The sequence below is a fragment of the Pelmatolapia mariae genome, linkage group LG8 (genome assembly GCF_036321145.2).
Source record: "Pelmatolapia mariae isolate MD_Pm_ZW linkage group LG8, Pm_UMD_F_2, whole genome shotgun sequence".
Taxonomy (NCBI): domain Eukaryota; kingdom Metazoa; phylum Chordata; class Actinopteri; order Cichliformes; family Cichlidae; genus Pelmatolapia; species Pelmatolapia mariae.
Window position 1 is genome coordinate 23,688,228 of NC_086234.1, and position 144,179 is coordinate 23,832,406.

General features: G+C 40.2%; 4 protein-coding genes and 1 long non-coding RNA gene across 5 annotated transcripts; all 5 read right to left on the reverse strand.

Annotated features, from left to right (window-relative positions):
• Positions 1–12,688: 12,688 nt before the first annotated feature.
• On the reverse strand, positions 12,689–72,410 carry spata20 (spermatogenesis associated 20). The gene is made up of 16 exons (XM_063481621.1): positions 72,145–72,410; positions 71,017–71,145; positions 70,855–70,919; positions 70,617–70,771; positions 70,381–70,524; positions 70,002–70,203; positions 69,755–69,885; positions 68,548–68,652; positions 67,110–67,184; positions 65,528–65,740; positions 65,133–65,325; positions 61,418–61,586; positions 50,931–51,139; positions 43,824–44,023; positions 40,387–40,467; positions 12,689–13,589 (listed from the first exon to the last, which is right to left on the reverse strand). The coding sequence occupies exons 1-16, from the start codon at positions 72,339–72,341 to the stop codon at positions 13,401–13,403; spliced, it is 2,457 nt and encodes an 818-aa protein (XP_063337691.1). The 5' UTR covers positions 72,342–72,410; the 3' UTR covers positions 12,689–13,400.
• Positions 72,411–73,046: 636 nt separating this feature from the next.
• On the reverse strand, positions 73,047–77,833 carry LOC134632995 (PI-PLC X domain-containing protein 1-like). Its single transcript, XM_063481868.1, has 7 exons — positions 77,780–77,833; positions 76,423–76,534; positions 74,595–74,719; positions 74,369–74,500; positions 73,793–73,960; positions 73,471–73,654; positions 73,047–73,276 (listed from the first exon to the last, which is right to left on the reverse strand). The coding sequence occupies exons 1-7, from the start codon at positions 77,831–77,833 to the stop codon at positions 73,047–73,049; spliced, it is 1,005 nt and encodes a 334-aa protein (XP_063337938.1).
• A 1,051-nt stretch (positions 77,834–78,884) lies between these two features.
• On the reverse strand, positions 78,885–104,254 carry LOC134633276 (pepsin A-like). Its single transcript, XM_063482153.1, has 9 exons — positions 104,199–104,254; positions 103,736–103,886; positions 103,535–103,649; positions 80,505–80,617; positions 79,974–80,170; positions 79,738–79,854; positions 79,492–79,633; positions 79,125–79,223; positions 78,885–79,022 (listed from the first exon to the last, which is right to left on the reverse strand). Exons 1-9 carry the CDS (start codon positions 104,252–104,254, stop codon positions 78,885–78,887), a joined length of 1,128 nt encoding a protein of 375 aa, XP_063338223.1.
• Positions 104,255–107,517: 3,263 nt separating this feature from the next.
• Positions 107,518–109,429, reverse strand: LOC134632945 (uncharacterized). The gene is made up of 3 exons (XR_010094641.1): positions 109,329–109,429; positions 108,914–108,990; positions 107,518–107,637 (listed from the first exon to the last, which is right to left on the reverse strand). It is a non-coding gene; the product is annotated as an uncharacterized LOC134632945 (long non-coding RNA).
• Positions 109,430–130,959: 21,530 nt separating this feature from the next.
• Positions 130,960–134,189, reverse strand: LOC134633277 (pepsin A-like). Its single transcript, XM_063482154.1, has 8 exons — positions 134,134–134,189; positions 133,464–133,614; positions 133,247–133,364; positions 131,894–132,206; positions 131,659–131,775; positions 131,414–131,555; positions 131,188–131,286; positions 130,960–131,097 (listed from the first exon to the last, which is right to left on the reverse strand). The coding sequence occupies exons 1-8, from the start codon at positions 134,187–134,189 to the stop codon at positions 130,960–130,962; spliced, it is 1,134 nt and encodes a 377-aa protein (XP_063338224.1).
• Positions 134,190–144,179: the final 9,990 nt, after the last annotated feature.

Consider the following 144,179-nt stretch of genomic DNA (forward strand, 5'->3'; position numbering starts at 1 on the left):
TATTTAGTAATTAAGTTACTTTTTTGACACAGTAATTAGATAAGTATTTTAAATACAATATTGACTAAGTAATTAGTAATTAGTAATTAGTAATTAATTACATTTTTTAAAGTAACTTACCCAACACTGGTCACCACCCATCTTGAGGAGTTTGCCCCCTCACATATACTAATGTGCCACAAACAGGACTTTAATATCACCAACCATTCCCATGTTATTACGGTGTATCCATATAAATGGCCCACCCTGTATAGGGCCAAATAATAACAAAAGTCGTCTTAAATGCTTTACATTGTAAGGTAAAGACGCTACAATAATACAGAGAAAACTCCAACAATCAGATGACCTCCTATTAATAAGCAGTTGGCAAAATGAAAAATTCCATTTTAACAGGAAGTAACCTCTGGCAGCAATCTGCTGTGTGTGGTTGGATGTGAGGTTAGGAACACAGGACAATAGACACACTGTGAAAGAGAGCCTGAAATGAATAATAACTAATGATTAAATGCAGAGTGGTGTATAAACACACAGTGAATGAAAGGAGGTGAGTGAAGAAGAAAAAATATGTGCATCATGGAAGATCCCTAGGATTATTGCAGCATAACTAAGGGGGGTTCAGGGTCACCTTCTTCAGCCCTGACTACATGCTTTATCAAAAAGAAAAGTTTTAAGCCTCATTTTAAAAGTAGAGGAGGTGTCTGTCTTGTGACCCCAAACTGGGAGCTGGTTCTACAGAAGTGGGGCCTGAAAACTGAGGGCTCAGCCTCCCATTCTACTTTTAAGTATCCACAGAACCGCAACTAAGCCAGCAGTCTAAGAGCAAAGTGCTCTATTGGGGTGATACAGCACTATGATGTCTTAAGATAAGATGGAGCCTGATTATTCAACACAAGGATATTTTTGGCACACTTTGGACTTACCTCAGTATCAGCTGAGCAGTGTTTAAACACCACAGCCTACCTGAGTATTGCTGAATATGTCCATCCCTTTATAATCACATTGTACCCATGTTCTGATGGCTGCCTCCAGCAGTATGCAACGTCACAGAACTCAAATCACCTCAGACCTTTTTCTTGAAATCATTGTCATGTGGCCTGCAAAGTCATTGCTTGTCAATCCAGTTTTTGGGAGCAGGTGGAATGGGAGAGTCGCATCATGGATCTGCATGATTTGACTGGAACTTTGTGATGCCATCATGTCAACATGGACCAAAATCTCTGAGAAATGTTTTTAGCACTTTGTTGAATTTGTGCTCTGAAGAATTAGGGTAGGTCTGTAATTTAGAAGAAAAACAAAGGCGTTCCCATAATAACAGAATGGATTTAGGAGTTTCATTGCTCACAGCTCTTGCATGTTCTGTCTGAATGATGACTGGTTGATTATGCGTTCTGCTGCTCCTACATTCAATGAAAGCATATTAATCAAGAAGACCGATGAAAGACTTTTTCAGTCTGCAGAAGAAGTTAATCAGATGTTAGTTATATCAGCTCAGGTGGTTATAGGACACTGACATATGGCAACTTTTTCATGAGTAAAAGTATGTAGACAAATAAATCTCAGTTATTAATAATATTTTATATTAATTGTCTTTTTTCCAGGCATTAACAGGTTTCCATTGGAGAACCCTGTCTGAGAAACATGGTGAAACCCCATGTTGAGATAAATTATAGACTGGTGTAGAAACTCAAAAAGATTTGTTTTTCTTGCTGTCATGAAAAACAAATTCTCTTCTCTATGGTTTACCTCATAAATCCCTCCATAAACTGCAGTTGGTTCAAAATACAGCTGCTCGTATTATTTCCAGAACTAGATCCACTGAACATATAACACCTGTTCTTAAACAGCTCCATTGGCTCCCAATTCACTTCCGTGTCAATTTCAAGATCCTGCTTCTCACTTTCAAAGCGCTTCATAACCTTGCTCCTCCATATCTATCCGATCTTCTCCATACATACTCACCCCTTCGTACACTCCGCTCTTCTTCAGCTTCCCTTCTGTCAGTTCCACCTGCTCGCCTGACTACCATGGGACTCAGAGCCTTTAGTTGTTCTGCCCCGAGACTTTGAAATGCACTTCCACTTGCTCTACGGTCCACACACTGTCTCACCACTTTTAAATCACTACTCAAAACTCATCTGTTTAGAATTGCATACACTTGATCTGTCTTAGGCCATTTTTACCTTGCTCAGTTTTTATATTTGTTTTTATACTTTTATGACTGTTTATGTCTAAATTTTATCTTACCATGTTTGCTATATATACATTTTTCTTATGTTTTTATGGTATTCTTTACGTGTTACTGTAAGGTGACCTTGAGGGTCTGAAAGGCGCCTATAAATAAAATGTATTATTATTATTATTATTATTATTATTATTATTATTATGAAAGGGAATCTTTGCTCACATTCTTTAATGATATCTCTACTGGAGCCATATTTTATGTCCACTGGGCAGTTTTATAGTGCACTGTAGTAGCTGGAAAAGGCAACACAACAACAGAAGGGCAGTGATAACATTCACACAAAGTGACTGAATGGGAACAATAAAACAAGTTACTGAATTTCACACCTCGCAAAGACGACAGTCAGTGTTCTGCCCAGCACTCCAACCATAATAATCTAAGGTACAACAATAAAACATCTATATGTGGCCAAAGTCAAAATGTACAAAAACTATAATATAGAAATAGAAATAGAAATATTTTAATTCCTTTTTAAAGGGATTGTGGACCCACCAGTGCTGATCCAGCCAATTAAAAATGATGGAGTTAGGGAATCTTGAAACCATAAAAGCTGTACATGCCAGGTCTGTGCAATTATTTGTAATAGAACAATAATGTCAGCATTTAAAGAGGACGTTGAAACTGTACCAATAACTGTGAGCGTTCCCACTGCAGTTGCCAAGGTTCCAGCTGGAAACAGGAACCAGCTGGTTTTTGGAGAGTCCTGAGGGAATGTCAGAATGTTAAAAGAGTAAAAGAGCATAGGCACCATGTGTCTATATATAGTTTACACTGTTTGCATAAGTGTATTTTAACTATACAGGTAGGCGCTTCTCCTGCAACGCTCTTGGTTTGGTACACTTTGCTGGTGTTTCTTCATTACCACTACCAAACCAATGTGAGTAACCTAAATTTGGCTAACGGCAAACCTAAGTTGATAATAGTATTATTTATACATTGTATAAATGGATAATGAATAAAGAAAACACCTGGAATGCTTACCATTTGTTCCAGAAGAGAGATTATATAAATAAATGCATTTATTTTCTTTTTCCTCCACATTCTAAAGCTTGACATTGTAAAAATGTGATTAAATAGTTGCATTGTTGAGCCTGGATTTTTGTAGTGATGTAGGAACAACACCAACAACACCGTCAGGCTGGTAGCCGTTAACCTCTGGTCTTTCAGTTGAGCTGCCAGCCAAACTTCTTGATAAAAACCTCATGGTACACTCGCCTTTCTCTCTACCTGTCACCAGGTAGGTGTAGTTTGTTCTCTCGTGGGCTGCCTCCACCCTTCATCCTACATGACGGTCAGCTAGACTAGCAGTACAGACTTAACTGTTGGGTAGGGAGGTAGAGCAAGCCATCTATTAATCAGAAGGTTGGTGGTTTGATCCCTGGTTTTTCAGTCTGCATCCTAAACATTCTTTGGCAAGATACTAACTCCAAGTTCCTCTCCACTGGATTCATCACAGTGTGAATGTTCATACAAGCACTAAGAAAAAAGATGTATGAATGGGTGAATGAGACATGTTGCATTAAGCACTTTAAGTACTTGGAGTGGAAATGCACCATATAAAAAGGTTTAGACCGCAATGACCTGACTAACTGAGAACTTACACGGCTTTATGAGAACCAGTCCATTACCCCAAAACACACACACACAGACACACTATGGTTTGCTGAGCTAAGCTGCAAATCTTAACATGGCTTCATCCTCCATTGCACCTTAATAATTTATTTATTATTTCCAGTTTTTTTTAAAGCACTTCTGTGGTGTTGCCTTGAGTTTGCCTTGACTTAACGCAGCCCCAGAGACAGAGAATGACACTTGGTGGATCTGGCACACTTCTACCTCTCTGAGGCTTGTGGGGTGCTCGAGCTAACCATGGTAAATTCTTGGAGACAGTGGTCTGAGGGGGCACAAAACCTGAAACGCTGACTACAAAGTGGGACTAGCCTGATATACAGTGACTCCATCATACTTGTAGACTGTTTCCACAGATGTGGTGTCAGTTCCATGTATTTCCATATATAAAATAACTGGTGGCACCAGCATGGCACCACAGAAATGGTGGGCCCAAAGCTGGGACCATTAATGCAAGTGTCTAGGTAAGAAATTTGCTCATTATTGGAAGATGGAGCCCATGGATTCTGCCCACCATAATTTAGTTATAATGGAAATTACTTGAACTTCTGCTCGTAAACCTGTTGAATAGCAGGTTTGATCTTGAAAGACACCAAAGCAGGACTAACTGCACAAGTAATTTTTTTGGTGGAAATGATTTATCACATCGACTTGGATAATCTACCTTTCAGCAGATACTAACAGCCACCTTTAGTTGGCCGCTTTATGGGCGGTCCAAGTTATTTTGGTTGTACACAAATGAATACTGGAATGACAATGATGGCTGGGTTTTGTCTTACCAGTGTGTAACAAAGTTTTCATTGCTATGATATCAGCACTGACATCAACATCAGTAGTGACCCTGCTATTAAGAGATGCTAGGTGCTGCAACAGATGTTATGTTCTGTGTTCTCGTGTTTAAAGGAAATTCATACATTCTGTGAAAAAACAAACTGTGTGCCACCATAAATAACCAAAAATACATGGATGCATGCTGTTTGTGCTGAAATGTCAAGATCAAGTATGTTGTTTCCCATCTAGATTGTGTCCATGACTCTATTATCCCTCCACCTCCAACCCAGCCATCAGTTGGCCTGACAGTGTCTGGCTGGATGCACTCTGCTGCCCATGACTGCTTTTGACATGCTGTTGCCTCTGATATAGTCTGAGCCATGATCCAACACTCCTGCCTACACAAATCTGTCATGCACATAAGGTAGCTAAAATGTCAAACTGAGAAAGCAAGGAGGAGCAGATACAGAAAGGTAAAGGAGGTGACACTGTGGCAACAACTCAGTGTTTGAATGTAATGCTTTCCATCCTCCTGCCTCTTGAACTTTGGATCAAGTGATGATGAATTTTGAACAGAGAACTCTTTCTTCATCACTAGACTAGACTAACTCATCATTGCAGACCATCCAGCAATCCAAATTTACAGCCTGGAGAGGTCACCAGTCTGTTACAGGACAAACACACTGCCCATACAGACAACCATTCAACCTATGGCTAATTTAGAATAACTAATTAACCTTAAATACAGGAAGCCGGGTTATCCAAAGTTGAGGAAAGTTTGGCTGGACTGCTGAGTGTGTGTGTGTGTGTGTGTGTGTGTGTGTGTGTGTGTGTGTGTGTGTGTGTGTGTGTGTGTGTGTGTGTGTAAATGAACATATGGAAGACGTGTTTGTTTTTGGGACATCTACGCTTATATTTTATATCTGAGGATCTTTGTAACTATGTTTAAAAACTTTATACAAATAAAGTTATTATCGTATTATTATTTTTTATTGCATACAGCCTCTCTGAAATCCTGAAATGGACAACCAAAGTTCTACAAAAGGATTAGTGAGCACTGCTCCACACACTAAAACTTGAAGGAAAACAAAGAAGCAAAGAAAGAGCCAGAAAATACATTGAAGCGATTGATGGCACTCCAGAGAGCTCTTGATGAGAGCAAAAAGAAAATGCAGGAGGCAAAGAAAGAAACTGAAAAGGCAACAATGGCAATGAGGGAAAGGCAGAGAGCACTAGAAAGGGGAAACATGCAGTAAGCCAAGAAGGAAAATGAAACAGCAAAGAAGACAACTGAATAGGCAAAACTGAAAATGAGGGACTGAAAAGTCAAGTGAGCTCTGGAAGAGGAAATAAAGAAGGCAAAGGAGGAAAATGAAACAGTAGGGAAGGCAACAGAAATGATGAAGAAACAAATGATAGAAGTTTAGAGAGTGCTGGGACAGAAGAAAAAAGAGATCCAGAAGCAAATGAAAGCAAGTGAAGCAGCAAACATGCAACTGAAATTGCACAACTGCAAGCAGAAGTTGCAGAACTGAAAGCCGAAGAAGCAAAGATGGGACTGATGGAAATGCAGACAGAATTGGAAGTAGAGGACAAAGAAATAAAAAAGGCAAAGATGCAAACTGAAATCGCAAAAAAAGAACTGATGGAATTCCAGAGAAAGCTAAAGGAGGTCAAAAAAGAAATCCAAGAAGCAAAGACTGAAAATGTAAAAGTGAACCAGGAAACTGAAATTGCAAATAAAAAAAAGGAAGTCATGGAAATCCAGACAGCACTGAAAGACAAAAAATTGAAAGATTTGAAGCAAATATGGAAACTGGAATAGCAAAGAAGCAACATGTAAAGATGAAACAGAGAATACAAAGAAGGAATTAATTAAATTGCACTGAACTGAACTGAATTGAATTGAAATGAAGTTCATTTATTTAAGTACAATCAAAGACTGCGGCAATCCATCTAATGCTTTGGATGTGTTGCCAGGAGAAAGATTTTTTTTCTATAAAGAATGTGGCAGGATGCTTTAAGTTTGCAAAGTTGCATTTGGACAAATGACAAGACTTCAACAATGTTCTTTGGGGCGATAAGTTGCTATCATGCACAGGACCAGGATTGGTGCAAACCAAACACCACATACCAGCTGTAAAGCACGGTGGTGGAAGTATAACGATTTGGCCTTGTTTTGCAGCCAAAGAATCTGGGGTTCTTCTGACATCCCACCTGATGAAGACCCTGGAGCGGCTGGTCCTGGCTCAGCTTCGGCGCCTTGTGAGCTCATCACTGGACCCACTTCAGTTTGCCTACCAGCCTGGCATTGGAGCGGATGATGCCGTCATTCACCTCCTACATCGCTCCCTCGCTCACCTGGAGACCGCTGGGAGCACTGTGAGAATCATGTTCTTTGATTTCTCCAGTGCCTTCAACACTATTCTTCCCTCGGTTCTGAAGGACAAGCTGGAGAACTCTGGAGTGGACCATCACCTCACTACCTGGATTTTGGACTACCTCACCGACCGACCACAGTATGTGAGGACTCAGGGCTGTGTGTCGGACAGGGTCGTCTGCAGTACGGGGGCCCCACAGGGAACGGTTCTGGCTCCGTTCCTCTTCACCATCTACACTGCAGACTTCTCCCACAACTCCACCCAGTGCTTCCTGCAGAAGTTCTCTGATGACTCTGCTATAGTCGGCCTCATCACTGATGGGGACGACAAGGAGTACAGAGGACTGACTCAGGACTTTGTGGACTGGTGCCAGCTGAACTACCTCCAGATCAATGCCAGTAAAACCAAGGAGCTGGTGGTAGACTTCCGCAGGCACAAACATCCTCCACTGCAACCACTGAACATCCAAGGTATGGACATTGAGACTGTGGACAGCTACAGGTACCTTGGTGTTCATCTGAACAACAAACTGGACTGGACTCATAACTCAGACGCCCTCTACAGGAAAGGGCAGAGCAGGCTGTACCTGCTGCGGAGACTCAGGTCGTTTGGAGTGGAGGGCCCACTCCTGAAGACCTTCTATGACTCTGTGGTGGCCTCAGCCATCTTTTATGGTGTGGTCTGCTGGGGTGGCAGCATCTCTGCTGGGGACAGGAAGAGACTGAACAGGCTGATCTGAAGGGCCAGCTCTGTTCTAGGATGCCCTCTGGACCCAGTGGAGGTTGTGAGTGACAGGAAAATGGTGGCTAAGCTGTCATCCCTGCTGGACAACATCTCCCACCCCATGCATGAGACTGTGACAGCACTGAGCAGCTCCTTCAGTGGGAGACTGCGGCACCCACGGTGTGGGACAGAGAGATTTCGCAGGTCTTTCCTCCCCACTGCTGTCAGACTCCACAACAAAGACTTTAACTGATCAAACACACACATCCACAAATGTGCAATAACACAAATGTGCAATAATCTTTCTGGCACCGTTGTATTTTTCACTCTGTTGTATATAGCATTTGTATTCTATTTTTATCCTATTGTATATTTTATTCTATTTTATTCTACTGTATATAGTATTCTATTTTTATTCTATTCTGTACAGTTGTGTACTGTATTTATTCTTATTTTATTTTATTCTAATTGTCCTTCATAACTTTTGCACTGTCCACTTCCTGCTGTGACAAAACAAATTTCCCACGTGTGGGACTAATAAAGGTTATCTTATCTTATCTTATCTTATATACATTGTGTCAACCATGAACTACATTCTACACCAAAGTATTTTAGAGTCAAATGTAAAGCTAGCTGTCTGGCAGCTCAAGCTTGTCGTTGATGTTAATTTAATAATGCATTAACATCTTTTGTATTAGCTTTACTATTTAAAAAACACTAACTTCCAAGTCCACTTCGCTTTGCACATGAACTGGTTCTTATATGGTGCTTTTCTACATTCATAAACCAAGGAGAGCACATCAGGATACTCTGGCAAACAGACTGGAGCAGCTCGGAATTGAAACACCAACCTTCCAGGTTAGTAAATGACCTGCTCCGCCTACTGCCCAAGCTATAGCCACTCTACCTCCTCAACCTTAGCACCTCAGCAACTTCCCTTGTAGTGTGAAATAATGGTGCATCAGCTCGTTTGAATCCTTGGGACCCCTCTCTCCCATTTTAACTCTATTTTTGCTTTGTGTAATCAACAAAGTACCAGCCTGGGCTGATAAGCGGTACTGATTTTCTCGAGGAGGTTTAGGGCTTATCAGACAAGTTCCAGTGTTGCGATACCTATTTTGACTGTCTCACACACACACACACACACACACACACACACACACACATTTACAGTGTTGATTCCATACTTCAGATATCTTAAGTGTTTTCACAGAATCACATAAACACACAATGCACGTATCTAATTTTTTATTTTTATTAAAGAGAATGTTTTTTCTCAGAGATTTTTCTTTTAAACGAAGCATCTTAAACAGTTCGAGGAATGAAATGTCCTGTAAGAGCACATCAGGAGTGGAGAGAAAACCTTAAGACTCGTGAGTTGGGTGACAGAGAGTACGCAACACCTCCCCCTCTGCTGAATGTTCCTCCTTCCCTCCAAGTTGGTGTGTTGCTGTTCCCGGCCCCCTGTGGCCTCATTATAACAGAGACTGAAACACAGCAGCCATGTCTGATAGCAAGGACAACAGCACACACACACACACAGACACACATAACCTTAGAGAGCCTTGTTTTACAGACACTTGCTTTCATCTAAAACACAGATCGTTCCACACACTTAATGTCCGTTCAAAAACCAGAACGGAGTCACGAAACACATGCACTCTAAATAATAAGGAATTATATAACAAGACAAATGCAGCTCTATAATTTTAGCTTCACTTCACTGTTTACATCCAACATCCAACCCACACGAAATGTAGGATATACATCAATTCTCTCTAAACATTTGGAAAATGCAAATCGCATTCAAAACAGGAAACGCAACAATGGCAGCAATGTACATCATCATATTTTCCAACAGGATCTTTGAGATGGTTTCAGCTCTGCTTGGTCTTACCATGTTCAAGCTCATATCCAAACTTTTTTTTTGCTATATCACCAAGTTTTTATCAGTGGAGAGGCATGTCACCTGCTCTAATAAACATTTTAGGAGGCTAGACTGGTTAAAAATATTTACAGGTTCACTGCTTTCCCTCTTGATTATTACAACTCTGCTATATAAATAGCATTTGGTTAAAAAACAAACCAATAAAAAACTCAATTTTAAATTGTTCCACAATGCAGCTTGACCCTTTTATTGAGTGGTTGCGGACATGCGACCACTAGCCACATGACGTTGACTTGTCTGTCATTTTGGATGTGCGACAATCATGGCAACAATGTAAGAGCCCCAGTCTTACAAACCTTTTTGTAGCCCTTTTCTAGCTCAGATTTTTACTGTTGCTAGGCTAGTTGTTAGCAATTATTTACAGATACACATGAACATCTACAGGCAACTGCAGGCAGCCTATTCCCAGTTCAAATCTAGAGGTGGCAGGGCTTTCTCCATTGCCGCCCCGAGACTCTGGCACAGTCTTCCCCCTTTTATAAAATCCTCTTCATCCTTGGAAGTCTTCAAATCGAATCTGAAGACCTACCTATTTTCCAAGGCTTTCAGATCTCTCTGACACCTCTTTTATTCTGTTTCAGCTGTTCTGGTCTTTTATTTCATTGGATGATGTTTGGATGTGTATACGTATACATGTATTTTATGTTCATGTATGTGTGCTTATGTGTGAATGTGTACATTTTTGTATATGTATGTGCATATTTGCATGTACATATTTTTTAATAACATACATAGATGTCTTATAATGTTTTCATCTTATCTATTTTAACTCTTTTTATTATATTATCCCTCTGTTCAGCACTTTGGCCGACACTTGATGTCTTTTAAATGTGCTATATAAATAAAGATGACTTGACTGAATAAGGACTAGGAGGTTTTTGCTGCAGTGAGAGACTCTCTAGGAACCCTACAGGAACCACTGCCAAACAGTCGAGGAATATGCATTTTAAGCTAGCAACTGGTGGCTGTATCATGGCCAAAACAGCATGCAACTTTTGAGCAATGTGCATGACATCACGTGAACATTTTTGTTAGAAAAACCATTGCTGGCATGCAGAGCAGGAAGACATTTCTTGAGGTTGGCCACTAGGTGTGCTTTCATTTCAGGTGAGATTTTGGCTAACTCCTCTTTACAGAAACTTTAAATCCTTTCGTGGCTATCGCTTAGCAACTTGAAGCTCCCTCCAAAGATTTTCTATAGGATTGAGGTGTGGACACTGGCTAGCCTACTCCATGACTTTAGAAGACCCATCTTCAGATTTTACGCCACATGCTGGTCCATTGGCCCCTTAATGCGGTGAAGTTGTCGTACCCTTGATGGAAAAACAGCCCCGACTTTAGATGTTATTCCAGCTCTGTGCTTGACTGTGGGAATGGAGCTCTTTGTGTCATAACCTTTATGTAATGTGTTTTTCCTTCTGGATTTTTGGTCGATATCCTTTCTCTTTCTCTCTATTAAAATGAAACTGCCATAAAAATTAGAGACTGTTCATTTCTTTGTGACTGAGCAAGTTAACAAATTCAGCAGGTGATCACATAATTATTTCCTCCCTCTGTATGTGCAGACTCAGAAACCTTCTTCTTCTTTTTTGTGGATTTGCAACTAAATCTCATAAATTGTGATATATAATAGAAATTAAATTAAAAAGTGCAGATTAAGTATTTTTATTTAAAAATTAGTAAAATATCTTTCAAAAAACTGATTAGCAAAAACCTTATTAAAACATCTCTTCCTTTATGTGCACAGCTGTATTACTGTGTCATGCCTTTTGCTTATGCACTCCATTTAGCCTCTTTCTAGAAAGGTGCTGCTCAAAATTTACAAAAGCTTATCATTCATATCATGACTAAGATCTGAGGCAAGCAGATTACAACCTCATTATTAGCGGGGCCGCCAGGTTAGCTGGGGTCAAACACTAATCTCAGTGCTAATTAAAATTTAGCTTGTGCAGCTCATCAAAACAATTAGTGGAGAACAATAATGAGAGAAGTGATGGAAGAAGGGAGGGGGAGTGTGTGTGTTTGTAGGCTAGGATTCAATAAATGAGACAGAGGCTCCAACATGCTTTCAAGGCCAATGGCACAGCAGTGGAATGGCCAGTGTGTATATGCCACCAAGGCAGAGGGGTCCAATCCTGGGAGAAGATGAGAGGAAGGGGAGGAGAAGGAAGCAAGCGGGAGAGAGCGGTGTGGAAATACATGAAAAGGAGCATTCAAATTTTTCAACAGACAGAAAGCACAACCGCTCCCAATCTGACAAGTTAAGAAAAGTGATGCTGGGACATTTCATTCAAATCTCTCTCCCTCTGCCTCATGGTCTTCCTCCCCACAGCCTTGTTTTCCTCTTGGCTACTTCTTCCACAGAAACAGCCGTCTGCCAATATGATCCCTCCTCAATCTTAAGGTGACACAAAAAAAGGAGGGGAGGGCGGAGACTTGGCTGACAAAAGTACAGAGACAAAAGTAAACAAGTGCAGATGGTCTGCGTGTTGTTAAAGGACAGCGGTGAATGCGAGGTGAAGGACACGAATCTACCGCCACCATTGCGGAAACCTCGCATTTCTCCTCTCGTCTTTTTCTTCTCGCTTTGCTTCCGCAGCCCAGAGGACGACCCTCAGAGACTCGCCTGCCTCAACATCAGCGGTCCATCTGTGTCTCCCTCACACACACGCAGTACTACACACACTCCCAAGTGTTTCACACAATGTTTACATTACATTCGCCCAGCCTACAGCGGGAAACAGATAGCAAGAGAATACACAACTGACGGCTTCTCTCTGTACGAGTATTTATAGTACAGAGAAAAAAAACATTGCTGGGACAGACTCACTCACTCCTTCATGGAATTTCCCCATCTTGGACCGTCACAGACAAAAACGAAAACCACAAAAACGACACTTATTCTGGGCACCTTTATAGCTGCATTACATAACGCAGCACATTCAAACAAAACAGAAGCATCAATCCAAAAATCAAAACACCCACTGCTTGTAGGAGAAATAGATTTATTATTTGGGGTTGTGTATATACATGCTGTTTTTTATGATGTCTAAAGGTAAAGACAACATTCACAAGGCGGATCTTTTGTGCGACAGTTTCAGTAGACTCGCTCCTCACAGATAAAAGCATCATATGCAATGGTTTTTAAAATGTATGTACACGGTTACACACAAATCAACCGCCGCCAGGCAGGTCTCCTCTGTCAAATCCGTGTGTCGTGAACACAGGAGCTGGAACGCATGCCGGAGAGGTCCCTCTGCAAAATGTTATCGGCCCAGTTCATTTAAAGGGCTCTCAGCTTATCCTCTATTAGGGATCTTCTGGGGTAACAGTAAAGCTACAACTTTTTGCAACAGGTTTGCTACAGGTTTTTCAGATTGCCACTGCTGCTGTGCATGATTAGCTCATCCAAGCATTTCTACACATTGATTTGAATAAAAACCTGGAGCTGATATTTGAGGTAATACCTGGCATTGCTGATAAAGAACAGGCTGGAGTAACAGATGTGGAATGGCTAGCAGGACGACACCCTCAAGGTACCTTAGCCCTACCCCTACCAACATCAGCTGCTAAAGCACCGCCATCCAGTGATGGCAAGGCCGGACTCACTAGCCAAATCCAACAAAAAAAAAGAACTAGGCTCGAGCTGCAGGTCTGAGAAGAGCAGTTTTTGAAGATAACATGATCGGTCAGTTTATTCAGCTGTCTACATTCTATCTGTAGTCCCGTCCAGGAGTAACCGGCGGAGCTCCTGCGGGTCGGTGACGGGCAGAGAGCATGTGAAGTCCTGACAGACGTAGGCTGTGGCTACGCCGCGCAGCTGCGACATGGAGGAGAGGACAGGCAGGCGCTGGCACAGGAAACTTTCCGCGTTCCCATCAGCGAGCATCAAGACCTGAAAGAGCCAAGCAAAAAGTATGTGGCATCAGATTACAAGGACAGAACTGATCAACAAGGTGCAGTAAACATTTCTTTGACCATAAATCAGATATAGTATATATCGTAAACTGAAGTTAAATGCACTTTTCTATTTCATTTGAATCAAAAATGTCAACGCAAGTGCGACACTGTGGTTCTCCATTATGATAACATTTATGCTTCAAGATTAGGATAATGTTTGAATATAGAAGCGTACGTGCTGAATCTCTAATTAACAAATTGGGATTAAGAGAGGTTAATTAAACTCAATCTAAGCTCCAGTTAAAATAATTAACATCTCATGTCCAGCTAGTACTTGGTAGACCATCCTCTGTCTCAAACAAGCCACTTTAACTCCTATGGTCTTCGCTTTAAATCAGGCTTCTTTTGATTGGCCGCCCCTCATAGACAAAAGGTTTGAACAGCAGGTGGGTGTGGCTTCTATGCTGACATGTGCCTGATATGACCATATTAGTATGCTGCTGACATCAAACAGAAGACATGCTGTTATGCTTGTAAATTAATAAAAGTGAATTGAGTTGAAGTATTGTGCATCTGCTCAAAGGCAGTGATTTCAGTGAAGCTAGCCCCTCCTGTAGGCTAATTACTAATGCATACACACATTTTGTTTTAGCATCATGGAAAACTGGAATTCTGTGTGTGGGACACAGGAATTACAGCTGAGAAGCAGAAAAATCAAACGAGTGCTGGAACAGTAAATAGAAACCATTTGTTTTAATACGAACAAAAAAAAGAAAGTCAGTTGTCGCCATTTGGCCAAGCGTGAAAATGGTTTGAGTAATTGGATTGTCATTTTTATGTTACTTCCATCTGTGTGGCAGCAGTCCAGTCACTAAAGAAGAGTGTTACTGTCCGGGAGAAAGATGTTCAGTGTAATTACATCTTTAAACCATTTCTGTGTCAACGCATCATCTCGGCACACAGCGCAGCCTCGTGCTGATCATGATTGCTCTCTTTATTCCTTTAATACAGCTGTATTGCTCCCATACACTCACCCAAAATAACCCTCCCAAAAACACCACATTCAAACGTGGGTCAGTGGCTGCTATGCTGTCATGCCCACACCGAGTCAAGAAATTATTATGTGTGTGTCTGTGTGGGGGATACATGTGTGGTTCACCAGTCCTGCCTGCAGCAATGAAGCTTTAAAAAAAGACAAAAACCCAAACAAATAATTTAAGTATGTATTCACAAGAATGTGAATTTGGGCTTCAGGTCACCAGAGAGAGAGGAAAACCGGCTGCCTGTCTTTGTGCATGTCTGTGTCACTGCAGTGTTGGACAGGCAGCAGAGTGAAGTTAAAGAGAGCTGCCCTGTCTGTCCCCTGGGCGGTTTCCTGTCAGACACGTGTCATTTCCTCCTGGCCCTGCACCACCTCTGGTTCACAACTGAGCGAGAAATGACAATACAAACAAGGAGCGGAGGGAAAAATGAGAAAAGGAAGGAGAAAGGAGACGAGATCGGACGACTGCAGGAGGGTAGAGGTGAAACTTCTTGAGTAGACTAACATGACCGTCGGTATAATAAGCTGACAACCAGAGACAGTATAGGAAACAAACACTGGTTACAGGTTTGAATGATCGACAGAGTATCTGCAGTATATAAACATCTAAGTAAAGCTTGTGCCAGGTAGGTTAAACCTCTGCACTGTATTTGTTTTATCCACACAGCAGCTGAACTTAATCAGGTCTTGTTTGTTTTTCCAATAATAAATTGTACTTTTGCTAGTAAGAGAAATGACCAACTTATTCTTTAGCACAGCCTGAACTCTCTTAGGAAAGCTTTCCTGTTGTTTGTTCAGGCAGTCTTCAGGAACATCTTGATGCATGCAAAATCATCCAGGTAAGGAAATCCCCCAAAGTAGTCTTATGGGTCTTCAGGAATAGTTCTCCAGACGTCCCCTTTCTCTTCTTTGGAGGTCGACTGCCTTTTGTTGTGTTCTTTGTCGAGATGCCACACTGCTTCAATAGTGCTGAGGTCCAGGCTCTGGGGAGGCCAATCCATGACTGACAGTGTTCGATAGTGTGCTTTTCTATCCAGATTTGCTGTTCCTGCACTGACTGTGTGTTTGCACTGTCATGCTGAAAAATGCAGCCATTGCGATTCACATCCTTCCCAGTTGGTATTGAATGGTGGGTCAAAATCTGAAAGTACTTTCCTAGATTGATAGGTCATCAATTTTGACAAGTTCTCCAACAACAGCTCCAAACCATGACAGAGCCTCCACCGTGTCTTACAGATGGCTGTAGACACTCACTATTGTACATCGTTGCTGACTTCCTGCCGACATTGGTTTAGTCCTGTTAGTCCAGTTCTTGTGTAATGTGGGATACCTCAGCCTTTTCTCCCAGTTTCCCTTCCTTCAGAATGTCTTCTTGACAGCCACCATTTGACAGAGACCATTGTGCTGAATGCTCAGTAAACAACTGATGCATCTCTCTGATATTGTGTCAGGTCTTTAATAGATTTTTTCCTAATTGTTAAGGACATCACTTTCAGATACTGATACAATTCACAGAGATGTATAATTCCTAGATGATGCATCTTAATGAGTCCAGTTACCCTCCGACACCTCCCTTTTGCACAACTATATGGTTGACAATGAATATCATTCCCATCAGAGTCAGCTGTACTTTGCATTTAGTGCAAATTTGCTAACATGCTCAACTCTAATGGCAAACCTGTTAAACACAAACCTGCTAATCATCAGCATTACCCAGCTGTCACTGTGATTCCTTAAATGCTGCTGTGCTGCAGTACTACCTCTTAGAGCTGCTAGCAAAGCATTTAATAAAAAGATCTAAACACTGTTTTGGTATCAGTGATAAAACAACATTAATATATCAGAACTGTGATCTGGGAATATTAGAAATGATGCAATCCCTTCACAGAGTACATAATGATCAGTATGAAGTATGGATTAAACAAAATAATGATACAGTAAAATATCACGGTCCTTCATCTTCCTATGGGTTACCCAGTGGCTAGAAACATCCATATTAAAATTGAAATAGGCAGTAACTCTGAAGTGCATACAGCAATGTGAAGCACATTAATCAACTTCACACATTATTAACACTAATAATGCTAATACACACACTGACACCGCACTGCAATATACAGTATAGATATAAACAGAAATCCTGCTCTTTGCCTTTCAGATGTATGTTTTTGGTCTTCTATCTACAGCTGTATTGACACAGTCATCAATAATGTATTGTTATTATTCCTATTAATTCAACCTGTAGTATGCAAGTGCATGTGGGGGTGTGTAGGACATGTTAATGTGAGCTTATCCGTATACTGTGATCCACTCCGTACAATAACACTGCACCCTGTTACATGTCCACATGTACAGGTGGCTGTAATAAACTAGAGCACACAGGTACTCCCGATCCTGCTTTCATCCCTAATTGTTCTTTAGTCATTAGACAAAATTGTCTGCTGGAGGAGACTCTCCTCTTCTGTAAGCGTGCCAGCCAGCACTCACCCGGGCCACCATGCGGAACTGTTTGCATCCTCTTCACCCCGTCTCAATGAGCCTTCTCATTCAATGGCTGTCTCAGAGCTCCCCAAGTACTCCACTCAGCCATTTAGATGCTCATTTGTGCCGATAGCCATCTGCACTTCAAAAGCCAAAAAACTATCAATAGGTTACGCTGCTCAAATCCTGATATTGGAGACTGTATCTGCTGTGTTGAACTACTTCTGTGTCTATTACTAAATATGCTGTGTGGTAAAGAAAATTCTTCCTTAAGGGGAGCATGAAAGGATGCTGTTCACATCTTATCTTCTCAAAATTCATGCAGGCTTACCTGTTTGGTGAAGCTCAGAGGATAAATAATTTTGGCACTAAAAAACAGAAAACTGTGGAAACATCACACCGAGCACCGGAGAGAGCTGTCTACAAACATTTTTGGGCATTAAATCAGGGGAAGACTGGGAAGAAGCATGATGGAGTGTGTTCATATTGGTGTGACCGTTGTCATAGCGACCAGAGGAGGATTTCCCTGCCAAACTGAACCTTTTCCACCCTGACTTGATTCTTCTTTTGGCTTGTCAGCTTCATGCCGTCCCTCCCTGGGTCCAGACCACATCCAGCCACGTGGCCTCAACTTAAAGGTCGCTCAGTAGTCTGTCTGTGTCACAAAAACACGATCTGCACAGACCCCTCGGTGCTGGAAACGACCTGTGCGTGTGTGTGTGTGTGTGAGTGAAGCTGAAACAAAGAAACAGAGACAGACAGAGATCCAGATTACGTGTGAATGTACACACGAAGGCTTGTGGATGTGACGGACTGAACGCAAAGTCTGTGTGTGTGTGTGTGTGTGTGTGTGTGTGCGCATGTGTGTGAAGCTGTAGCAGACAGCACAGTTGGCTACACATGAGAGTGAAAACTCCCACAGGGTTAATCCCCTCATACTGGGCAACCCTGAAACAAATACACACACACACACCTCCCACCCGTTAAATGTCCCTACACTGACAGCTCCCTCCCACTCTACATCTCTCATTCTGCCAAAGCAGAAGAGCTCAGACACTTAAAAAGAACACGCCGTACCTGTGCTGACAGCAACTCACAAACACACGCAGCTTCGGAAATCATTTTATCATATAACCCACTTAGCATGCGCACAACTTGGGGGCTAAACTCACACAATGATCGCACCAAATGCGTGCTTTCAGGAGCCGCTGTCACACCTGAGGAAGAGCAATCACAGTTCTACACGCAGTCAAGCGTGAAGAGAATTACTTCCCCCATCCCTCTCACTTTTGTTTTGTCCAACTTGCACGCACACACGCACACACACACACATGCATGCTCACTGTGTCCTGCTCAGTCATCACTGCAGCCTGACATCTGGACTTCTGCCCCAGGACAGAAACAGACAAATTCACGCTTTTACGTACATTCTGTGACAGTGTGCTGCTCATATCACCAGTCATCCAGTGACTTTAACTTTACCTTTGGGTTCATTTATTTATCTTTTCAACAAGAGAGAAGGATGAGAGGAGGTGAGTGTGCCAGAAAGAAAACTGGACAGGAGACATTTGAGAGGAAGGAGAAGGTCAGAGAAACGGGAACGGATTCAGCTGATTTGGGAGCATTAAGCAGGATTGAGCTAAAACTCTTCACAGAGATCAAAATCTGCCTTTTACTACACTTGACGGCAGCTTAACTATATAATACCCAGAACAGGTAACACACTTCAACTAAGTGCACATTTTAATGCAAGGCTTAATATTCAGTTTAAAACTCAGCTCAGACTCCAAATATGATCACCTACACCACATTAAAAGCAAGAATCTGGAAGCCTTCCTTATCCTTCCAAAAACAGTTATGACCCACAAGGGCTCTGACGGGGATCTGAGGCTTTCCTATTGATTAAAATTTTGGACTGCCTCATATTTGAGGTGTTTCGTCTTCTTCTAACGCTTAACAGTTTTTACAGTGTGGAGTTCCCACTGTCCTGCTCACGAAGACCACTGCTGTCAAAGGAAGGGTGTGTTAAATGTGCAGAAATGTTTAGGTGGGTGGCAGTGGTGGGGGTGTAAATCAGCTTATCATGTGCATGAATATCAGGAGCCAAAGTTTCACAGCAGGTTACTGAAATGTGACAATATCATTGATGTTCTCCCAGTTTGTTTTTTTTAAATCCAGAGAATTAAAAAGACTGACACGAAAATGTAGAATCAAGCTAATATCCAAAATTATGCACATTACTTGACACAAGAGCTACGAATACAGACATAAGGAAAAAAACTACAAAATGTAAGCCTGCGTGCACACACACACACACACACACACACACACACACACACACACACACACACACACACACACTTGCCGTCTGACCTGAGTTAGAATGAGTGGGCGAGCCTGTTCTGGCAGTGTGTTCTGTCTTTTGTCAAGCTGGGCATCAGTTTTCAGCTGCTGACAGTCTCTACAGGACCCTCTTCACTAAATCAAACTGTGTCTGCAGCGAGATGTGAGAATGCCTTGGGGTCTGAGCAGAATTAACAGCCTCTCTCTTCAATCAGGCTCTGACACCTACGGCACACTTCATCAGCTTCTGTTGTGTTTAAGATGAAAGAAGATTCTCATTTTTTAATGTCATAAAAGTCACGCCAAGTTAGAAATGCTAAAGCGATAAAATCTGACATATGAGTGATACAAGGACGAGGCCAGTAGTCTGAAATATCCCAGATATACAGGCGGGTGACTAATGAAGGAAAAAGACTTGAACCCTTGACCCCTGTATAGAGAGGATCTGCTGGCTCTGTTATGCTGGGGTGGGGGTCTGTCTCCTTAGAAGGAAGGATGACTGTAAATCCATACAAAGATGTTCTGAGGAATCACCTTTACCTTTTTGGAAGAATGTCGTTCATTACTCCAGTAACAGTTCAGCGATTGGGCGATCTTTCTGGAGGAACAGTGGAGCAGATCTGGTTGTATGGAAAGGCCCAATCAAAGGTCCTCCCTTACTAATGTAACGGGAAACATTATATCAAAAACATCACAAAATGCATAAGTGTCCTACTTCAAATTTAAAGAAGAATGTTAAGCACGGCTCCACAACACGGGTGGAGAATCATCCTGGTGCTACACGTTTGAAACGGCAACAGTTAGCTTTAGTTTGGTTAATATTAGAACCACCAAGAGGGTCATTTATGTAGCTGTGTATAAAACCCATCATCTCATACTTCATGACTTATCCAGTGTTTTAGTGCTGGCTAAAATGACAAATTATTACAAACACCTCTACTTAGAGCCGCCAAGAGAATTTGACCCCCAACAGAAATCACTGTAAAAATGCTGCACTTTACATTTACAGCATACCTGCATTGTTGACACATGAGCAAGAAACAGCTAGATGTGATTGACAGATGAATACACAGGGCACTGTAGTTAGATAAAAGATGAATGGTTACTGCGGTGCTGACCCGGGGCAGAATGGAGTAGAGCGGAGTGTGGCTGGAAGTGTAGAGAATTGGGCAGATTTCTACTGTCAGAGCAGAGAGTCCAAAGTAGTAATCAGAGCAAATAAAAAGTGAAATACGCAGCAGATCAGCTGAACTGATTTCAGGCCTGAGGAGCAGAGCTGAGGAGGGCTGCAGACTGAGGTGGAGCAATGTGGGTGGTGGTGAATGAGAGAGGCTACAAGTCCACTGAAGGAAAAGCAGACATGACAAACTTTCACTGTTTTACCTTTATAATAATTCATTTATTAAAATTAGCGTAATATTTTGCTGTTGCAACAACTGGTTTATCAGTGAGCGCTCTGTTTTCGATCCTGTCTTTATATTAATTACATTCAGTTTCCAATTCAATTGAATTAAAGTTTATCTATATTGCACGAATTCACAACAAAAGCCGTCTCAAGGCGAGTTTTATTGTAGGGTAAAGACCCAACAATAAGACAGACAAAACCTCAACAATCAGACGGCCCCATTTCAACAGGAGCAGAACCAGGCTCAGGTAGGGGTGGCCATCTGCTGTGACTAGTTGGGGGGGTAAGAGGAAAAAGGAAAGAAAAGAAAAAGAGAAGACAAATGAAAACACAACATAGGGAGACGGGACAAAGCAGGGTAAGGGAGAGAGGAGACTACATTTAATGCTGCAGTGGCGTAAAAATATGTGAAGAGTAAAAAAGGTGAGCGGAGAAGAAGTGCACAGTGTATCCTATTAAGTCCTTCAACATTCTGAGTCTGAAGCAGCATAGTTAGAAGATGGTTCAGGGACATCTGATCTAGCCCTAACTACAAGCTCTATCAAAAAAACCTAATCTTGAAAATAGAGAGGGTGTCAACACTGGGAGCTGGTTCCATGGGAGAGGAGCCTGACAGCTGAAGGCTCTACTTTTAGAAACTCTGGGAACCATGAGTAAACCTGCAGTTTGAGAGTGAAGTGCTCTGTTAGGATTATGTGCGTGTATGATGGGACCTGATTATTCAAGATGTATGTGACGAGAAGGATTTTGAATTCAATTCTGGATTTAACAGGGAGCCAATGACAAGAAACTAATATGGGAGAAAACAGAAACAAGCAAAATGAACTGTCATCCTCTCAAAGCTGGGGGCTTTTTAGGGAATTATTAGATCGATAAAACCTGATAATAACAAATATCAATAGTCCAGCGTAGAGATAATCAGTCCAACATATTTGTTTATGTGTGCACTGAAGAACATATCCTGATCAAAAGTGTACTGAAGGTTATTCTAATATACTGTAAATTATTATGATATTTATAGATTAAACAAAGCATATTGTGGTGAATTTTACCTGCTCAAATCTGTATCAACTTACATCAACAATATCAATCAGAATACTACAGATGTCTGCAAATTATTATTATATAATAATAATAAAAATATTATATTATCATAATCGGCCTTTGTCAATACTCAATATCTACTCATAAGAAAAGATTTACATTCTGTTTTGCTTTTGCAAAAGCAGAATAAAATAATAGAGATGAACTTGTTTTGAACCAAAAGAAATCTAGATACTTGTCAGATGTAACTAATTTAATCCTTGACAGAGAGCTTGGCTCTTGTTTAAGGTGGCTTTACACTCAGGGTCACTAGAAGGCAGATGAACAGTACATCTGTGCCCCTGAGAACCACTAGCCACTAACTGGATGTGTGAGATGAAAGACTGCTGGACTCCATCTGAGGTGTTTCATTAGCTCTCAGTCGTACAGTGGGCCAGAATTGGAAATAAGGTCTAAAATTTTGCTTCTTTCTAATTCACTATGGGAAACTGTGTGAATTTCAGCACGTGTATGGATACTAGCTCTGTGTGTGAAAGATTGATCAGCTAGAGCATATTTGTATGTCTTTTAATTTCAGCACAAAGTGAACAAAGTAAGTTTTCAATTATTTTTCTTAGCCTTTCCAACAACACCATTCTGTTTACAGGACATCCTTGTATACTGAGATTTTAGCTTCATACTCCTGTGTAAAAAATATGAGCAGAACTGAATTATTTAAGCGTTATTAACCCTCTGGGGTCCAGGGTATAATTGGCCGTCTATATTTCACCTTTAAAAACTGTTCATCTTGCTTTGTTTGGTATCATTCTCTTCAGCACAGCCCTCATACCTCATATCCGGTGTCACTCCTAAAACTTACCCCCTCTTCCTAAACAACCAAATGCCACATATAATTTTTTGATTCGTTGACATGGTACACTTTAACACCAATAGGAAAGGGGTGTTTTTCTTTAAAAAAAAAATTTTGCTCCAAAGGGGAGAGTGGTTGCTAGCGCTGTCCTTAGAAAACACTGTTTATACCGTTTCTTCCCGCTGTAAATACCACTGTTTTATTCAAACACAAACATAGCGTGTATTTTTTTAATCATAACTCTGGTTTTACATGGCCTATCAACACAATTTAAAAACTGGCATGTAGTTTGCAGTCCGCACTTTTGACACAAGTTGAAATGGAGGCTGTGCATCGTTGCATCTTGTTGCTGTGTTGTCTTAAATTGGACATGTGATTTTGACGCGCTGGCACGTCCGTCGACCCCAGAGGGTTAAAGAAAATAACTACTAATTTCTAATTTTAGTACTGATAACTACTTCATTCTTCTTGCAACTTCACAAAAAATGACTGTTTTAATTTTATATAGCTATGTTTTAATTTTATATAGCTATTTTAATGTCTAATCAAGTGTGTCAAACATAAGGCCCAGGGTCCACAATCAGCCCAGCAAGGACAAGGACAGCAAGCAAGGAAAATATGAAGAGGGCAAAAGTTTTATAAGTTATACAACTTCTCCTGCTGATAAAAATCTTCTCTATAGCCATTCTTACTACACCAAAGTAGTTAAGTAACAGATAAACAATTAAATGACAGAAAAGTTCCTGTTTTTTTACTTTCTACCACAGAAGTTTCAGTTAAAACAAGAAAACTTTCATCAATCAATAAGTTGTAAGTTCTATAAATATGGGACAGTCTGGGCAGTGAGCTGCCAGAATTTTTTCTGTAATTTTAGACATTTATCGTGTAGAAAAACTGAAATTGAACTTCTTTATTTTATAGTAAGATGTCTCAGGAATTAAATGTGTAGTTAAATGTCTTTACACTGACAAAAAGTGGAGTTTCACTCAGCGATCAAAGTGGCCTTCAATGGAAAATGAGTTTGACATCCCTGGTCTAAATGCTCTTTTATATCCTCTTACGCTGCTTTTGTAAATGACCTTTGATGCCTTTTGAAATTTTATGTAAAGCACTTTGAATAGCCTTGCTGTTAAAATGTGCTAAAGAAATAAACTTGCCTTGCCTCCTCGATAGAATGGTTACAAGGTCCAGATACTAGATACCATTCATCAGTTTCAGATAAGAGATCCAAGTGAAAACTACATGATATTGGCTGAGGCAGATGAAGAAGTACACCAGTACAGGAAGGAGACACAGGCAGCCAACAGGAACAAAATCCAAATTGTTGCTTTGAAGATAAATTATCTAAAAGAGACTGAGACTAAGACTGAACTGCTTGTAGAGTATTTGCATGCAGTTAGGAGTAATGTTGATGCAGGATGTTCTTCAACACAGTTCTCCAGTAAATGCAAATTGATTCTTGGCACTGTCAATGAACAAAATGCTCAGAACTGCTTTCCTTCCTTTGACTGCCAGGGAGATGTTGGCTCAGCTTAGAGTGCTTCCAACTATTTATGGGCACACAAACTGTTTCGTTAAAGCAGTTTTCTACTGTTCCTTTCAAAAGTTTACATGAAAGATTGAGTTTTCATGTTTGGAAATGTTGTGCTGAAAATGCTACAACTTTTTCATATCTATACATGCTACCAAAGATGATGCATTTTTAAAATAATTAAAATAAAAATGGTATCACAATAGGAATACACTGTAAAAATGTGATAATAAGTTTTTATAACTGGCTTTGAGTTTTTTAAAAATGTATTATTACTTAAATGTATTATTATGGAGGCATGGGACAAACGACACAGGAGTTCTAGTTTTACACTCCAACTTCACCTCCAAACATGAACTGAGCATATTGCGCCCAAACACAACAGAACACTTCCTCCAAGCTTGGGTGTGAGTGGAGCCCTCTAGTGGGTTGCCACACATGCCCCGCCCCCCGAACACCCAAACAAACAGTCCACTAGTCCAGGACCCGGGACTTAATCAAATGTCCAGAATGACTGAAACGGGGAGTCCGAGAACTGGCCGTGGGCTCACCAGGACGGGAAAGACAGGCCCAACCCTCCGCTGGCCGGACGAGCGCCGGCGGGCACGGTGCGATCACAGAGGGAGGTTCAGAGTCCAACGTTCCAGCAGCAGGTGGGCGGCCACGGCGGAGGGCCGGCACCACAGGCGCATCCTGCAGAACGTGTGCAGGCTTAAGTTGGTCCACTGAAACTACCTCCTGCCGGCCCCCAAAATCCAAAAGAAATTGCTTGGAAGCTGGTTCAATAACCCGAAATGGGCCGTCGTAAAGCAGACGCAAGGGGGTTGATGGGCTTCACGCCGAACAAAAACGAAAGGAGAAGATTCCAACGACCGCAGAACAAAAATGTCTGGCAGGCAGTGGTGCATGGGGCCAGGGACCAAAAAGGGGCCTCCAGGGGAGTGGAGAGCCGGCACCGAGACATCAAAACATGGGGGGGGAGGCTCTCAGGCAAAAATTCCCCGGGGACGCGGAGGGGTTGGCCAAGGACCAGTTCAGCAGGAGAAACCCCGAGGTCCTCCTTAACCGCGCTGCGCAACCCCAACAAAACCCAAGGCAGACGGTCGACCCAGTTACCACTCGTTAAGTAAGCACGGAGCGCGGCCTTGAGCGACCGGTGAAACCGCTTGCATATCCCGCTAGCCTGCGGGTGGTACGCCGTGGTGCAGTGGACCTTGACCTCCTGGCCGTCACCCATGACGGACCAAAGTTCCGACACAAACTGAGGGCCTCTGTCCGAGGTAATGTCAGCGGGGGGACCAAAACGCGAAACCCATGTGGACACGAACCCCCTGGCCACCACCTCTGCTGTCGTGGAAGCCAGGGGAACTGCCTCTAGCCACCTGGTGGTGCGATCCACCATAGTCAAAAGGTGTGTGAAACCCTGTGACTGTGGGAGCGGTCCGACCAAATTGCCGTGCACATGGTCGAAACGCCTACCAGGTACGCGGAACGGTTCGAGGGGCACCTGAGTGTGCCTGTGGGCCTTTGAGCGTTGGCACAGAACGCATGCAGCAGCCCAATTCTTTACCGCTTTCCACAGGCCCGGCCAAACAAACTTGTCGCTGACCAGCTTGACCAAAGCCCGTACGCCTGGGTGAGAGAGAGCATGGATGGAGTCGAAAACACGACGGCGCCACGAAAGGGGAACGACGGGGCACGGGCAACCCATAGACACGTCGCACAGCAAACGCGGACCGCCATCCCACACCGGCGTGTCTTCCAGGACTGAAGGGCGAGGACGTCTGGGTTGGCGCTCTGCTCCGCAGCCATGGCGGCGTGGTCGACACCGACATACACTGGGGAGACCAGCGCGCAGGACAGGCAATCAGCGACCTGGTTGGACTTACCAGCCACATGCTGAATGTCTGTAGTAAACTCTGATTTGGCTGCCAACTGACGCTGCTGGCGTGCGCTCCAAGGATCGGAAACCTTGGACATGGCAAAAGTCAGAGGCTTATGGTCAACGTACGCGGTAAAATTGCGGCCCTCGAGGAAAAATCGAAAATGTCGCATCGCGAGATGCAGAGCCAACAACTCTCTGCAGAAACACTGTACTTGCGCTCAGGATCTCGGAGCATGCGACTGAAAAAGGCGAGGGGCTGCCAAACGCCGGAGCTCAACTCCGTGTTTCGCTGGCGTGCTGGAGAAATTAGGAGTTGACAGCGCCGGAAACTCTAACAGCAAACGCTGAAACACGTCTCCGGAGGCCACTAAATTGGCCTGCATGAGGGGGTCGGCGGCCCGGGTAAAACAGGGCAGTGAAAAGAACGACAGAGCGTCGATCAAATGTCTGTGAGTAACATTGACTAACAGCCCATGAGCACAAAGGAAATCGGCGCCTAAGATAGGCGTAGAGCTGGTAGAACCAACAAAGTTCCACTGGAATTCCCTGCCATGGAAACTAACAGTCACCAATCTTTCTCCATAAGTTGCAATAGGAGAACCGTTAGCCGCAATCAGCCGCAGTTCGTGGCCTGCCGCTAAGCGGTCCGCGGCGGTGGGCGGGATGAGGCTCTTCTGGGAGCCAGAGTCCACCAGAAAACAGCGCCCGGAGCGTGAGTCTTCAATGAAGAGCAGCCTTTCCATATCGTCAGAGACTGTGGCCACCACAGCGCGGTGGCAGCCTCGTTTCCCTGAGCCGGAAAAAGAGCAGGGTGGCAGGTAGCGACGCGCTCTGGCGCCAAAATGCTGATGGTAGAAACAAAAATCTTTCCCGCGGTGTGTAGCGGTTCCTGCCGTCAGCGCCAGCTCATCCGCTCCAGAGAAGGCTGTTGGGGGTGTTGCTGGCGGATCCACGGCCGGGGCATGCACTCCAAACGTGAGGGAAACCAGCATGATGCGATCTGCCTCTTCAGCCAGGGAGCGGTACTCCTGCGCCGCTAGAAACGGGGAGTTGGCGAGGCCAGTTCTCACAGCAACAGGCAGTTGTCTGAGAAAGAGATGGACGAAAAGGAATCCCCCGTCGTCCGAACCGAGCAAGGACAACATGTTTTCCGTGAGTTCAAGAGCCGTGCCTCCGCCCAGCCTGGAGAGGGAGAGAAGTTTCTCGGCTCGCTCCGCACCGGAGAGGGTGTATCGCCACCAATATGGAGGTATGGGACACACAACACAGAAGCTTTAGTTTTACACTCCAACTTTTTCACCTCCAAACATGAACTCAGCATATTGCGCCCAAATACAACAGAACCCTTCCTCCAAGCTTGGGTGTGAGTGGAGCCCTCTAGTGGGTCGCCACATTATTTTTGATTGATTTAAACTAACCTAGACTACAAAAGGAGAGTGTAAGTAACACCAAACAAGATGTGTTTGTCAGCTTTAGTCTGCAACTGTATTGCAGTCTACCTAGTTCCACGTTTGGAAACTTTAACTAAAATATTACATTTTGTCGTAGCATGATGTGTAGAGGAATCATTTACTCAAAAGCAAATCTTGTGTTTTATTTAAATACAGGAAAGATACACTGATGGGTATCAAGTGTCAAAGTAAAACTTGCTAAGGGAGATTTAACCAAATATGAGTGAAATTGCATGTATATATTTGAACATGTAAGTATAGTTTTGGCTTTGTGTGGATTAGAGGAAATTCTAAATAAATTCAAACTTGTGAACATAATACTTGTTTTTTTTTCAAGGTAATTCTTTGGAAAGAAAAAAAATAGTTCAAAGAAAGTATTAAATATATATATGCAAACTTCTGTCCACAACTGTGGGAAAAATCTTTTTACAAACATAAGAACGATCAAACAAAAAAATGTTTTTAACCTTGCTACACCTGTGATTACATGAGAAAGAATTTCACAGCTTATAAAGAGGGAAAGAATGACCGAAAGGGATATACAGTTGCAAAATGCCTGTATTTATGTATGTGTAAATGTGTATCCACACACAGCATGGGGATATTTACTGAGCTGAGATGTGGACAAGCACGAAGCATCAAGCATGGCTACAGCACTCAAGATACCACGGGCAGAGGATTATATCGCACACGTGCCACTAAAGCTGTCAACTCTGCTGAATCATAAGTGTACATGCAGCTTCACCGTTGCTTTATGAATATACTGGCACATGTTGGAATTATGGGACAGAAAGATGAAAAAAGAAAAAGAAAAATTCACTTAATGGATGAATGTGTAATGCTTTAGATCAACAAATAGAAGAATGGAAGTAGGTGAATGTAATGTGAAACTGATTATCTAAAGGATGTTCATTTGCAAAATAGCAGAGACAAAGCAGGAAAAAGAGGATAAGTGGGTACCTGAATGCATTAAAGCAGGCCTGAAATGCACTTTTCCTCTACATTAACCATCTGGGGCCTTTCCCACATCTGTCAGTCAGACTGTTTTCTACTCTCTGGATGGTTACTGGGCTTAACAGGTCATCAAGGTATTGGCGGCTCAGGTGGTAGAGAGAGTTGCCGAACAATCAGGAGGTGGATTGATTCCTGGCTTTACGTCAAAGATGCTGAAGATGCCCAAGTTGCCCCTGACGCATCCATTAGACTATAAATGTTGGCTAAAAAGTGCTTAGGAATAAATAAAAGCACTGAAATCATGTGTTTTTAGGTGGCTTGTGGTAGGAAGCACCTTGAGTGGTCAAAGTGAGCAGAAAGTTGCTACAAGTACAAGTCTGTTTAACAGAAGAAACAATTCTTAGCAGACATATGCAATCTTTTAAGGAGCTTTGATGACTGACCGAGGCTCAGCGAAACAAAGAGACACAACAGGACACAGAGTGAAACAACGGAGCTTAAAGATCACTGAGGACCCTGGGTATGCCTAACTCTAATCCTCTTTTTTTACTGTGGTGTTACCATTGCAAGTTAGCTAGTAGATACTCTCTCTTATCTCCACCCATCCCCTCCTTTCCCTTTCTCTACTCACACTCCATATCACCCTGCTAACTGTTCCCCCATGTCTCTAAGGTCTTGTTAGGGATTCCCAGTTGTTCGCAGGCATTTTCAAAAGAACTCTCCTCTTAATAGGCCACGGTCCATCCTTCTACTCTACTATTTGTCCTATTCTCTCTGCCTCACTCTCGTCTTTCGAAAGGCACAGGGAATGTGAAATATATCCATCTACATTTAATTCCATTTAATAATTCTTACATGGTATTTCTTAAACCATAAAAAATCTCTCCGTCCTAAGCATATTTTCTAACGCTCACATTTTACAGTCCTCCATAAGACGTGCCACAAACACTTTCCAGAGGATTGGACACATATTGCTGAAGTTTTTACTTAAATACACTCGAGAGAGGAACAGCAACTCTATTGCTCTCTGTGACAGTTTGCTTATAATAGAGTTATACAAGTTACTTGGCTAGTTTTCTGGGGGGAAGGCTGATGAATAAGCAGAGCTGACAAGACACAGTCGGGCTCAGTGGGAACTCACAATGGGAATTACAGTTCTTGTAAAACATTATTCAACTCATAAAAGATCATGTGTAAATCTTGGGCTGACAGAAATTCATAATTTGAACCACTATCAATGCCACTGCCAACATGCTTTGTTGCTTACATTACTAAGCAGCCTTGAGATCACAGCTTGATGAATGTAAATCTTCATGTTTAGTGTCGAATGTATTCCATTTTCTGGAAAAGTATTCTAAAAATGCTGATCAGAAAGACCCATGGAGAAATCTTGATTTTTCTTTTTTAACCACCAAGATCAACCAGCACACAGTTCAAAATGAAGCAGCCTACTTTTAAAGCAGCTCTCATTAGGAGCAGCAGAATTTAGATTTAAGGCTAGGGGAAAAATATCACAAAGGAAGTCAATGCAATCTGTCGAGCAGTAAAGAAGTTATATTTAAGTATATATTAAGTTCCATAACCTTAGTGGAACAAAAGTATTTTACACTAATAAATAAAAAAAATTTAAAAAAGAATGAAAAGTATGACAAATTAAACTTCCCAACCATGGCTTGCTTTAGCCATCGAGCCAGCCACAGTTATGGGATGCTCCTGAACAGCATGTAACAAAATACAAAAAAGAGAGGCGAAAGTCGAAGAGTATGTCATGAAAACAATTCTATAACTAAAACTGAGAGGACGTTTGTGGTAACCAAGAGTGTTTACATCAGATAGGCAGAGCAATCAAATGAACAATGCAAACTGAGTTCTGAGTTTCTGTTTTTTCAATAACATTTCTTTCAACAATTCCAACCCTCTCTCAAAAGTAATGTTCCTAGAGAACTAAATTGCATTTACTTCTCTACAGCAATAAAACCTTACAATTTTAAAGAGAGACAAAATGGTGTGCATGTTCCCCAACACATTCATCAGGTTGATAATGGCTTTTTTACCTTGAACCCCCATCCTGTCTCAATGCCTTGATCATCTACTCTACACCTATGTCTAGCTTGCCCCAAGTGTATAAATAGTCCTGTTTTCTCCTTTGTCCCTGGGTCTGTTAAATTCCCCAAGTATGTTTGAACTGTATGATCTTGTGCGTGTTTTTGGATTTTGTTTTGACAATTCTCATCTCTGCATCAGCCCTAATAAACGTTAACTTCTGTTTAATCAGCCACAAACACAGCGAAGAAATCCAGTTTAATGACTCAAAGCAGTGAATGGACCCTAGCAAAGACCTTCTAGTTTCAGCTGCCTCTGTTAGGACATCTGTCAGTAAACACAGCTATGTGTCCAACTCCAGCATCCAGGTGGATTCGTTTAAAAAAAAAGAATTAATTGAACAAATAAATAAATAACCCAGTAGTCATAGAGTTGTTATGAAGGGAGAAACTATCAGCAGAAACAACCTTTTGGTACCAGGTTGAAACATGTTTCTTTTAATCCTGAAGGTGCTCAAGTGGCAGTTTTTGGCACTTGCACAGATGTTGCCTCTTGGGTAAAACATGTTATCATTTTGATAATGTCATCTCTTTGTTATAAACCACAAAAAGTCTCAGTAAGCATTACTGTTAAAACCCCAAAAGAAGGGTCTGTGTGGAGATTTGCAAAAGACGTTAAACCATTCTGACTCACAAATGTGCCCAAATGCAGACATGGTAAAAGAGAAAGCAGGCGAATTACTCAGTACAGGTTGAACATTATTGGAGTGCAAATATGGATTTAATTTTTTCGAATCAGTGACTCACAGAGGTCACTAACACGAAGATGATACAATTCAGAAATGTCCTTGCAAGTGTTGTTAGAATATTAGCCTTATTTTGAGAACACTTTCTGACTGCACACTTTTAGAGCAAAGAAATTCCACACGTTGGTGTTTTCAGTGCCAACGTGGCTTTGAAGAAGAAAATTTTTTTGTCTGCTTATTTTGTTGGTTTTTGTTTTTTGCCCTTTATCCCCGTCCCTCTTCTCCGCTGTTTTTTTTTTGTTTGTTTTGTTTTTTCCCCCCTCTTTCTTTCTCCCTTTTCTTTTCCCCTGTCCCGTATCTAGCAAGTAAAAATAAATAAATAAACAATAAAAGGTAAATCAAATGGACCATTACGGCAAGGCTGGGATGGTCCATTTGGTAAAGTAAATCCGTTGGGCATCTTTCTTTGCCTTTAGACAATAATTCTGATGGCGAAAGAACCAAACGGGACAGGTTTAAAAAAGAAAGAAAAAAAAAAAAAAGAAGAAGAAGAAAATTTAGCCACCATCAATTTATCATTTATACCTGTGTTTTTCACACTGTTAACATATTTTCCACAAGAAAGACCTCATGTCCTAAGCAGAGGAGGCACACTAGAAAAACTGTTTCTAGTCCTACCAATGTAAGACTAAGATTCCTGTCACAAAACACCACTGTAACACTGTAGTGTCTATCCCTATCCTTAGGCCCAATTGCTAAAAAAGACTGCATCTCTATTTGTATTGCAAATCCCATACTACAATTTCTGTACTTACACAATCAACAAACCCTAACCCGACTCTAATCAAGCTATGTTTCTGTGTAATAGAAAAATTAACCACAATTTATTGCAGCAATTACAATCAAGAGCGATGTTTCGGTTTAACGGAGGCCTATAATTGATTCCAACAAGCAAAAAGTGAAGAAGCAGCTCCGAGTGCTGGAGTGAATTGAGAAGTGCAGACTCTTGCGGTGAATTAAAATAGTAAGTATTTTAAATGAAGTGTGAAGAAATAAAAATGTGCGTGTGTGTGTGCGTGCATGCTCTAGATTAGCATGAGTTGAGTTCTGAGCACCTCATTCACCACAATTAGTTTGTGGCGGTCTAAAACCAGGAAAACAGGCAAGGAGTAATTGGATTTAAATTAGACATGTTCTCTGCTCATAGCTACCTAATGTAACGTGGAGCACAGTCCTCTTGCTCACTCTTCCTTCGACTTCTTCCCTTTATCTCATTTACCAACCCTCAATCTCTTCCCACTCCTGATGCTTATATAACCCACCCAGCTGACTCCATCATGCACTTTATCCCTTACTTGCATTATACCCATTCCCTTCCAGTTCATTCGGTATTTTTACGTGTACATTATCTGTGTTAGATCATGTTTTCTACTTTTCCTTGTTCTTGCTACCAGAAATGAATTACTTTAAAGGAACAAATCAAAGAATGTGTACTAAGAAAGTGTCCAGGTTTTTATTATTTCATAGGTTTTAAAACATTTCACAGCACAGAATCATTTCTCTTAAGAGTTTTTAAATGATCTTTTATTAGCTAATGACTCTGTGGACACCATTATTTTAGTGCTTTAGATCTAACCAGTTTCACAGGGTTCTATTCTATTACTTTGCCAGGTATCAATTCTGAAAAGATGTTACATCTCCTTACACTTCTGTGCTGATGATTTCCAAATCTACCTGCTCCTAAAAGTATTACATATTTTGTCAAGTGACATTAAAGTCTGAATGACCTTAATTTTTTTTTTTTTACTTTAATGAGAAGTATGAATTACAATAATAAAAACCAATTAGTTCCAGCGATGATCCAAAACTGGACCTGGGTCCAATGTCTCCAAAGGTTGATTCTGTTGATCTGGACGTCGCGTTTTTAGTTTCCATTATTAAGCTTTTTTACCAACTAAGGCTTCTAAGGTCAAGCACTTCTTATTTATTATTAACTTTTGGAAAGTTATACATGCTTTTATTACATCTTGATGACTGCAGTGCCCTTTATGCTGGTGTAAATCAGACAGCTTTACACCTTCAACAACTGGTCCAAAAGGCAGCTGCCCACTTTCTCACTAGAACCTGTAAGATCGAGCACATTTCCCATTCAGGGGGACTGAGATTTCTCAGCCACAGGATCTAAATTGTAGAATGAGGTGCCCTTTTACATTAGGCTGCCCCCCGCCTTGGCAAGTTATAGATATTTAGGCTGTCGTATTGTCTCTTGTATTTTTGTGATCCCTTAGATATTATTTATTGATTTGTCTGGGCATGCATGAGTGTGTGTGTATCTGTTTCACTTTTGTCTAGTGATGGGATTTCCGGCTCTTTTTAGAGAACCGGCTCTTTCGGCTCGGCTCACTAAAAAGAGCCGGCTCTTTCGGCTCCCAACCGGCTCTTCAGGTTGTTTTGTTGCTTTAATTAATTTATTATTAACAACAATATAAATTTATGCACAAAAGGAATTACTAATGTAAAAAAAAAAAACGTGGTTTTATTTATATATGTTTATATATAAATATATACAGTGGCCCCTAGAGACAAAGCACGTACAAACTACAAAACACATTTCTAGCATTAACTGAACTTCCAAAACAGAGCTACCTAGATCACTTAAATTACACAATTTAAAGCATATGTGTATTGTTTGTTTATTTATACACAAGCACTCATATATATTCAAATAATTTAAAAAAAATTTCATTTACCTGTTACTACCACACACCAAATCCGGTCGTTGGTACTTCCTGGCTTGTGTAGCCACTAGGTAACAAAAGCTCAACACTGCCCCTAGCATCCTGCAGCACTTCTGTTGTGTTTTGTACGTGTTTTGGAGTTTTTACGTGTTTTGGAGTTTGTATGTGTTTTGGAGTTTGTATGTGTTTTGGAGTTTGTACGTGCTTCAGGGTTTGTACGTGTTTCGGAGTTTGTACGTGTTTTGGAGTTTGTACGTGCTTTGTCTCTAGGGGCCACCGTAAATATACTTTTATTTATTCACTCCACATAAAATGTAATAAATAAATCATATAATACAAAAACCAACTATTCACATTTCAACTTTTAACTATTTAAATTTTCAGCTTTTTCCTTTTAAACAAATTTAAAGTGAAACAACACAAAACACTGCAAACCACAACACAATTAAATATAAATTAAAATATGAAAACAAAAAGAAGATGCACATTCTCTGTCATATGGGCCTGCATGAATAAACTTTCTGAATCCTTTATAGCAGGGGTCTCAAACTCAAATGAGCCGCGGGCCACTTCTGGCACCGTCATCTCATTGGAGGGCCACTTTAGTGTCCAAGTAGTACAAAAAAACCAAAAACACTCACTAATATTTCCTAAAATGTAGTGTTTTGTTTGTTTTATTTAATTCCAAATATTGTGTAACAAGACAAAATTGCAAACATGAACGCAATTTTTTTCTCACTCTTAACTATCTGAAGCCTTTCAGTTTCATTTGTCATATGCAAGTTAGCACAGGGTCAACATTGCAATGAAATGTATTTGACAAGCAGAAGACAGTCACTCAGCAGTATAGTACAGTAGTTTCATTGAACTACCAAACAAACAGCTCTTTCTGGCCAGACACGTGGCAGCACATTTGCTACAATTTTGTTTGTATTTAACAAAATAAAAATGCAGGCATAAGCGTACACATTAGTTTTTGACTGCAAGTGAAAATTGTTTTCTTTCCAAATAAATCTCTCACTGAACTAACACAGCCAATCCCTCAACATGTTTGCACTCTCTTGTTACCTCGGCCAGGTCCGCGGCTCCGAACCGTGGTAAGGAGACCTCTGGCTAATACTGTGGGTTCCGTGTCGGGCTCGTAGCCGGGAACTAGCTTTGCTGTCTGGGTCAACCTTGTTAGCGAGAGACAGAAAGAGGCGTTGAAAGGCTGCTCCAGCAGAACTTTATTGTTTCGGAGGAAAACACGAACACGGTGTACAGTCGAGTCTTAATAGCTTACTTACAACTGGGCTCCTCAGGCACTCTTCTTGGCTGCAGTGGTTATTATTATATTTACATGCTTCCAGCTCCCGTTTCTGCTCGGTGACAGCTCATGCTTATCTCCTTTTTCTCCCTCCCTCACGCTCACACACACACAGCGGGAGGGGCGGTCCCACACGTTCTTCTTCTTCTTCTTCTTTGTTTTTAACGGCGGTTGGCAACCAACGTAAAAGGAGCATTACCGCCTCCTACTGTTCCGGAGTATGGGTCCCACACGTTCTCCCTGCTGCAAGGACTACACCGCCCACGAGGCTACAGTCTTAAAGGGCCATGCCCGTAACACTCTGCCGTCGTATTAAATCATTTTTCGTATAATAGTTTTTTAAAAATATTTCTTCACATCAATATGCGGGCCGCAAGTAGAGGTGACGTGGGCCGCAAATGGCCCGCGGGCCGCGAGTTTGAGACCCCTGCTTTATAGTAATCATCCACAACTATTTTCAGTTGTGGATGATTACTATACCTTTCTAATGTGACGTTGTTGTCCCTGGCTCTCTTTCTCTCTCTTTCCCTCCCGCTCTGTTCCTGTGCTACTGCGAGTGTAACTACCGCCCCTCCCCCCTCTTCCCAGCGCAAAGCACAAGGCTCGCGTGCAGAATGAAGCGGAAAAAAAGTGCGAGAGAGAGGGTGAGAGAAAAAAAACCCCCACAGCTCCCAATAAGGAGCCGGCTCGTGTCGTTCACTTCAAAGAGTCGGCTCTGAGCCATTTCGTTCGCGACCGACACATCACTACTAAAGTAACCCCTGTAAAGCCAAAACTAAGGCTTCACGTTCAGAGTTATTTTCTATTTTTGGCTCTAAGTATGTCAGCACTAAATCCACACCCATCTGCTGCTCAATTCCTCTGTTTAAAAAAGGTAACCAATCAGAAGGAAAGCTATGTTAAACGTAAGTGGAAAGGCGCTAAAAAAGCTGGTTTCTAACAGCAGTGAAGGGCTCCACAAAGGTTCACTATAAAATAAGCATTATTCTAAACACTGAACCATTAAACTGGAACAGTTTGCAGCCGAGAGTGAAGTGGTGGGAATGAGAATCAGCACCTCCAAATCTGGGGGCATGGTCCTCAGCCGGAAAATGGGTGCAGTGCCCAGTCCGGGTCAGGGACGAGTTCCTGCCCCAAGTGGAGGAGTTTAAGTATCTCGGGGTCTTGTTCACGAGTGACGGGAGAAGGGAGCGGGAGATTGATGGTCCATCATGTTGAAGAGAGAGCTGAGTATAAAGCGAAGCCCTCAATTTACCGGTCGATCTACACTCCTACCCTCAACTATGGTCACAACCTGTGGGTAGTGACCAAATGAACAAGATCGCGGATACAAGCGGCGGAAATGAGCTTCCCCTGAAGGGTAGCTGGCCTCTCCCTTAGAGATAGGGTGAGAAGTTCAGCCGTCCAGGAGGGACTCAGAGTAGAGCCGCTGCTCCTCCACATTGGAAGGAGACAGTTGAGGTGGTTCAGTCATCTCATAAGGACGCCTCCTGGGCGCCTCCTGGGTGAGGTGTTCTGGGCATGTCCCACCAGGAGGAAGCCCCAGGGCAGACCCAGGACAAGCTGGAGAGATTATATCTCTCTCTCAGTTGGCCTGGGAATGCCTTGGTGTTACCCCGGACAAGCTGGAGGAGGTGGCTGGGGAGAGGGAGAGGTGTGGGCTTCTCTGTTTATGCTGCTGATTAAATTGCTGATTAAATTTCTTGGTAATCAATTAACAGGCGAACTGCTTCAGCACAGTTTTATTTTTTCTTAATTTCTTCCTTTTCCCTTCCTCTAGTTTGTAATCACATAACGTACATGTGAACTTTTGTCCTCACTTATTTATCTTGTAGTGATATTTGCATGTGAAACTGTGTATCTCCCAGAATGTGTTTATGTGCTCCAAGTGTTGCTTGTGAACATACTGTATCAGAAAGTCCGTGAGTGTATTTTACATCTGCTGTAGGCAGTGATGCCATTCCTCTCAAAGTGTGATGTCTTATCTCCAAAAATAGGTTTATGTGTATGTTTATTGTTGTGCAGGACCATCAAATCTCATTCTGGCCGAGACAGCTTCTACTGCCACTAAAGTTGGCTCTTGTCACTATATCTGGACACACACAGATACTATGTGCACACACACTCTGTCCTCTGCCTCATTTACTCCCTCTCAGCCTCCCCCTTCATCTCACTCGGAAGGCTCATTAGAACAAAATCTGTATCTGACGTGTCACTCAAACAGATTCCAGGAGTTTTTTTTTCTTTGCTTCTAAAAGTACAAATGCACACAGTTATACTGTATACTGTTCCATCTTTACATTCAGTATCTAACAAGATACCAGTGAAGCCTCTTTTTTTCTATTCCATGTCTTTGAGATAAAAAATAAATACATAAAATTTCCTCGACTTTAATGTTTCTACTTCTTTTCTGTATTCTTTTTAACCATATTACTGGTTTCAGTCCAAAGAACATTTTATTCTTTTACTCTAAGTGGTGTAGTGCCTATCACTTACTGCCTCACAACAAGAAGGCTCCTGGTTCACCTCTCTGTATAAAGTCTGCATGTTTTCTGTGCACTCTGAAGTTTATTTGTGTGTGTATGTAGCAGCTACACTGATCCATCATAGTCATCATGAAATGAAAGAAAACAAGACGAGGATATAGGAGTGTTGGAATGATTTTTGAATCACAGTGTAATTTGACAGTGCATTTGCGGAGCTTCTCGATTATCTCATCTCCTTAACTTTTCCCCTACCGGCCATTTTTGTTAATGAAAAACTTGAAGCGTGCTGAAGAGCACAGGAGTGACAGCTGAGTCATTTTACACAAGAAAACCAAACAAACAGGGACAAATTTCTCATACGTCACTACACGAGGGCTCGTCTGTGAGATGGCCTCCTCATGCGCGATTACAATACGAGGCTACAATTTAGCCTACATAGTCACCGCTGCTGCCAGCATTTATCCACCCACCCGGTGGGGTGACCATGATACCCCATCAGCCTTACGTGGCTAAGGGGTAAAAACTGGTGACAGAAAGAGAAGCTGGAATTGCACAGGAGGAAATGACAGCACCGAATGGGCTGATCACAGTTGGTGCAGGCTGCACTGACATGACGTGGTTACCATTCTGAGGGGGTGCAGCGTAAAATCAATGAGCAATAAAAACTACATTTTTCATGACCAACTTTCTCATTTAAATGAACCTAACTTGAAAATAAACCTGTCTTTATTATTGATGTGACCATTTCTCCTGACTGAGACAGTACCCCATCAGAGAAATCACTGTCATTACCCTGAATGTAACATGGCTGAGCATGTGACAGTACACAGCGTACATCAGCCTTAATAATACATCCATCCTGATAATGGCTCCATCCAGCTCGGTCTTGATCTGTCTCTCTCTGCGGGGATCTGGAATGGCTTGATGTTACTGCAGCCACTGCCTGATACTGCACAACTCATCTATATTTCAGTAGGGCAGTGTGGAGAGTGTGTGTGTGTGTGTGTGTGTGTGTGTGTGTGTGTGTGTGTGTGTGTGTGTGTGTGTGTGTGTGTGTGAAAAGACAGGGCGAGAGATGGAGTGGACAATCACTGCTTTAATTTAGTAGTCTAATTCTGGTTGCAAGCTGGGCAAATAAGTGAATTTAAAGAGCAGTGTTATACAGTCAGAGCTGTGAATCTGTGCTGGAGCACTTTCTTTGTTGAGTTTCACTTACTCAACAAGCTTGTAAAGATTCTTTTTACAATTTAACCCACAAAGTGACAAAAGCAGCAGAAAGCTACAACACCAAGGAGCTTTCCTGTGGATGCACTCTGGACCTTAACATCCATAACAGACAGTGACTGTCTCCTACCTCACCCCCTCAAAGTCAAAGCCACACAGAAATTTTTCTTCCATGCTGTCAAGATGTTCTGAGATAGAGGCTGGCACCAAATCACAGGCATGTGTGAAAGCATGGCCTTTTTAAGTCAACTCAGATCTGACCACATCAGATGTAAAGGCAAATAGTCACATGAAATTTTCAACTTCATTTAATTTAAAAACACCCAAATACACCCCCCCAATATGACCAACTTCATGTTTATGACGTAGAATACTAGAAAATAGTATTTTCACCTGAGATGTTTAATGTATTTTTTTGATAAACAAGTTACAGTAAGTAAAAGGTCTAGTTTTGATCTACATTCTGTTACTGGCTCATCTTCTAGCTTTGTTTCCTTTTGTGTCAAAATTTTCTAAAAGAGACATTTTTTTAACGCTCACAAATTGGAAACCTCTGGTGCTTGTTTGACAATCTTTTAGGTTTTACTCTAACATGTTCAGTTTACAAAGAAAGCAGGTGAAAGGCACTCCCACACTGGATTTTCACGTTTCAGACCCAGGGGTAACCTGCCATTATATACAATTTATGTTGTTGGTTTTTTTTTTTAACATTTTTTATATTTAGTGTGAAACACAGGGAAATATTTTCTGTCTGAAAGCACTGACAAATGTTGGCTAGCCACACTGAATTTAAGACTGACTCAGACTGACAGCTGTCCAGTTCTTAACTACCAGCCTCCATCAGGGCTAGCAGGAAGGCCTTCACCGACTGCAGAGTTAAGATTTAGACCTACTGGGCATTTCAATGTCAGCAACGGGCTTTAAGGTCAACTAATGCCCCCAAAGAGATAGCTGGGAAGTTATTACACTGAGGAGTGGAAAAGAGAGAAGCTCAGGCTGACCTTTAAAAAACCACACTTAAATCAGCCAACGCCACAGGCGCTGTTCTACGTTGGGCTCACTCTGCTTCTGTGTGTCAGTGTGTGTGCACGTTTAGAAGGTTAGTGCAAATCTGCCGCCTCCTTAAAGACACCGACGCTGGAGTAAATCAGCATGCATCTAGAAAGCTGAAAGCTGATCTTTGCTTTAGCGATTGGTGACATATTTGTCTCAGTTTGTCGAGATGATGCATCACTTTCACTCAAACATGATGTTGAAAGCTTACCTTATACGGGAGGAAGAGGGAGTTGACTGCTGCTAGGAGACTTGTGGTATCTGGAGCATCCCTCTGGCCACAGATCACAATCTGAAAAAGATAAATAAAAAAAATAGAAGAGGAGGGAGGGTGAGGAAAAAAGATTATGTGGATGAAAGCAGAAGGAAGAAAGAGGAAAGAAGTATAATAAGACCAAAGCAATGGGGGGAAAGGTGACACGTGGGACGAGGAGATGGAGAGGAAGTGATATAGGTCAGTACTGTATTTGTAGCAGTAACAAGGGAGGCAGGTGTTTTCTCTGGGATTGCCTTCCCCTGCTTTACTTCTCAGCTTGTTACCCTCGCGCTGTTACCCTGACCTATCCTCCATAAGTCATGTATGACAGACAAACCCCTAACTAATCCTGTTTTAGGCTCCTGTTATTCCCTTCTCTCTGCTTACACAGCACATGCTTTCAAACTTACACTTTTCTTTGAGTGTTACAGAAACTTTGGGCTAACTCCTGCTGTGCCTGCTAGTTTTGGTGGTTTCAGGCTAAACTGAGGGTGTTAATATTTCAAACCAGTTACATAACTGAACAGCTGAAATAATCCCTTAAATGCACAAGTCCTGTTTAAAAACAGGGGAAGATGATTAAGAGTCTGTGTGTCCAGGGATTAGATGTGCAGGGAGCTTAGAGAGGTGCTGTCCTCAGATGACCTACGGTCCATGAAATGGGGTGAAAAATATGTATCAACAAATTAGCTGCTTGCTTAAGGAGGACTCTTGTAAACAAATGCTTATCCAAACAGGGTTTATATGATGGGCGCTGAGCTTCCAAGTTAAGCTGTTAATAATGAAAAAGTAGCAGCGGGAGGAGAAACAGCACAGGACATAAATATTGTGAATGGTGAGGATATTAAAGGCTACTTGGCTCTAACTCCACTTTCATCAGTCAGTAAATTACACACGCAGCCACTTTGTTCACAGTCTAACTCATGATTATTACTGGGATCGAGGTATACCAATGAAGCTAAAAAAAATACAACATTGTTTAAAAAATTCTTATTTTTTTAATTACTGCAAAACTTTCATATATTCCATATTCATTATATATAAAGTGAAAGATTTTTCAGCCTTCATTTGTTTTAGAACACTTCTTCAGCTTAAGGATGTGCTTGACTACTTGTCTAGATGACTAACTGTCGCTGCTAGTCAGTACCAGACGTTCTGCTCATTTAATCTAATTGTTAACATTTCAATCGATGCCAGCAATTTATTGTGTCGTAAAGGTTATGCATCCATGAGCCACCAGATGGAGCTGCAGCCCCAAGATCGCTGTAGAAACCCGCCATAAATCTGTAAGTCTAGGCTTGATCCTTCATTTACGTCACTGCTAGTCAAGCTGGTTTGATAGTCCCGCTAATGTGTCTTTCAGTGAACACGAGTCCGACCGGACAAAGGAGGGAGAAGGGCTGTAACTAAAGATTATTCATGTAGTGATCTAATTTTCTTTAACGTTCTAAAACGGACACATTCAGACCTGGCGTCACAGCTCCAGGGTGCGGGCACTTTAAATAATCACGTACTGCGGTAGTGCTGTTGTGGGAGGAAAGCTCCGCCTTGCACAATCTACATTTAATGTTTATTTTTTCCGTTCATTTCCGTTTTCTTCCGTCCCCCTGTTTTGCGGTTTGTCCTCCTGTTTTGCGGTCAGTTACAAAGACACATTTACGTGGTACTAGCGTATGATGCGCCGACAATAAATTTCTGTGCAGGCGATGTCATCGATTATGCTGAGGAATAGTTGCAGCCCTACACCACATGCACACTCCCGTGCAGCCCCTCATTTAGTCGACTAAGAAATTAGTTGCCAGGAGCCGAGATCAATCAAAAACTGATTTACAATAAAAAAACATCTTCTGAACACAATGTTACTTATTACTTTAAAAGCAGACACAAATGTGATATAAAAATAAAATGGACTTGACTGAACTAAAAAGCGCACTGCTATCTTTTATCATTAAATGAAAAATCATTTTAATTTCAGGGGGGAAAAAAACGTAACTTTTGTTGTTTTTTGTTCAGTAAAAGATGTTTAACAGTGATTACGTAAATGTGGGTCACAAACTGATCCAGGTGGGCCGCGCAGCATAATTTACAATAAATACCTAAAAAAATATATTTGATTCTTACAAACAAATTACATTTTAAGTGCACAGAAAAGCATTGTTTTAAAAGTCACACCTTTTAGACTTTTATACAACTTAATCCTGTTTGATAACTTTATAAAATTAGATGCACTTATTGTTTAACCCTACAGGATAAAATCCTTTAGGATTGGTTTCAAAATCAACACATTAAAAGTTTTGGGATTCTAAAGAACTTCTGAGGGTTTCAGGGTTTCAAAATAACTTATTTATTATTATTTGGGTTTTCAGACCAGTTCCTGATCTTGAACTCATCTCATATTTCATAGTGACCAGGAAACGTAATTTGGAAAGTAAAACTATTAATGGAAAAATCAAGTTCAATGGACAAACATCAGAAGATTAAAACAAATGAATGACAAAACACACACAGGAAACGTTTCATTTTTCATTTGTGAGACAATCAGAGTGACTAAAAGTTTTGTGTGTCCCATTTCAAACTGTGCCGTGGAAGTTTAGGAATGGCTGAAACACAACACAGTACAGTAGGGCTGCTTGTTGTGATTTGCAATCGGAAGGAATAGTATACGTTATATCTGTCTTTCACTTTTTGCAATATTTGTTATTATAAAAAAAGTTAACAAACAGACATGACTTTAGGCTCTGGTTGCTTCGTGGCATCTGTAGTTTGACCAACTAAAGAGAGAACTTTATTACCCAAATATGCAAATCAATAAAACTTTATTTGCAGTGCTGTGGAGGGATGTAGTGGAATAGTTTCATACTGATTCACGTTCACTTTACTGCATGGTTACTGATAATACAAGAGAATCAGTTAAATCTGTTTCACCAGCTTCTTGTTCAGCTTTTGTTTCTGCTATGCCACATCATTTTCTTCAGTTTTTGTTTACCACTTAATGCAAATTGCATGACAAACTGTGTTTGCACAATACATCATTCAAGCAGAAACCTTTGCTTTTAGTGGGTGGACACAAAAATCAATTTGGGCTGGCAGCCTGGCAAACACCTGCTCTCCAAGCCAACCTGGCTTTTAGGACAACTGTCTTTGGCTAACACCAATCAACAGTGGCACTTTACATGCATAATATTAAATCAAGACTACTTTGACTATCCTACCAATACCAATGGTAAAGTATTATCTGGTTGTCATAGTAACTAAAACCCACCAGCAGCCCTGATTCCTACATGCAAAACTCAAAAGACTTCAATGAGCGGTGAACTCATAGGACAAAATAAATCCTTCTGGTGCCTGAACTTGTTCCCCTTCATGATCATGTGTGTTAGTTTTAAACTCACCTGTTTAAGTGTGTAGTGCTGGGCCATAAGAGCTCGCACCATTTCAGGCAAGGCTATGGGAACAGTGGTCAGACGGTCAGAGAATGCCGTCAGTAGCTGCTGGGACTTCTGGAGCCACTCCTGTCTTCCAGTGTAGTGGGACAGACGAAGGAGGTTGAACGCTGAGACTGAGTTAGCACTGGGCTCAGCTCCATCCTGATCTGAGACGCAAAGACAAACAAAAGATGCTCAACAGTTACAGTCTAAGACCTTGAATATACTCTGAATCAAGAAAACAGAAGAGTTATTTAAATGAAACAGAGTATAAAGTTATAGTCACACTAAAACCGTGGTCGGAGATTTCAGCATGAGCATATTTATTGCACAATTGTGCAAAGAATTTGCAAACTCACTGGCTTTGAACGGCTGCTCTGAAGATAAACTTCAGTTGTTTGGAGACAGGCTGCTTTTCACCAGGCAATGTGCAATAAAAATACTCACCGCAACTACTTGCAAATTGATCACCGATAGCAAAAAACTTCAATGCAATTACCAGGCGACCAGTGATTATTCCTAGTTACAGGGATGTTGCCATCCTATTTTTACTCTAGTGTGACTGAGCCATAAGACGGGGATTAGGACTTGATACAAAACAGACTCACTCACTCACAACACAACTCATTTATTGTTATCTGAAACAAGGTCCTGGGAAGGTGCTATGCTATGCACAAAAAACAATAATCAACTAAGTATTATTTTGTCTTTTAGATATTCTTCACTAAAGTTGCCTTCAATGGTTGCCCGGTGATTGCATTGAAGGTTTTTGCTGTCGGTGACCGACTGAAACTGAATGTTTGAACATTCAGTTGTGGAAACACAGTTATTGCCCACTAAGTTCAGCAAATTGTCCTCTTTTTTTGTTTGTTTGTTTAAAATGCCAACATCAGTCAACAACAGGCCAAAACAAAAGCTTCTTTTTTATTTTTCCATTTTACTTTTAGTTTTTATGAAAAAAATCATTTAAAAAAAATAATAAAAAATGAATGCAGGTTTAGGAAATTTCATGCTTAATTTTTCAGACTCAGATTATACTCAGTGTTTTATAAACTCTATGGCATAGCAATGCGTTATACATTTTTTTAACTAATGTGATTTGTCTAAACATGGACAAACATTAAAAGTTTCACGAAATCCAGAATGATGCCATGCTTATAATCCAAATGTGGATGCAATGCCTTTCTGTGTGATGTGATGGACACAACAGATAACCCCATGAATGGCTCTGTTCAGTGACTGGTCCTTATCATTCATATCAGTGTCTAATGAGAACCTGGAAGGTGATGTTCCCATAACCTCTGCCCTCGCTACATGATTGCTTCTCAGGCCTGAGGTCTGTGTTTCTGAATGTGTGTGAGTGTGCTTTTTATTGTCCAACACAATTTACTCTTTAAGTTAAACTGCACATTTTGAGCAAAACCTGGAAATGTAGAGTTGTAGAGTTCTGACTTCTAAGTATTTACAGCAAAATGGCCCTACACAGCCACACAGCTGTACTGTACACTGCATATTCAATATGTTTTATAATGAGCACGAATTACCATCATCCATGCGTGACTGAAATGCAGAAATACTTTGATTTGCATGTTTCTGGACTCCACAGCAAGGAAGTTTCAGCATACACACACACACACACACACACACACACACACACACACACACACTGTAAACACACACAGAGGTTTAACCTGACAGTCTGTTTGCTTTCAACATTTCACATCTCATCTCTTAAGGATCCCCATGGAAGGAGGGCAGATGAAGGCGTGACAGTACTGCTTCCAAACAGACACACACATAGAAAACTTGCTGTCAGCACAGAAACACACACTGCACTAAAGCACTACTTAGACTTTTATCAGTTTTTTAAAGTCTACAAAAACAGCTGAAGCGGTCTCAAGTTGATGTATCCTGTATTTTTCTGTCTTTTTAAATGGGAATACATCTGACAATGCACTGCGACCTCGAGAGACAAAAACTGTTTTCACAAACAACTGATTTTCAACTACAAAACAAAGACAGATATTGTGCATAATTGCAACCTTAGTCTTCAAAAACAAATACACACAAGGGAGGCTGGGGCGAGGAGATGCAGAGTGGCAGCATAGTGGGGTAATCCGTCTTGCGGTGACAGGCCACGCTGCTGGGACCGGCGTCCACACTGCAGCGGGTGTAGCGTCACTAATGGGCTTCAACCCCACACAGTGCTGCCACCATAATGGCACCGTCAATCCTCTCAGATGAGAGAGCTCTCACGCGTCAGCTTCGATAAACACACACAGATGCAGGTGTGACGGCGCGCAGGGACAAGCGCTCCAAAACACACAAGCTCAGGCTGCCATCATCTCTGATCTGTCCCACATTTCATAATAAAAATAACAATCACCAAAAGATCTGCATTTCCAACTGAAAAATGATGAATCCTGTCATGGAGGAAAAGAAAGGACACAACGTGAAATCCATTTGGAAGGGAGGAAGACCAGCCTACTGACTGTATTAGTAAGGAGAAAAACAAATTTAACTGAGTCGAGATGACAAAAGATTTATGAATAAAAATACAAGTGGGAGTAGGAAGCTGTTGAAATAGATGGTCCCTGTCAGACAGAGCAGCTTGGGAGCTAAAACAAATAGAAATAGGCAACTACATCCAAATTGGAATCTACAGCCTGGCAGATCAAAGGTACATGTCAGCGTGTGGACAAAGTGTCAGTTTCTCTGACATGCCAGCAGCCATCAGTTACAGAAGTGGATTGGCAACTGAATAAAGGCTGGAGTGCACATCCAGGCCAGGCCCACTTATTTTTATATCCCCAGTCCTTTGGTACAAAAAAAATCCTCCTTTTTCTACAGATTTGCAACATTAAAGAAGTTCTTGAGGAAAATTTTTTTTGTTTTACGAGCTAAGCAAAAAGTATAGACCATTATATTTTCATACACTGTACAGAATATGTATATATGCGCAGGATGGGTTTCTTGGACCTTTGTTTATATTTAATGGCGCAGCGAGCCTCTTTACAGAAACTCTTTAAATCTTTTAGCTTTCTTGGCTAACAGATTAGCTACCTGCTTAGCTACCTGAAGCTTGAGCTCCTTCCACAGACTTTTACAGGACTGAGGTCTGGAGACTGGCTAGCCATGTTTGGAAGAACAGATATGTTGAGTGTGACCCAAAGAACATATCTGTTCTTCCAAACATGGCAGGTTAGGTTGATGTCAAAGAGTGAGTTTCATCTGACCGCAGCACTTACTCCAACCCTTCTCTGAATTATTTAGCTGTTCAATGGGAAAGTTAAGATTTGGTCTTGCCGACCATGGCAGAGAGACTGAAATGGAAGAAACTAATTCTGTCGACAGGTGTGCTTTACACACATAACACAATGAGATCAGGAGTATCTGTAATTGACTGATTGTTTGTAACGTGGCACACAACCAATCAGTGGGAACCAGAATTCTGGCTGGGCTGTAGGGAATCAAATACTTGTTTCATTTAATGAGACACAAATCAATTTATAACTTTTATGTAATGTGTTTTTTTTTTACTTTTGGTTAATATTCCGTCTCACTTAATTAAAATGAAACCATCATAAAAAATAGAGACTGTTCATTTCTTAGTAAGTGAGCAAACTTACAAATTCAGCAAGTGACCAAATAATATTTTCCCGCACTCTAAGTAAGTAACAGCTAACAAGCCACTAATATTTTAATCACCAAAACTAAGCACAAACTTCTGGGATGGCCAGCAACCCATAATAGTAGTTACATAATTCATTTAAAAATTCTCCAACAGCACACACACTGTGGAGAGGTCCAGTAGACACTTTAACTGTCTGTCTTGGGACACCTATCAGTCAAAGTGAGTCAAGTGCCCCGAACGTGACTATCCAGCCGGAAAAGTTGGAAAAATTCACCCAATTCAGGATTGAATCTCTGAAACAGCAGGCTGTCAGTCTGTCTGCACAGTGCTGCTTCTTCTACTTCTTAGTAAAACACTGTTTCATCACTACCTTTTTACATAAAAAGATTTTAATTAGCAAAATTATTTCTACAAAACTCCAAACTTTCCACTGCAGGAAAGGTTTAAGTTCTTAGTGCAAAACAAGGTTAGACAACATTTTTCATTTTTAGTGGCCATTTGTGTACCTTGATCAATCTATTTCTAACCTTTTTAATCATTCAATTTATTCTCTACAGTTATATGCCAATTTTAGATTAGATCAGATCAGATATTTTCAGTGCATGTGTGATAAATAACAAATAATTTCAAAACAAACACATAAATACTGGCCTTACACAGCTTGTCCACTAGGGGCCTCATCACAGCTTCATCAATCACTTATATTATGTTAGATATTGCTGAAAATATTGTCCTCAAAGGTTTCCTGCACCATTCTGATGCTAGTCTAATGCAATGCCACCTGTTTTGTCATTTACCAGGTTCAAAATCATTGCATAGCTGAGGCACAGGACCAGGTCAAAGACAAAAGACTTCAGTCACTGGGAAATCAGTAGGATTGTTTCTGGGTTGGGTTTCATTTCCTCAAGCAGAAAACAGATTTTTATTTATCGAATAGCCTGAAACAAAACAAAACTCTACTACTGTTTGTAAGGAAAACTATTTGCGGCCCAATTGTGCTTATATTTGTAATCAACATCAAAAGGCCCATACTGAGGAAGGAAAAGAAACAAACCCTACAAGGCTAAAAGGTAAGCATGAGGGCAGCAAGGAAAGAACATGTAATAATTGAAAAAGAATGAAGATGTAAGCAAGATGAGAGCAGGCAGAAGCAGAAGGTGGGTTTGAGATTCCCACTGCAAATTGTCGTCCTGTTCCAGCCTGTCAGGAGCAGATGGACTGAGAGACAGAAAGAAGACGTATTTGACAGGCCTGGTGATCAAAGTAGCCGAAGAATCAGAGCATCAGTCTTTGAGTGCTTTTAAGTTGGAGAGGTTCAGCTTGAATGAGTGAGGCTTTTACAGTGCTGAAGGTAGATAGGAGGAGGTCAATATTCCTCTGCTCCCCTCTTTTATCCTCCAGCTATTCATCCGTCTATCCACCCATCTGTGCCTTCTTGCCTCTTCACTAAAATTTAAAGTGTTGCAATAGAGGGAGACTGACAGAGATATTACAGACGAGGCTTCCATCGTGTTAAGATCCAAATCGATCAATAAGGTGAAAGATATACGCAGGCGAGAAAGAGATGGACGGTACATGAAAAGATGAGCAATTAATGATTACGCTCATCCAGTAACTCAGCATCCGTTCATGCCTCCTCTGTTTGTTTAACTCAGTGCGGTCAACTTCTGCCAATTTCCAATTCTGCACACACATCTCAAACTTAGTATTTATTCATCTCTCTGAGCTACATCCTCACACTTTGCCTGAGCCGCAGCAGTATTCTGCAGTAGTACTATCAATCTTTCACCTGTCTGTCAATCCAACCTGCATCTTTAAACAGACTTGCCACATGCCCCACAGTAGCAGCACCAGTTTGTTATTTATTTTCTAACAGCTCAACAGAACTTCTAATATTACAGCAGATGTGTGTATATGCCTGTAGCACTTTCAGTCTGTTGCTTAGTCGACTGGCATAATTTTCTGATGTCACATTTGAGTCCATGTGTATCCAAAGCTTGAACCCTTCTCAGTTTGTTAATCGCTTGACTTATTTTTCTACTGCTTGACTGGAGCAGCTGGAAGCTAAAAAAACCATTACATGACTGCTTAACAAAATTAACCTAAGTTTTCTACAGACATTTGTGAGCCCAGGAGAATGGATGTTAAAGACTTTTCCTGATCACCTCTGTGCTCATCTAACAACACAATCACTCTGTCAAATGTGACAAAAACTGCATTCGAGCACTCGTGCTCCTTTCAGTTACTAATCTGGGCAAATCTTCAGGTCTAATATCAAAACTGTTGTTCCTTGAAGACCCACTTAAAGCTATTCAAGACCACAGACTTCCATTTAACACACTTTTGACTCCATGGCTAATTTGCCTCTTTGTATAAACTGTATATTATCCATAGGACTTAAAGTCAGAGGAGCGGACTATAGGGTTCATATAGTGGTTATAGATCGGTCTGTGTGTGTGTGTGTGTGTGTGTGTGTGTGTGTGAGATCATCAAGGTAGCTACATTATATCTCTTATATGTAGTGTATGTTGAAACTTTACAGAGCAGTTAGATTTCTAGAGGGTTAAAATACAACATTCAAAAACACTAGCAAGTTTTAAAACAAAAGAAGCTAGTTATTCAGTATGAGTCACAAAAAATGCTAAATACAAACTGTGATGTTTTTGTTGGCTTTCATATTTTAGAAACAAAAGACGTATGAATCACTATAGCTCAGAGTACAATCACTCAAAATGTACACTGTAATCCAATCACACTCCTTGCGAATTCCTAATTGCCACAGGCGACATTACCATCATGCTCTGACATGATGGTAATGTCTTCCAGAGTTATGTATTTAAATTCACTACTAATATTGTAGACACAGGTAAGATAACAGAGATTTCAGATATCTAAGTAGTTTATTTTCATTTTATAAGAAAGAAATCATGTTTGCCTCAACACCCATACTGAGATGATCTACCAATCTATCAGCACCTACATTTCCACTCCAGGTACCTATTCTGTCCCTGAAACTTCAAAGAAAGAAAAGGTTCCTTTACACTGTTGTTTATATGTGATTCCACTTCAGTCTGAAGACCCTCAGAGATTAGGCAAATTAGTTCACTGATGTAGAAACAGCTATTCTGACAAGACTTTCTAAAAACATGGCAAACCAGACGTTCCAGCTGTGTAAGCCTCTCTTGTCTTGCTTAAACAGAGCAATCAAAAGCTGTGCTTGGGCCAGATTTAAATGTTATCTTTATAAAAAGTAAGTTATCCTAACAAAAAGCAGTCACCACTCACACATCCCTAAACTTCCAGAATGTGCCAACACCCTGAGCAGGGACTTTGCTGGGGGTAAGATATTGTAGTTCTTATTGAAGTTAAGTGCACTGAGCCCCTTCAAATGTTCCTATGGTAAAAAAAAAAAAAAAGCAGCTAATGCATCCATCCCTCACCCTCTTTCAGCTGCAGCAGTACTGTGCTGTCAGTGGGATCACTGCAGAAGTAGCCTCCGCCCTGATCATCCCAGAACAACACGTCCTGCCTCAGCTGCAGCTCCTCAGCCCACTGCAGCCACTCTGTTTGTAGTGTGGCCTCGTACAGGTCCAGCAAACCACATATGATGAAGGCATAGTCATCCAGGAAGCCAGAGATAGACGGAGATCTGCAGAGCGCAGAGGGAGAAAGTGAAAATCAGAGGAGCAGAAGAAGAGAGTGGGAATGAGGACAATTTTCATTAAGAATTTATTGATCGATGCGTTGACATGAGTTACTTTTAAGTGAACTAGTTTTGCTTTGTTTTTTTCTCCATTCCATGCTTTACTTTTTTATACTGCCTGAGGAAGACAAACAGCCAGATGGTAAAGAAATGTGGAGGGACTGCCTTACAAAGGCATTACAAAGAGCCTGAAGGAGATACTTGGGACAATCCTCGACTACATTATAATACACATAGTTAGCTGAGTATAATCACTTTCTGAAGCATTTTTCTCAATGTGTAATTATTCATCTGTGTTTCTATAGTAAAGGCAAAGACATTCGCATAGGCACACAACTGCATACATAAGATGTCTGACGTTTGAAGTAACTTTTTCCTCCTCCACTTCCTTCATTCAGACGAGTTCTTTTGTCCTACCAATCTCTCCCAATTTTACAAATCATTCTCTGTCAGTGAAATTGATTCGGATTTATTGTTCAAGACTTGTCCTTCACAATGTTGCTACTGAGTCGCTGCAAATCAGCTTCTAAATTCGAGTGTTATTCCACCCCGTGCTACTTTTCCCCTCCAATTCTCATGACGGCACCCTGTCTGAGTGAGTGCATGGGGACAGACGGTGACAGGAGGCCAGACAGTGCTGTGACATGAGAGGCTGATGGCTGGCAGTCAAGAGGCTGAAAACAGGAGGTGCACTTGGAGAAGATAAAGTGCATGACTTTAAGGTAATGGAGAGGTGAGGAGTCAGAGGGCAGCCTACCTTCCCCGGAAAAAAGGTTGATTCATGAGCCAACTCATATACAGAGCAAAAGCACTTGTTCTAGCCAACTCAACACAGTATAGGACTGTGCAAAAGTCCTGACCCACCCCCTCTTTTCTTTTGTTTCCAAGGAGCCAGAATTTCTTGTTATTTTTAAATTGGCCTTAAGCAAAAGTTCTGAGGCTTTCTGAAGTGGCTTTGGCCACTTTATTCACTCGTTTCAGTCCCTGTAACCTGACAATTATCATATAGATTATTATGTAAAATCTGAGGCCATGGTTCTCAGCCGGAAAAGGGTGGAGTGCCCACTCCGGGTCGGGGATGAGTTCCTGCCCCAAGTGGAGGAGTTCAAGTATCTCGGGGTCTTGTTCGCGAGTGATGGGAGAAGGGAGCCGGAGATCGACAGACGGATTGGTGCTGCGGCCGGTCGATCTACGTCCCTACCCTCACCTATGGCCACGAGCTGTGGGTAGTGACCGAAAGAACGAGATCGCGGATACAAGCGGCGGAAATGAGCTGAAAGGGTGGCTGGCCTCTCCCTTAGAGATAGGGTGAGAAGTTCAGCCATCCGGGAGGGGCTCAGAGTAGAGCCGCTGCTCCTCCACATCGAAAGGAGCCAGCTGAGGTGGTTCGGGCATCTGACAAGGATGCCTCCTGGGCGCCTCCTGGGCGAGGTTTTCCGGGCATGTCCCACCGGGAGGAGGCCCCGGGGCAGACCCAGGACACGCTGGAGAGATTATATCTCTCGGCTGGCCTGGGAACGCCTTGGTGTTCCCCCGGATAAGCTGGAGGAGGTGGATGGATGGATGGATTATTATGTAAAATAAATATCTCGATTACGTGCGATATAGTTTAATACAGAAACTACTATTCTATACTTGAAATTAAAAAAAAAGTATTCATTTAACTGACTCTAAGCTCTGCACAAGATTTCCTAATTACCCAGATCTATGTTTACACATAGCAAATAAATGATTTTTCTTATATTTTCTATATAATTAAAGGAATGTGATTTCTATTTTTGTCAACAAGGAGGTCGTTGTTTTTTGAGTTTGAAACATAAATAATCCCTTCCAGCAAATTGATGCGTTCCCATAAAATCCATTAAAAAAGAGAAGTCGTAGGGTTTCTGTGGAGTGAAGAAATGAAGGATCACACCTCTGTTTTACAACAGCTGGGTATAAGCTTACATTATATTAACATTAAGAAGGACTCTCCTCCTGATAAACAATTTTATGTTCTCAGATCGTATGAGAGTTTATTTGCCAAGTGTACGAGTCCAACAATGTTACCTCCACTTCAAGTTTCACTAACGTCAGCTAACAGCAGCTGATAATGGCAAAAAACAGCAGAACTTAGAAAACGTGATGATTACAACAGGGTTCATACGCCTTTTTCAGGGTCAAATTCAAGCACTTTTTAAGCATTTTCAAGGTCCCTTTTCAAGCTTTTCCAGCACATTTTAATGTATTTTGTTCATGTCCCTTAAATAAACAGGCAGCCTTAAAGTATGAAATATTCATATACAAATACACATATAAATGTGTCTACTGTCTCAGTGGCTGATAGTGCCCCACAGGCCTCAGTGTGAGCTTGAAGACATTTATAATGTTTAAGTAGTTTAATGTGTAGGTGCTGACGATAAACACATTTTGAATGAAAGCCGGGGAACTTTGGTAGCACAGAAACAAGTGGCTATTCTTTGTGACCATATGGATCGGTCCCTCATATTACCATTATTTCACCCAAAGGCACCAAGTTAATACTAAAAAGCTGCAGCAATATACACAAATATAAACAGTACTTGGTGACAACTTTGCTTTTAGCCTTTAACCCTCTGGGGTCCAGGGTATAATTGGCCGTTTTTGACTACTTTTGATTTGGCCTCTATATTTCACCTTTAGAAACTGTTTATCTTACCAATCTGTTATTTTCTCATTTTGACATACTGTATCAGCACAATTTATCTAAATTCAGACAAAATTTTAAATACAAGTAGAAAGTGATATTTTTGACTGTAAAAACCACAAGCATGTTTAACGAATCATTTTCATAACTTGAAATGCAAATAGAAATTGTACATTTTTTACAAAATATGCACAAGTTTTGCAAACAACAAAGTTATATGGTGCTATTGACCTAAAAATGCAGCCAAGGCTCAGACGTTTTTTATATAACCATTTAAAACTATTTACAGAACAATCAGGTGTTCTGCATCAAATAAGAAGGCACACAAATTATTTATGCAACTCCAAAAAATAGTTTGTGTCCACTATAAGACAGATGAGAACAGCACAGGGATAAATCCTGCAGGTCTGACAGCAGGTGTGTCACTCCTGTTTTCCATGTGAAGACAGCGTTTACACTGCAATCTGCCTTTGGTGGCTTTTTTGCAGCAACTGTGACATTCACTAGTAGAACTGACACACAAAACAAAACAACGACTACACTACACACTAACTACACAAGACAACACACTAACTTGAGACTTCAAACACGGTAAACGTCACAAATCTCTCACGTATCAAAACTCTCTCCCTCTCGCTCTCTCTCACCGGTCACTCCTAAAACTTCCCCCTCTTCCCAAACAACCAAATGCCACATGTTGCCATATCTTTTTTTGATTGGTTGACATGGTACATTTTTTCCACCAATAAGGAAGGAGTGTTTTTTCTTTTTCTTTTTTCACTCACAAGCAAAGCGTGTTTGCTAGCGCTCTCCTTAGAAAACGCAGTTTTTACCGTTTCTTCCTGGAGTAAACGCCACTGTTTTATTCAGAAAAAAACAAAAAAAATATCGGTTTTCGTGGCCTATCAACACAATTTAAAAACTGGTATATAGTTTGAAGTCCGCACGTTCGACCCAAGTTAAAATGGAGATTTTGGGTCCGTCGACCCCAGAGGGTTAATCAGAAAGCCTTAAGTTGGCTAGTTATGTATCGGCTAATGTTTAAAGCTTTCACTTGAGTAAATTAACTCATATTACTGCTAAGGAATGTTAGCTAAGTTCACAGCATATTCCATAATTGCGCTGCCATACTGCATCACACTCAGTGCATTTCAATCATTTCTCCAGCGAGTTTGATAGCTAGCAAAATGATAATCATAATTTTAAAAAAATAGCATGTGTAATGTCCCATATGGAAAAGAAATAGTAAAAACTTATAAAAGACTTGCATAAGATGTGGCATACTTCATATAGTGAGTCATATAAGGCTTATATGATTTACTCATGAAAGTGGCCACTTTCTCATTACTTTCATATACTGTTTTAGTAAGTATCCAAAACATACAAGTTTCATTTATATAATTTTTTAAGGGATCTTATATCTGTTTTCACTCTTGTATGCTTTTCATACAAGTTTCACACAAGACACAAATCTTATAAAGTTTGTATCTATATATCTTTTCCATATGGGGTACACGTACTGGAAAATTATTTACTAGGACTCACCTATCATGCGACTGGAGAGCGCAAACTCCGCCATTGTCGTTTTCCATCAAACACTCATTAAAACAGCAACTTACAGGTATGTTAGCGCACTCATCCCCGACTGTCCGAGGGAGGGGCGGGGTCACACGTTGAAACAGACGCAAGGCAGCCCAGGCGGGGAAATTTTACATTTACTTTTACATTTTGCGACTCATTTTATTTCTCTATCTGATAAGAAAACTATTCAATCAGATAGTTATTTGTGGTGAATGAAATACAGTTACACTTTCAAGCACTTTTAAGCACAACATCTGAAATTCAAGCACCTTTCAAACCTTGAAAAGACAACATTAAAATTCAAGCATTTTTAAGTATTTCAAGCACCCGTATGAACCCTGTCCTTTAAGATGCCCGGACAAATATTGCTTGAGATTGATAAAGAAATTATAAGAAATCTTGACCATAAGAATTCAAGCTGTGCTGAAGAATAAATCTGGTCATTCCAGTTATTGCTTGACAGAACTGTGAAAACTCGGTTTTTGCCTCATATTCTGTACTTCCATTTATGTTTGCACGTTTCAGTAAAGCGCTGCATTCATTTCCCACTTTCCTTACAAAATATAAAGAAATTTTACACTGGCTTAATACTTTTGCACAGTACTGAGCTTATAAAGCAGATATATATATAATAATGAGAAATTTATTTTCCCTAAGATCTTTGTTGCATGAGCCTCATGAAGTCTGGGTCTTTAGAAACACCCACACTATGCAGTGATTTAGAAAACTACTGCAGTATTGGCACAGAGTGTCTGCTGGTGTAAAGTCTTTAAATTGAAAACTTTAAAAAAAAAAACATTTTAAATTACATTTAACACCAGACACATCAAATATTGTATTTCAATAGAACACAATCTCAACCTTCCCTACACTCACACACCGACATTACTAAGCCAGCTTCTCAATCATTTTTGTTTTCTTAGTTTAAAAAACAAAACAAAAGAGGACAACAGCCTTTTCAGTCACACAGCAACATGTCATCTGGCTGAGGTGACTCCAGCCACAGGGATGACAGCCAGAGACGAGCGCTAAAGACGACCTCACTAACACACATACACAAAAATGTAAAAAGCCTTTCAGAAATACTCGACAGCCTTTTCATTCACACCTTCAACAGCCTGTGTTAAATGAGTCATTTCCCTGAGAGCAAAGATAAAACACCTTGTCAGTCTACCGTATCATAGCACCGCGGGGGACACTTTTAGAATGATGGCTTCATCATGGTTCCCAGATACACAGGCACTCACTACCCACTGAATAAAGCTTAGATGGAGGAACTTACTGGGGTGATGTGGGTCACAGAAAGGCAACGGGTCCCATCGTTTTAACAACAGCACTGACCTTTATGTTCGAGTCTAATTTAATATGTATGCTCGTCCCACAGAACGTGCTGCTTGAGGAGTCAATTACATATGAAAAAACACAATTGTGAACAAAGGAGAGACAAAAATAAAACACACAGAAGGAGATTCCCCTTTCTGAGTCATTAATAAAACAATGTAGCTAACCCTAACAGAAGCCTATGATACTCTGCAGACCCTTGAAATTAATTTGAATGCCCTCATCTAATTGCTCTTTATGTGCCAGCCCATCAGCGTGTGTGGGATTGTGTGTAAAACTGTAATTGAACGGCAGTGAGGTGGAAAAAGAATAACTGCTTATGACACTATTAGAGTGCAGTCAAAATCACATTTGATTATTGGCTCAAAAAGTTTGAATTGGCATTACTACATATTATTGTGATCTTTGGAAAAACAAGCAAACAGACCCACACAGTAATGACAGGCTCATGCTTAAAAAGCCAGATTCATTTTAGCACAAGAAAATAGTATTTAATTTAAACTGCAACAGTCATTCAATGAAAACAAACCATCCTTAAAACTAACATCATTAAAAATCAAATCAAATCTGTGGGCAGTGGGGGGTGGGGCTTGGAGCCTATCCCAGCTACCATAGTGCAACAGGCAGAGTACACCCTGGACAGGTCGTCAGTCTGATGCAAGGCTAACATTAAACTAAAACAAAATAAAATAAATTAGGAGGCTCCACTATAGGTCAGCTGGTTGACCAGGCAACACATATGCCCCAACAAGGGTCTGGGCTCCATTTCTCCCCACACAATTTCATCTGGCCCCACCCTTTCTTCCTACTTTGGATAGTACAGAGTAGACTGCAGTCTAATACATTCTACAATGCCAAAAAAGAAATCTTAAAAAAACAACTAATTGAGAAGTTATCTCTGCTAAGTGTAGTGCTGAAGAGGCTACAGCAGCAGCCTGAGTAATGAGTCAACATCACCAGTGACCCACTTGCCATGGCTATACTGGATCCATTGTCATGCCTTCCTTTGGTTCCTAAAGACCTTGGTGATACTCTTCATGATCAGCTCCTCAACATTACCACGGCCTATTAACCCAGTTAGCCCGAGCACCTACTATTCCTCCTGCTAAATTAGCGCACGGCCCATATGTGCCTGGCCTGGTGTGACAGAGTGATTTACCAATGTACAGAAAGTAAACCAGCCCTGAGAAAAGGGCTTTGGTAAGCACTCTCAGTTCTGACCCCATCTTGAATTGGAACATTATGAATGAGACACAGGCTGTGGAAGACAGAGGCTCGTGGTGTCTATCTGTTTATATGTGTGTTTAAAATTGCATGCATTTCATGCTGTGCTGTGGGATTCCTGGCATATTTTTCTGCTGATTCGGCTATACTGCATACTCACTCATTCGTAGTAACTAGGACATAGGGCTAGCCAACAGAACGGGGACACCTGGAGTGATGTTGTAGAATCAACAAGAGACTCTGTTTGTTCCGCTGTGTTTGTCACACTGATGAGAAATTCTGTTTGTATTTGGTCGTCTTGGCCATTTCAACACAAAAACCAGAGCTTAAGCTTAACAGTATTAGCTTAACTCTATGCCATCTTCCACTTCATGTTAGGCTTAACTGTAAAAGGTTAAAAATCAAACACGGCACCCTGCAAAAGAAAACAGTCATTCTAAGACGAAACAGATTTTGTACTGTTGCTATGTAGGCTGAAAAAAAACTCATCACGAGTCATTCAACAGGCGTCTTTAACCCAATTAACACAGGGCCAGTCTTGTCTCAGATAGACAAAATGATAGAAACTAAAAGAGAAAAACTAATTACTGACCTGCAGCATGTAAATGTGGCTTTGCTATAACCAGGTTACTAGAATGCATGTGAACATGTTCTCTGATTTCTCAGAGTAACCTGATTTATCCAGATATAACCGTTTCCTGTTTGCATATAAACAGCCATCTCAGTACAGAACTACTGCGTACCGCTCCTCTACTACAAAGTGAAAAAAAAACATTTTCCACATCCTATTTAACAATGTCACACAGTACAAAAGGGACAAAGCTTTCCTTTCTCTCATTTGGCATTGAGAAGATCAAGATTATAATCTCATATCATCTCAATCATCAACATCTGGAAAAATCCTGGTGTGGAGGATCATCCCTTGCAATTAGGCCTGGGTCTCCAGCTATAACAGAACAGTCTTCAAAGACCACACAGTCATCAGCCTGAAGGTAGCAAGACTGAGATTCTAGACCACAGAGTGAGATTAGAAACCTGACGTTATGATGTGACGTCTCAAGGCCCCTGAGAGAACTTCCAGCGGAAACAACCAGAACTCTGATGTGTTCCAGCAAACTCAAAGTTTTTCTGGCAACGCGCTGATTACAACTCGGCCACCTTGAGAACTCTGTCTGCCACCCAAAAATTAAAATCAAGTTGAAGGATCTCTTTTTCTCTTGCTCTTGACGAAGGCGGTCGCACTTTTCCCCTCTCCTCCTCCTCCTCTCCCTTAGCTTCCCTGCTTAGCCTCTTGTGTCCTTGTCTAGTCTCGTGTTTTTTGTATTACTTTTCCCTGGAACACTCTCTCACAGTCTGTTCTCTAAAACCTAAAAGAGGAATTATGGATTTGATCAACTCGTCCCTGAATGCAACTGACACCCTTTTCTCAACGAGAAGTCTGGGCTCGGGTGAGCCTGAGTGCTGAAGATATCTACCTATTCGGAACCATGATAACAGGGTTCTTGCTGATCGGAGCTGGCTTGGCCCTGGCTTATCGAAGAATTAAGAAAGCGGAACCGGCTGTTCAAACCCCCACAAGGCTGCCCGCTGGGATTGAAACGATGGGACGAGGCGTGAGTTTCTCAAAATGGGCTCATTGAGTGCAGCACGGATAAGATCTTGGAGAAGCTACGGCTGCCGTGAATACTCAGAACAAGACCTCTGAGTGCAAACTGGATTACATCTTGGAGGGGCTCGCTCGGAATAACACCTCTGAGCGCAAATTGGATTACATCTTGGAAGCTCACTGTGGTCGTGAGTTCTCAGAATCGGCTCTTTGGGCACAAGAATGACAACATCACGGAAAAGCTCACGGCTCTCCAATGGGAGATTGAGAGACCAGTGTTGGACTGTTAGAACAGCTTTGTAATTCATATGAGTTGTTCGCAATAAAGTAGAAACCACCATCACTTCATTCGGATACCCCTTTGGCTCCAGCTGCGGTCTCAAGGCTGGAGCTGAACAACAACACCCTGATACGGACTGTGTTTTGACTGTTCTTCCCATTCCATGCAAGGCCACCTGGGTTGGCTGGAAGACTGTTTACTTAGCCTGGCAGGGCGAAGGACACTGTCTCAGCTGAACTCTGGACACATACACACACATGCACACAGACATATATACACATGCGGATGTGCACACAGACATATATACACATGCGGATGTACACTCATCCCCCCTCCCCCCTCCAAACGCCTTCGACGCTTATTCCCTTCCGATGCTGACGGTGGATCAAGGAGACCAGCGCATAGGCTGCAGGCCCGGATGTACTGTCTACATTGGCTGTCTCTCACCCTTTACCCACCCCTGTTGCTTGTCATGTGTTTCTTTGGTGTATTAAGAGTTTTTTCATGTGCTATGTGCAGAGGTGTTTTTTTCTGTTCTCAAACTGATCTCCCTATTGGAGCTCAGTCTGGGGGGAGTTATTTTTTTCTCCTTATCTTTCCTCATGTGGTGCTTTTTTCATTGTTATACCTCTCTGACCTGCCTTCCCCATGTGATGTTTTTGTGTAATGTATGTATGGTCGGAGGGTAAGATGGCGCCGCCATTGCGTGCAATAGGTCGGCAGCCTTAACATGAAATTTCCCCTTGTGGGACTAATAAAGGTATATCAATCAATCAATCCAATCACCGCTGGAGAAGATCCAGTAGATGAAGGCACAAGTGTCCACTAAAACCTAAAAATAGCAAAATGCTCAAAACAGTCTAGAGGCACAACAACAGGAATATTTTAAAGGAGAAATCAACCAAACCCAAAATCAGCTAAGGCTTTTCATTTTTGTGGGCCCAAATACTGGATCAGACCTCATAAATCTAGCAAACACTTCAAGAAAGCGAAGGAAACTCAGACAAATACAGAAGTATTTCCTTTGTGGTCTTCTGCTTTCTTATAAGAACTAAAACATTCAACAACTCTCTCGGCCGAGGAGGACTCAATTTAGCACAACTTTGTTCAGTGCAGTGGTTCAGCAAACCTTTACTTTCCATAAATCATATTCATTTCATTTTGGTTTCACTCCATAACCTTCCCGCCTCACCTGCAATGACTCTATGCCCTACCCGTGAGGCTCGCTAAACTTCAGGAAAAAAGCACACATGCAGTGCTTCTGAGAGAATTTTGTACTACAGATACATCGAATCAGGAATAAAATTCTGAGACTCTCAAAAATCCAAATCAAGGTTAGGACAAACATCCTCTGACAGCTTTCAGTCACAGTTAAATATTCAAAAACTGCAGGACTGTGTGGGTCTAGTCTGATATGTATGTGAACAAAAGCATCAAGCAACCAGCTGTCATCAGATTCTCATTCTGACTATGATCGCTGAATTAAAGCTTTTAAAAACTAAGCCATCAAAACTTTCTCTCACTTACATCTGTTGCACCTCCATCTGGTCTCCACGGTAACAAGATCGAAGGATGGTCTGCCGCTTAGCGTCCCACAGGTGCTCCTTTAGGAAACCCCCAGCCTTCACTGCTCTCTCCACCAAGTCCTTGTCCCCCAGCACAGCTCCGACGCGAGCGTAGGCCGACAGCATCAGGCCTAACAGGGAGAAAGTAGCAGGGATGTCGTTGAGGGTGAGTGTATTGAGGTCACCAAGTAATAAAATGACATACTCACTGCTTAGGTATCAACATGTAGCCCCTGCCACACTTCCAATTTAGTTATCACCCCCTTTCTCCTTTGAAGTCCCCCTGTTCCTCCTCTTGTCCCTATCTGCATCCATCCTTCCTCCCACTTTCCCTCCACCCGTCTTTCATGTAGTAAATCAAAGCCTAGTGAGTGCACAGCCTCGCCTTCAAAGTTTTGCAGCAGAGGACAGGTGATTAATGGCAAGGTTTCTTCATTAGAGAGGAGACAGAGAGTCTTGCGTCTAATTGGAAAGTTCTCAGGATCGCCGAGCTTCATTACCTCACTTACACACACTGTCTGAGACGTCAGCCCTGGGAGCCAAATTCGTGGGTGCACTTGTGTATGTGTGCTCTCTTGTAATTAATCGCATCTGAGACAATGTGCAGGACAAACAGTGCTAAGGAGACATCACATTAATCCTAAATGACAAGTGTCTGTAATAATGTACGCACACTTTGACACTGCAGAAAAACAGCGTGCTCATGAATATAATCTGTATTTACTGTAAACATATGACAGTCTGATAAAATTGCTTGTGATAACTTGACATAATCAGAATCAAACTGTCTTGTTGAGAAAAGAAGAAGTGCTCATAATCTATCAACTAATATAATGTAAGGTGTCTGTTTCCGTTGTGGAATTAATGGTCACATTGTGGAACATCCCACAGAAAAACTTCTCCTTTCTGGCACGCTGTGTTACACTTTTGATCATGTCTGCAACCTGAATCACTGATCAGACAGATCACTGCCTCTGATTAAGAGGCTGAGCTGTCTATCGATACTTAGCTAATCCAGCCAAAGGATCAATGAGCTCATGCCACAGCCGTGCACAATTTACAAGACCCGCTACTCCTCCTGTGTTAATGGTCAGAATTTAATCAGACTTACACACAGTGATCAACTTATTGGTCTTAACCCAAACTGTGACCAAGGTCAACATCACATTTGTCATTTTGAGGCAATAAGCTCAGAACTGTGATCGATCGTGAAACGCTTGAACTACTACGTCACTGACATTGTTTTGGGGTTTTTTTGTGCATGTCCTTCATAGTGACATAGTTTGATGTTTAAAGTCACAGCTTTTCCATTGGTGCACTCTAGCACTGTTACCTAAAGGTCGCTGTCCAATTTCTCCTGCAGCATGGAGGGAGACACAGTGCAGGTCCAACAATAAATAGTAACTCTAAGTTTGAAGCTTTATATTAAATTAATGGCTAAACTTTGTATGTAACAACAGATGACATTTGTTGATTTGTGTTAAGAAAGAAAGTGCAGGTTGGCAGTTACTCTGTGGGACACATGAAATTCAGATGAAAGGCCCCTAACTCACCAGTCACACAACACTAACTGACCAATCAAGGCAGGAGTACACAAACAACTGTGTTTACTGCTGTTTTGGGAGGTAAAATTACTGGTTTTGTCAATGGAGTCTGACCGAGTGCACCGCCTTCTCTTCAGGTAAAAGGCTGGAAATGTCCTAAACATAGTGTACACTTAAACGGATATTGATTCCTTTTTGTGGCTGAAATCCATGTTGGTGCTGACTGTGTCCTCAGCAGTACATGGCTTTAGTCTCTGTACTGTGTGTTTGAGCTTCCGTCACTGCCATCTACTGAAGAAAACAAACTGACCGTGGATCACAACCTCAGCCAGCCTTACTTCAGATAAAATTATCTATCCCCAGCTAAACAGGCAAAATTACTTCTGATATCTCAAATTTGGTTTTGTACAAAATACAGACATATGTATTGGGTATCGCCACTCTAGGAGTGTTTGGTCCAGTTAAGGTAAAAAAAGAAAAAAAAAGATTAAAGGACTAAAGAGGGGGGCTGAGAAGGGAGTAAATTTTCTATCGTCCAAAAAATGAACACATTTAGGCAAATTTATGAGAACAGGAAGTTACTAAATAAGTTTCTAATTATTTCTCATCTTATCTTACAGAGCTCAAAGTGCCCCAATAATGCTCTGCATTTAATCATTAGTTATTATTAATCTGTGGCTCACTTTCACAGTCTGTCTTTTGTCCCATCTTCCTCTCCTACTCCCAGCCAGTCACAGCAGATGGCCGCCCTTCACTGACCCTGGTTTTGCCAGAGGTTTCTTCTGGTTAAAATTGAGTTTTTCCTTCCCACTGTCGCCAAAGTGCTTGTTCGCAGAGGGTCGTCTGATTCTTGCTTTATTCTCTATTATTCGTAGCTTCTTTACTTTACAATATAAAGATCCTTCAGGGGACTGTTTTGAGTTGACAGCTATATACTGCTCCTTAGTGGAGAGCACACTCTCCTGCTGCCTGGCTGTTTAGTACCCAGGGGCCACAAAAGAGAACAGGAAGGTTGTACAGAGGGTAATTAACACCGTCTCAAAAAAATCACTGGCTGCCCTCTGCCACCCTTTGAGCCCATCACCAGCTCCTCCCATCTCAGGAAAACTAGAGCTATCACAGGTGATCCTTTGCACCCCGTCCAACAATTTCTTGCCCCGCTGCCCTCCCACACCTCCAGACTTACAAACAGCTTCTTCCCCTGGGCCATTCTCACATGCAGTCTTTTCTTTGCACTACATCCAAGCACTTTGCAACTATTTTGTTCTCTATTGTGTGCCTTTCTCTTGTTTTGTATAAATCCCTCTTGATTGTATATATTTCTCCTGTTTGCTATTTATTCCTGCTGTGTACAATTTAGATTTTACTCCAGCACAGTTGGTGTGGAGCACCCACAATTTCGTTGTATGTGTACATTAACAATAAAGGGCTATTCTATTCTATATAAATATAATTGAATTGATAAAAAAAAATCAGGAACAGGTTTTCACAAACAAAGACTTGTAGTATGCCCAAAAAGGATAAAGTGATTTCAGTGACACTTCACTGTATGAGTGCAAAGCTAACACAGCTGAGTGTTGCACTCTGTAGACGGTCGCAGCACATTCCTCTCACAGTCAGCTGCATATGACTTATTAATGTGTATTATTGCTCCAGGTCTGCCTCGTTTTAATAAAAAAGAACTTGTGGTCTGTTGACTGCCTGAATAAAATGATTGAAAAAGGTGCTGTTGGAGTTCTAATAACGTTCCTCATGAGTTATTGATTCCAGAAAATCGAAAATGTGAATTTCTTCCCTACCTAAACCTGAAAAGTGAAGCGATATAGTTCCTTGACTAAAGAGAACATCTGTTTTTAGTGGTCTTTTGTTCCCTATAAATTTGCATAAATTTCCACATACATTTTCCTCTCAGTTTTCCCTTCAACTGGCCCCTGAATTTATTTTTAACACTCAGTGGCCTTAATATATATAAAGCTGCACCATTCACCCTCAAATGTTTTTGTTCATATCATCAAGCCCTATTACTGCTGCCACTTATTACGATTACTCATCTATTAAACCTATTGATCCTGAGCCTAAGAGCCATTTGACTGATTGGAAGTGACCATTTCAGTGCTGTAGTGTAAACTTTACCATTCCAGGAGGCCAACATCTTGGTGTCCAGATGAGGGCGTGGCCGACTCTTTCTCACTACGGCCATTTTGGCTCTGGCGGAGGCCAGGAGCTCATTGACTTTCTCGACAGTGATGCCAAAGCGAGCAGCTGTTAACTCGACTGAATAACGCACGATCAGCACATTCTGGCCCTGCAGCTCCCCGTGGGGGTCCTGGCAACACACAGTACAGGGAATAAGAGGGTGTTCACACATACTGATCCACACTGACTGCAGCATTTTTCATGTTAATGGTTACTGACACTTTCAAGTCACCTTAAAGTCCTCTGTGACTGAAATATAATAAACCATTATCATTCTGTGCATATTCACTTTCATTCATTGAGCAAGACCAACACAACTAGAACAAAAGTACCTGTTCTGGAGCAACATTGCCTTGCTCTTTGACCCCATAGTGATGCATAAAGATGTCAGCCAGCGTAGCATTACCAGCGGTGCCCTCCACCACGTCTGGTAAGAGCTCCCGGACTTCAGAGGTTGTCCACACGCAGAAAGCCCCCTCTCGCTTTTCTGGTCCCCCCGAAGCCGGGACAGAGTCTGCATCCTCTGCACTGTAGAAGCCCCCAGACTGTTTCAGAGAATACACAAACACACAGAGAGGGCAGGAGGAGGGAAAGGTGCTTTTTAAGGACAAGAGACAAAACGCACTGTTGTAGATCAGTTGAGAAACATGCAACAGTATTCACGACACTCTTTCTGTTGCTGTGACATGATGATGAAAAGCAACTATCTGAGAACATGCAAAAATTATTTTAGACACTGAAATTTCACAAACGCATTAATTTGTAAAGCTCAAATCTAAAAGTAAAAACACATGAAAACCTAAAACCGTGGCAGTTGGTTGGAGGAAAAGCAGGACGGTTTAGCATTTTTTTCCTAAAATGAAGACTTAAACACTGCACTGCTAATGCACTTTTTTAAGATCATAACTGGCCTATTAATGTGGTTGGGAAACACAGAGATTTGCCAACCACAAAGTTTAACAGGGTTTTAATAGATCTACTGTAAAAAACACATAATGACTCTCAATTAATTTCAACCCCTATGATGCAAGATAAATCAAGCTTCAGGTAGTTAAAAAGGAAATACAGAGACTGAAGATCACTGAGACCCACACAGCTTACAGGAAACCAGCTGAAGTAAAAAAGCACTCCAGTAATTTAGCCTGAGGACAATCACGGAGTCTCCCTCACTGTGGGAAGATCCCACCCACTGTATTACAAAAAAGCGGCATGAAGTCTGTAGAAAATGATCTTTGCAGCACCAATTCATTATCCTGTAATTGCATAATAAATCTTAGGGAATATTATTATTGCAACAAGTCTGGTTTTAATTGTGTGCCCAATTCACTTCTGTCGCCTCATTTAACAAAAGGAAAAAAAAAAAAGGCTTGACCCTTAGACGAGAAGCAAGAGTTTAAGAGGCTATTCATCAACGGGGTCCCACCCACCCCGTGACCTTGAGGATGCATGAACAAAAAGAATCCATAGAAAGGAACTTAATACAGTGTTGGCTTTAATATGCCTGTGCATTGATTCTCCAAGTCTGTGAAAGATGTCTTGACACATGCTCAATCATGCAGGTAAGAAAATCCCCAAAAAGTTTTTTGGGACTGTAGAAAGATAAACACGGTTATTATCATAAATATCCCCCTTAGCTCCACAGTGTAGGGGTTTACACATTTGCTCAGCTGGAAACATAAATCCTCTTCGGGGTTATATCAGGAAGGACATCCCGTGTAAAAGCTCTGCCAAACTAAACCTTTAAAGTTACCCGCTGTGATGACCCTTCGTGCCAAAGAATCAGCCAAAAGAAACTATTTCTTGTGAAATAGTTTCTTTATTTGCTGATTTACAAAACCATCACAATGATGGTGAAGAGTTCCCATTACCACAAAAACAACACAGCAGTTGTGCACACAGAAATGGCAGACTCACCTTGTCGCTCAGGTCTCTGGAGACATAAAGCAGTACATCCTTAGCCACTTCTGCAAAAAACTGCTCACCTGAAACCTGGAAAAACAGAAACGCACACAAGTCACCTCCCAAAGCAACATGATTTAACCTCAACATGACCTCACAGGTACTGTCACGTGGAGTGGTCTGTGCAGTATGCAATGAGAGTTCTATTTGTTTGAGTTTGTATGTTTGTGTCCTAATTAGGGTTTGTTTTTCAGTCTCTGACTTAAAAGCAGGCCAGCCCAGCAAGCACTCACGGGAAAACTGAAAACTATGGCATTCAGATTCTTAAGTTGTTTGCTGCATCATAACTCAGTGCTGCCCACTGCAGTGGAAAACACAAGTGTTTGAAGTGATGTACTAAAAACAGTAGAGTACTGTGATTTTGACTGAGGGCTAAATAAATAAAAAAAAAGTTACAAAGTACAGTCTGACCACTCCTGGATTTTTAGGACCTATGTTGATACAGACTTTGAGGAAGCAAAAAAAATTACAACATTACAACATCTGCAATACTTTTTTTACTGTACTATATTAGCGATGTCTGAAACCACTTGAGATGACTTGATGTTTAATCACTGCTGCCCTTGATAGTGATCATCAAAATTACTGCGTAGTTTAAGAAATTCATCCATTTCTTATTCAATTCTGGGTCACAGAGTACCTAACCCTATCCCAGATGTCATAAAGTGAGAGATGGCATACAAGCTGATCAGGTCAGACTTTACCCTGGCATTCACACCTTCAGTCAATTTAGAATTTCCAAATAACTTAACCTCTTTGGACTGTAAGAGGACACATGGGGAGAACATGCAAAGGCTCCAGACTGGATTCAAAACCAGGACCTTCTTGCCATGAAGAAACAATTCTAACCTCCACACCAGTGTTTCGCCCAACTAAAGCAACCTAAGACATCATACCGGCGCATCCTGATGGGCAGTTACAAACAAGTGAGATGAAAGTAAATAGATGTGAAGCAGAGCAGTTCTTGCACTACTTTGTCACAGGAAAGGAGGGACTGTGTGTTGGGAGTGTCAGAGTAAAACAGTAAAACACACTGGACGCGTAAAATTCCTGAAACTATTTTATGTTTTAAAAGTATTTTTATTAGGCTCACCTATTCTTAATGCAGCTGTTCACACAGACTGTGTAACATTGCAGGACTAATTTGCCGCATTAATTTGTTAATTTTACATTGTGGGCCACATTCAGCCTGCTTTGATCTTAAGTGGGGTGAACCAGTGAAACCCTCCTTTCAGCATATCAGTACAGAGGTGAGATATCTTAGCTCAAAAAGACGTGAAATTTCAGAACTGCCTCTCATTTTTTTACATTAATTATGCAGACAAGAGAGAGAGATCAGAGCTATTTACACTGTCAGATACACAAACAGCCACACAGAGACAATTGCACACACCTGGGAAGCTGTTATGTAGGCAACAGCCAGCTGAGCCTGGTCGTACAACATCTTCTCAAAGTGAGGAACATGCCAGGAGGAGTCTGTGGAGTAACGATGAAAACCCTGAGATAAAGAGACATAAAGAGGGAGGCTGCTTAATTTTACTCACTAAAATTAGTTGAAAGTATCAGTACTACAACATAAGTATATCTGACTTGAACTAAAAACACGATTATATTAAAGAGACCAAGGGTACATCTGTGTGTTTTAGTGTCTGACATGAACAAACCAGGCCTGCACATTAGAGAAGCACCACTTCTGACAACATTCTGACAACTTTTTAATTTTCTTGTTACTTGATGAATAAAATGTCCTAACAGTACAAAATACCCATTTTAAGAGCTGTCCTCTACAGTTTTGATTCAGTCTGTCATGCATCTCTACGATTCGCCACTGCATTCTGTATGATTTGATGGGTTGGGCATCACTGACCACCTGCACAAAATAGCACTAACATATTTTGGTTTTCTGGGTAAACTTCCAGGTTGTCTTGGTATCCTTGTCTGTTCAAGCACAAATGCCCTTTTAAGACTTTGCTTTTTGATGAGTTCTGACAGATGTGGGAAAAACAGCATTTTATTAATACACACCTAAACTTAAACATGCCAGTTTCTACTAGTGAATTTAAAATTATCATAAAATGGAATGGATTGAAAGAGACCTGTGGATGTTTTTCTTGAGAGGCTTCTAATATTTTATGTTATGGATACTTGTATATAGTAGGTTATGCTGAAGACCTCACAGAACAGAGCAGGCCTCAAGGACACTGGATGTGACATTAATTATGCTAGAAAAAGGTTGAGCCAGGGTAGAGCTGGGTTGCAAAGCAGCATGCAGAGTCAGCAGAAATGTTGGGGACAGGCTATACAAGAGCTGCCAGTGTGACGCACTGTATCAGCTGAGCATCAGCTGAGCATCAGCTGATCTCAAAGCATCAGTCCTGCCAGCCAGAATTTAGGGTTAATTTATACATTTTTCTAACAGTTAATTTATTTTTCATGCATCCTTTACCACTTAACCTGGTGGTTTGAATTGAGTATTTCTGTGTTTAATATTTATTCATATATCAAATTCTTTACCATTCATAATCCTGATACAAAAAAACAACAACAAGAAAAAAAAACCTGAATTACAAAATTACAACACTAGTTTGGTTTGTTTATACCTGTGCAATGTGGTCATGGATGCCTCCCAGTGCCATCATGCGGAGCGTGTGCAAGGCCATCTGGAGAGCCTCCACCCCTTCTGATATGGAGCGATTCACAGTCCAATAGGACATGAGGAACATCAGATTCACTACAGATGCATAGGCAAGAGAGAGAAACCGGAAAAGACTTGCTGTCAGGTAGTCAAATAAAGAATTTTCTACAGGTCTTCAAGCTACAGAGCTGACCACTTGGGCTCATGTCGACCTGGTGAGGGGAACTTTGGAGCGTCTCTAAAGCCTCCATACTCTTCCTCATAGGAATGGGCGAGCTGCTGGAAGCAGCGATTAGCCACGTCTGGAGCCAGTGGAGGACTTTGGCCTGCATTTGCAGTGATGGTTGTGCCTTTCTTCAGGGCCTCAATGATCCTCTCCCCACTGGACTCCAAAGCAGGACGATTATTCTGCCACTTTAGAACACAAGTCATACTTTATGTCATTCATACACTTCCACAGAGACAGCACAGGAGGGTAAAGACAATAAACAAAAATATAATTTACATCTCTTTAAGGACTTTTTTTCATCCCCACTAACAATGCATGAAATCTGATATAATAATGTTCCCTAATTCTTGAAGTTTTACTACCTGATCTATGATTCTGGTGAGGACCGTCTTGAACCCAGGTCTACCTCCACGGTCTCTGGGAGGGAAGTAGGTGCCTCCAATGAAAGGTCGAAGCTCAGGAGTCAACCACACACTCATAGGCCAACCACCACCTCCACTTGTTGCCTGGAAATGATTCCCAGGCAAAAATTATGAAGGGGCACTAGCAGAGTGAAGCTGAAAGAGATTTTCGTGTGAAAATGTAAATGTATACAAACCTGCACAAAGGTCATGTAGACCTTATCCACATCAGGCCTCTCTTCTCTGTCTAGCTTGATGCAGACAAAGTTTTCACTAAGGATTTTGCCAATTTCCTCGTCCTCGAAGGACTCCCTCTCCATAACATGGCACCAATGGCATGTGGAATAGCCCACTGGAGGTAAAGCAAAAGAAAATTCTTAATGTAGTGATCCAGATATCTGTAATCTATATCTCTGAGATTTTTTTTAATCTTACCCGATAAAAAGATAGGTTTCTCTTCGTTCTTTGCTTTGTCAAAAGCATCCTTCCCCCATGGATACCTGACCAAAAAAGAAAAAAACAAAAAAACAAAACAAAACATGGCATTTGGCCGTGCTTTCAGAAAGTGTGTCCATCTGTAGTTTAAAAAGCACTCACCAGTCGACAGGGTTGTGCGCATGTTGTAGCAGGTATGGTGACCTCTCCTTAGCTAACCTGTTGGTGTGTCTGTGAGAAGTGGATGATGGCCCTTCACTCCCTGACGCCATACTCATGAAGACAGATGGACTGGACACACAAGATACTTGATTCTTATTAGCAAAACAGCAATCTTGATTTTGCTGCCTCAGTGTGGGTCCAAATATATAATAAGTTGTGAGTCCGGTTTAACAGATGACTACAGGGACTAAATACCTTACACAATGTTAACCCAGCCTCAGGATGTCATTGTGTTACCCTTGAGTAATACGATAAAAAAAACAGCTACAACATTCAGTTCAAATTTCTCTATACATACCCGTTCCTTACAGAAACACTGTCAATACCCTGTGTAGTATATCGACATAAGAATATATAAAATAATATACTAATATTAACAGGTTAATTTTTACTAATTACAATTCTTGAGCGTTTCTGGGGCTGTACAAGCTCGTTCAGCAGCTCCTTATTAAAGCTGCAGTAGCTGTCAAGCAGCTGTTAGCCCAGACTGGCAGCCGTGGCGAATTCCATTTGAATATTCCCCAATTTATTATGACTTAGCTTAAAAATAAAAGTTCATACCCCGGAAAACGTCAATAAACAGCTTTCATTTTATGATTAATTTTCGTTGAATTCGGGTGGAAAAGCTGCACATATGTGCGTGATTTTTCACGTGTAACTTAGAAGCACAATGCTAAAATTTTCATCGTTAGCGGAGGGTGGTCGATGAGTTACCAAGGAAACCAGCTACAAAAGCTAACCAGTTAATAGAAACCAAAACATATTGTCAGCCTTTGTACTTACACCGAATTGAAATGCGTGGCTTTATGATTTTAATCAAATGTTTGCACTTACGGGGAATGTCTCTGGCCACGAGTTAGCCTTAGGGACATATTAATATGAATGATTTTATATGGGAGTATGGTGTGGTTCGACACTCGTCAGTGCTATTGTGCCACAAGCAACAACCGTATCATAATACAACAGGTCGTGACTTTTATGCTAAGCCCGCTATGCTTGCTGTAAAAATGTCAAAGCAGTGTTTACGTACAGCTAGCATTAGCTACACATTAGCTGAGGCAGCGTTACCTGAGGTAGCAGGCCGCCCGGGGATGGAGGAGCGGTGACCTGTCGCTTGGTGGGTGGGGAATTTGTCTGAAACACCTAAAGTCACCCTGTGATTTCTTCTGTGAACTATACGCTCCCGAATAAGCTGCAGTTAACACGCATGCAGGTCCCGCGCGGCTATGTTTGGACGCCGACCGACGCCATGCTAGTCTTAACATCCTAATCCACCAAGTGTGTCACTTTAGCAAGCTAACGTTAGCCAGTTTGTGAAGAGACAGCAGTCAAAACTTCTAGGCATGAGTTAAACACTTTTTTTTGCAATACCCTCACTTGACAGATGGAGGCGCGACAACAAAGCAGGAGTGGGGATCACAGGAGATAATGTAGTATTTGATTTGGTGATACAAAATAAAAATGACAAACTGTGCAATAACGTCTTCTCCCAAGTTTGTTATTTTCGTAAACGAATTTAAATTAAATATAAAATCTTTACATTACCTAAAGGAAATAAAACACAAATTCTAATATATTATAAACCATCTTCGCATTGCATTGGATATGTGAGATAAAATATATCTGCACTTTTTTCCTACCTCCTTGTGTATGTGGCTTATAATTTAATATTACACCCTGTTCATATGCTTATTTTTCTACACATTTTTTTATTTTATTAATTGTTACTAATCTTGAATTTATACAACACAAAATGTATTTGTTTTTGTATTTGACATATTAGATAAAAATTTAAAAACAATTTATTGTTTATTTAAAAAAGCAATACAATAATTATGTAAAAGCAAAATATTTAAGCCTCAAGTAACTGTACAATATTTATATCTTTTCAATGAACCGATGAGTTATCTATGGTTTAAAGAATAAAAACACAGTCATGTTCAAACTAAAGAAATACAATACTTTTTCAGTTATGGTTTCATTAGTGCAGAATTGAGCTCAACAACTGTTGACACAAAATCCTTGCGAGTTGCCAAGTCTGAGGCAACGATGTTCACGCCGGATTGCTGCTTCAGCCATTTCAGGAGCTTAGGCAGACCCCTCCTAATAACGTTGGGGAAACTGTCGCAGAGACGAAGGATGTAGATGAGTATCCTATGATCTGCTGGAAGAGTCATGTTCAAACCACATACAAAGAAACCTGTGGGGAACAAGTTAAAGCTTAACAATTATCTCAAATTATATCGTGTATAACCTGGCTGTTTAAAACTTTTTTGTCTCTGAATAGATGTTACTTTGGATATTTACAGTCCCAAGTAATATTGTTTTTTGATCACCAAAGATGAATGTCTTGCTGTCTATAACTTATAACATGGCGTAGTTGAGAAAACTCACAATTGGAAGTCTTTTCCTTTCCCAAGGCTTCAGATATTTTTGATTTAACTTGTGCACGATCCATGCTATTGGCGTAGTAATAAGTTATTTTTTTCCACATTTCAGGATGGTGGTTTGCTGGATAGTCATATGAAACTATGACATTTTTGCCTTGGTCCCAGCAGTTCTGCAGTGTGGGGATGCCCTGTTGTAAGATAATGAATATCTTATTTTGAAACTATAAGCAAAGGTTACAGTAAGTACTTCAATAATGAGGCTTATTTGACCTACTGATCTAAAAATAAATGAATACATTTTTTAAAAAAGAAGAAAAACTGTACACTACCGGGGGGACGAGTTTGCTTCCAAACATGGTCTTCATGAAGCCGATAAGATGGTTGTGAAGTTTCTCTTTAATGTTTTTCTCAAAACCATTGAAGTTTGAAAAAGCCAGGATGATGACTTCTTTAGGATGGGCCACTGTCCAGGCATGTATTTCCCTGAGAACAGTCTGAACACAATGGGAAAATTAGCTGGCATTAGATAAAGAAATCTTCTTTATAGGGTTCCTTCATGACACAGTAAGTGAGCACATGTGTTATAAATCACATTAACTAAAACTAATTACCAAAATAGAACAGACGCTTCATAAAGGAAATCAGTAACACCTGTGTTTACCTTTGGTCATATTTTAAAACTTGAACTAGTTTTAAAACAGCTCTTGCCTAAAGTGGATCATTTGGATTTTTATTCATGCTTAGTAAAGGTCTTCTTAAGTAAAAAAAAAAATCTGCTAAAAGTTCAGTTATTTTTATATCAAAAAATTAGATTTTTTTTTTCTGTGTATGGCAGGGAAACTCCTGATACATATACATACAGACAGGAGTCTTGTACTTTTACATGATATGCTTATTATTACCTCAACATCAGTGCTTGTGTACAGCCCATGGTAAAAGTAAAGCCTAGTGGGATGGTGGTCATTACATTTGCGAGCAATCCTCAAGTCAAAGTAGCGAACTCCTGCTTCCAGTTGCATTGTGATGGTGTATTCCTGTGATAAAAACCAACATCAGACAAACATTCCATTCTCTGTTTGTTACGTTCACCAATAAATTTGATAACGGCAGGTCAGAAACTCCCCTTACCTGGGTCATTCCCCATGTTCGTACTATTCTGCGTAAGCAATAAATCCAGCTGAATCGTTTTAGATTGTCAGGCTCTATAATAGCAGAGCTGGTATCCAAATCATAACTCACAGAGTCATGGCTTCCTACGAATGAAACACACACAAATGCCTTAACAATGTTGTTTTAAAATGCTGTACAGATTTGGGAGTTGTTGTTTTTTTATGGTGTATTTATGGGATTTTTTTCTCATGTAGCTCTATAGTCCTCTTTTAAATGTAATGTGTATGGGCTCAAATTGTGGTCATAAATATTTTGTACTTGTAAATCAGGATTTGTATATGTAAAAAGAATTTGTGTGTGCTTAAAAAAGATTTATATGTGTAAAAAGAATTTGTGTGTGCATAAAAAACATTTGTGTGTGGACTTAGCCAAAAAATACAAGTGAAACTCTGCACTCAAGTTTCAAGTTACAAGTACAAATTTTGACCCCATTTTTCTTCCTTTCATCTGATTGGTCAATGTCATGTCAATCACAAATTTAACAATCCAATCAGAGAACAGATGGGTTTGGTAATACAGTTTGAAGCTGGAAGATCTCTATATAAATATCCGATAGAAACTAGGTCCCCTAACTTTCAGTAGCTGTTGAAAGGATAAGGTTGTGGTATATCAGTGGTTAGAAATACCATTATTGCTTTAAAGGTTAATTAAAGGTCCTTTCACATCGGATGCAGCATGTGCTGCTAATGCTAACTGCTAACTAAAAGCCAAGGATCCAGAATTTGTTGCGCTGGCTGCTGAGCTCTGTGGGGTTTTCCAGCAGCTCTACCTGTACTAGATGCACCTGCTCCTTGTCGTTTCTATCTCTGACTTTATGTCCTCTACAAGAGTTTCTGTTTTTTTATCTTCAAATGTTCAATAAAAACATGTGTTGCTAATTCATAACGAAGAAAGCTTTGTAACTATCCCCACTAGTGAAGACTGTCATTTCCACAACACTGCCCCCCCCCCCCCCCCCCCCCCCCAGGTCCGCAGCGCTGTTGAAAAGGCTCTGGAGGTCTCTGTATTAAGCATGTAAACCTGTGACATAAAAATCACCAAACTCGGACCACCACAGACTGTTTTCCTTGGTGGTGATGAAGGAAAACGCTAGGCTGGCATGTAAAAGGGCATTTATTCCCTTCAGGACCTGCAGCTCCATAAAGCACCCCTCCAATAGCCAAACCCATCTGTTCTTCGATTGGATTGTTAAATTTGTGATTGACATGACATTGGCCAATCAGATGAAAGGAAGAAAAATGGGATCAAAATTCGTACTTGTAACTTGAAACTTGAGTGCAGAGTTTCACACATATTTTTTGGCTAAGTCCACACACAAATTCTTTTTACACACACAAATCCCGATTTACAAGTACAAAATATTTATGACCACAATTTGAGCCCATAAATGTGGTCCAGAAATCCATCATGCCTAGTATCATCACCAGATCAAATATTGTACAAGTTGTAACATCTATACAATTTTGACTGTATACATTCATTCACTCTTAGATTACAGACCATTTGGGTACATTCTCCGCACTAGCCAAGTACAACTACTGTATTTCTTGCAAAGAATTAACAAATTAATTAACAAATGCAGCAGAAACCACAACCTTTTTCATTCATTTTGTTTGTTTGAATTCTGAGTGAATAAAGGCTACCACTAAATGCTATTGGAGGTGCCCCAAAAAATCTGCAGTGTAGATTGCAAAAAAGTATTTCTGTTAACAAAATGGTCCAATTTGACACACTGTACATGCTGTGTTTGATATCGGTTGGACACAGTTACACTGTAAACATTTACCTGGTATGGCTAGTTTGAAGAGAGGAATTGTCCAAAGTTCAGATGGCAGTTGTGACATCCAGTCAGTGTAGTTCGCAATCTTTATATTCCCTTTCCCTTTATCTGCAGACATCTACACAAAACATTTTTAAACTTACGGGAGAGTCTCTTAGAAATTCAGTGGTTCTAGGCAACAGTGAAAACATTAAGCACAAACATAAATGTCACAAGTTTTAAGAAATAACACTTACCCTGCCAAAGTCATGCCCCAGCTGTAGTTTACTTCGTTATTCCTTCAGATTTGACAGTGTACACAAACTGACACAGTCAGACAATCAGAGGCTTAGCTTTGTTACTGCTCCTCAGAAGGACTTCATTGTTATGTTGTAAGAGTTAAAACGTCAGCTGTCTTACCGGTTTTGCAAGGATGCAATCCAAACAAGGAATGTTTGATCAACAAGATAGAACGCCCCAATGAAGCTTCCTCATACCCTCAGGATTCACTAGGAAAAAAACAAAGGCATTCAATACACTTTTAATTCTGATATTAGTGTGGACTTCAGTAGTGGATTTCAGTCTGCACTCAAAAAAGTAAACTAAGGCACTTGTTTGATGACTTCGTTGATAAGTTTAACTGATGTCTCTAGCAATAAGATCTCTGGAAATTATTGAGAAAAAAACCATGGGCTGAAACACTTTTTTGTACTAATAAAGGTTTGCAGGGTGCATATTTATCAAGTGTACCATTACAAACTGTTCAGAAAAGAGATCATTACCTGCAGGACAGACATCAGTAACAATATTTAAATTATTTTGATAGACATGCTGAAGTGACGAAGGAAGCCTGAAAAGAATCTTTAATACAAATCAGTACTCTGTCTCCTTTGGTTTTCCTGTCAGTTTGACAAATGCCGCCCAATGTTATGTCCAAATCTGAGAGATATTTGTTTAGCTAGGCTACAGCAAGGACAAAAATATCGAAACAGCATTCACACATTATTAAATGTAATAATCCTTTTCTGTTTTTTGAAATCATGCAGGCAAATAATTTCAGTAGGGCTGGTTGTAGTGAAGGCACTAGTTGTCTCAGCAGGCTGTTTATTGATCTTTATGAGAATATCTGAATTATTTTAGCTAGACAGGCAGGCAAATGGCCTGTTATTGCCATTAATTTGATCTATATATGTCTAAATATTTGCTGAACACTGCTAAGAAAAACTATATTAGAGAGAAAACCTAGTCTTACCTAGTCTATTTCTTGGAGAAGTGGCACTGTTTTTTCTTTAGCTTCAGAGAGCTACTCCTTGAAGCTTCTGTCTCCTTCTCATTCACACACATGTTCTGTCTTGCTTCTATTGACTTTCATTCCTCTTCTCACCAGAGCATGCCTCCATCTCTCCAGGCTCGGCGTTATGATCTCATTAAAGATCATAATGCCGTCTGCAAACAGTACAGTTTACAGAGACTTCTGCCTGATTTCATCAGTCAACCTGTTGCTACTGTAAAGAAGAAAGGGCTCAGAGCAGATCCCTGATGTTGTCCCACACCGCCTTAAATCCATCTCTCTCTGACCGAGATCACTGTCTTGTTAACACTGAAAGTCCTATACCACCCTCACATATAGTGCTTCTCTGCCACTCCTGACTTTCTCGTGCAATACCACAGTTTTGCCGTTGACACCCTATCATATGCTTTCCCTGAATAACAAAAGACTTAGTGCAACTCCTCCTGACCTTCTCTATACTTCTCCATCAACACTCTCAAAGCTAACATCACATCTGTAGTGCTCATTCTAGGCATGAAGCCGTACTGTTGCTCACTGATGGCCACCTCTGTTCTTAAAAAGAGAAACTAGCTGTCAACAGGGTTAAACCACTGAGGAGGAGGCCATTCTTAAAATGTATTCAAACATTAATTTCCACTCTTGTAAGTGAACTCATACGTAATAAATCACATCCTTACTCTTGTCTGTACACAGATTGTTCTCTGCGACAGTCTTAAGCCATCTGGTTTGACGAGTAGTCTAGCCTACTGTTGACATGACTCACCTTAACTTGTGCTACCGGTAGATCGTGTTTTTAGCATTCACAGCTATCAGATTGGCACATATGGGCAAAGTAGTTACTGTTTTGTGTAATGTATTGTGTTGTAGGCTACAGATTTATTGTAAACAAAACAGGTTGGAGGAGAGATACACCGGAGCCCTATAAACACTGTTTATGGAGTAATCAAGTTAAGATAAAGTTATTCTGTTAAATGTAAGTTTTGCATAGAGGGGTTACTATTTGTGTAGCATTTTAGATGAGATGTTAGCAGCCTATAAAAGACAGATTTGAAATGCTTTGTTCTATATGAACAGTGACCACAAAACAGAAACAGAAACAAAATATTTATTTAACTTTTTTTTATTAGACTTTTGATGTTGCAAAGCTGACTATAACACAAAAATGCATAGGTTTTTGAAGGACTTGACTTCAGGTTGATTATCTAGCCTTGGCCAGACCCAACATATTCTGGCCTCTGTTGTAGATGGAATAATACTGTCTGAGGAAGACATCGCCCAGGATCCACATGTTGCCACCTGTAGCACTGAAGCCTGTGATACAGTTATTATACTGAACCTGGGACAGAGATGTAACAGGAGAATTTCAAATTTCAGAAATCTGCTTCTCTTTTTGTACAGAAGTCAGAAAATAAAAATTAAATTAGGAAAGAATGCTTACCTGATAGACATAGGCAGAGGTTGGGAGAGTGAACTGCTGTCCATTGATGTTGAAGGTCACATCAGGCATTTGACCGATGTTGTTGCAGTTGACAATGTACTAATAGAAAAGGCAGTGATGCAAGAAAGGAATAGAAAATAATCTGGTTTTAAGTAATGTAAAGTTTACTATTTGTTGGAAATAATACTGCAGTGTGTCAGACAAGAAGATTCACATAATTCATGTCTACATGCAAAATTTGACAGCAGCCTGCTAAGTTAACCAACTATCCAAACAACAGGAAACACGGATAGCCTGAAAACGAGCTTAAACATACGATGATTATGAGTTTTACAGACCAAGTGGTACCAAATGTTTTAGCACTAACCTCTCCATTCTGGCAACTTGCTCCCAGCCAGGCATTGATGTTGTCAATGTCGCTCTGAGGTCCAACAATCATAGAGGTTCCAGTGTCCACAATAGCCTGACAGCCACCATTACAAGCTACAGCCTGACCATTACCAGAAACACTGTAATGGACAACACAGTATGCATTAGGAAAGAAACTTCTTTGCCAATATAATGCTCTATAATGATTCTGAAATCAATATACGGCTGTAACTTTTGGTTTTACCTGTCAACTGTGATCTGCCAGTACAGTTCACTGGAGAGAGGAATCCAGGTGATGGAACCAGAGTAGTGATTGGTATCAACACCACCAAAGGTCACCACACTGCCTCGCTGATTGTTACTACAAAAGAGTTTAACCAATGGGGAAACTAGGAATCAGTTTCTGCCTAAATACAAAGTGATATATGAGGCATCTATACATAATTTCAAATGTCAGGTAGAACGCTGCATAGTACTTACGAGCTCAGATACACGGAGAAGAGGTTCTGGTTGATCAGGCCGGCATTCATCATGTTGTCAAACACAGGTGTTGCACTGGAGAGAGACAGGCTTGGGTAGGCCAGACCAAATATACCGTCAGCCTGCATGTTCTGCATGAAGGGGGCCTCAGTTTGGCTCAAACCAAAGATCTGGTTTGTCACAGCCAGACCACCAACCTGGCAACCAAGGATGAAGCCAGTATTGAAAACCACTGAAGTACTGTATAAGGTACTTGCAACTTGAGTATTTCTATTGCATGCATTAATTTTCATTCATATTCCATTCTTTTTTCTTTTTTCTTTTTTTTATCTCCAATAACCCCATTCTTTTGCTTTTTATATTATAATGACATTTTGTAGTATTACCTTTTAGGCAACAGTTACCTTTTAGGCAACTGTAGTTGCCTAAAATTTTGTAGGGATTATGACAGTTTTGTTTTTTTCATCTTTACATTTACTGTTAAACAGATAAATCTTTATTTTCTGCTTGTTTTGAAATTCTTCCCGTCACAGTGTCATATCCCAAGATGCCAGTCATGCTGCCAGTGCCATATGTGAGACTGAGAGGTCCGCCATTTTGTCTGTATGTGCTGCTCCTACGAGGGTCAAACTTGGCGTGGTTGTCTAAAAACACAGTATGGTTAATGGTTAAATTCTGTACCTTGTATTACTTACCATCTCAATGGTAAATCCATCCCTTTATCCATCCACTTTTTACCAGCAATCAACAAGTGATTGGTGCCTTCGCAATCACCAAGTCCCAAGCCACCTGAGAAATATAGAGGAGGAGGAGGCCCTCTTCTCATTCTGGCTGGACATGGTAGGACATGCCCCAAACATCTTACCTAGCCCTCCTGTTGTGTTCGGGTCAGATCTCACTGATTTACAAATTAAAAAACTCATAAATATTGTGTTTACATCAGATTGCCTCAAGGCCTTATGACATCCACCACACTATGCACTTGAACATATAAAAGTGATGAGCACCTCTTTCATTTAATTTTGAGTGTTTTAATCAACTTTGTTACATCTGTGGTGTTCCCAGTCAAAAGTGACTGCCATAGAAAATCAATGGGAATTAACTAAGGGAGAACCCATCTAACCTTCAAAGGAAATTGATTCTCACTGTTTGTGTCATTGTAAACGAGTGACCTCATCACCAGACAATGGGATTGAGGACATCATTAAAGTGTTCCTTCCACCGTCTGACTTTGTCCTCAGATGAGGTAACCATCATCCTGGTCACACTACTAGTGTGAGTAGAGTACCACTTTCCCCTCCTGTGTCATATGACAGTTTTCCAGAATTTCTTTGAGCCTGACTGATAGTCTTGTTCCATGATCCCACCAAACTCTTCCCACAGTTGAGCTTTTGTTTCAGCTACTGCAAGAGCGACATTCAGCTTGGCCTGGCAGTCAGCTGCCACTGAAGTCCCACGGGCTAACAAAGCCCAGCAAGACTCCTTCTCAGGCTGATGGCTCCCTTCACCTGCAGTGTCTACCACTGTGCACTTTCAAACATCAAACCGGTTTGAGCCTAAATAATAACACATAAAAACCATCCTAAGTGTATCACTCACCAGTGGTTATCGCATATAAGGAGATAAAAAGATCAAAAATCATATGGTTTATGAATAATTTATATGTCTATAGTCAGGGATTAAGGTGTTTTTTTCCTTTCTTTGGAAATAACGCTGCAAGGAGTGCAGATGTCCTTGTGTGAGCATCTAGTTAATTTTTCAATTCAATTCAATTCAATTTTATTTATATAGCGCCAAATCACAACAAAAGTCGCCTCAGAGAAAAACCCAACAATCACATCATATGACCCCCTATGAGCAAGCACTTTGGCGACAGTGGGAAGGAAAAACTCCCTTTTAACAGGAAGAAACCTCCGGCAGAACCAGGCTCAGGGAGGGGCGGGGCCATCTGCTGCGACCGGTTGGGGTGAAAGAAGGAAAACAGGATAAAGACATGCTGTGGAAGAGAGACAGAGATTAATAACAGATATGATTCCATGCAGAGAGGTCTATTAACACATAGTGAGTGAGAAGGTGACTGGAAAGGAAAAACTCGATGCATCATGGGAATCCCCGGCAGCCTACGTCTATTGCAGCATAACTAAGGGAGGATTCAGGGTCACCTGGTCCAGCCCTAACTATATGCTTTAGCAAAAAGGAAAGTTTTAGCTACAGAGGAGGAGCAAGAATAAAGGAAGTAATGTTTTTCAAGTGCCAGGTCATTATGTGTGCCTATGCCAAGAGGCACACATATTACTATTCGTCGGATTTATTATTATTATGTGTGCCTATGCCAAGAGGCACACATATTACTATTCGTCGGATTTATTATTATTATTATGTGTGCCTATGCCAAGAGGCACACATATTACTATTCGTCGGATTTATTATTATTATTATGTGTGCCTATGCCAAGAGGCACACATATTACTATTCGTCGGATTTATTATTATTATTATTATTATTATTATTATTATTATTCTTCAGTTTCCGCCTGAAATTTTGCAGCGAATCTCGCCTCGCAGTTTTGAGACAAGCTTCATATATGTTACCTCATTTTGTGCGGCTGGATCAGGAATGGTGTGCTATGACTTTTGGTGTTTATGACTATTATAGTTTTTTAAATATTAATATTTTAGTGAAAATTTTCCCGCGCTTCTCTGCCAAACAGTTTTGACAATAGGGTTACATATGTTAGATCATTTTGTGCGGCTGGAGCTGGACTAGTATGGTATACACTTTTGGTGTTTATGACTTTTATAGTTTTTTAAATATTAATATTTTAGTGCAAATTTAGAAAGATTCTTCTTTTGGCGCCATAGAAACAGACTTCATTTGTGGTGTGTTGGCTCCATCTTTTGGTCCCACTGATACAAATTTCAAACTTCATTTGTGGTGTGTTGGCTCTCTCTAGTGGTATGCCGGGAGTAGTACGGCCTGTCTACCCTTATTTGGATTACCGTAATGATGACAATATCAACGGTGCGCACAGCGTCGCTGCTTTCAGGAGCCATTGGAATTTTTAAGGTTGCGCAAATCATTCAATAGTTACGGTAATGCTTGGTGGAAAACTCAATATCCCACAATTCATAGCACGCCTCTGCCGAGTCAAACAATGGCGGCCATCACTTAGTTTTTATTTTCCTCTTAATACTGTTTCTAGGTCACAAAATAAACTTTTAAGATATTTTCAGGCGAGAATATAGGTGTGTAAACTTCAAATATCTGCTCATTTTGTCAAAACATCCCATATTAGCGACAATGTTCTGACGATGTCGTTTCTGCTTGAGGCTAGCTGGCTAGTGTGGCTAGCGCCGCTTTGCTAACAAGCTACAGCCGGCCTGGATGACAGTGAGAGCGGCTTACTCTGGTTTCACACCCGGTCCTTCGTAAAGTCTCGTGGTCACAGCTGGACTTATTTTAAATAAATAAATGATTTATTTATTTATTCATTTTAGTAACGGTATAAACAGTGAAAGGTGGTGGATTGGCCAGATGTAAACTTCAAATATGTGCTCGTGTTACCAAGACATCCAATATTAGCTCTGATGGTTTCGGTGCCTGCAAAGAGCTAGACAGCTAGCTAGCTAACTGGCTGTCTTTTTGACTCAGGGTCATAGCTGGACTTATTTTTCGTTTTTATGAGCCGATGAGGGTTTTTTTTTAGTAACGGTACAAACAGTGAAAGGCGGTGGATTGTCCAGATGCTGGTCGATGTGGAAAAAATAACTGAGTTGTTTGGTGGTCGCTGACGCGGAGCTACAACCGAGGGCAGCTATCCACCGGTGTGTGTCAGACAGAGCATGCAGGGAACGAGGCGGCGAGGCGACCGCCGATCAACCGGTGGTAGATCGTGGATCAGGGAAACCGAAGGCAGGAGAAGCAGGCGGCTGCCGGTCAGAGCGTGAGGTGAACTGAATTTCAGGTAAGAAGTTATGAACTGCACTCTATTTGGGTCAGATATAAACCGAGTTTAGGTGTAATTTATTTTCGTTGTGCTGACTTTTTACAATCAGTTATAATAACTTGTACTGCGTGCTAGCTAGCACGACGGAGTTTCTATACAGCTGTGTGCGCGCTAAGTTACTGATGTTGAACTTTATGACAGCCTCCCCTGTCATTCTCTCGCCTGTTCAAACTTCAGTCATGAAACTGATCAATGATCGGCTTTTCTCTCTTGTTTGTTTATCGCGCTAAACAACAGCAGCACGTTTAAGCTTGATCAGCTGTTGTTAGAATTCATTTGATTTTAATTTCTAGTATCAGCTGATGTTTGCTGGAGCCACAGCTGTAGAAGCGGCTGGTGGAAACCAGGAGATGACCTTACCGAATCATCAGAGCTGAACTGGTGATGGAGAAACAGGTTTACCTTTTTTTTAGGTGACATGAATGAGTTGAAGGGAAGTTATGAACTGTTTCTGAGAGAAATAAACACCAAGCTCCTTTTTTATTTAGCTGACAGCTGGTAACTGTGCAGGGGCGGATCTAGCAAAGCTTTTGCCAGGGGGCCAGGTAGGGCATCTTACAACCAAAGTTTGTATAATAATACACAAGATTGTCTGTAGACCATTGTTAATCATTCAGAACACTGTGTAAAAATAACAAAAAACAAAAAGTGAATGCAAAAGTGCATAAATATTTATTTTACGTGATTGATGTGTGTGGCGGGGCGTGGTCTGCAGTGCCGCTGCAGGGGAGGTGGACCCACCTGAGCGGCATCTGCAATCACGCCTCTCTGGCGTAGTCTGTGCTCTCTCGGCTGTTTTTTGGGTGTGTGTCAGGCTGTGAGTTGAAAAGCTACAGCCGGCTGTGTGGGTACACCAACTATGTGTGAAAAGTGGTCCATAACGTAATGCTTCAAAGCGTGTTCATGCAAACATTGTCGGGTCTGCCGTGGTACAATGGGACTTCTGCTCATGAAACTATGTGCACAGCGTCTGCAAATCGGGGCTGTACAAAGTCACTTCATCTTTACCCAAAATTGTAAGCTGTCATCTGTGAGGTGCGAGCGGTGTTTGTTTTTACCATAGTTCATGGTGGAGAATGGCTGCTCTGCTGAGTTTTGCTCTCTGTAGCTGTATGAATGGCAAACTACACTGTTTACCAGCGGCATAGGCACACTTAAAATTTCTTCTGAAATTTTCGCTTTCTAGTTATTATTATTATTCTTCAGTTTCCGCCTGAAATTTTGCAGCGAATCTCGCCTCGCAGTTTTGAGACAAGCTTCATATATGTTACCTCATTTTGTGCGGCTGGATCAGGAATGGTGTGCTATGACTTTTGGTGTTTATGACTATTATAGTTTTTTAAATATTAATATTTTAGTGAAAATTTTCCCGCGCTTCTCTGCCAAACAGTTTTGACAATAGGGTTACATATGTTAGATCATTTTGTGCGGCTGGAGCTGGACTAGTATGGTATACACTTTTGGTGTTTATGACTTTTATAGTTTTTTAAATATTAATATTTTAGTGCAAATTTAGAAAGATTCTTCTTTTGGCGCCATAGAAACAGACTTCATTTGTGGTGTGTTGGCTCCATCTTTTGGTCCCACTGATACAAATTTCAAACTTCATTTGTGGTGTGTTGGCTCTCTCTAGTGGTATGCCGGGAGTAGTACGGCCTGTCTACCCTTATTTGGATTACCGTAATGATGACAATATCAACGGTGCGCACAGCGTCGCTGCTTTCAGGAGCCATTGGAATTTTTAAGGTTGCGCAAATCATTCAATAGTTACGGTAATGCTTGGTGGAAAACTCAATATCCCACAATTCATAGCACGCCTCTGCCGAGTCAAACAATGGCGGCCATCACTTAGTTTTTATTTTCCTCTTAATACTGTTTCTAGGTCACAAAATAAACTTTTAAGATATTTTCAGGCGAGAATATAGGTGTGTAAACTTCAAATATCTGCTCATTTTGTCAAAACATCCCATATTAGCGACAATGTTCTGACGATGTCGTTTCTGCTTGAGGCTAGCTGGCTAGTGTGGCTAGCGCGGCTTTGCTAACAAGCTACAGCCGGCCTGGATGACAGTGAGAGCGGCTTACTCTGGTTTCACACCCGGTCCTTCGTAAAGTCTCGTGGTCACAGCTGGACTTATTTTAAATAAATAAATGATTTATTTATTTATTCATTTTAGTAACGGCATAAACAGTGAAAGGTGGTGGATTGGCCAGATGTAAACTTCAAATATGTGCTCGTGTTACCAAGACATCCCATATTAGCTCTGATGGTTTCGGTGCCTGCAAAGAGCTAGACAGCTAGCTAGCTAACTGGCTGTCTTTTTGACTCAGGGTCATAGCTGGACTTATTTTTCGTTTTTATGAGCCGATGAGGGGTTTTTTTTAGTAACGGTACAAACAGTGAAAGGCGGTGGATTGTCCAGATGCTGGTCGATGTGGAAAAAATAACTGAGTTGTTTGGTGGTCGCTGACGCGGAGCTACAACCGAGGGCAGCTATCCACCGGTGTGTGTCAGACAGAGCATGCAGGGAACGAGGCGGTGAGGCGACCGCCGATCAACCGGTGGTAGATCGTGGATCAGGGAAACCGAAGGCAGGAGAAGCAGGCGGCTGCCGGTCAGAGCGTGAGGTGAACTGAATTTCAGGTAAGAAGTTATGAACTGCACTCTATTTGGGTCAGATATAAACCGAGTTTAGGTGTAGTTTGGTGGAAACCAGGAGATGACCTTACCGAATCATCAGAGCTGAACTGGTGATGGAGAAACAGGTTTACCTTTTTTTTAGGTGACATGAATGAGTTGAAGGGAAGTTATGAACTGTTTCTGAGAGAAATAAACACCAAGCTCCTTTTTTATTTAGCTGACAGCTGGTAACTGTGCAGGGGCGGATCTAGCAAAGCTTTTGCCAGGGGGCCAGGTAGGGCATCTTACAACCAAAGTTTGTATAATAATACACAAGATTGGCTGTAGACCATTGTTAATCATTCAGAACACTGTGTAAAAATAACAAAAAACAAAAAGTGAATGCAAAAGTGCATAAATATTTATTTTACGTGATTGATGTGTGTGGCGGGGCGTGGTCTGCAGTGCCGCTGCAGGGGAGGTGGACCCACCTGAGCGGCATCTGCAATCACGCCTCTCTGGCGTAGTCTGTGCTCTCTCGGCTGTTTTTTGGGTGTGTGTCAGGCTGTGAGTTGAAAAGCTACAGCCGGCTGTGTGGGTACACCAACCATGTGTGAAAAGTGGTCCATAACGTAATGCTTCAAAGCGTGTTCATGCAAACATTGTCGGGTCTGCCGTGGTACAATGGGACTTCTGCTCATGAAACTATGTGCACAGCGTCTGCAAATCGGGGCTGTACAAAGTCACTTCATCTTTACCCAAAATTGTAAGCTGTCATCTGTGAGGTGCGAGCGGTGTTTGTTTTTACCATAGTTCATGGTGGAGAATGGCTGCTCTGCTGAGTTTTGCTCTCTGTAGCTGTATGAATGGCAAACTACACTGTTTACCAGCGGCATAGGCACACTTAAAATTTCTTCTGAAATTTTCGCTTTCTAGTTATTATTGTGTGGATGCCCTCAAAGGGCTTCCACACTATTGAGTTCCTGTTTCTCTTTATTGTGTGGATGCCCTCAAAGGGCTTCCACACTATTGAGTTCCTGTTTCTCTTTATTCTTTATACTTTATTCTGGTTGCTTCCGTACGTTTTTTGCCGTTTAACTACTTCCTCAGTTTTCAGCCGATTTTCTCAGTTCAAACTCTAAACTGTTCTGCTCTTTCTGCTAATGGTTGCTATGACTTTTGGTGTTTATTACTATTATACTTTTTAAAATATTACACTTTTTTCCTTTTTTTTGTCCCATTGAAATGAATGGAAATCTTCTGAAATTCTGCTAAAACTTGCTTGTTTTTGAAACGTAACTACTTCCTCATACTTTCACCCAGAAACTCCATTCAAACTTTAAAATGTTCTCAGATTATTGGGCTATTCCTGTATGATTCAGCTTTTTCAGATCTTCTACCGTTTTAATCTTATACCTCTTTAAGTTTTCAGTTGCAAAATTGTGATTTTTCAGAAAATACATGCATTGTTATGGTTGCTATGCAATTAACTCAGAGTGTGCACTTGTCCTTTCTGAATTTTCTCTTCATGTCTGAACAACTTCTTGCTACTCGCTCAATTTCCACTCAACCCCCACAAATTTTACATCAAAACGTAGGTATTTTTGCTGGCTTTCAGACAATGTCACTATCATTGTTGTGGGACTTATAGATTCTTTGCAAATCTCCTCAGAGTAACATAAAGTCTCAAAACTCTCTATAGAAAGTCATAGGAGAGTTTGTTCAAAATCAGCACTGGATTTCTCTAATGAGAGGCATTTTCAAATCGTCATATCTCCTTAATGAAACAAAGTTGAGACATGAGGCTTGTGCCAATTTATCTTCAGACATCCCTGATGCTCACAATTCAAGAATTTTTTCCTCACCTATTACCGTTTGGCCATGAATTACACTTGTTTGAGTGTAGGAATTTTGTCCCTCGCTCAGATTTCTTCAGGTTTCAAAATCTGGAAATGAGGCACTTTTTTCTCTCGTCATATCTTTTTGATGGATTTCAACAGAGACCTGAAAATTTCCATGACTGTTCACCAAAGCCTGCTGTTTCTTACGGTGAAAGAATGATTTTGATGGTCCATATAGATTTAGAGTTACAAAACGTTGTTTGAGGGCAAGTCAAGGCAGTTTTGCTTCGCCTCTACTCAGTTACAGTGTATTACAAGTCATATATCTTCAATAATTTATATTTTATCTCTGAATTATGAAGACCTGCAGATTCCCCCATCTCTTCTGAACAAAACGGTGTCAGAATGAGCATTGTAGCCCCTACGGTTAGGAAATTATGGCCATTTGTTCGAGGGGAATCCTGAATGTGAGAAATACACTGAAGAAAACCCATAGCTCTCTCTGTGTCTGTGTGTGTAAGTGCTGATTACAGCAGGTGCAGCCAATTTAGCTGACCTAGATATACCAAGCCCAGACTCTCAACAGCCCCTGTACACTTTGCTCTCTGTGTATGTGTGTGTGTATCAATATTTCTCCCATGTTAAAGTATTACTCCTCCATAATAGTATTTCTGCTAAATCAAAGTACTTCTACTACATCTCAGTACTTCTGCTAAATCATAGTATTTTTGAAAATTCATGGTGTTTGTGCCAAATCATGGTTTTGGGGCAAAACCATAATATTTATTTTATGTTATAGTATTACTACTAAGTGGAGGAATGTCTGTTATGTTATTGCATATTTGCTGAATACAGTATATCTGCCAAATCATAGTATTTATCCCAAATCATAGTATTTATGCAAAATTGCAGTATTTCTGCTAAAAAGCAGAAATAGTACGTTTTAGCAGAAATTTTTGTCAAAAGATATTATTTATGTTAAAACATAGTATTTCTGCTAAATCATAGTATTTCTGCCAAATCATAGTATTTGTACTAAGTCATAGTACTTGTGCCAAATCATAGTATTTGTACCCAATCATAGAATTTCTGCCATATCATCATATTTGTGCCAAATCATGGTATTTTTTTGCCAAATCATGGTATTTGTGCCAAATCATGTTATTTGTGCCCAATTAAAATTTCTGTTATGTTATAGTATTACTACTAAGTCGTAGAATTTCTGTTATGTTATAGTATATCTCCTGATTATAGTATATGTGCCAAATCATAGTATTTATAGCAAATCATAGTATTTGTGCCCAAACATAGTATTTCTGCCAAATTGTAGTATTCCTTCAAAATCATAGTATTACTGCAATTTCATAGTATTTGAGCAAAATTGTAGTATTTGTGGAAAAACATATTGTCTGTTAAATCACAGTATATGTGTTATGTTATAGTATTACTAATAAGGCATAGCATTTCTACCTAATCATAGTATTCCTTCAAAATCATAGTATTACTGCAATTTCATAGTATTTGAGCAAAATCATAGTATATGTGCAAAAACATACTATTTCTGCAAAATCACAGTATATCTGTTATGTTAAAGTATTACTACTAAGTCACAGTATTTCTGCCAATTAGTAGTATTTCTACTAAATCATGGTACTTGTGCCAAATCACAGTATTTCTGCCACATTGTGCTAGTTGTGCAAAAACATAGACTGTCTGCAAAATCATAGTATATCTATTATGTTATAGTATTATTACTAAGTCGTAGACTCTCTATTTTGTTATAGTATATCTGCTGAATACAGTGTATGTGCCAAATCATAGTATTTATAGCAAATCATAGTATTTGTGCTAAAACATAGTATTTCTGCCACATTATAGTATTTGTGTAAAACCAGAATGTCTGCAAAATCATCATATATCTGTTATGTTATAGTATTACTACTAAGGCATAATATTTCTGGAAAATCATAGTATTTCAACTAAATAACAGTATTTCTGCCAAATCATAGTATTTGTTTCAAATCATGGCATCTGAACCAAATCATAGTATTTGTGCCAAAACATTGTATTTGAACAAAGTCATAATATCTTTTCTAAATCATAGTATTTCAATCAAATCTCAGTAGTTGTGCTAAAACGCAGTATTATTGCCAAATCATAGTATTTCTGCCAAATTATAGTATTTGTACCCAATCATAGTATTTGTGCCATATCATCGCATTTGTCAGTTCAACTTATTTAACTCTTCTCAACAGCCCAACACCTCTTCTTCACCCCGTTTCAACAGAATTGTGAGTTTTTTCACTCCTTTTCAGCACAAATCCCAGCTTTTTCAGGTGTTTTCAACAGAAATCTCTTTTTTAGCAGACATTCTGCTGATTCACCTGTTTTCAGTGCAACGTTCTACTTCTTTACCTCTTTTCAGTAGAAATTCTGCTGATTCACCTATTTTAAGCAGAATTTTCAGCCTTTCACCTCTTATCAGTACAAATCGCAGTATCTTCTGCTCATTTCAGAAGAAACCTCTTCACCTCTTTTCAGTACAAATGTGGACTTCTTTACCTCTTTTAAGCAGAATCTTTGCCTTTTCACCTCTTTTCAGCAAAAGTTTCTGTTTTTTCACCTGTTTTCAGCAAAAATTTTCAGTTTCTTTACTGCCATACAATTTTTGCAGCTTTTCATCTTTTTCAGTCATTTTCAGCAGACAGCTTCAGCGTTCCGGCATCCACACAGCATTTTCGCAGGAAATGCAAATTTTTCTAGTTCTTTATACTTTATTCTGGTTGCTTCCGTACGTTTTTTGCCGTTTAACTACTTCCTCAGTTTTCAGCCGATTTTCTCAGTTCAAACTCTATACTGTTCTGCTCTTTCTGCTAATGTTTGCTATGACTTTTGGTGTTTATTACTATTATACTTTTTAAAATATTAAGCTTTTTTCCTTTTTTTTTTGTCCCATTGAAATGAATGGAAATCTTCAGAAATTCTGCTAAAACTTGCTTGTTTTTGAAACTTAACTGCTTCCTCATACTTTCACCTAGAAACTCCATTCAAACTTTAAAATGTTCTCAGATTATTGGGCTATTCCTGTATTATTCAGCTTTTTCAGATCTTTTACCATTTTAATCTTATACCTCTTTAAGTTTTCAGTTGCAAAATTGTGATTTTTCAGAAAATACATGCGTTGTTATGGTTGCTATGCAATTAACTCAGAGTGTGCACTTGTCCTTTCTGAATTTTCTCTTCATGTCTGAACAACTTCTTGCTACTCGCTCAATTTCCACTCAACCCCCACAAATTATACATCAAAATGTAGGTATTTTTGCTGGCTTTCAGAAAATGTCACTATCATTCTTGTGGGATTTACAGATTTTTTGCAAATCTCCTCAGAGCAACACAAAGACTGAAAACTCTCCATAGAAAGTCAATGGAGAGCTTAATCAAAATCACCGCTGAATTTTTCTAATGAGAGGCATTTTCAAATCGTCATATCTCCTTAACGAAACAAAGTTGAGACATGAGGCTTGTGCCAATATATCTTCAGACTCTCCTGATGCTCACAATTCAAGAGTATTTTCCTCACCTATTACCGTTTGGCCATGAATTACATTTGTTTGAGGATAGGAAATTTGTCTCTCGCTCAGATCTCTTCAGATTTCAAACTCTGGAAATGAGGCACTTTTTTCTCTCGTCATATCTTTTTGATGGATTTCAACAGAGAACTGAAAATTCCCATGACTGTTCACCAAAGCCTGCTGTTTCTTACGGTGAAAGAATGATTTTGATGGTCCATATAGATTTAGAGTTACAAAATGTTGTTTGAGGGCAAGTCAAGGCAGTTTTGCTTTGCCTCTACTCAGTTACAGTGTATTACAAGTCATATATCTTCAATAATTTATATCTTATCTCTGAATTATGAAGACCTGCAGATTCCCCCATCTCTTCTGAACAAAACGCTGTCAGAATGAGCGTTCTAGCCCCTACGGTTAGGAAATTATGGCCATTTGTTCAACGGGAGTCCTGAATGTGAGAAATACACTGAAGAAGACTCATGCTTCTCTCTGTGTCTGTGTGTGTAAGGGCTGATTACAGCAGGTGCAGCCAATTTAACTGACCTAGATATACCAAGCCCAGACTCTTAACAGCCACTGTTCCCTTTAGGCTCTGTGTATGTGTGTGTGTATCAATATTTCTCCCATGTTAAAGTATTACTCCTCCATAATAGTATTTCTGCTAAATCAAAGTACTTCTACTACATCTTAGTACTTTTGCTCAATCATAGTAATTCTGGGTAATCATAGTATCTTTGCCAAATCATGGTATTTGTGCCAAATCATGGTTTTTGTGTCAAATCATGACATTTCTGATATGGTTTAGTATTACTAGTAGGTGGAGGTATTTCTGTTATGTTATAGTATATGTGCTGAATATAGTATATCTGCCAAATCATAGTATTTATCCCAAATCATAGTATTTATGCAAAATTGCAGTATTTCTGCTAAAAAGCAGAAATAGTACCTTTTAGCAGAAATTTCTGTCAAAAGATATTATTTATGTTAAAACATAGTATTTCTGCTAAATCATAGTATTTCTGCCAAATCATAGTATTTGTACTAAATCATAGTACTTCTGCCAAATCACAGTATTTGTACCCAATCATAGTATTTCTGCCATATTATTATATTTGTGCCAAATCATGGTATTTTTTTGCCAAATCATGGTATTTGTGCCAGATCATGATATTTGTGGCCAATTGAAATTTCTGTTATGTTATAGTATTACTACTGATTATAGTATATGTGGCAAATCATAGTATTTATAGCAAATCATAGTATTTCTGCCCAAACATAGTATTTCTTGCCAAATTGTAGTATTTGTGCAAAAACATACTATGTCTGCAAAATCACAGTATATCTGTTATGTTATAGTATTAGTACTAAGGCATAGTATTTCTACCAAATCATAGTATTCCTTCAAAATCATAGTATTACTGCAATTTCATAGTATTTGAGCGAAATCGTAGTATTTGTGCAAAAACATATTGTCTGTTAAATCACAGTATATCTGTTATGTCATAGTATTACTACTAAGGCATAGTATTTCTACCTAATCATGGTATTCCTTCAAAATCATAGTATTACTGCAATTTCATAGTATTTGAGCAAAATCGTAGTATATGTGCAAAAACATACTATGTCTGCTAAATCACAGTATATCTGTTATGTTAAATATTACTAGTAAGTCACAGTATTTCTGCCAATTCGTAGTATTTGTACTAAATCATGGTACTTGTGCCAAATCATAGTATTTTTTGCAAATCATAGTATTTCAATCAAATCTCAGTAGTTGTGCTGAAACGCAGTATTATTGCCAAATCAATAATACTGCGTACTGCACATTCAGGGGAATCCTGAATGTGAGAAATACACTGAAGAAAACCCATAGCTCTCTCTGTGTCTGTGTGTGTAAGTGCTGATTACAGCAGGTGCAGCCAATTTAGCTGACCTAGATATACCAAGCACAGACTCTTAACAGCCCCTGTACACTTTGCTCTCTGTGTATGTGTGTCTGTGTGTATCAGTATTACTCCTCCACAATAGTATTTGTGCTAAATCAAAGTACTTCTACTACATCTTAGTACTTCTGCTCAATCACAGTATTTCTGCTAAATCATAGTATTTTTGAAAAATCATGGTATTTGTGCCAAATCATGGTTTTGGGGCCAAACCAATAATATTTATTTCATGTTATGAGGTTACTACTAAGTGGAGGAATGTCTGTTATGTTATAGTATATGTGCTGAATATAGTATATCTGCCAAATCATAGTATTTATCCCAAATCATAGTATTTATGCAAAATTACAGTACTTCTGCTAAAAAGCAGAAATAGTACCTTTTAGCAGAAATTTCTGTCAAAAGATATTATTTATATTAAAACATAGTATTTCTGCTAAATCATACCATTTGTGCCAAATCATAGTATTTGTACTAAGTCATAGTACTTGTTCCAAATCACAGTATTTGTACCCAATCATAGTATTTCTGCCATATCATCGTATTTGTGCCAAATCATGGTATTTTTTTGCCAAATCATGGTATTTGTGCCAAATCATGTTATTTGTGCCCAATTAAAATTTCTGTTACAATATAGTATTACTACTAATGCATAGTATTTCTACCAAATCATAGAAATCATTCAAAATCATAGTATTACTGCAATTTCATAGTATTTGAGCAAAATCGTAGTATATGTGCAAAAACATACTATGTCTGCAAAATCCCAGTATATCTGTTATGTTATAGTATTACTACTAAGGCATAGTATTTCTACCAAATCATTGTATTCCTTCTAAATCATAGTATTACTGCAATTTCATAGTATTTGAGCAAAATCGTAGTATTTGTGAAAAAAACATACTATGTCTGCAAAATCACAGTATATCTGTTATGTTATAGTATTACTACAAAGGCATAGTATTTCTGCCAATAAGAGTATTTGTACTAAATCATAGTACTTGTGCCAAATCATAGTATTCCTTCAAAATCATAGTATTACTGCAATTTCATAGTATTTGAGCGAAATCGTATTATTCGTGCAAAAACATATTGTCTGTTAAATCACAGTATATGTGTTATGTTATAGTATTACTACTAAGGCATAGTATTTCTACCAAATCATAGTATTCCTTCAAAACCATAGTATTACTGCAATTTCATAGTATTTGAGCGAAATCGTAGCATATGTGCAAAAACATACCATGTCTGCAAAATCACAGTATATCTGTTATGTTATAGTATTACTACTAAGTCACAGTATTTCTGCCAGTTCGTAGTATTTGTACTAAATCATACTACTCGTGCCAAATCATAGTATTTGTTGCAAATCATAGCATTCAAATCAAAATATAGTATTTGTACCAAAGCATTGTATTTGTACGAAGTACAGTATTTCTGCCAAATCATAGAATTACTGCAATTTCATAGTATTTTGAGGAATCCCTTTTGTTATAGTATTACTTCTAAGTCATAGTATTTGTACTGAAACATAGTATTTCTGCCAAATCTTAGTATTACTGCTATTTCATAGTATTTGAGTGAAATTACAGTGTTTCTGCAAAAACATTGTATTTCTGCTAAATCATAGTATTTCTCTCATCTTAAAGTACTCAATTATAGTATTTGTGCCAAAGTTTAGTATTGCTGCCAAATCATATTATGTCTGCTAAATCATAGTGTCTGCCAAATCATAATATTTGTGCCTAAGCGCAGCATTTGTACCAAAACATAGTATTGCTGCTATATCATAGTATTTGAGCCAAATCATAGTATATGTCCTAAAACATAGTATTACTGCCAAATTATAGTATTTGTCCTAAATCATAGTATTTCAACAAAATCACAGTATTTCTGCTATGTTATAGTATTTGTGCTTGTAGAAAAACCTGTGTTATTGTGAGCTACATTACCCAGCAGCCTCTGAGCAGTGAGGGAATTCATGGGATTCATAGATGGTCTTCCTTCGTTCCTGGGCTAACGATTGAGGAGAGAGCTGCTGGGAAGGGGAGCAAATAGCCCATCCTGTATTTGTTGGGGATGGTGTGTGTCATATAAGCGTGAGTTAATGTTCCATGCTTAAGATGTTTACCCTGCTCCTTGTGTGTACTGGTTTTAGTTACCTTTAGCGTATGTGCTAGTTAGCGATAGCTATGGCAGCCCAGTTATTTGATTGTTTTTTGCTTGTTCCTGCTTTGTTTGTTCCCCCTGCAAATTTATGTGAATTTGTACACTGTAATATCGCTGTATTACGTAGTGGCTAAGTAGGAGGCTGACTGTTACTAAGTGCATCAGTGTACATAGGTCATCTGTTGTGTTGGAGTGCCCTCTTGTGGCGCCTTTTGGGTAGTGCCTTAGTAAACGTGAACACTGCAAAAAAGTGGTATCAGACTGGTTTGTAGTGGAGGAATTTGTTGCCAGTTTCTTTCATCTTTAATCTGTATTCATGTTGTAATGTAGTAACTTTTGTGGCACAAATACCACAATATGGCAGAAATACTATGTTTTGGCACAAATACTTTGATTTGCTATACTTTAGCTTCTTTACCCCTTTTCAGCAAAATTTTCATTTTTTTCAACCCTTTTCAGCACAAATTCCAGCTTTTTTTGGCTGTTTTCAGAAAAAAAAGCTCTTTTCAGCAGAAACTCTGCTCATTCACCTCTTTTCAGCACAACGTTCTGCTTCTTTGCCTCTTTTCTGCAGAAATTCTGTTGATTCACCTCTTTTCTGCAAAATTGTCATCCTTTTCGCCTCTTATCAGCACAATTCTCAGCAGCTTCTGATAATTTCAGCAGAATTGTCAGTCTATCCACCTTTTCTTTGTGAGAATGAGTTTGGCTTGAGACAAGGAGGACCAGGTTCAAATCCTGCTCATGGTAAAATTACTTTTCAGCAAAAATTTCTCTGTCTTTACCCCTTTTCAGTACAATATTTGGCTTTTCACCACTTTTCAGCACAAATTTGTGCTTCTTGACCTGTTTTCAGCAGAATTTTCAGTTCTTCACCGCCATACAATTTTTTGCAACTTTTCATCTTTTTCAGCTATTTTCAGCAGACAGCTTCGGCGTTAAGGCATCCACACAGCATTTTCGCAGGAAATGCAAATTTTTCTAGTTATTATTATTATTATTATTCTTCAGTTTCCGCCTGAAATTTTGCAGCGAATCTCGCCTCGCAGTTTTGAGACAAGCTTCATATATGTTACCTCATTTTGTGCGGCTGGATCAGGAATGGTGTGCTATGACTTTTGGTGTTTATGACTATTATAGTTTTTTAAATATTAATATTTTAGTGAAAATTTTCCCGCGCTTCTCTGCCAAACAGTTTTGACAATAGGGTTACATATGTTAGATCATTTTGTGCGGCTGGAGCTGGACTAGTATGGTATACACTTTTGGTGTTTATGACTTTTATAGTTTTTTAAATATTAATATTTTAGTGCAAATTTAGAAAGATTCTTCTTTTGGCGCCATAGAAACAGACTTCATTTGTGGTGTGTTGGCTCCATCTTTTGGTCCCACTGATACAAATTTCAAACTTCATTTGTGGTGTGTTGGCTCTCTCTAGTGGTATGCCGGGAGTAGTACGGCCTGTCTACCCTTATTTGGATTACCGTAATGATGACAATATCAACGGTGCGCACAGCGTCGCTGCTTTCAGGAGCCATTGGAATTTTTAAGGTTGCGCAAATCATTCAATAGTTACGGTAATGCTTGGTGGAAAACTCAATATCCCACAATTCATAGCACGCCTCTGCCGAGTCAAACAATGGCGGCCATCACTTAGTTTTTATTTTCCTCTTAATACTGTTTCTAGGTCACAAAATAAACTTTTAAGATATTTTCAGGCGAGAATATAGGTGTGTAAACTTCAAATATCTGCTCATTTTGTCAAAACATCCCATATTAGCGACAATGTTCTGACGATGTCGTTTCTGCTTGAGGCTAGCTGGCTAGTGTGGCTAGCGCGGCTTTGCTAACAAGCTACAGCCGGCCTGGATGACAGTGAGAGCGGCTTACTCTGGTTTCACACCCGGTCCTTCGTAAAGTCTCGTGGTCACAGCTGGACTTATTTTAAATAAATAAATGATTTATTTATTTATTCATTTTAGTAACGGTATAAACAGTGAAAGGTGGTGGATTGGCCAGATGTAAACTTCAAATATGTGCTCGTGTTACCAAGACATCCCATATTAGCTCTGATGGTTTCGGTGCCTGCAAAGAGCTAGACAGCTAGCTAGCTAACTGGCTGTCTTTTTGACTCAGGGTCATAGCTGGACTTATTTTTCGTTTTTATGAGCCGATGAGGGTTTTTTTTTAGTAACGGTACAAACAGTGAAAGGCGGTGGATTGTCCAGATGCTGGTCGATGTGGAAAAAATAACTGAGTTGTTTGGTGGTCGCTGACGCGGAGCTACAACCGAGGGCAGCTATCCACCGGTGTGTGTCAGACAGAGCATGCAGGGAACGAGGCGGCGAGGCGACCGCCGATCAACCGGTGGTAGATCGTGGATCAGGGAAACCGAAGGCAGGAGAAGCAGGCGGCTGCCGGTCAGAGCGTGAGGTGAACTGAATTTCAGGTAAGAAGTTATGAACTGCACTCTATTTGGGTCAGATATAAACCGAGTTTAGGTGTAATTTATTTTCGTTGTGCTGACTTTTTACAATCAGTTATAATAACTTGTACTGCGTGCTAGCTAGCACGACGGAGTTTCTATACAGCTGTGTGCGCGCTAAGTTACTGATGTTGAACTTTATGACAGCCTCCCCTGTCATTCTCTCGCCTGTTCAAACTTCAGTCATGAAACTGATCAATGATCGGCTTTTCTCTCTTGTTTGTTTATTGCGCTAAACAACAGCAGCACATTTAAGCTTGATCAGCTGTTGTTAGAATTCATTTGATTTTAATTTCTAGTATCAGCTGATGTTTGCTGGAGCCACAGCTGTAGAAGCGGCTGGTGGAAACCAGGAGATGACCTTACCGAATCATCAGAGCTGAACTGGTGATGGAGAAACAGGTTTACCTTTTTTTTAGGTGACATGAATGAGTTGAAGGGAAGTTATGAACTGTTTCTGAGAGAAATAAACACCAAGCTCCTTTTTTATTTAGCTGACAGCTGGTAACTGTGCAGGGGCGGATCTAGCAAAGCTTTTGCCAGGGGGCCAGGTAGGGCATCTTACAACCAAAGTTTGTATAATAATACACAAGATTGTCTGTAGACCATTGTTAATCATTCAGAACACTGTGTAAAAATAACAAAAAACAAAAAGTGAATGCAAAAGTGCATAAATATTTATTTTACGTGATTGATGTGTGTGGCGGGGCGTGGTCTGCAGTGCCGCTGCAGGGGAGGTGGACCCACCTGAGCGGCATCTGCAATCACGCCTCTCTGGCGTAGTCTGTGCTCTCTCGGCTGTTTTTTGGGTGTGTGTCAGGCTGTGAGTTGAAAAGCTACAGCCGGCTGTGTGGGTACACCAACTATGTGTGAAAAGTGGTCCATAACGTAATGCTTCAAAGCGTGTTCATGCAAACATTGTCGGGTCTGCCGTGGTACAATGGGACTTCTGCTCATGAAACTATGTGCACAGCGTCTGCAAATCGGGGCTGTACAAAGTCACTTCATCTTTACCCAAAATTGTAAGCTGTCATCTGTGAGGTGCGAGCGGTGTTTGTTTTTACCATAGTTCATGGTGGAGAATGGCTGCTCTGCTGAGTTTTGCTCTCTGTAGCTGTATGAATGGCAAACTACACTGTTTACCAGCGGCATAGGCACACTTAAAATTTCTTCTGAAATTTTCGCTTTCTAGTTATTATTATTATTCTTCAGTTTCCGCCTGAAATTTTGCAGCGAATCTCGCCTCGCAGTTTTGAGACAAGCTTCATATATGTTACCTCATTTTGTGCGGCTGGATCAGGAATGGTGTGCTATGACTTTTGGTGTTTATGACTATTATAGTTTTTTAAATATTAATATTTTAGTGAAAATTTTCCCGCGCTTCTCTGCCAAACAGTTTTGACAATAGGGTTACATATGTTAGATCATTTTGTGCGGCTGGAGCTGGACTAGTATGGTATACACTTTTGGTGTTTATGACTTTTATAGTTTTTTAAATATTAATATTTTAGTGCAAATTTAGAAAGATTCTTCTTTTGGCGCCATAGAAACAGACTTCATTTGTGGTGTGTTGGCTCCATCTTTTGGTCCCACTGATACAAATTTCAAACTTCATTTGTGGTGTGTTGGCTCTCTCTAGTGGTATGCCGGGAGTAGTACGGCCTGTCTACCCTTATTTGGATTACCGTAATGATGACAATATCAACGGTGCGCACAGCGTCGCTGCTTTCAGGAGCCATTGGAATTTTTAAGGTTGCGCAAATCATTCAATAGTTACGGTAATGCTTGGTGGAAAACTCAATATCCCACAATTCATAGCACGCCTCTGCCGAGTCAAACAATGGCGGCCATCACTTAGTTTTTATTTTCCTCTTAATACTGTTTCTAGGTCACAAAATAAACTTTTAAGATATTTTCAGGCGAGAATATAGGTGTGTAAACTTCAAATATCTGCTCATTTTGTCAAAACATCCCATATTAGCGACAATGTTCTGACGATGTCGTTTCTGCTTGAGGCTAGCTGGCTAGTGTGGCTAGCGCGGCTTTGCTAACAAGCTACAGCCGGCCTGGATGACAGTGAGAGCGGCTTACTCTGGTTTCACACCCGGTCCTTCGTAAAGTCTCGTGGTCACAGCTGGACTTATTTTAAATAAATAAATGATTTATTTATTTATTCATTTTAGTAACGGCATAAACAGTGAAAGGTGGTGGATTGGCCAGATGTAAACTTCAAATATGTGCTCGTGTTACCAAGACATCCCATATTAGCTCTGATGGTTTCGGTGCCTGCAAAGAGCTAGACAGCTAGCTAGCTAACTGGCTGTCTTTTTGACTCAGGGTCATAGCTGGACTTATTTTTCGTTTTTATGAGCCGATGAGGGGTTTTTTTTAGTAACGGTACAAACAGTGAAAGGCGGTGGATTGTCCAGATGCTGGTCGATGTGGAAAAAATAACTGAGTTGTTTGGTGGTCGCTGACGCGGAGCTACAACCGAGGGCAGCTATCCACCGGTGTGTGTCAGACAGAGCATGCAGGGAACGAGGCGGTGAGGCGACCGCCGATCAACCGGTGGTAGATCGTGGATCAGGGAAACCGAAGGCAGGAGAAGCAGGCGGCTGCCGGTCAGAGCGTGAGGTGAACTGAATTTCAGGTAAGAAGTTATGAACTGCACTCTATTTGGGTCAGATATAAACCGAGTTTAGGTGTAGTTTGGTGGAAACCAGGAGATGACCTTACCGAATCATCAGAGCTGAACTGGTGATGGAGAAACAGGTTTACCTTTTTTTTAGGTGACATGAATGAGTTGAAGGGAAGTTATGAACTGTTTCTGAGAGAAATAAACACCAAGCTCCTTTTTTATTTAGCTGACAGCTGGTAACTGTGCAGGGGCGGATCTAGCAAAGCTTTTGCCAGGGGGCCAGGTAGGGCATCTTACAACCAAAGTTTGTATAATAATACACAAGATTGGCTGTAGACCATTGTTAATCATTCAGAACACTGTGTAAAAATAACAAAAAACAAAAAGTGAATGCAAAAGTGCATAAATATTTATTTTACGTGATTGATGTGTGTGGCGGGGCGTGGTCTGCAGTGCCGCTGCAGGGGAGGTGGACCCACCTGAGCGGCATCTGCAATCACGCCTCTCTGGCGTAGTCTGTGCTCTCTCGGCTGTTTTTTGGGTGTGTGTCAGGCTGTGAGTTGAAAAGCTACAGCCGGCTGTGTGGGTACACCAACCATGTGTGAAAAGTGGTCCATAACGTAATGCTTCAAAGCGTGTTCATGCAAACATTGTCGGGTCTGCCGTGGTACAATGGGACTTCTGCTCATGAAACTATGTGCACAGCGTCTGCAAATCGGGGCTGTACAAAGTCACTTCATCTTTACCCAAAATTGTAAGCTGTCATCTGTGAGGTGCGAGCGGTGTTTGTTTTTACCATAGTTCATGGTGGAGAATGGCTGCTCTGCTGAGTTTTGCTCTCTGTAGCTGTATGAATGGCAAACTACACTGTTTACCAGCGGCATAGGCACACTTAAAATTTCTTCTGAAATTTTCGCTTTCTAGTTTTAAATGCAATGTTTCTGTCAGCTCAACAAACATCAGTAAACACACAAACTATTTGTGTGCCATTCTTTGCATATTGTGTCTGCTAGCTAAAGATATAGCTGCTGTATTGTCAAGGAAGAGAAGAAAACAAGAGCTAACTTCACTGAGAGACGGAGAAAGGTGTAAAAAGATTGGACACAAGAGGAAGAAGAAAGGTTATATTAAGAAGTAAGAACTGCTCAGCGGCATTTGATAAACTGAAAACGTAAAACTTAAACGTCCTAATTTTTAAATCCTATATTTGATCTGTATTTTGTGAAATTATGATTTTTCAAATTGACCTCACACTGAGGTATACTAACTTTGTGCTATTTAAAGGTTGCATTAAAAAACTCCACAGCTTTGCTTGCTTTACTGTGAGGAATTTATTGTAAAGAGCAGTGTTTTGGACCAGTGCACAGTGGCTGTCATGTTCATGTTCAGAGTTAGATTACATTAAGAGTAGCAGAGATTAATTTGAATTTAAGGTAATGGTTCTTAGATTTATTCACTGAATTCCACTTTATACTGTGTGTAGTACAAAGACAGATACTATCAGTGCAGGTGATGGAGATCAGCCAGGACAACTCATGAAACGTCTGCTTATATATTGATGAATTCAGTTGTATGACTCCACAAAGAGCAGTAAACCTCAGAGCAGCAGCAAGTCAGCTGATCACAGAAAATCAACTGGATTAACATCTCTACTAGAGCTGAGTTATGATTCTTTTCCCCACGCCGAGCAATTACATTTTTCAGCTGATTCCCACATTAAACCTGAGTGTAGACATTCTGTTTAGGTGTGGAGGCAAAGTCATTCTCTACAATGTAGGTAATAAAGATTCGAGCTAATTTTAAAAATTCTACTTTTTTTCTCTGCTCATGTTCTACATAATTGATTCAATCCGAGTACATTTATTAGAAATAAAATTTAGACTGACTACCAATATAATTTTACTAGATTAACAAAGCATGAGGTTCAGTAAGCTTTGCACAGAGATAGTTGGCAGAAACTCAGCCAAATGATAAGCCAATTACAAGGATGATAATCAACCTGAATACTGTCATGGTGGTGCGTCCACTTATGGAACGTATTCCGCACCCTCATGCTTGAGCATAGTGTTTGTTATATTCAAACTATGGGTAGCGCAAAAGTCCAATAACTGAACACTCATGTTCAGATCAGGCAGGCCATTCCACCCAATTACAACCCTGAACTCCCACACCGGCACCAACAACAGTCAGGACCCATTCTCCAACCTGAAAATGCAGGGACTCTAAGGTTTTTACAATCAGTTTTTTGTCTTCGTGTGGAAATACATTATGTAATCATAGATTCACATACTGCAGGCTGCACTGTTGCAGTAGATGGATACCCACAGGTTAGATGAGCCAGTATCAAAGATGACTTTAAAGGACTGAGGTGGAGTTCCAATTGAGATGACTCCATAGTAAGACAGCTGGAGATGAAGAAGAGGAGACAACACGATTACTCTCAAGACATTTGTCAAAGCTCTGTGTTCAAGCTTTAGCTGCTGTTACTCACACCAGCATCGTTGGTCATGGATTCAGGGCCCACAGCAAAGCTCCTATCAAACTTGGCCATGGGATTGTATGGGTACTTTTGCCTATACTCCTCCCATAGACCCTGTTCCTCCAAGACCTCCCTTGCACTCTTGCCCTTTTCCAGAGGGATCCTAGGAGTCATCAAAGGGAGCTAATTACATTTTGCTCATTAGGCCACATTTTAAAAAAAGTTTTTATTTAGCTGTGAACAGGTCTTTTTACACATTAACATCCTCTTAAAACTCTCTATTTATATATCAGTATGTAGATGCTACTTTTATTTCAAGAGACCTGACACTTCAAGAGTCATATATGTAATCGTTTTAGAGAGGCATGTGAACTTGGTTGGTTGTAGGAAAATTGAAAAAACAAGAAAGGAAAAACAACAACAACAACAACAAAGAAAGACAGTACATGGATGAATTACAGTCTGTCTGACTTACTGGACGAGGCACTCAGACAGTGCCACCATGGCAAACACAGCAAACGCCAACTTCATTGTTTCGATTTTGCCGTCAACTGCAGTAGAAAATAATGCAAATTAGAACAACAGAAGACTTTACATCTGTAATATAATAATAGACTTATAACTCTGTGGATTAACTTGTCTCTAGACTCTAAAACATGAATGCTCAGAGATGAATGTGGATTCCCTTTTATACAGATGAAGTGATTTTTTTTAATATAATGGAGCGATAAGTAAATGCACACATGCAAAATCCAACTGTTTGTTGAATGGTCTTTTAGCATGACTTGAATTTTATTGTAAAAGGCCAAAATTACTGACCTACATCCTTTTCACACAATGGTACTTAGAGCTACTGAGTAAGCCACAGGATAGTGAATTATTATTAAAACAACTGTCACATTTTACAGACCTGAAAAGCAGCACTGATACTTTTAAAGTTTTATTATCAAATAGAATTCATTTTGAATTATTTTAAAGGTAAAACAACATATAGAGATTGTGTGTGAAAAAATCATCACATCACTAAGTGAACTTAATTTTGAGAGTCATGTATTTGTGTCAGAAACTACTATTATATCTATGAGCTTTTATTTCGAATTATATATTTTATTTTAAAGGTGAAACGAGGTGTAGTGTGACCTCTGTAATTCCCTTTACTTTGGTCTCCACTCTGCCCTTCTTCATAGATTGCAGCTTGCCCAGAATGCTGTGGCATGCCTTTTGACTGGAACCAGAAGGTTTGCCTCTATTACCCCAGTCCTTGCTGACCTCCATTGGTTTCCTATCAAATACTGCATTGAGTTCAAAATTCTGTTGCTTACCTTTAAAATCATGAACAGTTATGCGCCGTTGTTGAACTCCTTAGTCCATATACCCCTAGGAGAGCCCTAAGATCATCAGGACAATTACTCCTAGTGCAGCCTAGGCTCTGGCTAAAGACCAGAGGTGACCAGGGCAGCCAGAACCTCTGGAACAATCTTCCTGCTGCTATTTGCGCCTCTGATTCCATCCATTCATTTAAATCGGTTAAAAACTTACCTGTTTGAGCGAGTGTTTTCGGTTAGTCAGTGCCCATTCCCTATATTTTATCCCTACGTTATTTATCTTCTGTTGATGTATCACTGTATAAATACCCCCACTTTACACTTACAAATCTTCTGTGATTCTGTCTTTTTAAATTACGCTCAGATGTTTTATTTCCTATTTTATCTGTATTGATTGTTTAACTAGCGTTTCTCACTTGTTAGTTTATTTGTCCCCTGTTATGGTCTTATATCTGTTATGTTTTAACCTTGTTGTGAAGCACTTTGGTGTACCTTTGGTTTTAAATGTGCTTTATAAATAAACTTGTATTGTATTCTATGTCTGTCATAGAGACAGCCAAAACATTAGTTTAAATGTCATTTTAAATTTTAAGAAGTTTTATTTTGAAAGACCATGAACTCCAGCATGGTTTACAGCCACTGTAAATTACATTTAATTTTTAGGAGCTTTTTTTTTTCAAAGTCTTGTAAAAGCTGAATGGTCCTGATAAACAGAGCAAACTAACCCTCATTAACGCTCACAGGGATCAGCTATGATGAGGTTTAGACAGGAAGAAAGATGACATCAGCACATAGGTGTGGTTGCTATGCACTGTAAAATATAACTTGTTGTTTCAACTTAAAAATATGAGGTAAAGGGCTGCCTTAAAATTTTAAGTTAAGTCAAGAAATAGAGTTTGTTCTTATAACACAACCAATTGTTATCTTAATGAAAAATCACATGTTGTCTAAACTTTCATCTTAGTTTAGTTGACTGAGATTTGTTAGTCAGTTCAACTCCTTTAATTGTCATTTTTACTTGGGAAAACCCTTTCAGCTAAATTAAAATAATCTATTGTTTAAACTCTTGTCCTAGTTCAGTTGACTTGGGTTTTTTAGTTAATTCAAATACTTTAGTAGTTCTTTTAACTTAGGAATCTATTTTAGCTTAACTAACATAATCTGTTAGCTAAGTTGATTTAAGTTTATTAATTAACTGAGCTCCTTAAGGTAGCTGAGTGAACTTGTAAATCAGTTTCATTTTAATTATCAGAGTTGATTGACTGGATGTAAAGAAAAATGTGTATTAAACATCTTAAGTTTTGTTTTGGTTTTTTTTGGCTTTCTAACATCCATTTCAGCAAAACTACCTGTCAGGTTTATCTTAGATCTCAGGTTTAAATATCTACATTCCTTTAAATTAATTTTCTGTTGTTTACAGAAAAAAAAATAAAACCCCACAGATTCCATTAAAGTCTATCTGATCATTTCATACAGAAAGTTTGTTTTAAGAACATGACAAGACAATTACTCATGAGCACCCAACATTCACCATTTATTGTGCCATCTTAGTCATCTGAGAAACAGAAAAATCAGTGACGTAGCTCATCAGGCTCACAATCCATCAAAACTCAAAGGCTGCTCCCTGTGAAACAGTAAATTTGAACTTGGTCTTGAGCCCAGTTTGGGTGAAGATTAAATTCTGACCAATACTCTAGGAGCAGTAGTGATTCTTGTGAAGTAACAACATAAAGTCTGCATTAATGTAATGTATCAACGGGACACTTGCTATTTTAGAAAAGTTATTCTTTACATTTACAAAATTTTTAAACTTCATTGTGCTCAGTCACACCTGTTAGCATAAAACTTGAAATATTAAAATAGTACAAAACCTTTGATAAGTGACAGTAAAGATCAGTTTATAATAACTAAGACATCAAACTCTTGTATTTGTCTTCGTTTACAATTGCAACAAATTCCACAGAACCAATATCTCTGAAAATGAGTGCTGCATGCTTCTGAAACATTTGATAATATGAATATTTCAGAAACATCAGTTTGAGTCTGCTCAATTGCAAAACAAAGGAAAAACTACTGACTTGCATGAGATAAGCATCTGCAAAGTCCAGCATATTGTTGTTCACATAAGCTTCTTAAACCATGAACAAATGAGTAATTGTCTAATCTGGAATGTAAAGTGTAGTCATTTAGTGACATACAAAAGTGAGAATGAGAACTTGCAAGAATAAAAAAACAAACAGTAAAATAAAAACTGTCCTTAACACTAAGGAGCATACAATTACAGTTCTGCATGGCTTTCTCCAAGAGTCTGTTTCTTAGACCATGCACTAGTGAGATGCACTGCCTTCCACCAATGTTCATTAGGATGTTCTGAATGACTTCAAAGATGTCCTTAAGTTCCTTTGGATAGTGTATGTTGAGGGCAAAAAGAAGGCCCATCAGCATGGAAATGGCACTTGAGACATCGCTCAGATTAGACAGGATTACTGCCGCCTCAAGGACAACCAACACATCGATGATGTCTTCTTCTTTCACCATCGCAATGCCAACTTTCATCCTCTTAGAAAACGTGTCTTCAATACCTGTCGGCTATAAAAGGGTTCAAAGACAAAAAAAAAAAAAATTACACAATTACAATTACACAATATCCCGTGTGCTTAACAATTCATGTCTTTCCAAAGAAGAGCCATACTGATGCTTTGGATGATGGTGATTGGCTTTGGGTAACACTTATCAGTTGTTAAAGGTTTTTTCAGAATGAGATATGCACCCCCATGTTACAAATCCATTTCTTGCTTTAAACAAAGACCATGTTCATAAATAACTGAGCATGTCTTCAATTGCAGGATTCAAACAAAATTTTCAATTTAAATGGTAAATGGCCTGTATTTGTATAGCGCTTTACTAGTCCCCTAAGGACTCCAAAGCGCTTTACACATTCAGTCATTCACACACATGGGTGGATCACTGAATCGTGGCTGAAGAGTTGACAGTTCGTCTTATAATTGGAAGGTTGCCGGTTCGAGCCCCAGCTCCGACAGTTTCAGTCGTTGTGTCCTTGGGCAAGACACTTCACCTGTTGCCTACTGGTGGTGGTCAGAGGGCCCGGTGGTGCCAGTGTCCGGCAGCCTCGCCTCTGTCAGTGCGCCCCAGGGCGGCTGTGGCTACAATGTAGCTTGCCATCACCAGTGTGTGAATTTAAATCTACTTATGCTAAATATTGGCTGTGCTCTAAACCAAATCTGGCTGAGAATACATGAAATGTGCAAACTGCAGCTACACTACAGGATCAGATTATGGCTCCATAGACAATGCTTCTTTAATCAGTTTATTGATTAAAGTTTATTTTTTCCCCCTATATTAACAGCATGAAAAAAGAGCATATAGACATGGCTGAACAGGTTGCATAATTGGCACTGAATATCAACATCCACCTTTACCCAGCTGCCCAATGACTCTCGGCCAGTAACCTTTAATTGCTTACCCAGTCTACACAGTCTCTTTTCCAGGGTCCAGGACATTTCACCAAAGTATTGCCCCCCACAGCTGTAGCAGCCACTGCAGCCCCTTAAATATCCTAATATCTCTGCCATTACAATATACAATGTGAGAAATCAAACGTAAAGCTGAAGTGAACAGTACAGCAGCGAAATGTCAAAGACCCTGGTGAAGACATGAATAAACACAAGACACTAATAATATCAATGCTAGCTTGCCAGTTAGTTTCTCTGAAACCCAGACCAAATCCAGTGTCAAAGATCTCGTAATAATACATTTGGTGAGGAAAAAGTACACATGTACTTTTTAATTTAAAATCCACTGTGGTGCTGTCATTATTAAATTTACTAAAAGAAACAATGCTAACCTTCACAGTCTTGAAAGTGTGTGAGGGATCTTCCTTTAGAAAATGAGGTCCTCTGTCCTCTTCCTTTGTGTAGGGCTCTGGTCAAAGAAGTCAAAAACAAAACCAAAACATTTTTTAAACAGTGTTTATAAAGCATGTAGACAGCTCCAAATTCACAGCTTTTTGATACATAATTCCATCAATATATGATTATCATTGGAGATTTTGAATCAGGCTTATCAGGACATTCAAGTAGAATATGATATCCAACCTACCACCAATATACATAGATTCTGTAAAAGTTACCACACTAAATGTCCAGTTGTGAAATATGATGACAGACTTTACTTATCAGCTTTCTTTCAATGAGTTCATCAGTTGAACTGGATAACCTAAAACTTAAACAAAGGATTAGATTTCGCAGTTGAACACTTACATCATCTCCGAAGCATCTTATGAGCCTAGTTAGCCTTTCTATGCCGCTCTTGATTTTGTACAGCTCCACGAACCTCTCCATAATGGTCAAGCACAGCAAAAAGGAACCCTTTCAGGTCAACAGATGTAAGACGGGCAAATTCTGCTTCAACCTGAGCAATAGAAGAAGAGGGGTGGAGAGTACAGGCAGAATTAAAAAAAGATTCTTTGAGACCCAAATTTAAGCAAACAGTCATCTGAGGCCCATTAGAGAAAACACAAACGCACAAAAGCAAACAAACAAAAAGATGCACTTTACCTGCCGTTCAGCAAACAAGGAAGTTCAGAGAACAATAAGCTCTGTCTTGAAATCTTTTAAAGTAGAATGATTGTGAAAATGACTTATGTGATGTAAAACTTTAGTAAACGTGCGATTAAAAGAACACTGAGTAAAAGGACAAGTAACAGTTTCCTTATTCCTCAGATGTTTACCTTGATGAGCAATACTGTTTTAGTCCAACTGCCTCATTAAAGTTACACAACAGGCTTTTTACATTAAAGCCAGCAAGTCCATTACATACTCCCTTTTTAGATCTGAAATACTGTGCAGATTCTGTGTATATGTAGTGGACAGCAATTTACCCCAAAGAGCGCAAAGTTTGCAAGTCCACCTCATTTAAATGACAAAGTCAAATGTGATCATCTAGACCTGTGAAAATAAATTAATGACAAACTTGCAGTTATGGATGTTATTACAACCACAAGAACCTAAACAGTCTGCTCCATTGCTTTTGTTAATGAATCATTTGTTGGTAACACGTCTGAATATTTAGTTTATGCCACCTGCATGTGATCATCAATAGTGCCATATTACTTCTTAAGAAGTACCCTGACACTACAATCTTTATATCATTTGTTCTACAGAGCTATTAAATTACAATATAATCTGTGGTGTTTCCAGTATGACAAAATGCACAAATTGTAACTTACCATTTGACTCCACTGACAAAAATAAATCCCCAGCATCAAGTTTGGCTTCACAGACCTAAAATAAGTAAAATAAAAATATATGTTATAATTATATTGTTTTCGCCATTTATTCATGTTTGCTAATTTTCTGACATATAAACAATGTTAGTTTTGTTACAATACAGAGAATGCAGTTTAATTAAAAGGTAAATTATGCAAAAAAAAAAAAAAAACTTCTGCAGTATACCATGCCAAAAATCAGTGTCTCTGATGCCAATTATTTTATCACTACAGCTCTTTTAGTATGGAAACTCACACAATCTAGTCATACTGATCACAAGAGTTCAAAAATAAGTCAAAATAGTGAGCTGTTGTTAAGCATAAAGCATTTCAGGGTAACAAATAACTGCACAATAGAATTAAAGCAAAAAATAAACACACTGGAGGACTATCTGATAAAAACTAATATAATGCTGGTTTGTAGACCATATTTTGTCTCAGTCCTCAGTGCACTCTTGCAGCTTAGCATGCAGCAGTTAATAACAACTTAAGTGATTACATAGGGATAAACAGATGACAACAAGCATCGGAGTCCTGCCAAAAAGTTCTTTTTGAACCCAGCCAGTTATTGGAAATATTGCCAAAATGAACTTCCACCAAAATACAACAGCCTGTGAACTTGAAAGAAATTTACAAGTACAGAGACAATATGAAATAAGCTTTATTAATTAGCTGAGTTAGCTTGCTAATATCGCAACAGTGGTTGAGTGCACAACCTTAAAGCTAGCGGCACAATACTTGTGATTTGCTCAGCGCCACATTAAACCCATAAAAAAGGCCATGTGTCAGTTTATTAGGTCAAGTTTGGTCATGACACACAAGCTGGACCTTGTCGGCTAAAGTTACATTAGCTAAAGCAAACATTTCGGTAAAAGAGAAAAACACACATCATGCCATAAATTCAAAACATGTTCCAACTTTTGTAGCTCTCTTTCCTTATAGTTATAACCAATGTTACTCACCTTGAAAGCATATTCCAAAGAAGACGATTAGAAAACGTCCAAGTAAAGTGAGCATGTCGTTAACCGCCAATTCCCCATGATGCACCTCGGTAGCAGTCACGTGAGGCAGTTTTGAATCCTGCTGTGCTCAACTTACCCACATTGTCAAGTTCACATAAGTTGCTGATTTAGCTGGACATGAGTTTTCAAGTTAGCTTTTTTTGGTGTAATTGGGACGTTTTTAACTTGTAATTCTATGTTATAACAACAACTTCAGTCATCTATCGTCAAACTGATATAGAATAATATGTTGAAATAACAAACATCTAGAATTACATTTTACAGTGTGGTAATTACAGGCTGTGGCAGAAAAATTCATGAAAAAACAATTCATAAAAATTCTGGAAAAACCCCAAAGATCTCAAAACACCAATTTAGTCAATAAAAAAATCCAGATCCTTGTGTCACGTATAAAGGTATGTCATGTATATAACTTTTGTGGGGGTTTTCTCAAAGTTGCAAGACAGCTTTGAGAAAAAGCTGATTTTAGTGTAGGTGTGTGTTGTATTTTCACTCCTGCCCCTCATGCTGCATGACTGGTTCAATCTCAGTGGCACTTAGCCTATACACTACCATTTGCAACATCCATATGTAATTGATTAAAAATATTTACTTTGTTTTCTGTTTTTTTTTTCTGTGTACTTTTACTTAGAAACTGTGTGATCACACATAAATTATAGTAAAGCTCTGCATAACAATAATGTGAATGCTGAAAGAGCATTTGGGTCTTTAGGTTGTGGTGGAGTAAGATATTTACATCATGGTAGCTGAAACATGTGCAGCAAATGTGTGATGCTGTCAATATGGACCAAACTCTCTAAGAATGGTTACAGCCTCTTGTTGAATCTATACCATGAAATACTGAAGCAGTTCTGAAGGCAAAAGTCTAACCTGATACTAGCAAGGTGTACCTAACAAAGTGGCTGGTCAGTGCATATTGGATTAGTACAGCAAGTAGAGGTGGGAGGAATGATCCAAACATCGATAGTACTGATACTAACGCTGGTATTAGTGTTTGATTGTTACCAGTGTAACAGTTTGTTTCTTTCCTCTGAGTTCAGTATGTAACCCACTGAATTGTGCTAACTTAAAAATAAACCAATTATACTACTAAATTAAATGAAAACAGTATTTCATGTATAAAAATATACACAAAATATCTAATTTGTGTTGAGTGTCACGTCTATTTTTTTATAATAATCTATAGCACATTTAAACAGCAGATGTTATTTGACACCCAGCATCAAAATACATGAAAAGCTGAAAGGTGCTAAGTATCAGCATAGTACTTTTAAAATAATACTTTTAAAAGTTAAAAGTATCAGTATCGGTACTGGAATCTGCAACTGTTTTGCTTTGCATGCTATTATTAGCATTTTACTCCCTAATATGTCTCTCAGAGCTGATAGTATGGCATTCATATTCATTAAAGAAGGTCATCATTTATGAGTTGATATCATTCACCCCAAAAATTTAGTTTTGGAGACACATGTTTTTCACACAACAATTACAATACCAGTTGAAAACAACTGCACTGTTATTATTTACTCAGCATGGCTAGTTTAAACAGAGGAAGATGACATTCATGACAATCCACCACTGAAGCATCTATTTTCCCTTTGCCTTTTTCTGCATAGATCTATAAAAAACATTTTTAGTCTCTTATAAATTCAGTGGCATTAGGCAAAAATGAACAAATTAAGCTCAGGCATAAAAGTCAAAAGTGTTTGGGAATAGCACTTACCCTGCCAAAGTAATGCTCCAGCTGTAGCTTAATTCTTTATCACTTCAGATTTGAGAGTGTACACGAACTGACACAGTCAACCAACTGAAGATTTGTTATTGCTCCCCAGGAGGACCTCATTTATACGCTTTGAGGGGGATAACGTCAGCTGTCTTTCAAGTTTTGTCGTGAAGGAATCTGAAAGAGGAATCTGGTAAAACCTCCTTATGCCATCATTATTCACTAGAAAATACAATGAGGTCACGAATGCTTTCAACACACTTTTAACTCTCTGACCGGAGTGGACAAAAAGCCGTAAATCAGTGGTTCATAAACAGTCTCTGGAATGCCGCTCTGCAGAAGCCCAAAACAATCTGAATCGGTCGTCAACAATAAATTTTGATCTAAGCTGAATTCGACTCTTAATAGATTTATTTTATAACCATGAGCCCATTCTTAAATCCATAATTAGTGTTTTTATATAATTATGTGCCCCTAAAACGTTAACTTACCAGTTACACTTCATATTTTTCCATTTATTGTCTGCACCCACCTAGGATGACTAGGTCCTAAATCAGACACACAGAGCATGTTTGTGAGTTTGTGAAGCACAGAGGTGGACTGAAGATTTCAGCTGGCTGATGAAAAAACTAAACTCAGGATACAAATATACAATAATTAAATTTACTCGAAGAGATTCTGGCAAACCGTCAGGCATCTCAGGAGGGGAAAGCGGTGCTCTACCTGCACTGTGTATAGTGCTGGCGGAGCGCTGCTGACGTCGACTGAGAAAATTGTCAGGCGGTGGAAGGAATACTTCGAGGACCTCCTTAATCCCACTGACACGTCTTCCGAGGAGGAAGCAGAGTCTGGGGATGAGGGGAATGACCTGCCAATTTCCGGGGGCGAGGTCTCTGAGGCAGTTAAACAACTCCTTGGTGGCAGAGCCCCTGGTGTTGATGAGGTCCGCCCCGAGTTCCTGAAGGCTCTGGACGTTGTAGGGCTGTCCTGGTTGACACGCCTCTGCAATGTTGCGTGGAGATCAGGGGCAGTACCCCTGGACTGGCAGACCGGGGTGGTGGTCCCCATCTTTAAGAAGGGAGACCGGAGGGTGTGTTCCAATTACAGGGGAATCACACTCCTCAGCCTCCCTGGGAAAGTCTATGCCAGGGTGCTGGAAAGGAGAGTTCGTCCGCTAGTCGAACCTCAGATACAGGAGGAACAATGCGGTTTTCGTCCTGGTCGCGGAACACTGGACCAGCTCTTTAGCCTCTCGAGGATACTTGAGGGTGCATGGGAGTTTGCCCAACCAGTCCACATGTGTTTTGTGGACTTGGAGAAGGCATTCGACCGTGTCCCTCGGGGGGTCCTGTGGGAGGTGTTGCGGGAGTATGGGGTGTCTGGCCCATTGCTACGGGCCATTCGATCCCTATACAACCGTTGCAAGAGTTTGGTTCGCATTGCCGGTAATAAGTCGGACTCGTTCCCGGTGGGTGATGGGCTCCGCCAGGGCTGCCCTTTGTCACCGGTTCTGTTCATAATTTTTATGGACAGGATTTCTAGGCGCAGCCAAGTGGCAGAGGGCTTTCACTTCGGTGGCCTCAGAATCTCATCTCTGCTTTTTGCGGATGATGTGGTTCTGTTGGCTTCATCGAGTGAAGGCCTCCAGCTCGCACTGGAACGGTTCGCAGCCGAGTGTGAAGCAGCGGGAATGAGGATCAGCACCTCCAAATCTGAGGCCATGGTTCTCAGCCGGAAAAGGGTGGAGTGCCCACTCCGGGTCGGGGATGAGTTCCTGCCCCAAGTGGAAGAGTTCAAGTATCTCGGGGTCTTGTTCGCGAGTGATGGGAGAAGGGAGCCGGAGATCGACAGACGGATTGGTGCTGCGGCTGCAGTGATGCGGACGCTGCACTGGTCCGTCGTGGTGAAGAGGGAGCTGAGTGTAAAAGCGAAGCTCTCAATTTACCGGTCAATCTACGTCCCTACCCTCACCTATGGCCACGAGCTGTGGGTAGTGACCGAAAGAACGAGATCGCGGATACAAGCGGCAGAAATGAGCTTCCTCCGAAGGGTGGCTGGCCTCTCCCTTAGAGATAGGGTGAGAAGTTCGGCCATCCGGGAGGGGCTCAGAGTAGAGCCGCTGCTCCTCCACATCGAAAGGAGTCAGTTGAGATGGTTCGGGCATCTGACAAGGATGCCTCCTGGGCGCCTCCTGGGTGAGGTGTTCCGGGCATGTCCCACCGGGAGGAGGCCCCGGGGCAGACCCAGGACACGCTGGAGTGATTATATCTCTCGGCTGGCCTGGGAACGCCTTGGTGTTCCCCCGGATGAGCTGGAGGAGGTGGCTGGGGAGAGGGAGGTGTGGGCTTCTCTGCTTAGGCTGCTGCCCCCGCGACCCGGCCCCGGATAAAGCGGATGAAGATGGATGGATGGATGGATGTTCTCTTTAGGCAAATACAATAAGAATAAACAAAAACTGAAATTTGTATGGGCTCAAAATGTGGTCATAAATATTTTGTACTTGTAAATCAGTTTTGTACTTGTAAATCAGGATTTCACATTCACGTATCCAGCTAATCAACGTCGTTGACAGGCTATGACAGCGTCCTTATGTGCCGACACTGGTGTTTTAGCTAGCAAACCGGCGTGGCTGATCTTGTGGGCTGATGTGGAGTGAAGCCACGTTAATGACAACCTGTACAACCATTGGAGATGTGAGCAGGACAGACGGAACAATTGACGGAAAAAGTGTGGACTTTATACCAGTTTTTAAATTGTGTTGATAGGCCACATAAAACCAGAGTTGTGATAAAAATAAATGCAGTGTTTGGTTTTCTTCCTGAATACTATTGTTGTTTATATTTACTGCGGGAAGAAACGGTAAAAATGGCGTTTTATAAGGAAAACGCTCGAAAGCACTCTCCGCCTGTGAGCAAAGATGAAACCAAAACACCCCACCCTTTCCCATTGGTCGAAAAATGTACCATGTCGACCAATCAAAACATGGCATTTAGTTGTTAAGAAACGGGAGGAAGTTTTGGGAGTGACGGCGGTTTTGAGACGTGAGAGATTTGCGACGTTTAGCGCAAATCTTGTGTAGTTAGTGTGTAGTGTAGTCAATAGTTTTGTTGTGTGTGTCAGAACAATGAGGCGACTGCTGAATGTTACAGGTGTTACAGGAGGGATACATCCTGTTGTCTGGCCTGCAGGTATCAGGCTGTTGTTCTCCTTTATCTCATAGTGGACAGAAATTATTTTTTGGAGTGGCACAAATAATTTGTGTGGCATCAGATTTGATGCAGAACAGCTGATTGTTCTGTAAAGATTTTTGAAATGTTTGTTTAAAAAACGCCTTGGCAGCATTTTTAGGTAAACAGCTGCAAAAAACTTTGTTGTTTGCAAAACTCAGTTACTTTTTTAAAGAAGTAACTATATAATTAATTGCCCAGCATTGTTCTTTATATACTGTATTTTGCAGACAGAGAGTTACAGGACTCTCTCCCAGACCACAGACTCATACTCATAATACAAGTCAGAGCTTTATTAAAAAACAAAAAAAAGAGAAAGTTGTGTTTTCAAAATTGGAGTTCAAGTTATTTTTTACTTCCAATAATGTTAACATACTACACAGGTCATGAACAAGATTTTTTTTTAAATTTTTATTGTAAGTGGGCTAAAGCAGTTAATTAAAAGTAGTCTAACATAAATGTAAATGCTGTAATTTGATTATTTTAATAAACCATGTAACTTGGATGGATTAGATGCTGGCGTGACCACAGTGCACATGTCTACTGTTGCTCACAGTGGTCCAAGGAACCGCTCAGGGAGTTTGTGTGTTCGCTCAGACACATGAAAAATTAGAGGGAACATTGCCTGCATGTCAAAGTGTTCTTGGGCAAGAAGCTGAACCCTGAATTTATCCAGATGGATCCACTGGAGTGTGGGTGTGTGAGTGTTGCGTTTAAAGTGCTTAGGCATTTTTAAAAAATTACTTGTATAGATGTGTGGGAGTGAGGCTTGTAGTAAGGAAAGCACTTTGAGTCCTCACATTTAGTAGAAAATGTGTATTCTCCTTTTGTATCCCAGTTATAAGATGCAGTTCTGGCTTTGGATTTCAGTATGAAGTATGTATCCATAGAGTGTTTTTGAACTACTTTTTTTTGAGAGACTCACATATTATGTCACTTCATGACATATGACATCACTCTCCTGTGCGTTAAATTGAAATAGTAATATCAATAAAGGCAGGAAGTCTAAGAATTGACTGTTTCCTTTACAACAATTTCATCCACTTGCAGTTACTCTGTTACATAATTACTGTTGCATTTCTTCCTATCTGTTAAAGTTTCCATCACATTCCACATTCATCTCCATAGCTTGAGATTTTGTGAGAATCTTCCTGTTGAATATAGCATAAGCAGGAAAAGATAGTGCAATGTGACCCATGACTAAAGCCTTCCCACATTTCTACACAGCTGTTTAAAGAAAACCAGAGTTTAGAAAATTGTTTCCCTGCAGTGTATTGAATACTAGAGTCAATCCTTGAATACAAGAGTCCATTGACTAAAAATGCAATACATGCTGATGTGCAGCTTGTCACAGTTTGAGATCCACTGCTATATATAAATACAACCTGGTGGAAAACTGTGCTATACTAAACAGTGTGCTCATGTTAAACTATCTTGTGAACACCATCCACTGCATTTGAGTTTAATGGGGTAAAGGGGCTGGAACATTAAATCCATTTCAGGTGAGATAAAATAAAAATAATGGTCATTTCATCCATGAAGGAAAATAAAAAGTAAAGAAAAAATAACAATCTTATTGTTCTTTTGGCTACTCCCTTTAGGGGTCGCCATTGGCCTCTGTTTAAACACTATCCATATCATCCTATTCTGTCACACTAACCATCCGCATGTCCTCTTTCACTACATGCACGAATCTTCTCTGTGGTCTCCTTTTGTTCCTCCTGCCTGCAAACTACATATTCAACACATCCAACATCCAATATATCCACTTTCGCTGCTCTGCATCAAACCACCCCAGCTTTGCCTCTCTAACTTTGCATCCAAACTGCTCAACCCGAGCTGTCCCTCTGATATACTGACCTCTAATACTTTCTCTCATGGTCAGTGCCAATAAAACTTAACATCTACAATTCTGCCAGCTCTAGTTTTGCCTGCTGTCTTTTAGTTAGCATCACTGTTTCCAAACCATACATCACAGCACATCGTTACAGAAAATGGTTAGTCTCACCCTCCACATATGTGCTGTTTTCTACTTATGGTGCATATCTGACTCAAAAATACATTCCTATTGTGTAAATCTGATGTTTTAAAATAGGAAATTAATCTTATTCTTTTGCAAACAACAACATGAACTCCTTAGTAATAATTCACATCCTTCTTGATTTGGGTACACACAGATTGTCCTCTGCTACAGTCTTGAATCATCTGGTCTGACCAGTAGTCAAGCCTACAGTGGACACAATTTGGTGACCTTGTGACTGCCCTTAACTTGTGCTAACTTGTGCATGATTGTTAGCATTCACAAATATCCTATGCCATCCCATTGCCGTTTCATAACTTCAGCTGTTTTGCTTAATGATAATCATTGTATATTAGTCTACAGATACAGCTCAGCCTTGCAAGATAACCCATATGAAATGATCAATTTTTTCATTGTTATTAAATGTTTTGTAAGTTAAGTAGGAAAAAGAGTTACATTGGTAGAGTCCTTTGGGTAAGTAGGTCTAAAAATTGTAAGTAAAGTAGGTCTTGAAAATGAAAAATACAACATATTAAAAACATATTGAACTAAATTATTTTCTCTGTTATAATTAGAGTACATTTGGAATTTCCAGAATTTAGTTCTATTCAGAGTACACTATTTACAGATATTTTTGTTTTTGTCTCAGGGCCTTGGCAAGACGGGCTTTTGGCCATTTTGGCTGAAGAAGGCTCATTTTATTGTTAATTGTTTTAACCATTCACTTCACAGTGAGTTTGATTTGTTGCCCTCTGGCCGTCATTTTAGAGCACCTGTGAGGAAGACCAAAAGACTCCAGGTTTCTTTTATCCCTGCTGCAATGGAAAATAACTGTCTTGTGGGTTTTTATCATTGTTTTGTTTATTCTTATTGTTCCCCTTGCTGTTAAACTAATTTCCCTTTGTGGGACAATGAAGTATTGAACTGAACTAAACTGAATTGAACTGAATTGATTTAAGATAACACACCTGGTGGACCCAGAGATATCAAAATGTTATATTATGTTATTATATGCTGTCTTTTGTAAATCAATGTCCAGAAAATTAAAATGTCCCAAATTCACTGGGTGGTTCGTGGCTTTGTTCCTGCTTTCCACATCAAAATGGAAATAAGATAAGATAACTCTTTATTGTCATTTCACAGTCATACATAGTACAATAGTACAATGAAATTGTACTATTGTCCCACGGAGCAAACTGTCCCACGTCGGCACTACATATAACACAACACGACACAACACAACACAGTAACATAACTTGGTAATAAAATGAAGATGCTCCAGGAACACATAGAATATATTAAACTGCCTAATGACTTATATTTAAACAGAATACATGACAAATACAGTTAACTCCTTGTGGGCTGTTGTGAAATTTATACCTGGAAAATGCTGCTACATTCTTAAGACGTCTGGTTTGACCTGGAGTGACCTGGAGTCTACCCTACGGTGGACGAGGTTTGCTGACCTTATGGCTCTCATTAGTTTGTGCTTTTTGTATTTTTTGGCATTCACACGTATCTCTAATTGACCCGTTGGCCTGTTTCACAATTTCAGGTGTGTCACCTAATTTTAAATGTGTTGCACTGATTTCCACTTCACACTTAAAAAAATTCCCAAATTCTGGAAGAACCCAAGGCTCATTTGTCTTATTTAGATAAGCCAGCCAAGCAAGATATTTGAAGTCTCATCTGTAGCGCCATCACTAAACCTGACTCCTTTCCACTCCCACGAATGGATAACTGGTTATAGTAGTGTTGGCCAAACAAAGCTGGACCTCCTGAAAGGATACAGGCAGGTGCCTCATTTCCCATTACGCATCTGAAATATCTTTCTTTGTGACGCCTGATCAACTACTAAAGTATACTGTAAAGCCTTTAAGAGTCACTATCCAAAGGCTAATCAATACTGCACTGTCTAGTACCTAGGCATAACAATATGACCACTGGCAGGTGCGCGAGTAGCACTGATTATGTCTTCATCATGGCACCTTTTATTGGGTGGGATATATTAAGGAACAGGTGAACATTTTGTCTTTATGAGGAAGTCAGTATCTCTCAAAAGAGGCGAAACAAGGAACGATGGTGACAGGGTCATGGGTGAAGGCTGGTCTGTGTGGACCAATCCAACAGATAAGCTAGTATAGCTCAAACTGGGAAACAAAGTTAATGGTGGTTCTGATAGAAAGGTCTCAGAATATACAGTGCATTGCAGTTTTGTGTGAATCAAGATCAAGATCAAGATAACTCTTTACTGTCATTGCACAGTCATACATAGTACAATAGTATAATGAAATTGGAAAACTGTCCCACGTCGGCACTACGAACATCACAACACAACACAGTAACTTAACTTAGTAATAAAATGAACAATAAGTTTATGTGTATTGCACACTGTTATTATTGTTATTGTTGTGCCCCCCCTCCAAAAAAAAAAAAAAAAAATCCGGGGAGATAACCAATCAGGCCAGCTGTTTGCACTGATTAGGGCTATTGCCTTGTTGTAAAACCTGTCCTTGAGTCTGTCTGTCTGGGACCTCAGCAGCTTAAACACCCGGTGTCCTGGGTGTGTGCAGTCCCGTAGGATGCTGCGTGCCCTCTTGAGAGAGAGCGTGCTGTACAGGTCCTTCAGGGAGAGAAAAGGATGTCCAATGATTTTTTGGGCCATATTATTGACCCTCTGAAGTTCCTTTTTGTGTGCCGTGATGCAGCTGGAGAACCACACACAGATGCAGTATGTTAGCACACTTTCAATGGAGCAGCGGTAGAAGACGATCAGCAGCTCCTTCGGCTGAATGCGGCTACATAGCTGCAGACCTGTCAGAGTGCCGTGCTGATCCCTGTTTACCACTGAAAGCACCAACAATGGACATGTGAGCATCAGAACTGGATCATGGAGCAATGGAAGATGGCCTGGTCTGATGAAGCATGTCTGCTTTTACATCTTATGGATGGCCGACCTTGACAGGTCAGGGCTGCTTTGGTAGCAAAAGAGGGACAAAGAAAATATTAAGCAGGTCGTCAAAACGTTATGCCTGATCAATGTAGTTAACTGTGACACTGTGACTTACTCTTCAGCATGGTCAGATTACACAGATTTTGCAGGAATTTTTTGATAGATGTGAAAGTGCATGTTAAATGTGAGTTTGGCAAGGGTGTGGTCACCTATTTAGGGAAACAAGGGCATGGGCAAGTGTGCGCCTTGCTGGCCAAGGTTCAGGCCATTCTGGACTTTTCTGTGCCAGACACATGATGCTAACTCTGCTAGTTTCTAGGCTACTATTTCTGCAAGGACTTTTTGAATGTGGTTGTTCTTTTGACTGATTTTCAAGTCCTGACAACCCTTTTGTGTGGACCTCTGAGTGTTGGGATTAATTTAATTCAGCCAAGCATCTTCTATGCAGTGTCCCAGTGCTGGCTGCCACTGATTATGCTTGTGCTTGTGTTAAACTAAAGGTTGATGTCAGTGCTCATGGCACAGGTCCTGCATTTTTGCAGGGTATTGATGACCTAGTATGCTACTGTTCTAAGAAATCCATTATAAATCTAATGACAGTACAAATGAAAATGAAATCTTAGAGTTACTTATTGCACTGCAACATTTTGAGTTGTGGAGTAACATGTAAGAGATTGTTTGTTCAGGAACAGTACACTGACAGTTTAGAGGAGAGAAACACTGGAGCCCTCTACACACTGTCAATGCGGCAATCAGGTTAACATAAAGTTATTCTGTTATGTGTAAGTTTTGTGTATAGGGATTGTTGAACCATGTTTTATTTGGTTTTATGTGGTTGTTTAGTTTTTTAATGAATGTTAGCGGAATATAAATGACAGATTTAAAAAAAAAATTACACTGTTGATTTAACTCTTTTTATTATATTTTGATGCTGCAAAACCTACTATCAAACAAACATGCGTAGGTTCTTGAAGGACATAATTCAGAGTGATTATCTAGCTTTTGCCACACCCACCATATTCTGGACTTTTGGTATTTGTAGGTCATGTTCTTAGCACGTATCCCACGTAGTTGTTGTTTCATAACTTTGGCGGTGTCACCTTAATATTGATTACTGTGTTGTAGGCTAAGATTTATTTTATTTATCTACAAATTTTATGCGTGACTATTATCTGTTAAGTAAATAAAAGAAGAAAGTGGTTTTGGGTTCAACCAATTCCCAAGAATAGAAGCAGCAGGGAGAAATTTATGGTTTCATCCATGGTTTCATATGTATGACTGCTTTACATTTTAAGATTTCAGTGGGGCAGTTTGACACCAGAGGAGGTATACAAATCATTTCAGAGAGCCAACTGACCCAGAACAGCATCTAGCTGTGTATATCATATATAACAGTGTACATTTTGGCACACTTGTTGCCAAATGCAGTGGTCTGGTTGGTCAAATCTGCGTGTTGTATATGAAAATCAGTCAAATCTATCTTGATCCGAATAAATAAAAATGCAAATTCATCACAAAATTACATGGTCAGCATGAACAACCACACAGGTGAGTCTGAAGGCCTTTACAGCAAAATATTTCTTCAACCTTACTGCTCTTATTTGCTTTAAATGATTTGTTTTGTGAATTTTTTAGCTTCATGACCGTGAATTGAATAATAATGGATGGATACTTTTTATAGCACCTCTTTATTTTCTCTTTACGCTTTTGACTTAATGGGTCACTTTAAATTATATGCAGCTATTCTACTCACTACTTTACTATTTGTATGTTAAAGATACAATGCTATATTTATATATTTTGGATTTTACAGTACACACAACCTCATCAATGCGATCCTGTGTTTCCATCAGATACTTCAGCAGTGCTTGTCAGTGACTATCTAGAGTTTGTGTGCAGTGATGAAATGCTAGCGGTAGCACTCAGCCAGTGATACAACCATTGTTGTGAGACGAGGAGGGTGATTTAGGCAATGTATAGAGAATTTAAAAAATAAAAATTAAATTAGGAAGGAAACACTTACCTGAGACACTTAAGCAGGCTGTCTATGGATGTGGAAAGTTACATCAGATATTTGGCCAGTGTTATAGCAGCAGACAATATACTAAAGGAAAAGGGAGTGATGCAAGAAAGCAAAAGAAAATATCCTGACGTTAAGTTATGTAAAGGTTGATCTTTGTTGGAAATATTCTTTCAGTGAGTCAGATAAAAAAGTTTCTTTTAATTCATATTGACATATAAAATTTGACAGTAACTGGAGCACCGTGCTACCTTAGCTAACTATACAAACACAGATAACTTTGATAGCTTCAAAATTAGCTTAAACCTAAAAAGCCACTGTGTTTTTGCCACTTATCTGCAAGTTAAGCTTAAACCCAGAGGTACTGGAATATTAGTAATAATGTAGTTTGACAGTTACAAGAAAAGTTTGCAACACTCTGTAACCTTTTATGAACCAGTTTTTCCAAGGGATGCAACTTACTAGATTCAATTCAACAGTGGCTTTGTTCCTAATCTGTATGCTGAACTGCAACTACCCCAACTCACTAACAGAGGGCCAGATGCAGCTGCTCCAGGAACAGATAGACCCCTGCAACCCTCAGAGTCTCAGGGCACGGACATTTACTTGCGTATAGTTCAGTATGTGGAAAGTTTCCTTCAAGCAGCTTAGATGTGAAATAGTCATAGCAGTATACTTCTCTTGATGGAACCCTGTTTTAACTCTGCCACCTTTCCTTCTGCTGTCATTGTCTGACCTTGTGAGTTACTCCTCCTTGTGAGTTATGAAATTTATACTTGGAAAATGCTGCCATCTGGTTTGACCAGTCAGTAGCGGTTTTAGATACGGGCGACACGGGCGGTTGCCCGGGGCGGCATCGTGGTGGGGGGCGGCATCACGGACATCGGCAAAAAAAAAAATGCTTGTACTCATGCTGCCCTGACATCAACCAGCGCATATTGGGAATGGCATAGGCACCGATCGGTTTTCTATCGCCCATTTGCTGGGAGTAAGGATGCCCTCCGTTTGCGAGGTGCGCCTGCTGCTTGCGGCACAGGGAGGAGAGGGCGGGGCGGTGAGGGATTCTCTGGCTGGCTGGAGCAGCATCTAATAACCAACTCGCAAAATAAAACAAAATAAAAACAAACCAACAAACACGAAAACACCAGACATCGTGATACAGACTTATAATTTGCACCAATGTTTTTTCAAAATTCTATACGCGAAAAGTGAGCGCGAGAGCCCTCGGTGCGCCTGCTCGCTGCTGAAGTAAAGTAAACTTTATTGTCATCTCTGCTACATACAGTCCAGTATATAGAGAGACGAGACGACGAGGCTCCAGTTACAGCAGTGCAAGTAAACAAACAATAAATATTTAAGAGTAAAAAAATAAATATACACTTTAGGACCAGGGGTAAAGGGATCAATAACAATTTAAAATGTATATTTTATATTTTGTTGATTTAAAGTCTCACACACAACCTGTTTTTAAAGTTTAAAAAAAAGAGAAAAGAAGAGGAGGAGTGTAGCGACTTCCACAGTCGCTAGAGGCTGGGGATGGAGCCTGCCTATTTGCCTGACGCGCTGTCAACTTTACGCAATAATGCGAGAGGTGGAATTGTTTGCTTGTCTATTAAAGTGCTTGAAAAGTTTACAGAGCAATGTGATCGGCTCGCGATTCAAACTCTTAAAACATCACAGCTCTAATGCAACAAGGGGAAACTCGTTGTGCTGCGGTCAACAAAAACTACGGCTACCCAGCCCTCCTCTCTGTCAAAATCAAACCAGTGAAAGACAGACTGACAACGCCCTCTTAATGTCGCCGCTAGCACCCACGTGACTCCCGTTACACATCACCATAGCAACCAAACAAATGAAAACCCAGTGATCATTAAAATTCAATACATTTAATTATGGCTCCTACAAGGAGAAACGAGCAAAAGATACAGGTAAGCAGATGTGTCATTGGATAATGGCAGGTCATGTATCCTAAAACATTAAGAATCAGAATACTTTCTTAATCCCTAAGGAAATTATGTGGGTTACAGTTCCTCCAAGAAGAAATGGTAAAAATAGTAACAGTAACAGACTAAACTCCAAACAATACATTTTGTTACAGATTTTAATATTAATTAGTCATTGTTGATTGTTGATTTGTCCTGTTCTCATTGTATGACGAATTATGATGTCTGTTTAGTAGCCGTTTGCATACAATGCATACTCTCTCTCTCTTCATATGTGTGTGTGTGTGTGTGGGGGGGGCGGAGGGCGCCAGAGGGAGTGTTCGCCCAGGGCGCCAAACAGGCTAGGACCGCCACTGTGACCAGTAGTCTAGCCTACGGTGGACAAGGTTTGGTGACCTTATGACTCTCATTAACTTGTGCTACTTATATATCATGTTTTCACACATATCCCATTGACAAATGTTGCCAAAGTAGTTGCTGTTCCACAATCACAGGTTGCCCTGGCAACATTACTTAAGGTTGACCATGTTTCACTGGTCTCCTGTGTGCACCCTTAGAAAAGTCCAACATTTTGGAAGAACTTAAGGCTCATTTATCGAATTTATCTGAACCAGCCAAGCGACATACAATTCAATTCTACTGAGTTTAATTTTATTTAAATAGTGCCAAATCGAAACACAATTCTGTGGGCAGACGCGCCCTGTGGGATTGTTAAGGTATTACAGGTGGACCGCAAGATCTTTGCAACCACCTGTAAAAAGTCCCTTTTAACAGGAAGAAAGTCTTTGGCAGAATGGGTTTACCATTTAGACAGATTATTCCTAAGAGAAGGCAATGGGAAGGTGAGACAAAATGTAAACTGGCACAGCAGTTTTGACTTTGACTGTGAACAGGGTCAATCCCACTAATGAGGAGGCCATTCTTCAACCCTAAAATTGAGTAAGAAAGCTCCCTCCCAGCATATAAAAAACAGTAATAATAAAATAAAGCCCCTGGATTAATGCAGAATAGTAAAAATGTGTGGTGTGAAGTAACTGTTTAAAAAATCAAACTGGTTGCAGTTTCATCCTCAGATATCTACCATGTTCTACCAATGGTTGATATCAATATTTTACAAATGACATCGTGAACTGATGCGTAAAACAAAATACATCCTTACTCATTTCAGTACACACAAATTGTTCTGTGACAGGACCTGTAGTCTAGCCCAGGGTGGACAATGTTTGCTGACCTTATGACCTTAACTTTTGGTATTTGTAGGTCATGTTCTTAGCACATATCCCACGTAGTTGTTGTTTCATAACTTTGGCGGTGTCACCTTAATATTGATTACTGTGTTGTAGGCTAAGATTTATTTTATTTATCTACATATTTTATGCGTGACTATTATCTGTTAAGTAAATAAAAGAAGAAAGTGGTTTTGGGTTCAACCAATTCTCAAGAATAGAAGCAGCAGGGAGAAATTTATGGTTTCATCCATGGTTTCATGTGTATGACTGCTTTACATTTTAAGATTTCAGTGGGGCAGTTTGACACCAGAGGAGGTATACAAATCATTTCAGAGAGCCAACTGACCCAGAACAGCATCTAGCTGTGTATATCATATATAACAGTGCACATATTGAGCCACAAGCACACTTGCCAAATGCAGTGGTCTGGTTGGTCAGATTTGCTTTTTGTATTTGAAAATCAGTCAAATCTAACTTGATTTGAATAACTAAAAATGCAAATCTGTACATCACACCACTGAAGAAAAAGAAAGATGCCCAGTGTTAGACTGAACTTTGCTATTTACCAAAGATTTTGGCTTTGATTTTGGTTTGTACAACCTAAACACTCAGTCAGTAAATGCCTAATAACAGATTTAAAATTGCAATAAATGTGATACCTTAAACAAGTGCAGCACTGTACTGGATGAAATGAACTACTGCACTACTACAAAAGCTACAAGTAACAGTGAAAAAGTTGGCTACTACTATTTCTACAGCAACACACTTTCCACATTGTTTGTCTGCTTGCCTTTACCCCACTGGGCCTGACTTGTAACAGAGAGCGAAATTAAAAAATGACCAGCAGGTGGCAGCAAACGTTAAGAATCTATCTACTTTATCTACTGTTATCACCTTTAGCTTTTATAATTCATAATGGGGTTTTTTATGTCTTGAATTGACACAGCTCATGGTTTATTGAACATTTTATTGATTACATTACATAGTAAACAATAAAAACTACAATCACACATCTTGCATTAGTACGAGATTAATTATGACTAATTAACAGCCTGACCAGACATCCTTTGACTGAGCCACACCCAATCCAAACAACAACAAAACACTCACCGGCATGAAAAAGAAGCAATGACCATGAAGTCCTTGTCCATACAGGGCAGGATATTTTTGTCTCTGTTAATTTTTTTTTCTAAGAGGGAGATTAGAAAGGCAAGGAATTAGTAAAGATACCTTTACTAATTCCTTGCCTTTCTAATGATGTGTTACACCATGGATATGGTGGATAATTAGGAGTATCCTGCTAACTTATGCTATGTAGAAATACTTTTTTCCCACATCTTCTGATCCTGGTTGTTCTGGATGAAAATGATCCGTTTTTGGTCATTTATTTCTTCATCCCTACCTATCAAATCAACATTACCAGCACCTTAACTGGGATGCAGGGGGCACCAAAATTCCCACAAAATAATAGATCCTTAATTAATTATGTTAAGTTTGATATTCATAGCTATTTTGTGACATTTTGCATTAGAATTTGTTTTTATCAACAATCATGTTTATCTTACCTCTTTGTGTTTCTACTGGGACACACTTTCAGCATTCCTTGCCTTTATGATTTAGTCCACTGGGCCTGACTTGTAACTGAGAAAGAAACTGAAACTAGCCAGATGATATCAGCAAATAATATGAGCATATACTTAGATTTAAGTTTTTAATGGTTAAACTATTATCACCTTCTTAATTTATAACCATTTTCTAAATTAAGAACTTGCTTTTACTACATAGCTCACAGTTTATTGTTTATTTATCTGTATGTATCTAATTTAATACATCTATATGGTTTTAATGACTAAAACCTCAAGTTCTATATATAAACTGTAAGTTTCATGCATTTCAATGCATCATAAAAAACTTACAAAATAAGTATATGAAAATTATTATGATTATTCTTATGTAAATATACCACTCAGTTGGTGACTGTGTGGGGATAGTTGGTTATAGTGCACCTGAGGTTATGTTTGGTATTCCATATGATGAAGCAATTGACATGTGGTCTCTGGGGCTGATAGCTTTGGAGCTTTCTACAGAGGTGCCACTCTGCCCTGGGGATACGAATTATGATGTTTTGAAATTTATCATAGACATCAGCGTCAGCCACCAGATTATGTTCTAGACTCTGGCTTGTGCACTGATGACTGTTTCATAGAAGACAACTACAAGGAACAGCACTGGACATTTAAGACTGAAAAACAAATTCAATATGAGACAAGATTACAATCCCAGAATACTCGATATATAAAACATAAGTGTATTGATAACCTCGAACAACTACTGAAGCTTAGAAGAGGACCTGAAAATGGTCAACATTTATTTGTCAGCCTAATTAAACACATGTTGGCCTTGGATGCAAACCAGCACATAACACCCTCAGAGGTTCTCAAGGATCCCTTTTAGATCCTGGCCTCTCTGCGAGTTCCCCCGGCACTGACATGAGTAGCACAGGGGGAAAAACATTGTGGTCTTTCAGCAGCCTTCAGGCTGGAAAAGAGAAAGACCACAAATAATCAATCTCAAGCACAGTTTCTTTTACCCCAGATAAAAGTGACAAACACACAAATAGGGGTTGGAAAAGGCAACTAACTGCAAATTACACTCCAAAAATTAATTAACCTGCTTTGGCTGTTTGTTTGTTTTTTAATTTTCACTCCCCCCCCAAAAAACTCTATGGGAACTAACAATTCTTGTGAAAAAAATTTAGAAAGCCCCCCCCCCAAAAAAATAACAACAGCAACAACAACAAACAACAATGAATATGATCTTGAACTTGGGCACAATTTTTCTTAAAATCCATTTAGTAATCTCTGTGTCAAGTTCTTACTAATATTCAAAGCGGAGCAGCAGACACCTTACCATCACATTAGTCCTTCAGTCAGACTCACAACACCATGTTCACACAGATAAATTCGATACAAATTGGAAATAAATTGGATATTAATTAAATAAACCTGCTTTAAGCATCATATAATTATTGTTTGTAATTCTTTATAAATATATAAATATAGTGCTAGGGTACAGAATGTGGCTAAATCTATTTTCGGTTAGTATGTTTAGTTATTTTATTTTAAAATATAATTTTTTTAAGACGATTGTTGGTTTTAATCTAGTTTAAACCAAACCACTCCACTGGAGTTACATCCTGGACCCTGTTTCTGGAATGCAGTAGCTAGCTAGCGAGCTGATTGGAGACCAAAACAGCCAATCAGAATTTTTGCATCCAAGTATGTGATTGGTTGGTTTTGTGGCACACTTATAATGGTGTACAGAGAGTTGAGCGTGCATGAAGCAGAGATGTCTATATATATATAGCACTATATCATGTCTTTATCCTGTTTTCCTTCTCTCACCCCAACCGGTCGCAGCAGATGGCCCCGCCCCTCCCTGAGCCTGGTTCTGCCGGAGGTTTCTTCCTGTTAAAAGGGAGTTTTTCTTTCCCACTGTCGCCAAAGTGCTTGCTCATAGGGGGTCATATGATTGTTGGGTTTTTCTCTGTATTTATTATTGTGCGATCTACTGTACAATATAAAGCGCCTTGAGGCGACTTTTGTTGTGATTTGGTGCTATATAAATAAAATTGAATTGAATTGAATTGAATAGATGTTGTGAGTGCGAACGACCCACTGAGAGCAGGTTTGCAGATGTCTGTCAGCACACAGAGCAGAGATCTGAGGAAGAGCAAATGCCAACAACTGAGCAAGAGGGGCTGTTATTATGTGTGTATATGAATAATAGCAAACACTAAAATATATTTCTTGCACGCAACAATGAATTTTGTTCGCTCAAATTAAACTTTTCTTCGCTCAAAATAATTTTCTCCTCAAAATGCAAAAATTGTGCTCGCAATTTTTTCTTTTTTTACATGCACTCAGAATAGAGGCACAAAAATAACGTCATAAACTTCAAAGCATTTAACACTAAAACTGCCAAGAGGGTCTTATATTGCATGTTTTCTCTTATTTTAAAAAAGGAAAATTAATGTAATTATTTTACAAATGAAAAAAAAATGTAATCAAAGGTAACAAATCGCATTCTTACTCCAGTACAAACAGATTGTTTGCTGCTACAGTCTTAAGCCCTCTGAACTGATCAGCAATTGAGCCTGCAGTGGACAAAGTTTGCCAACTTTAATACTCTCCTTGACTTGTGCTACTGGAATATCATTTTTTAATACATTCACATGTATCCCACTGACACATGTGACACAAAGTAGTTGCTGTCTCATAACTTCAGCTTTGTTGCTTGGAGAGATACACTGGAGGCTTATGAACACTGTTTGTGGGGCAGTCTGGTTAAGACAAAGTTATTCTGTGATATGTAAATTTTGTATAGAGGAAAAAAAAGGCAAAAATTGATTTATTTATTAGACATTTGATGTTACAAAGCCGACTATAACACAAAGATGTATGTTGAAGGAGTTGACTTCAGGTTGATCATCTAGCCTTGGCCAGACCCACCATATTCTGGCCTCTGTCGAAGATGGAATAGTACTGTCTGAGGAAGACATCGCCCAGGATCCACAGGTTGCTACCTTGACCACTGAAGCCAGTGAGGCAGCCATAGTTCTGGGACTAGGTGGGAGATGTAATAGAAAAAAATAAATAAAATTTAGGGAATATGTAGAGAAGTTATAAAATATACATAAGGAAAGAAATGCTTACCTGACTGATGTAGGCAGAGGCTGGGAGAGTGAACTGCTGTCCATTGATGTTGAAGGTCACATCAGGCATTTGGCCAATGTAGTTGCAGTTGACCAAGTACTGATGGAAAAGGAAAGATAAAATAAAACAATCTGCCTGTAAGTTATGTAAAGTTTGAAGAGTATCAGTTTCACCAGACCAAGTGGTGCTTCACTCAAAGTATCTCTCCATATTTTCTGACACTGACCTCTCCATTCTGGCTAATTGCTCCCAGCCAGGCATTGATATTATCAATGTCGCTTTGAGGTCCAACAATCATAGAGGTTCCAGTGTCCACAATAGCCTGACAGCCACCATTACAAGCCACAACCTGACCATTAACAGTAACACTGTAATGGACAACACAGTATGCATCAAGGAAGAACACTTCTTTGCCAATGTAGCTCTATAATGATTCTGAAATAAATATAGGACTGTAACTTTTGGTTTTACCTGTCAACTGTGATCTGCCAGTACAGTTCACTGGAGAGAGGAATCCAGGTGATGGAACCAGAGTAGTGATTGATATCAACACCACCAAAGGTCACCACACTGCCTTGTTGGGTGTTACTGCAAAGAAAAAAACAAAAGTTCAAACATCAGGGAAACTAGGAATTGAGTACAAATTGATATATGAGGTATCTAAAAAATTGTTCCAGTGTCAGGTAGAATCCTGCATAATACTTACGAGCTCAGATACACGGAGAAGAGGTTCTGGTCGATCAAGCCCGCATTCATCATGTTGTCAAACACAGGTGTCGCACCAGAGGCAGACAGACTTGGGTAGGCCAGACCAAGGATACCATCAGCCTGCATGTACTGCATGAAGGGGGCCTCAGTTTGGCTCAAACCAAAGATCTGGTTTGTCACAGCCAGACCACCAACCTGCCAACCAAAGATGAAGCCAGTACAGAATTTGAAAACCAGTGGTGGAAAGTAAGTACATTTGTTCAAGTACTGTACTATTTGAAGGTAATTTCTTGGTTCTTTTTCATACCATTCTATTCATCACCATTTAAAACCAAAACCACTCCAATTATTGTATGTGAAAGTTGTCAGATGTCCAGGTCATCACAGGCTAATGAGCTCGGAAAGTAACAGTGTCTGGACTTCTCAACACGACAGGAAGTTTAAGTTTCCTTGAAGATGTTTCACCTATCATCCGAGAAGCTTCTTCAGTTCTAAGAGCAATTGGTGAAGAGTCCCAGGTCTAAGACCCTATGGTAGTGTCCCCAAGAAAGAACAAACGTCAATCTTTTGAGGATGCCAATGTTCACATTTTAGAGAGAGAAAACAGATGGTTTGAAAGCGGAGTGAAAGAAGCCATCGATGTCCAATGTGAACAACCAACTTTGAACAGAGGGAGCAGCTTACGACACCAACTGTCTGCCATCTATAATACTGTTTTGAGATCCCTTACCAGATGCCTTAACGCCCACTAACAACCTGGGCCATCTGACATTAGTAAATCAAATGATAGAGTGGAGCTAGGTTTCACAATGGGGTTCACCTGAAACCTTGGCTGATTGTGACCCACACCCATTTTCACACCTTGGCTCATGTAATTAGGTAGAGGAACAATAGGGGGGTCAATGGCCCATCTCAGTTCTGATAATGGAGGCAGCAGTCTAAGCAGAGAAGCACAGACTTTCCCCACTCTGGCTACCTCTTCAAGTCCAAGTCAGCCAAGAATTATATTCTCTCCAGCAGCTCCTGGGTCTTCAACAGAGTCTCCTCTTTGTAGAAGATACTTGAAACACTTCACCTACATTGTGTGTCAATTAGAAATGTCTCAATCTTGCAAACCAGATCAGGCTCCTTCCCCACCAGAGAAATAACATGTATCACTAGTTATTTTTTTAGAAGTGCCAGGAACTTCAATGTTGATTGTCACTTAATTAACAAGGCATTGAACCCCTATGGCCCTTGTTTTGGGTGAACCCATGTAGCTTTTTGTTGTATTTTTGATCATTATAAGGGTTTTCAGAATCACTCTTTGACTTTGTGTGGAAATGCATTATGTAATCATAGGTTTACATACTGCAGGGTGCACTGTTGCAGTAGATGGAGGGAACCCACAGGTTAGATGAGCCAGTGTCAAAGATGACTTGAAAGGACTGAGGAGGATTTCCAATTGAGATGACTCCATAGTAAGACAACTGGAGAAGAAGAGGAGACATGAAGGTATACTCTCAAGACATTTGTCGTGTTCTCTGTATGTTGATATGCATGTTCAAGGTTTAGATGTTGTTACTCACACCAGCATCGTTGGTCATGGATTCAGGGCCCACAGCAAAGATCCCATCAAACTTGGCCATGGGATTGTATGGGTATTTTTGCCTATACTCCTCCCATAGACCCTGTTCCTCCAAGACCTCCCTGGCACTCTTACCCTTTTGCAGAGGGATCCTAGGAATCATTAAAGGGAGCAAATTACATTTTGGTCATTAGGATACATTAAAAAAACTTTAATGAGCTGTGAACAGGTCCTTTTTCATACCAACACCCTCTTAAAACTGCATATATAAATATTTTATATTATACATATATTGTATTTACATATATGATAGATCACCGGTCCCCAACCACCAAGCCACGGACCAGTACCAGTCAATGAGTCGTTTGGTACCAGGCCGCGAGAGTTGAGGCTCGGGTGTGAAATTCATGGTTTTAAGGGTTTTAATTGTTTTTATCGTTAACTCAGTTTCCCTGGGTCTCTTCCCGTGTGTTATGCGTAAATCTTTTTTTTTGTACCGGTACTGGTTTTATTGTGTTGTATTTATCCACGACACCTTAAAGGCCGGTCCGTTGGGGACCGCTGCGATAGATGACCATGTAGATCTATTTCAAATAGTAAAATTAAAAATAAATAAATAAATAAAATAAAAAGAAGAATGAAATGAATGAAATATAGTCTGTCTGACTTACTGAACAAGGCAATCAGACAGTGTCACCATGGCAAACACAACAAAGGCCCACTTCATTGTCTCAACTCTGCCGTCTACTGCAAAAGAAGATCATGTATATAAGAACAAGAGAACACTTTACTCCTGTAGTCAAATATTTGGCATACAACCCTGTTAATTGACTTTTATGTAGACTCTAAAGCATGAGTGCACAGAGATGCACTCTGCATTATTGAAAAATAAAACCTGTTTCTTTAGTGTGTAGCATCACTGATGATGTCACGCAGTGAAAAAGCTTTTCATAGGAACCAAATTTCAGAAAAAGCATCAACATTTAAAAAATCTCACACTGTTAGTGTTTAATCATAATACCTTAAATAATAACTTAAATAGTTCAAGGTCTTGGGATCTTTATTCTCTAACTAAATGAATGCCGAACTATTTAGCTCTCAATGGAAAAGAGAATTTGATATCTCTATTAATTTAATGGTGAAAAAAATAGTGAAAATAAGGAAACCCAAAATATTTTAAAAATTATTACATTTATAAACAAAAGAAAGATAAAAACCTTAAAGTCTTGAAAAAGCTGAAGATTTTTTGGTTTTGCTACAGAATGTATTTATAAATAAAATATAAAAAATAAAGATATAATATAAAAAAGAGATCTGAATAACAATAATATGAATGCTTAACCAGCATTTGGGCCTTTGGGATGTGGTGTAGCATGGGATTCTGTGCAGCTGAGTTTACAGGAGCTTGTTGAATTTAAACCTTAATCAAAGGTTGAGATCAACATTTAAGCATGTTAATATTAAATATTGTTCTTTTCATGTTCATTAAAGAAAGTGGTAATTATGTGTCTTTTTTAAAGTTTTGTTTTGGAGACATGTTTTTCACACAGCAATGCCAATATCAGTTGAGCCCAGCTGATTTGTTCTTTATGTCTAGTTTAAACATCAACATCTGTACTAAACATTTATAAGAGACTTAACAGTCTCTTATAAATTCAGTGGCACTAGGCAACAATGAACAGATAAACAGAGACATAGAGGTCAAAGTTTTTGAGAAATAGCACTTACCCTGCCAAAGTAATCCTCCAGCTGTAGTTTAGTTCTTTATCTCTTCAGATTGGAGAGTGTACATGAACCGACACAGTCAAACGGCTGAAGATTTGTTATTTATACGCTTTGAGAGGGATAATGTCAGCTGTCTTTCAAGTTTTGTCATGAAGCAATCTGGAAGAGGAATCTGGTGAAACCTCCTTATGTCATCACTATTCAATAGATAATACAATGAAAGGTCACAGCTGTTTTTTAACACACTCTTACCTCTCTGACCGGTGTGGACCAAAACCAAAGTAAATCAGTAGCTGTCAAACATTTCTGGAATGTTGCCCTGCAGAAGCCTGAAAAATCTGAACGAGCCATAAACATGATCCAAGCTGAATTTTACTCTGATTTTGAATCCTTATTTCCCACAAAAACTTGAGTATATATATTTTCCACTTTCTTGTCTCCACTCCGCCTAGAATGCCCACATCCATACATCCTTAATCAGGGACACAGAATACAAGAGTCCACTTGGTAAAAGTAGCGTGCATGTTCATATAAAATGGCACACGTGTCCACTTAAACAGAATTTCAGTTGTTTGCACACCTCTGCACAGAGAGCACATTAACATAAAGCTAGCCAAGAATTCAGAGTGACGATAAAGCTCAGTGCATGCCAACCCCAGCCCAACAGCCTGAGTGTGGATTTCAACAAGTAACAAACTTCAAAAACTTCAAGAGTGATCCTATGCATGGCGTCAATCGGAAGGTAACAAGGAAAGTGTAATACATCACTTTTGACCCCAACATTACATTCTTTTAAAAATGACAACGTGACCTCATAGGTAATAATTCACCTCCTGACCCATGTCAGTACACACAGATTGTTTACTGCTATAGTGTTGAGCCATCTGGATTGACCAGTAGTCTAGCCTACGGTGGACAAAGTTTTCTGACCTCATGACTCACCTGAACTTGTGCTACTTGTAGGTCATGTTTGTAGCATTCTAAACTTCCTCATTACGACACTTAGTGAAAGTAGTTCACTTGTTTTTGCTCAATGATGAAGCTTGCTCCAACTTAAAACAAGGATGGACTCTATTAACTTAGTCACTGATCCTAGGGGGACATGGTTTAAATGTCAGAATATCTTGCTAAAGTGCTGAAGTCTCAAGACATTACCTCAAAGCATTTGAAAATCGGTTCAACTATGACAGATTAAACTGATGAGGATGAGTGGTTGAACAAATGTGAAGTTGAAAAAAAAACTAGCACAGCAGGATTCACTGTGAACAGGGTTAAATCCAGGGACGAGGTGGCCATTCTTGAATCTTCAAATAAGAAAGCCCTCCAAGCATATAACAAACTATGACCTGTGTATGCAAAGGTCTTAACATATAAAATGATTGTTGTGAATTTTTAGCTTCATGTATCAAATATGTGGACTGTCCCACCAGGGGAGAGAAAATTCTAGATCTGCTGTATGCTAATGTAAAGGATGCATACAGCTCCTCCTCCCTCCCCCCACTTGGTAGGTCAGACCATAACCTGATTCACCTCACCCCCCGCTATGTGCCAATTGTGAGGAGGGAACCTGTGACCATGAGGAGCATTAGGAGGTGGTCAGAGGAGGCCTTAGTGGAACTACAGGGCTGTTTCGAGGTGACCGACTGGGAGACAGTCTGTGAGCCTCACGCTGAGGACATCAATGGGCTAACTGAGTGTATCACAGACTACATAACTTTCTGCACCGACTCCATTGTTCCAACTCAGACTGTTCATTGTTACCCAAATAACAAGCCGTGGGTGACTAAGGACATCAAAGCTCTCCTCAACAACAAGAAGAGGGCTTTCAGAGAGGGCAACAAAGAGGAGGTGAGAAGGGTCCAGGTGTTACTAAAGGACAAGATTAGAGAGGCTAAGGACAATTATAGGAGGAAGCTGGAGTGGAAACTCCAGCAGAACAGCATGAGAGAGGTGTGGAGGGGCATGAAGACCATCACTGGATTCAGGCCAACCAACAGCAGGGGAGCTGAGGGAGGTGAGGATAGAGCTAACGAGTTAAATCTGTTTTTCAATAGATTCGACACCACAGTGTCTGCTCACACCCCCACAACCTCACCTGTAGTCAGCCTGGAATCCAGAGCCACACCACTGTGCCTGCCTCTCTCTTCAAATAACACTGTTGCCTCCTGTGAGATTCCTGAGACCCCTCCCCCACCCATCACCTTCACTCAATACCAGGTGGAGATGCAAATGAGGAGACTGCACTCGGGCAAGTCTGCTGGACCAGACGGAGTGAGTCCCCGCGTCCTCAAGACCTGTGCCCCCCAGCTGAGTGGAGTCTTTCATAAACTGTTTATGCTGAGTCTGAGTCTGCAGAGGGTCCCAGTGCTGTGGAAGACATCATGCCTCGTCCCTATTCCAAAGACGCCACATCCCAGTGGCCCCCAGGATTACAGGCCCGTGGCACTGACCTCCCACATCATGAAGACTCTTGAAAGGCTCACCCTGGACCAGCTGCGACCCATTGTCAAACCACATCTGGATCCCCTTCAATTTGCCTATCAGCCTCGTCTCGGAACAGAGGACGCCATCATCTACCTGCTTGATCGTGTCTACGCCCATCTGGACCAGCCGGCGAGCACTGTGAGGGTCATGTTTTTTGACTTTTCCAGTGCTTTCAACACCATCAGGCCGACCCTGCTGGGTGATAAGTTAGCAGCGATGCAGGTAGATGCTTCTCTGGTGACCTGGATTGTTGATTACCTGACAGGAAGACCACAATATGTACGTCTTCCACAGTGTGTGTCTGACAAGGTAATCAGCAACACAGGGGCGCCACAGGGGACTGTCCTCTCCCCCTTCCTCTTCACCCTCTACACCACAGACTTCAGCCACTGCACAGAGACCTGCCATCTTCAGAAGTTTTCTGATGACTCTGCAGTGGTTGGATGCATCAGCAGGGATGATGAGACGGAGTACCGGGCTGTGGTCGACTCCTTTGTCACGTGGTGTGAGCAGAATCATCTGCAGCTCAACGTGGCAAAGACCAAAGAACTGATCGTGGACTTCAGGAAGACAAGGAAACACTTGACCCCTGTTTCAATCCAGGGGGTCAGTGTTGACATTGTGGAGGATTATAAATACCTTGGAGTCCACATTGACAATAAACTGGACTGGGCTAAAAACACTAAAGCACTCTACAGGAAGGGCCAGAGTCGTCTCTATTTTTTGAGGCGACTGAGGTCCTTCAACATCTGCCACAAAATGCTGAGGATTTTCTACGAGTCTGTTGTGGCCAGTGCGATCCTCTATGCTGTTGCATGCTGGGGGAGCAGGCTGAGGGTCGCAGATGCCAACAGACTCGATAAACTGATCCGTAAGGCCAGTAATGTTGTTGGGATGGAGCTGGACTCCCTCAAGGTGGTGTCGGAGAGGCGGATGCTGTCCAAAATAAAGACAATGTTGGATAACACCTCCCACCCACTCCATGACATGCTGGTCAGTCACAGGAGCACGTTCAGTGAGAGACTGAGAGTACCGAAAAGCACCACTGAACGTCACAGGAAATCATTCCTGCCTGTGGCCATCTCCCTGTATAATGCATCTGCTTAACATACTGGTTACTGCTACAACTACACGGTTCTTTTCCAGCTATTTATTATTGTGTGACTTATGTTTCTTTCCTGCTATTTATTATTGTGTGACTTATGTATATATATATATATAGATATATATATATTGTGCTATTCTTAGTTAGCGTGTTGTCTGTTTTGTTAATGTTGGTGTATAATGGAGCACTGTAACAAAGAAATAATTTCCCCCAGGGATCAATAAAGTATTCTGATTCTGATTCTGAAATACTTTCCAAAATATTCTTGTTTTCAAAAATGGTCTCAACTAGTTTTCAGACTATTTTTTTGGCACATTTGAAATATGAGGGCACATTTCAACAGAACTGTCTCAGAAAATATTAAAGATTAAATTTTCGCTTGTCTTTCTTACAATCATAATGAACCAGGCCTTTTAATTTGGGACAGATACGTAAAAAACACACAAATTGCACAAAAGTCCAGCACTCCTACAAAGACACATATTTGAGCACACACTAATAGGAAACTTGAAAAGAAATTGTCACTACTTTTCAAGTAGTGACAATTTCTGTATGTAGTTGTATTTCACAATACTGTAAAATAAAGGCTGTACTTCTCAACATTAAATTCTCAGTCACATAAAAAAAAGAAACAGATCATAAGTATTGGCTAGGTAGAGTATAAAAACATTCAAGCTATCCTGTTGCCTGCTTGTGCCCCATATTTGTGTGCACACTGGTAAAAAAACTTCACTTTGTAAGACAACTAGTTAGAAGTTCTGAATGGTATATAGTTATATTTCACAAAAATGAAAAATGTAGAGTTCTGTAACAGAAAAACAAAAATATCAATAGATAATCAGAATAAAAACAAATTCTGGAGTTTTCAGAATAAGATATTTTTGATGCCGCAAAGACTGTTTTAATACAAAAAGGTATAGTTTCCCAAAGGTCATGACTTAAAGGTGATTATTTAGCTTTGAACATACCTGACACAAGCTCACCATTTTCACACCATACATTGCAGCACCTCATTACAGAAACTGGTTACAGTTTCATGTCACTTATGCTTTAATTATGGTGGATACCTGATTCAAAAACAAATTCCATTCTCACAATCGGTACAATCTGTACATGTTTTGAAAGAGGTAATTGATGTCATTCTTGTAAAAATGACAAAGTGACCTCTTAGGAAATAAATCACATCCTTACTCACTTCAGGACACACATTGTTCTCTGGTAGAGACTTGAGCCATCTGGCTTGACCAGTACGGTGGACAAGATTTTCTGACCTTTTGACTCTCCTGAACTTGTGCTCCTTGTAGATCATGTTTGTAGCATTCTTAGTAGGTCCTATCAGACATTTTCTCACTGACTCTAACCTCTTTTCTGAACTTAGCACCAACCTTTACCAACATCGCCCTTATTTATACAAATCCCTAAGGAAATTATGTTGTTTTAAAGTATTCTGATTCTGATTCTTGAAGAAGATTGTGTTAAACAGTCAAACAGTCCACTGTGCATTCTTAGTACCTCCACAGGAATATGGACTATGCCATTGATATATGTGGAAAAAAATGTGTCTTATTTAATCCTGATAATTGTGTGACAGGCTACAGATTTATTTTACAGTATATAGGTTGGAAGAGAAATTCACTGGAGCTATAAAAATACAGTTTATGGGGCTGTCATGGTAAGATAAATTATTCTGTTATATTTAAGTTTTATAGTGGGGTTTTTGAACCAAGTCTTTTAATTGGTTAGCATTTTTAAATGATGAGCAGCTTATAAATGACAGATTTTCTAATGATTTGTTCATCATGAATAATGACCAAAAAGCATATACAAAACCGATTCAACTTTAGATTTTTGATACTGCAAAAATGATCTAGCTTTGGCCAGATCCACCACATTTTGGGCTCTGTTGAAGGTGGAATACTACTGTCATGTTGCCACCTTCAGCACTAAAGCCAGTGAGGCAGCCATAGTTCTGGGACTATGGGGGAAATGTAACAGAAGAATTTTAGTTTTAGGGAATGTGTAGAGAAGTTAGAAAATATACGTGGTTGGATGTATGTGGTGTAACAGCAGTCTGGCAAGGAAGGAGTGGCTAGCAGGTCCAGCGGGCATGTGGTGTGGAGGTTAGCTGGATAGCTCAAGGCCAGCCAATTAAGTCAGCAGACCTGTATTTGACCTTAGCAGCATAAGACCAAACAAGCCAGGTCTCAGCGGCTCTACTCTGTCCGTACATACATGTGCAGGGCATGGGTATGCGCCAGTCCCATTACTATGGTGAGGTCTTTCTCAGAACAGACACATGAGCAGCATGCACTGAAAAAAAGGCCATGTTGGATTTACTTGATTCAATAGTGGACATTGGTTGCACACAAATGTTTTGCTTTGGCAGAAACTTAAACAACTGAGTTAAATCAACACAACTTATTCATATTCAGTAAACCTGTGCATTTTGTGTTCATAAAGCGTGATTGAAACATGTTTAGATGAAGTAAGTTGAGCTCTTGAAATAGTTTAATCCTTCACAATTTTGTCATTTTATTTCAACACTATTCAATAACCTTTACCACAGTACTACTTGATCACTTAAATACTACATGTTGTCTTCATATTACATAATGTTCAACAAAGTCTAGTTAACACAGAAGTTGAATATCCATTCTACAACAACTAACATCCTTCTATCTTTATCCTGGTTGCAGGGGGCTAGGTTACGAGGCAGGGTACACACTGGACAGCTCAGAGGTCAATCACATAGAGACAAACAACAATTTGCATCCACATTCATAGTGAATTTAGAATCACCAATCAACCTAAGCTAACTCTAATAACTGCATGACTTTTAACTGTGGGAGGACACCAGAATACCCAGAGAGAAACCAGTGCAAATTAGCCATATTGTGGATTTGAACCCAGGACCTTCTTACCGTGAGGCAACAGCGCTAACCACCATGTCACCAATCCAGGGTTGACAGAAGTAGGAAAGCTATGATTTCAAGGCTTGATGCAGAATTTTCTGTACGTTTTTGTCCTTGACAGGTTAAACCACAATAAATAGTGATAGCAAACACATTGTGTGTGTGTAGTGATCTGACTCTTATAACTCTAGTGATTTTCCTGCAGTTTGAAATCTCATGTGATCTTGTTAATTTCTTGAGTCCAGCAACTAACCACTCCTACTAGATTGTATCATGTCATCTCAACAAGAACAAATTAAGTTGTTGAATTTCGTACAGATCCTACATGGTTTAATTACGTTCAAGACAGAAACATGAAAATTGTGTTCAAATTACAAGGTAGACTTTTTTTAATGTAACAACCACCCAATTTACTTCTTTCGGTATACCAAAAAAGGTAGAGGCGGCTGTTCGACTTGACTGAGATGGATGCCTTCCTCAAACCACGATCCAAAGCGCATGCGACTGAAATCCTGTGCAGTGTTGCGAGATTTAACATTGCTATATCATTGACTTACTTCACTCGAACATGATATGAACAATTTAATCTACCCGCTCTGCATTTTACGTAGTTTCTACACTATATAGTTACACTTAACTTTAAACCATGAGGCAATTGTATTAAATACACGCAAGATGCTTACATAAATCCAAGAGCTGGCCAATCCCTTTTTTTCAGTGTGTAATAGCTGCCAGAGTATACTCACACACCCACTAGGAGACCCCCCCCCCCCCCTAGTGGTGCTATAACACAATAAGGGATTGTTACACTGGGCAATGAAGGGATTGGACCAAAACCAAAATAAATCATTAGTTGTCACATTTTTGTGGAATGCCACCCTGCAGAAGCCAAAAAAATCTGAATGAGCCATAAAACATGACTACAGACCTGTGGCTCTGACATCTGTGGTCATGATGTCATTTGAGTGCCTGGTCCTCTCCTACCTCAAGACCCTCACGGCCCCCCTCCTCGACCCCCTGCAGTTTTTCATACAGAGCAAACAGGTCTGTAGATGATGCTATCAACATGGCTCTACACTTCATCCTGCAGCATCTGGACTCCCCAGGAACCTACGCCAGGATCCTGTTTGTGGACCTCAGCTCTGCCTTCAACACCATCCTTCCAGACCATCTCCAAGGCAAGCTTTCCCAGATGAATGTGCCTGATCCCATCTGCCGGTGGATCACTGACTTCCTGACAGACAGGAAGCAGCATGTGAGGCTGGGGAAGAATGTCTCGGACTCCCGGACATCAGCACCGGCTCCCCCCCAGGGCTGTGTACTTTCTCCTCTGCTCTTCTCCTTGTACACTAACTGCTGAACCTCCACCCACCAGTCTGTCAAGCTAATTAAGTTTGCAGATGACACCATCGTTATCGGACTCTTCTCGGATGGGGATGAGTCTGCCTACAGGAGGGAGGTTGAACGTCTGGTGTCCTGGTGCAGCCACAACAACCTAGTGCTGAACGCCCAGAAGACAGTGGAGATTATTGTGGACTTCAGGAAGCACACAGCCCCACTCCCCCCCATCATCCTGACTGACACCCTCATCACCACTGTGGACTCATTCCGCCTTCTGGGTACCACCATCACCCAGGACCTCAAGTGGGAGCCCACCATCACCTCTGTCATAAAGAAAGCCCAGCAGAGGATGTACTTCCTGAGGCAGCTGAAGAAATTCAACCTGGCAACACGGACGATGATGCAATTCTACACTGCAATCATCGAGTCCATCCTCACCTCCTCCATCACCGTGTCGTGTGCTGGAGCCACCATCAGGGACAAACAGAGACTGCAGCGTGTTGTGCGCTCTGCTGAGAAGGTGATTGGCTGCAGACTCCCATCTCTGCAGGACCTGTACACCTCCAGGAAACTGGGGCGTGCAGCTCGGTTCATAGCTGACCCTTCTCACCCTGGACACAGTCTTTTTGACCTGCTCCCCTCAGGCAGGAGGCTCCAGTCCATTTGGACCAGAACCTCTCACCAAAAAAAAAGTTTCTTCCCTCTGCTGTTGGACTCATGAACAATAACCATATGACTATTCCCACCAGAAACACATGACCCTATACTGTGTTCTCTGCATCTGTTCCATTGTTGCACTGATCATTACCTGCTTAACACTTCTAATTTTTATTTTTATTTAAGTGTTGTCTTACAGTATGCTTTGCACTAAGTACTGCAGCAATTTCCTAAAGTTGTAAACCTGCTCAACACTTGGCAATAAAACCCTTTCTGATTCAGATTCTGATTCTGAAAAATAAGATATTCTGATTTTATATCATTATGTTCCCCAAAAATATTATGTGACCTATAGTTTCACTTCATATTTTCCACTTTCTTGTCTGCACTTCGCCTACAATGCCCGCATCCATACATCCTTAATCAGGGAAACAAAATACAAGAATATAAGAGTCCACTGGCTAAAAGTAGCGTACGTGTTCATATAAAAGGG

Bases quoted from the DNA above. Each gene is read 5' to 3' on its own strand.
- spata20 (XM_063481621.1), bottom strand. From the start codon at position 72,341: ATGTTAAGACTAGCATGGCGTCGGTCGGCGTCCAAACATAGCCGCGCG. The intron at 70,525-70,616 runs GTTTGTATACAT...AATCATTTCCAG, and splicing joins TCTACATGACCTTTGTGCAG to GCAACAAGTGGAGGTGGTGG. The intron at 69,886-70,001 runs GTCGACATGAGC...ATGCATCTGTAG, and splicing joins TCCAAAGTTCCCCTCACCAG to TGAATCTGATGTTCCTCATG.
- LOC134632995 (XM_063481868.1), bottom strand. From the start codon at position 77,833: ATGATCTTTAATGAGATCATAACGCCGAGCCTGGAGAGATGGAGGCAT. The intron at 76,535-77,779 runs GTGAGAAGAGGA...TGTTTTGTGTAG, and splicing joins AGAGATGGAGGCATGCTCTG to ATGTCTGCAGATAAAGGGAA. The intron at 74,720-76,422 runs GTAAATGTTTAC...TTTCATTCGTAG, and splicing joins CTTCAAACTAGCCATACCAG to GAAGCCATGACTCTGTGAGT.
- LOC134633276 (XM_063482153.1), bottom strand. From the start codon at position 104,254: ATGAAGTTGGCGTTTGCTGTGTTTGCCATGGTGGCACTGTCTGAGTGC. The intron at 80,618-103,534 runs GTATGTGAATCT...CTGTGTTTTTAG, and splicing joins CTGCAACAGTGCAGCCTGCA to ACAACCACGCCAAGTTTGAC. The intron at 79,224-79,491 runs GTTAGTGCTAAA...CTTTTCTATTAG, and splicing joins CAAGTTGCCAGAATGGAGAG to TACATTGTCAACTGCAACAA.
- LOC134633277 (XM_063482154.1), bottom strand. From the start codon at position 134,189: ATGAAGTGGGCCTTTGTTGTGTTTGCCATGGTGACACTGTCTGATTGC. The intron at 133,365-133,463 runs GTGAGTAACAAC...CTTCTTCTCCAG, and splicing joins CCATGACCAACGATGCTGGT to TTGTCTTACTATGGAGTCAT. The intron at 131,098-131,187 runs GTAAGCATTTCT...TCTCCCACCTAG, and splicing joins CCTCTGCCTACATCAGTCAG to TCCCAGAACTATGGCTGCCT.